Consider the following 144179-nt stretch of genomic DNA (forward strand, 5'->3'; position numbering starts at 1 on the left):
TGCAATAAAAATTGCAACAAGAAATAAATATAGGAGAATAAATATAATAAAAAACACCCACCAAAACGCCCACCCTTACCCAAAGAACAATATCGTCTAGAATCCTACCACAGCGTTAAAACAGTTATTAAAGCAAAGCACAATATTTTGATCAGGGTGTTGGTTAGTGTTTGGTTGATGGCGTATCAAGTATTCATGTTATTCATTAACAATATTGCTGATTAACCTACCAAAACCCAAACGCTAACCCGCACCACACCCTAACCCAAATAATGTTTGTTGTGGTAGTATTATATACCGCGGCTAAATGACTTAGCCTGAACTCAAATCATAGTTGAAAAGCCATGCCAATCTGTTCAACACTTTTTTTGGCGATCCTAGGCAAAAAGGTGCTTAACCCTGTACCAATCAGAGGCTGTTGATGGCACAAACAGAACTACGAGTAAACGAGTCTATTCTAAACTTTGTTGTTTCTTCATATGCATCAGAGCGTGACAGACGACCAAACAAATTCGCCATTTTCTCCAACATTCCACTCATTGGTTTAAATCTCTTTGAGTCATTTGACGTTTAAACCTTTTCCTTTTCCAGGCTTTCGACGTTCTTCGTGAGCTGCAGCCGAATTTTGCGTCAAAGCTCGAATTTGTTTCGTGCGATCTTGGCGCTGAAGACCATGGATTGGATCAAGCTTCGAGGGAGATTCTACAGAAGAAGTGCCAGGTTTTCATTCACTACTGACAAGACTTTAAAAACAGTTATTCAAAAAAAAATGTACCGCGAATAAATGATCAAAGATAGACGATTTATATATTTCATAGAACTTTTCCAGGACATTTAACTGTTAAAATTGTTGTTTTTAGTGCACTGCATGATGTGGCATGAAATGTTTTAGTTTTTTACTGTGCCACAAGCTAAAAAGTTTAGGAACTACTGATTTAACTACTCCGCCATTCATGGAAATTTGTACCGAGAAATTGTAATTTAAATCTTTATCTTTTGTATACATTTTTGTTTACAAATAAGGTTAAATATATTTAATTAAAAAGCCTGAAAATTGTTTTGACGTTGTAACTACCTTATAAACTGCCATTATCATACAATTTTTTTGTGTAAACTATATATATTTTAAACTATAACTTTTTTAACTATACAATTAATATAAACCATTGTATCGCTTAATATATAAAGAATATTGCAAAAAGCGGTAGAAGGTAGGCGAATTTACATCATTTTTGTCAAGCGTACGTCCATTGCAACCGACAAGAGACCGATGAAAAGCTTTACGATGTTGGAATCGATTACCTCAACCTCGAGGGTTCCCTCCGGTGGATGGACGATGACCTTATCACCAAGGTCACACCGCAACTTCTTGGCAAGAGGTAAGTTCAGCTTGAGATATGTAGTTATTTTGTTTAACCTGAAAGTGGCCTAGAAGTGCTCCGCAACTTTTTCACTTGCGGCACACCAAGAGAACTAAATGCTAAATATATTCAGCGGCACACAAAGTAAATGTCTATAGGGTTCGCTGGGATTTTTTTTTAAATTAGTTGTTTTTTTGCTGTTATGACGTTATATTATGACATAACTGGAAAAATGTTAAGCCCCCAGTTGACAAAAATGCTGAATCCGCCTCTAAACAATGGAAATGTACGAAGGCTTTAGGTGTATTATAATTATTGGTTTAAAGTTGTAGCTAAATGTTGCGTTTTCGTTTCAGACCAAACACTTACACGCTGACGAAGGCGCTTGCTGAGGACGTCGTTGCAAGAGAAGGATCTCATCTTCCAATCTGCATCGTCAGGCCAAGCATGATAATACCAGCTTACAAAGAACCTTTGCCAGTAAGTTTCTAGTCTAAGTATAAGTTAGATCTTTTCAGTGCAGAAATAACACAAATGGTTCTAGCCTGACCCTTTGTTTCCACAAAAATCCTTAGTGGATTGACTGAATCGGTTAGTCCAGTGGTTCCCAATGTTTTTTGGTTTACAAAACCCATAAGAAACAATAAAATACCGACTTGAATTTCTGTTAAGTGGATTTCTGTAGTGTCACTAAAAACGGAATTGGGACATCGCAATCAACTCTATGCATGCAGGAAATATCATTTGATTTATTGTACCCAAATCATACACATAGTTGTATTAGGAGGCTTTCAAATTGGCAAAAAACTATGTTCTTAAAAAATGTCAACTACAAGCTTTGAAATTGCACCTTGAAACCACTGGGTTACTTAAGGCTACCAGTGTACTGCTTAATAGTATTTCAAATTTCACTGCATTATAGCATTTTATATAAAAAATTGCTGCTTTTTCTCCAGGGTTGGTGTACAAACGTGTACGGACCCACTGCTTTCATAATAGCGTACGCCAAGGGTGTGCTTCGTTCTGTGATTGTCGACCACTCCATAACCTGTGACCTCATACCGGTCGACTTTGTAGTGAACGGCGTGATTTGCGCAGCGATGAAGACCGCTTGTGACTCAGCAGAAAGAAGGTGCTCACTCGGCTGCGAGAGTGACAGTGCAGTTTCATCGCTTGGGGAAATTGGCTTACAAGGTTGTAAATACAGATAGATTACCAAAAAGTTGGCGTTTTTGTTCATATCGGCTGGTGTTGTAGTTAGATGGAGAATGAATATCAAAGCCCATACAGAAGTAGGTTGCATTTTGTCATACTACCATGTGAAAATCAACAAAGATTTTTTTTAAATTTCCACAAATTCTACTTACATATACATGTTCCTTGATATTCATTCTACAATTTACTCGTTTTAAATTGTACAAAACTATTTTAAGCTTGAGAAAATAAACCTGTATCTAGCCAGTGTTTGAATTTATTACCACTAATTTTGTATTCATTTGATAAATAAACCCCTGTTCGAAAACATGTAAATTTTGTTTTAATTCATTGTTGTTGTGTTCTTTTTGTATTTTGAGTCCTGTATAAAAAATCTGTTCCAAAACTGCATTTTTACTCTAGTTTATTCATTCTAAATTACCAAGAGGTTTTTAGGTTGTCTACTATGAATAACTAATTCCACCTAAATTTATTGTTGATTAATTTAAAACTTAACCAGTTAAATATGAATTTCCAGGGGATTCATCTTCGGACAATGAAAGCATCAGTTCCTTCACGTGCGACCGAGTTCCGAGGCTCAATGGATCACTTCCCATCTACCACGTCAACTCTGGCATCAAAAATGGCCTTGCTATGGACCGCTTGAGTAAGAATGGACAACTTTAACTAAAAGTGTTACATCAGTAAATGTAGGTTTTAGTGTTTCTTAACCAATGGGAAAAATTGTGTTGCCATGTTGATTTTGTTGGGTTCCAGACTGCAGCAGTTTACATATCTAAAATTGTTTAGTTAAGTTCTGCCGAAGGGAAAATTTTAGTCTTAGTTTAGCGTAGTCTTACTCGAGTCAGGAGTCCGACTTTCACCAAATGTCCTGTTTCTGCGATTCCCCAATCCGGATTTAAAATTTTTGCTTTGTTGAATCGTGCAATGTTTTTTCTAGTTTTTTATGTTTTTTTAATATTTAAGGCCCTAGTCTAGGTGGAACTTTATTTTATCATTTAATATATAGTTTTTGTCAACCTGTCTTTACAAATCTCTACTGTTAAGATTTAAACTTCCTTTATTATGTTATAACAATTGTCTGTTTTTTTTCTGGATTACTTGTTTGAATAACTATAATCAATTAGACAAGAAGATAGGATTTTATTTAGCCTAAAATTATTGGTCCCAGTTCACAAAAATGCTTTATTCTGAACCCAATGCTAAGCTAATCCTACAAAATCTAATGTTTAGTTTCAGAATGGCAAAGACTTTAATATTTCTTATTTTTTTCAGAATGGCAAGACTCAATGAAAAGATCATGAGCGCCATGGAAGTGATGGAATTCTTTTTTACGACGAACTTCAAGTTCAGCAACACGAATGTCGATCATCTGCGTTCCTCACTGAATGCTGAAGACCAAAAGGTGAAATATTACAAGATCTTCTAGTTCAGAGCATCTAATCATAGGGTTAAATTTGTGTGTTGCACGTTTGTCACAAATTATTTGAATTTTTAAAAGCGTTTAAATGCCTTTGAATTAATTTGCGTATTGAAAAGTCTTTGTAGAACGCAAACTGAATATGTAAAAAAGAAGATATCTCCTCGCCCTGATACACGTTAATGACGACAAGGACTTCAAGTGGATGGTAGCAACTTACTATAGACTTTCTTGTCCGAGTCATAATCAGTCATTTATAAGTTCTAGACTAGTTATTAATAGAGAAATATATTTCGCCAATCTGGCATCATCAGTCTCTGAAAAAAGCCCTATATTTTGTGGAACCTTATTTTTTAACGTTTTTTGAACAGTCTTCAAATTAATTTTATGCTCAGTATAAGTTATGTGTTCAGAAAGTGCTGTTAAAAAAACAATGAGATTAACTGACGATGATACAAGTGTGAATCGAAACGTCTTAATCAACATGATGTGGATTTACTCGAACTTTTTGGCTTTAAAACTCATTATCAAGCTATTTGTTAATTGTTTCTCAGGCTTACAACCTTGATTGTGGGGTTTATCAGTGGGAAGATTACTTCACAACTTACATCGCCGGCTGCAACCAGTTCATTCTAAAGCAGAAGAACAACGATCTACAATCGAAACAAAAACTAACCAAGTAAGGAACTTTATGCTTGTGGAACTTTTGTTTAAAGCCATAAATTTTGATCTTATAAATACTTTCATATTTATTTGTGACATGACACTGTAAACGTAAAACAATGCATTTTTCTAAAGAAGATTCGTGGTGACTTCATTAGATCACATTTTCCACCAAAATATCGAAATCCCCAGAACAGTGGTCGGCAAACTCCCAGATGTCTGCCGCGAGTTACTTTTGAGCAGCTGAGTGATATCATGTAGTTGTGGGCCGCGTGATAGCCCTACATTCATTGCACTTTATTGTAAATATTGGTGTGGCATAGAATTTTTAATTTGGCTCAGTTTGAAAAGACCCACGTGCCCAATGTGGTCCTAAATGCCTGTCGAAATATATTTTTTGTCAACTTTAACTATGTGTAATTAAAAATTTTTTCTCGTTTCGCGCGTATATTCTTCGTTGTGTAGTATGTTTTATAATATGGTATGGCAGAGTTTTGGGCATAAAGGCGCCGTGTAATATTTCACCTAAAAATCAAATATTCTCAATCCGACACTGCTTCATAGTGGTTTTAGTGGGCCTACAATAGCTCTGAGAAAAATACTTTGGGCCGCGACAAAAAAAGTTTGCTGACCACTGCCCTAGAATTCGTAGTGGTTTCATTAGATCACACTTTTTTCGCCAAAATATTGAAATCCCTAGAATCTGCCTTCATATTTGTTCATATCCTAGTTTTGCCGATTCATCACCGAATTTTCTTTTTATCTAAAACTCTATTGGATGGTTGGGCCCGTTTTTATTATGTTTTTACTTTTGGCTGTCCGATAATATCAGATTTATCGTATCGCTACTGGTCCGATACTGACGTAGTATCGGCGCCAAAATATGTGCATTTAAGCTTTGTTTGTGGTCTTATTAGAAAGTATTACATAAAAAGTTGAAATAAACATAGTTTATTGATGCGTTTTATCTTAAAATGCGATTAGATGGCTGAGCCCGTTTTAACCTTGTGTTTAATTTGTTCAGATTGCGTTTGGTTGAGAAGTGCTTCTACTCGGGAGCTGCCTTAGGAGTTTGCGGACTCGCCGTTGCAAGTGGATTGACGAGTTCGCTCTGGCAACTCACAGAGTTCATCGGCGACTCACTCGCCCTTCTATAACTTCACAAGTATTCTCTTTGCGTTTGATTTTATCGCAACACGATTCATTGTGTTCTACATAAGCCACGACTTGCAAAACCTAAAGTGGGTTTTACCTTTATGGCATGCAAAAACCTAAATCCATGACAAACTGCATCTAAATTTCTCAATATTAATAATTTTTCATGGATAGTGCGTATTTAAGTCTAAAACGATTGTGTCTATGCATATATTGGTAATACAAATAATTTCTTTTCCAATATTACAAAAAGTTTCGAGGCTCACTCGACAATCTCTCGGGGCTTACAAAGAAGCATTGAGCGGTTTTATTTTTCCGCGTGTAAAGATAGCTTTCGTTTGGTTCGAATCTCATCGCAATAGAGCTCTTTGTATTCTGGGCTTACATAGCTATGCAGAAGGTATGTTGTATAGGAAGAGCAAATATTTCAGTGTTGTTATGCATTTGTGCAAATGCTAACTTTTCCATTTTTACTGTGTAATTATTTCTTCGTTATTGTTCTGTCTCAAAGCTTACACTTTACTTTATACTTGTTCTTTAATGTTAACATAGACTTTGTTTTTCTATTTCAATGCCTTCCAAATGTAGGTAACTGTAAAAATCACAAAGATTTTAATACTGTGTAGAAACGCATCGTATTTGTAAATACAGCCGTTTTTTTGTAGGCATGTTTTATGGTTTAGTTGCTTTTCATATTATACTGGAATTAAAAGCTGAAGTATTGTGGTACTTTTCTGGTTTCCACAAATACCACAAAATGGTTTCCAAAAAAAATGTATTCTTTGTTACTAGGGTAACATTATAAATGCAAAAGAATTCGCGAATCTCAAAATTAATATATATCTCTTGTATATCTTTATTAAATTTGCTTTATCTTTTAAAAAGCATTTATATGAGCTTTATATGAGCCGCTTTATTAAAGTTGCTTTAGACCAAAGGCGTCGTTACTCTCATTACCCCATATAAATGCTTTTGACAACTTAAAAGATATAAAGGCAATTTTTCGTTTCGTGCTACAGCTTTGTAATGTAACTTTCGTATTAAAAGCACCACTTCTCCAACCTGGAAATAAACCAACTGTTTGGTTTTCTTGAGGTTAGTTGTGCAGCTGTGTGACGTCATATTCGAAACAATTCATTGCCCCCCAAACAAACATCTTAGATCCGCGCCTGATAGCCTTGGCGTACATTTAAGTCATTGTCTCGTTTTTTTACCGGTGCGTTTTTCCGGCAGTGTACATCGCATAGTGGCTTTTAGTTTTGCTGCGTACCGCCGGGTTTCACAGCAAGCCATTCTGATCCAATTAACACAGGGGTTCCCAACCTGTGGTACGTGAACCACTAGTGGTACGCGTAGGTTTTTCAGGTGGTACTCGAGTAGCTTCCGTTTTTTTCACAAAACCCTGGATTCACAACTTTATATTTTGTTTTCTTGTTTTATTTAAATAAAAAAAATTACCCGAAGCCCATTCTTATTGTTACGTAACTATTCCTGTTGTTTCGAAACAACGCAATCTTCAAAATACACGCCGTGTCAATTGTTGACAAGAAGCACAGTTGCTTTGTAAAGTGTACATAATATACTTTGCTTTATACGGTGTAGAGAAACGACGCATGTCTGTTTGTTCTTGTAATTTAGCGTGTTCGCCTGGTAAAGTGTTAAATATTTCACCTAGATACTCATTTCCTTTCGTGGCCGTTCTGGCAAATCTAGACTTTCGACTCAGCAAATCTCCATCGCAGTCGCTCTTGTGCTATATAGTGTCACGCTGCTGTTGGATTAAACACTACAGTCAACGATGCACTCCTTACTGGCAACACGTGTTTTTACTGCGCTGTAAGCTCTTTTATTGAAAGCGAGCTATACTAAATTATGTGCATGTACAATAAATCTATAAGCGACCTGACAGTATGCACTTTGAAATGCTATGACAGTTTGTTTTAGTTTCGATTTAGTGGAGTTCAGATAGCACGGTGGTCATGTCTCACCGGTTGAAATATATATTGGAGACCCCGACTGAGATATGAACACGCAATTAAACCCTTCTGATTTAAATTTTATGCATACTGTCAGGTTGCATAGAAAGTATGTATTCATTTGGTTTGCTAGCGCAGTTTCTCGCTTGTAAGTATTTTTAAGCTACGCCGATCAGTTATGATTTGTTGAAACGTTTGTTGACAAGTTTATGCCAGCGTTATTGCTTGTCAATTTGATATTTGATTAGCCGTAATGCAGAGAAAAATCGTTTGACGCTTTAAATTAGTGGTTACGCAAGACTGTTATAGTTATTGTTGCGAAATTATGGCCCTTTTTTGGTAAAGTTTTTAAGGTGAAAATATTACGATCGAGGTTGACTGCGAATACCTCTCGTGATATCTAATCTCTAAACCAATAAACGGATAGATTCTATCTCAATCAGCACTTACAGAAGTCGTTACTTCCAAAGTGTCAAGGCCACTGCGGCTATTGTCTCTGGTCACGTGTTATGGTGATTGATGTTTTATATCTCACCCAAAATAACCTGATCACTTTGTCTGAAATTCCTGCGTCACTAAACCATTATGTTTCAACGGCAAACAATTCAAATTTTATTAGAATATTGTATTTTAAGAAAAAAAGCCTTATTTTGTCGTTTGTAAGCCTCATCTTGGTACCCCTGTACCTTGAAGGGGACATATATACCCCATCCAAAATTTTGGACTATTTAACAAAAATTAAATATTATTGTTTTCTTTTTATTACCGATTGTCATAAAGCAGGCAATAATCGTAAAGCTATAACAAAATACTTTTAGGGCATAATATTAGAACGAAAAAATGCAATCAAAGCAATATTTTTATTAAAACTAAAATTAATCAATACATTGATGGATAAGATTAAATTTATTATTTAAATTATGCTTAACTATGTTTAAATTTTAATCTCAAATATAGCTGTTCAGAAGAGTTTTTGTATTAGAAACTACAAATATATTGAAAAACATTGATTAGGGTAATAATAGACAAGTTTTACAAATTTATTCTGTCGTAAAATAGTTATTATTTTGTTTTACTTCTATTATGAATATTATGGTAAACGGTAGTAAAAAGGAAAAAATAAAATCCAAAATCACTTTGCGGAGATTGCAATCGTAAATTAACCAAATTACGCCCAACTGTGCTTTTCAATTTGGCTCGCCAGATGTTGGAATGTTTTTGTTTCTAAAGTTTGTCCACACAAAATCTCACCTTATTGCACTCTGGCTTGTTGTTTCGTAATCGAGGCTTGCAAAGCCATCAGACACTTTATATGGCCGTTTCTAAATCGGCCGGCTCCATTATTTCGGCCGCTTGTGGCTTATATCAAGCGACAAGACTTGATGAAAAGGGAGCCGGCTACTTTGGAGCGGCCATTTAAACTGGCCGATTTGTGTTGAGCAAAACGAATTAAAGGCGCCGAAGCAAACGCAATCAGTTTAGTGCAGAATGAACCGTAAGCAACCACACGACAAAAGTATTTGATCATCAGTTAGTTGTGTTGAAGTTGACCTCTGTGATAAACTTGCTGCGGATAAAAGCTGCAAGTCTACTTTGATAAGGTATTTAAGCTTTTTTTTTTTATTATATATATTTTAAGTGAATGCGTTCATACTTCTTTAATGCCTAGAAAACACACCACGGTCTAAAATACGCAAGTGTTGTCGTTCTATGGTTCTAGTGTTGTAGTAATATAGGTTTTTATGCGCAAGTGTTGTCGTTCTATGGTTCTAATGTTGTACTTCTGTATAAAAAAATGTCGTAGTAATATAGGTTTTTATTCGCAAGTGTTGTCGTTCTGTGGCTCTAATGTTGTACTTATAAGTTTTATATACAAATGTTGTCGTTCTGTGGCTCTAATGTTGTACTTATAAGTTTTATATACAAATGTTGTCGTTCTGAGGCCTGGCAACTTTTGAGCAGTTCTTCAACGTGCATACAGTAGGGCAAGTTTGTCTCGTGGAAAGGCAAACTGATGATTTTTGTGTGTGTTCGCAGTTATTTGTGACACGAATAACATTGCAGAGATTCGCCTTTTAATTGTGGTTCTTGAACATGCTTTGCATAAAATCTTGCATTTAATATGCGTAAGTCAGAACGTTAGTTCCCTATAAAACCACGTGTAAAGTATAGAGGCCCAAGTTTAATGTGGATTATTATAAATGGCTGACGACAGTAGCTTAACTTAGGTCTGCCACATCATTTCGTAATTTCAAAACGAGTAGATTTTCTAACAACCAGCATTTCAGGTTGGGTTTTCATGTAAAGCCTGTAACTACTCAAACAATCCACCACGATTTATTTGCTCGGAAAAAATATAACACATTTGATGTTTGTATTTCATAATTACAAAAGCAAGAACGACGAGATCGGTTCTAAAGCAAAATCATTAATAAGACGCAATGAGGGCATAACTGAAAATGCAAATATAGAACACCACTTCGTGAAAAGCAAATATTACCTTTCATCGGAAAATCAAGACTTAAAAATGCAGCAATGAATTAAATGAAAATAGTTTTAAGTGTGCACGCGCGAGAACTTATTTAAGACAAGCTAAACAGATCATTATTAATTAAAAAGTTAGTGGAAACAAAGTTAGCGGACTGATTGGTCAGGTCACCGATACATCGTGTTTCAAGCAAAAAAATTCATAACAAATTGAATGTGCAGCAGACGAAAATTTATGTGATTTTCCTATTCTCTAAACATATTGTCTTGTCGTGTATGTAAAGAGGTTGTCAAATAATAACAATGTTGTTTTGTAAAAAGTGTGCCGCGATGTTTGGTTTTAATTTTACGTGTTTCGCAAACTTTGAAAGTTTGAGAAGCATTGTTATAGAGTGGTGGCTCTCAACCTTAACTGATGGTGGCTTTTAACGTAACTGGAGGACTTAAAAATAGTAAAATCTTTTCAAGGACCGGTAATTAAAATTTCGAAGGCACAACTCAATACTGAGACAACTAGGCGAGTCAATAATGAACAATTTTCAAGCAGTAGGCTTTCATAGGGTTGATATACCTAGTGGAAAACCTAGTTAACCGACGGTTAAGAACCATTGCACTAGAGATGGTCGGTAACAACAGGTCTTTCATCTCTGTGCTCTGGCGCCCATTAGTAAAATAACTAGTGGTGTATATTAGTGTTGCAATATAGCCTTATAACGTGGCGATTGTCATATTATCATTCGGAATGCTTTATTCAGGTGTTGAAAATATTATGTAATTATTATACAGTGTTTATTGCGATCGTTTTACGCCTGAAAGTAAGTTTCTATTGAGCTTAAGCATTAGGTTTTTTGATTTAAACAGTCAATTAGGCGTTATGACTAAGTAGGTTTCAGTTAGATGTAAATGAGACGAAGTTGCCCTTTAAATGAAGGTTGACTACAGATATAGGGGAGCTAGAGAGTTGAGCACAACTAAATACTATTTTATATCTATGTGCGAGGTAACAGAATTTGCGGCCATGGCGCAAACAATTTTAATAAAAAAGTTAGTTTTGATACACAACAAGTAACAGTGGTCAAAATCAGAATCTATATCTCAAGAACAGAGAGGCTTTAGAACAACAGTTATACTATTTTTAAAAGAAAAGTTCCAAGCTTGACTTACAACGATAAATAAGTTGAACGCACTTTTCACAAAAATTCCAATGGTCATAGAATTAAAACCGGTGTAAGAAAATAGGGACGCATTGAAACGGTGATACCCTAGCTGCAATCCAAATAATTTTGTTGGATTAAAAATAACTCAGTTACAGTTCATGTGAAACGAAGTTAGAGTTCGAATAATTTTTGCAAATTAGTTACGAGCTTTCTTTTCTTCCCATTCTTCTTTTGTGTCCTCTGCTGACCTCTTTTTTGTCCTTTGCGCTGACCCCTGTGTTGATCCTTGTTTTGACCTCTGCGATGACCCCTGTGTTGATCCTTGTTTTGACCTCTGCGATGACCCCTGTGTTGATCCTTGTTTTGACCTCTGCGATGACCCCTGTGTTGATTCTTGTTTTGACCTCTGCGATGACCCCTGTGTTGATCCTTGTTTTGACCTCTGCGATGACCCCTGTGTTGATCCTTGTTTTGACCTCTGCGATGACCCCTGTGTTGATTCTTGTTTTGACCTCTGCGATGACCCCTGTGTTGATCCTTGTTTTGACCTCTGCGATGACCCCTGTGTTGATCCTTGTTTTTACCTCTGCGATGACCCCTGTGTTGATCCTTGTTTTGACCGCTGTGTTGACATCTGAGATGACCCCTGTGTTGATCCTTGTTTTGACCCCTGTGTTGATCCTTGTTTTGACCTCTGTGTTGATCCCTGTTGAAGTTTATAAATTTTCAGTCAGTTATCCATTTATATTTTATTGTAAGAACTGGAATGGAGTCATTACTTTGTCTTTATAAAACGATTTTGTCACAAAACACGCCAGTTATAAACAAATACAATATTTACCGCCAAATAGTTTAAAACTCTATTTTTGATAAATTAAAGAAATTGATTCACACCTTGTGTATAAAATGCTATTAAAAGAAATATTGTTTGTCGGCAAACTGGCTTACACAAGAGTTCAAATTTACATGATCACTAAAACGTAAAGATAGTTACACTGAGTATATTTAATTTTTGCTATTGTTTGCCACTATAACTGGGGTTTCTTGTGTTCACACAACATTTCTATGTCCAGTTAGAATCATGTATTGGTCATTTAACGTTAAAATGTTCTTACATGATCCGTCCCATCGTCCAAATCTTGTTCACTGTATGTTTCTTGGCTTTGACTTGCTTCTGGTTCCAGTTTTGATTTCGCTTTATCGGTGGCTTGCTTTTCTTGATATAGCTGTGAAGGCAAATTTGTTAAGACGTGAATCGATTGTAACGAATCTATGTTCTGTTTAAGCGCTTGATCAAACTACTTAAGAGTTACTCACGGCGACAAAAATACAGGATATGGCAATGCGCAAACATGGTGAGATTACCTTGGTACATTGAGTACTCGTATTGTTTGGTTCGTTATCTATAAAAGCAAAACTTGGTATAGCGGATATACGCGTATCAGTGTAACAACATTAGGCATCACTCAGACTAAAAAAATAAATTCACATTTGAAATTAAAACATGCGCTTATCTGAAACGCAATTGCCACTATTTAAAAATACATGAAATGTCATTATATAAAAAAGTCATATTAACCAATTACTCGTGGATTCGTTATTGCGCAACTCGCTCTACTCGTTACTCGCACGAGTCAAGACAGGTTGTTTCGTTCTGAACCCGAAGCTTTGTGTTTAGCTTTTCCTGCTTTTTGTTCTGCTTCTTAGTTCAGTCGGGCCTGGACAGATCCAAGCAAACTTGATCTCAGCGAGAAACAAGCGAATGCATTCGATCGCAAAAAGGTCAGACCTCCAAGCTCCTTACTTCACAACTTATTCGCGTGAACGCCACATAACTACCATCAAGCTGGAAATAGGTATTTGCAAATTTCCTTAAAATTTTTCATCTAAAGTTGTACATTCGATGCAACGGGAAGTATCATTACGTCACACGTCTAAACACTGACGTCACCAGTGTCGCAACGTTGCCCCGGCAACATATTCCCAAATTCTGAGTGCTTATACCTTGCGCAGAGAATCCTCGTCAGCTTCATCGATGCTGCATCGTTCTAACTCCAGCTCTTGTACATTGTGGGCACAAGTTCGGAGGAAAGCGAGTCCTTGCGATCTCAAGAAGTAGTTCAGGCTCAGGTCCAACTTCCTCATCTACATAAGCACAACATAATGTAAGATACAAACAGGTGTTAGGCTGCATACAGGTTCTAGCAAATTAAACAATGCATATTCGGAACTTACACCAAAAAAACTGCTATTCGTAACAGGTCAGGTAATAACTCTTGGATTGGGATATATAATATATATGGGGGCAATGGTGGACAAAATAATTTTATGGGATGTTTTGATGAACTATAGCAATGTACGCGTTTTAACGACCCACAAAAACGACCCACAACAGTTTAATTATTTCTACATAATTTCTCAAAATCACCGTAATAACATGCAGAATAGCCTACACCCGGCGTTCGTATTTTACGTAAACTCTGTGGAAATTTATTCGTATTTCTTATCTATTCATTCGGCGATAGACAAAAGCGAACTGAACTGGCATTAAATAAAAATTGCAAATCTAATAATGCTAATCTTGCGGTGTTGCTATAAAATGCTATTGTATAGATTTTAGGCAAATCAATTGAAATACACGAAAGTCAAAGCTGCAAAGTCCATTGCCTAGGCCTACCGGCTGAAAAAAACATATTCAGTTGGTCTTGTAAGGATTTTCGTGCAAGCAAGGTAAGTAAAAATTGCCTGCGGTGAGATTCGAACTAATGACCTCGGCCATACCGGGAAAGTCACTCAAGCAACTGAGCTGTGCAAGATCAGCGCTAAAGGAAATGCAAAAAAAACACTTGTTCATTTTAGGTTCATTTTAGAGGCCAGTAATCAGGGGTGGATCCATGGGAGAGTGCACGTGGCCATGGCCCCCCCAACTGTATTTTTCCTATTATAACGAAGTGAATACAAAAATATTTCGCAATACCCGCGAATTTAAGTTATGTTTCTAGTATGTCTTAGCCCACTTGAAAACCGGTTTATCCATGGGCGCCGTGCGTCTTATCCCACCCTCGAAAATTAAAGTTTGGGAAAGTTAAACTTTACAAAGACATTTTTTCACGCTGCACGCGAGTGCTTTTCCGTCTTTATAATATAAAAAATAGTCACGTTTTGACGTAGCGCTATGTCCGTTACTTGTGACGTCATGTTTAGACGTGACATTATACCTGCAATTTTTTATGCGCCCTCAAACAAAAATCCCGCATTCGCCCTGCCAGTAATTATTTCAAAAAAAATTATCAACTTCCATTTACGAAAAAAATGTTGTACACCAGACAGTGGTTGAGTTAGCAAATCTTATACGTAATGCTGTTGTGTTGTTTATCTACCTCAAAGTTATATCAATATTCAACACATCCTTCATTCCATAAACACACACTTACAGGTCGATCCATTCGTGAAATGGCCTCAGTTAGAGGTTGCAGATCGGAACCAGCGATTTCGCAAGCCCGTAATTCTAGCTGGTTGATGTTGTGTACACTTGTTGCCAGGCAACTCAAACCACGTGAATCCATCTTGTTGGCACTTAGATTCAGTTTCTCCAACTGTGACAATAATAAATTGGTAGATATGCCTGCTCTATAAACACACACAACATCTGCGAATATAGAACTGGTGACTTGAACCGCATTAATTTAATTATATTTGGGTGTGCTAGGATTGACCATCGCCTACAATGCACTTGATCAAGAGTAATTTTTTAAAATATTAACTGTGGATTGACCATCGCCTATAATGCACTTGATCAAGAGTAATTTTTTAAAATATTTACTGTGGAAGAGAAATTAAATTCAGAGAGCTTAACTTAAGGGAAATTAAGGTTGAAGCGGTAAACTTATTTTAAAATATTAGAGCTATGTTAATATTACACTTTAAACAACCTATAGTGTTAAATATTCTGCTTAACTTTCGCATAAATAACTATCTAGCCTTTGTGTTGTTTTTTACAGAGCAATTCGTTTAAAATGCCAAATCCAAAAAACTCGAAACTTGATGGGCACAGTGTAATTGTACAAGGAAGATGAGTTTAAACCAGGCCTGTACAAAATAAAATGGTGCAAGGGCCTCAACAAGCAAAAAACAAACAATTTGGCAGGCCGCATACTAAGGTTGCATAATAGGTCAGGTAACAAATACGTAAAATCGCAAAGACTCGCTTTCCTCCGATCAATAGGTCAGGTAACAACTCTGGGTTATATATTACCTATTGGGGTAATGATGGACAAAATAATTTTATGGGACGTTTTAGTGAACTCTAGCACCTTAAAATTATTAAATGAATTGTTATTTTTCGTTAAATCACTAAAATATGCCAGGCCCCAGGTCATTACATCCGTGTACGAGTTTTCATAAAATGCACAACAGGTTAATTTTATCTAAATCTTTTTTGCAAAATCACAGAAATAAAATGCAGAAAGAACCCGGCGTTTGTATTTTAACGTAAACCCTCTCGCCTAAATTTATTCGTATTTCTTATCCATTCGCTTGGCGATAGACTGAAGCTATACGAATTAAATTGGCATTAAATGAAAATTACTGCGGTCTAAATTTAAAATGTTGTTGTATCAATTTCGGGCAAACAATTTGAATTGCTGTCTAAGTAGGATGCACTGAATATCTCCACGACCTAGGCCTACAGTTTGAAATAACAACCACCGCTTAATGTTATTTATTGAGAATGTCTAAACGTATTCGGTTGGTCTTGCAAGGATGTTCGTGCAAGCAAGGTAAGTAAAAATTGCCTGCGGTGAGATTCGAACTAATGACCTCGGCCATACCGGGACAGTCACTCAAACAACCGAGCTATGCAAGACCATGTAGCAAATAAAAAAACACTAAATGTCGCTCCCAAATCCCAGAAATATTCTTTGCGCAAAAGTAGGATCTTCTGTGGGGGGTGCAATCATTTTATCAGGAACATGTTTATCGAGCTAATAATCGTAAAAAGCTTTGGTTGGTAAATTGAATGTATAAGTAAACCCAATCAAAAATCGATGTCTAGTTAAAAAAGGTCCATTGAGAAGAAGTACTATCATAATAAATATCCCAGGCAAGGTTCATTTTAGAGGCCAATAATCAGGGGTGGATCCATGGGAGAGTGCACGTGGCCATGGCTTCCCCCAACTGTATTTTGTCTATTGTAACGAAGTGAATGCAAACATTTCCAATACCCGCAAATATAAGTTATGTTTCTAGTATGTCTTAGCCCACTTGAAAACCGGTTTATCCATGGGCGCCGTGCGTCTTATCACACCCTCGAAAATTAAAGTTTGGGAACATTAACTATACAAAAGTATTTTTCACGTAAGTGCTTTTCCCTCTTAAAAAAATTAGTCACGTTTTGGCGTAACGTTACGTTTTGTGACGTCACGATTTGACGTAGCTTTGTGACATCATACCTGCATTTTTTAATGCCCCCTCAAACAAAAATCCCGCATTTGCCCCTGCCAGTAATTGCTTACTTTTGGTGACATAAAAATTGTGTTTACGGAAAAAATATTTGTACACCAGACAGTGGTTCAGTTACCAAATTTTATACGCAACGCTGTTGCCCCATAGCCCATAATGCACATTGTCAAGAGTATTTTGTTTTAATTAATAACTGTAGAGAAAAAAATAAATTTTAGAGAGCTCGACTTAACCAAAATCAAGGTTATTGAAGCAGTAAACTAATTTCAAATTTTTAGAGCTAAGTCAATATTTTGCCTTAACCAACTGGTAGTTTTAAATATTCTCTCAACTCTCGCATATACTTAGCTATTTTTTTTTTACAAAACAACACGTTTAAAATGCCAAATAAAAAAAACTCAAAACTTATTGTGCACTGCGTGATTGTACAAGAAATTTAAGTTTAAACCAGGCCTGTACAAATTAAAATGGTACAATGGCCACAACAAGCAAAAACAAACAATTTGGCAGGCCACATACTAAGGTTGCATAATAGGTCAGGCAACAATTCTGGGCTATTATTACCTATTGGGGATGGACAAAATAGTAATGTTATGGAACGTTTCGGTAGACTCTAGCAACTTAACATTATTAAATGAATTGTTATTTTTCGTTAAATCTACTAAAATAAACCAGGCCCCTGGTGATTACTTCCGTGTATGAGTTTTCAGGAAATACAAATCAGTTTAATTATTTCTAAATATGTTTTACAAAATCACACAATTAAAATGCAGAAAGAACACAGCGTTTGTATTTTAACGTAAACCCTCCTGCTTAACTTTATTCGTATTTCTTATCCATTCATTGACGATAGATTAAAGCTATACGAATTGAAGTAGCATTAAATAAAAATTGCAAATCTAATAACAATAATATTGCGGCCTAACTTTAAAATGTTATTGCTTCAATTTCGGGCAAACAATTTGAATTGTAGTCTAAAAAATGAATTGTAGTCTAAGTATAATGCTGCACTGAATGCACGAAAATTCATATCTCCACGACCTAGTACCGGTTAATAAAAACAACAACCGCTTAATGTTATTTATTGAGAATGTCTAAACATATTCGGTTGGTCTTGTAAGGATTTTCGTGCAAGCAAGGCAAGTAAAAATTGCCTGCGGTGAGATTCGAACAAATGACCTCGGCCATACCGGGAACGTCACTCAAGCAACTGAGCTATGCAAGATCAGCTATGCAGCAAACAACCACTAAATGTCGTCCGTCACTTGTGACGTCACGTTTAGACGTAACTTGTGACATCATACCTGCAATTTTTTATGCGCCCTCAAACAAAAATCCCGCATTCGCCCCTGCCAGTAATTACTTCCAAAAAAAATCATCAAATTCCATTTACGGAAAAATTTTTTTGTACACCAGACAGTGGTTGAGTTAGCAAATCTTATACGTAATGCTGTTGTTTATTCACCTCAATGTTATATCAATATTCAACACACACTTACAGGTCGATCCATTCGTGATATGGCGTCAGTTAGAGGTTGCAGATCGGAACCAGCGATTTTGCAAGCCAATAATTCCAGATGGTTGATGTTGTGTACACTTGTTGCCAGGCAACTCACACCACGTAAATCTATCTTGTTGGAACTTATATTCAGTTTCTCCAACTGTGACAATAATAAATTGGTAGATTTGCCTGCTCTATAAACACACACAACATCTGCGAATATAGAACTGGTGACTTGAACCGCATTAATTTAATTATATTTGGGTGTGCTAGGATTGACCATCGCTTATAATGCACTTGATCCAGAGTAATTTTTTTAAACATTAACTGTAGAAGAGAAATTAAATTCAGAGAGCTTAACTTAAGGGAAATTAAGGTTGAAGCAGTAAACTTATTTTAAAATATTAGAGCTATATTAATATTTCACTTTAAACAACCTATAGTGTTAAATATTCTGCTTAACTTTCGCATAAATAACTATCTAGCCTTTGTGTTGTTTTTTACAGAGCAATTCGTTTAAAATGCCAAATCCAAAAAACTCGAAACTTGATTGGCACAGTGTAATTGTACAAGGAAGATGAGTTTAAACCAGGCCTGTACAAATTAAAATGGTGCAAGGGCCACAACAAGCAAAAACAAACAATTTGGCAGGCCGCATACTAAGGTTGTGTAATAGGTCAGGCAACACATACGTAAAATCACAAAGACTTGCTTTCCTCCGAACAATAGGCCAGGTGACAACTGTGGTATATATAATATCTATTGGGGCAATGATGGACAAAATTATTTTATGGGACGTTTTAGTGAACTCTTGCAACTTAAAATTATTAAATGAATTGTTATTTTTCGTTAAACCACTCAAATAAGCCAGGTCCCAGGTCATTACATCCGTGTACGAGTTTTCGAAAAATGCACAACAGGTTAATTATTTCTACCTAGGTTTTGCAAAATCACACAATTAAAATGCAGAAAGAACACGGCGTTTGTATTTTAACGTAAACCCTCTCTCCCCTCTTTTAGCGTTCCGCGCGAATCTAATTATGTTTTTAGGTTTAGCCCACTTTGATCAAATTGTTTTAGCCCGAAGGCGTCGTGCGTCTCATCGCACACTCCAAAATAAAAGTTTGGGCAACTTAAAGAATATAAAGGCGTTTTTGGTCATTCCCTCTTCCTTCCCCCTACGAAAAACTATTCGGTATTTTTGAATTACATATCAATGAGACAATTTAAAAAGTATTTACTGTTGGTGGCGCGAATCGCGAAAAATTTAGTGTATCAAGTTGATTTTAACAATTGTATTGTGAGGGCATTGACTCCACAGCAGTAACAAGGCTCCGTAGAAACCACGTAACAATCGCCTGCAGCGCAAAAATTAACCATTGCGTTAATCGTGTTTCAAAAGGTGTGACGACAGACAATACAAAAAACATTATAGAGTAGTAACAGTCTCCCTGTTGCTGAGGTGTTATTATATTAAAATATGAACAAATATTGTTGGATAGGGGATAACGTTTATCGTTTATCTGCAACTCAGCCAAATGTATTTGAATAGGGCCGTTATCGTTCGATAATATGTGTATTTCAGAAAATAAATATGTCGATTAGACAGAAAACACTGTAGATAATTTGCAGAAAATATGCAGTTTTAATTAAAAGTGGCAATAAAGAGAGTTAGTAACTAAACATAATCCAAATCGGTCGTAAAAAGTAGCAATTAGTCTAAAATTCAAGAAAGTTTCCTAATCCATGAATTATATCTTCAGTTACTTAACTACACACGTGTAATTTTAATGTAAATATTAGGACATCTTAAAAACAGAATAAACACGAAACGAAACCATTAAAATCACTACAAAAAGTGAAATATTACAGTAGCGCTCGAGCCCAGGGGCGCCCGCAGAAAATTTTTCAGGGGGGGGCAATCAGGGGCGTAACCAGAAAATCAAAAAAGGGGTCCTAAATTTTCAACTTAGGGAATTCCCCTATTTTTCGCCTGATGTTAATGAATAATGACGTCATTAAAATTGTGACAGTATTACGTCATAGAATGGTGATTGCAAGACGTGATAGAAAATACCCAGAAACAGCCAAATACGTCCAGCAAAAGCGAGCATGTGCGTCATTAACAATCCTGTCAGGCGCCAGCTGCGAAACCACGGTGTGCAATCGTTAACATTAAGCAAAAAAACAAACCAAGACCGTGAAATATGTGTGTTTAATTGTGGTAGAATCATACATAATTCGACTATCAGCAGCGCAGTTTTCAAGTTCCATGAACGGAACTAGCGCTAAATTACAAGCAATCCTTTCACCACGTGCAATACTAAACGAAGATCGTTTTTACCGGGTGTTATTATGCCACGATTGGCGCAACATCTGCGCCGAGCTGTGTGCCAAGTCAGCTAAATTACAAGCTGAGGTTGAGGGGAAATAGGTCGTGTCCATTGCACACTTAGCACGTGGTCTTAGAGTATTCTTGAAGAGCATAATTTTGCGTTAACTATCATTACTTAAAAATTTATACTTTAAAACGCGCAGGACAGTCACCATTATACCTCCTTTTAAGAATCTGTTTCATTTAAAGTTTGACTAGCGTTGTCAATTGTCGAATACACACTTGCTAATCAGTCAACCTAAACCAGCGCTTCTCAACCAGTGGGGCCATAAGAACATTTGAGGTTGGCCACATACCAATTTAAAAAGCTAGATTTAGTTTCATTTGTGTCATTTTATTTCATTTTAAAGGAATAATGGTTTGGGAGGTATTAAAAAGGAATGTAAATTTATTGTTCAGCCGCAAGTATCTCACTAATGCACGGTTGATTAAACAATCTGTTTTGAAATATATTCTGCTGTGTTTTGTTCTAAACCTATTTTAAAGTTTTTTTCTGGGCCCCAGAATTTTTTTGCAAGGTAAATGGGACACGAAAGAAAAAAGGTTGAGAACCACTGACCTAAACAAATAACGAAAGAGAAAAACTATCCAGCGTTTACGGTCGACCAAACTAAAGACGAAAAACGGCGTTTTGCACTCGATTTTGGCTTCGCATTAGATTAAGACGCGTGACCCAATTACTTAAAAAGCACGCCGCTTCGAACAGTTTGTTAAACCATGACAAAAACAAACCAAAAACGATAATATCACTTACAAAAAGGGGTGGTAAGAACTCCCGCCACCTCTGGATACGCCACTGGGGGCAATGGATAGTGTATATTATTTTTAACTTTCATAAGTAATACACATTACACTTACAAATAATACTAATAATCACATTTTGAATTCCAGGGGGGGGGCAAGTGCCCCCCCCTTGCCCCCCTGCGGGCGCCCATGCTGAACATCTGGAGCATTATGGAATAAACAAGAAACTGCTGTGTCTATGACACAAAATTAAATTTCCTAGGTAGAATAATAATTTGCTAAAAATTTGTATTATTGTCGTAATACTGAAGTACCGAAATAAGTCAACATATTTGCCTGAAAAACATGCCACTACCGAATGTGTTTAATGAATATAGCATTGTCCGTGTGAAAGCAAAAGCCGCTGTCGAAACTGAATTTTTCTTATTTGTCGTGTTACAAACGTTTGCACAAAATATCCAGATATTGGTGCAAATAAGCCTAATTGTGAATACTGAACGCGCAAAATAGTGTGTATCAAACTAAACAATCAGTTTTTGGAACGTTTGTGGTTTACATATTGCTTCCAATTAATTGTCAAAAGTCCTTGCCCCGGGTGGCCAACCCCTCTTCGGCTGACATTTTTGAGTGTTTGTTTGTAGACCGTTTTAAACGTCTATCAATATGCACAAGGCTGTTAGAACAGTTTGAATTATTAACTAGACAAAATCAGAGAGGGTAATTTTTTGCAAACAAGTGCCGACTTTCATTTTTTTGCAAACAAGTGCCGACTTTAGTTGTATGGAAGCGTGTATTATACTCTCACTGATGTATTAAGGATAAACCTACATGTCTCGGTATGTTTAATATAAACAATTCGTAAAAAATATTTTTTGCCCCTCATCCCCCTAATTTATGTCGAGGCCCACGCATGTGCGGTTAATGCGAACGTATTTACTTATCACAACTAACATAAACATACGGGATGGTTTCTGCTTGAGATGGCGTCAGTTAGAGCTTGCAGATTTGACCCAGCAGTGTCGCAATCAAACAACCTCAGCTTGTTGATGTTGGTTGCACTTGTTGCCAGGCAACTCAACTCACGTGACCCCAACTTGAACACGATGAATTCTTCCATCTACACAAAATATAGTTTGCTTTGTTAACGAGGTTTTAATCTTACTGATAAAACCTATTTAAACAGCTAAATACAGACAGAGGTCAAATTGATTGTAAACCGGAAAACGTCGTAAATGTTAATTTTAGATTCTACTCGATAAATATTTGCGCGACCAATTGCTCTAAAGAAATAAACACATCAAACGTACACGGCACGTGATTCATCATTATAGTCCGAGTTACGCAATAATTTCTATATTTAAAACATATTTCTTCAAGGAAACATATTAAAATATAGACTTAGTTTACCATTGCTAAATCATTTCGTGCCGATTAACCCGGAAAACATTACGAGAAAGAACTTGACTTATTTAGCTTGATATCGGTTCGAAATCGCTGTTTTAGGTGAAAGACAGTCGAGTGTTGTACCAGGTGGTGGGATAATGAAATCGGTAATATTCGGAGTGACTAAATATACCGAAGAATTTCATAATTCAGTTCAGTCATTTTACAAAATTTGATTTTCCAGATTTTTGAACCGTGTTCGAATATCGAGTATTATGTAACGGAATGTGAAATCTGCATAAAACGTCACAAATTGTCTTTCCAAAAATGTCGTTTTTATTCAGTTGAATTGACAAGTAAATGTGTATGCATCTTTCATGGCTTCGTAAACTTACTGGACACAAATCATCATATTCGCTAAATGACGGAGAAACAAAATTATTTTTTTGATGAAATTAAGTTGAAAGTCAATAAACTTAACAATTAGGCGAACTATAATGGCGGCAATTACAAACCATGGAATTGTCACTTGTTGCACGTAAGACTTCCAGGGGTTTCTTTGCGTGCGATTGCTTCAATAAGAACCTCGAAACCGGACAGATCGCTCTTATAACGTTTTATTTTGAACTGGACGTAATTGAGTCGTTGTAAAAGTTAAAATTCCATATATTCATGCGTTTAAAACAATTTTGCTAAAATTCCTAATTACAGTTTTAAAACTCGAACTGTGGTTTAATGTACCTGAAATTCGCTTGCTTCTATTGTGTTTTTTTATTTATAAAAAAATTGCTTTTTTATTGGTACAAAAAATTATCCCTCATTAAACACGAAACTTGCGTTTAAACGTTTCCAATTAGTATCTTTAACAAAATAATAAAATCTGGATAGTGAATAAAAAACTTTCCATTTGTTAAAAAATCCAAAAGTGGGTGGAAACGTTTTACGCTTTAGGGGCGACAGTGACTACGAAGGGGTCGGGGGTTGCGGAGTATAACATCCCAAACAAATGTGCATTAACAAAATATGAAACGGTAATAAACATCTTAATTTGTCGTGCAATTTATTAAAGTTATTTAAGTTTGAATTACTAAACCAGCCTGGTTCCGAGGCACTTGACCCAGCTACCCATGTTTGGTGAGACTTTCCCCTGTGCAATGGTTGACCCACGGGGATGCCCCTTATCAGTTTCATGCGTCCCCATTTCACATAGGGTACTTTCCCAATCAGCTTGACTGTCGATAGTGTGGTTGGATAATCGCGCCCGCCCCATCGCAATAATGACCATTATGACATAACCATGTCAATTGTTGCACGTAAGTTAACTTACAGGTGTTTCTCTGCGTGCGATTGCTTCAGTAAGATCCTCGAAACCGGACAGATCGCTCGAATTGTTCAACTTAAGGCGGTTTATCTTATGGACGCAGGTGGACAAGGCAGTGAAGTCACGTGCTCCTGTTGTCTTCACACTTAGCCACTCCATCTACAAAATAACAACAAGATATGTTGGTGGGTGCGCTGTCCCAGATAGATAAGGTTCTCAAACTTATACGCCGATCAGTTTGCCTCGTCCGCCATTGTTGGCTACCTTTAGTCAATCACGTGGTTTAAAAAGTGTGAGCAAAGTCGCTGAAGAAAAAATGCGGGTCAATATGACGTTTTATTGTAAACTGTAATTAATTTAGTCGCTTGTAGAGCTAAAATGTTGCACTTAGAAACAGTTTTACTAAAATTCCTAGTTACTCGGCTGTAGAGTACGCACATTGTTAAGGCGTGAGATACGAAGAGTTTTAAACTCAAACTGTAGTTATTGCTCCTAAAATTCGCTTGCTTGAACTTTTTTTAATTCAAAACTTTGCTTTTTATTTGTTGTTAATAATCCTCCTATAAACACGAAACTCGCGTTAAAATGTTTTCAGTTAGTATCATCAACGAAATAATAAAATCTGGATACTAAATTAAAAAATTTAGATACTTGCTAAAAAGTTAAAAGTGGTTGAAAACGTTTAACATTTTAGGGGAGACAGTGACTACGAGGGGTCGGGGGTTGCAGAGTATAACATCCCAAACACTAATGTGCATTAATAAAGTATAATACATTAACATCGCAATTTGACGCGCAATTTATAAAATAAGTTATTTAAGTTTGAAGTACTAAACAAGCCTGGTGTCGACGCACTTGCCCCAGGTGCCCATGCTTGGTGGGACTTTCCCCTGTGCAATGGTTGACCCACGGGGATGCCCCTTGTCAGTTTCACATGTCCCCGTTTCACCCAGGGTACTTTCCCTATCAGCTTGTCTGTGGATAGTGTGATTGGATAATCGCGCCCGCCCCATCGCAATAATGACCATTATGACATAACCATGTCAATTGTTGCACGTAAGTTAACTTACAGGTGTTTCTCTGCGTGCGATTGCTTCAGTAAGAACCTCGAAACCGGACAGATCGCTCGTATTGTACAACTCCAGGTGGTTTATCTTATGGACGCAGGTGGACAAGGCAGTGAAGTCACGTGCTCCTGTTGTCTTCACACTTAGCCACTCCATCTACAAAATAACAACAAGATATGTTGGTGGGTGCGCTGTCCCAGATAGATAAGGTTCTCAAACTTATACGCCGATCAGTTTGCCTCGTCCGCCATTGTTGGCTACCTTTAGTCAATCACGTGGTTTAAAAAGTGTGAGCAAAGTCGCTGAAGAAAAAATGCGGGTCAATATGACGTTTTATTGTAAACTGTAATTAATTTAGTCGCTTGTAGAGCTAAAATGTTGCACTTAGAAACAGTTTTACTAAAATTCCTAGTTACTCGGCTGTAGAGTACGCACATTGTTAAGGCGTGAGATACGAAGAGTTTTAAACTCAAACTGTAGTTATTGCTCCTAAAATTCGCTTGCTTGAACTTTTTTTAATTCAAAACTTTGCTTTTTATTTGTTGTTAATAATCCTCCTATAAACACGAAACTCGCGTTAAAATGTTTTCAGTTAGTATCATCAACGAAATAATAAAATCTGGATACTAAATTAAAAAAATTAGATACTTGCTAAAAAGTTAAAAGTGGTTGAAAACGTTTAACATTTTAGGGGAGACAGTGACTACGAGGGGTCGGGGGTTGCAGAGTATAACATCCCAAACACTAATGTGCATTAATAAAGTATAATACATTAACATCGCAATTTGACGCGCAATTTATAAAATAAGTTATTTAAGTTTGAAGTACTAAACAAGCCTGGTGTCGACGCACTTGCCCCAGGTGCCCATGCTTGGTGGGACTTTCCCCTGTGCAATGGTTGACCCACGGGGATGCCCCTTGTCAGTTTCATATGTCCCCGTTTCACCCAGGGTACTTTCCCTATCAGCTTGTCTGTGGATAGTGTGATTGGATAATCGCGCCCGCCCCATCGCAATAATGACCATTATGACATAACCATGTCAATTGTTGCACGTAAGTTAACTTACAGGTGTTTCTCTGCGTGTGATTGCTTCAGTAAGAACCTCGAAACCGGACAGATCGCTCGTATTGTGCAACTCCAGGTGGTTTATCTTATGGACGCAGGTGGACAAGGCAGTGAAGTCACGTGATCCAGTTGTCTTCACACTTACCAACTCCATCTACAAAATAACAACAAGATATGTTGGAATGGGCGCTTTCCCAGGTGTCAATATAACGTTTTATTGTAAACTGTATTTAATTTAGTCATTTGTAGAGCTAAAATGTTATATATATATGCACTTAGAAACAATTTCACTAAATTTCCTAGTTACTCGGCTGTATAGAGTACGCACATTGTTAAGGCGTGATTTGCGAACAGTTTTAAACTCAAACTGTAGTTATTGATCCTAAAATTCGCTTGCTTGAACTTTGTTTTATTTAAAACTTTTCTTTTGTATTTGTAAATTAATTATCCCCTCATTAAACACGAAACTTGCGTTAAAACGTTTCCAGTTAGTATCATCAACGAAATAATAAAATCTGGATACTGAATTAAAAAACTTAAATACTTGCTGGGGGTGGAAGCGTTTAACGCTGTAGGGAAGACAGTGACTACGAAGAGTTTGGGGAGTGCGGAGTATAACATCCCAAACACTAATGTCCAATAACAAACTGAAAAACGTAATTTGTGGCGCCAATTAAGAGGGTTATATCAGAAAATAAAACAGAAAAATATTAGTGTATAAAAAAAAAAAAAGGCGTTTTGCGTTTTTAGCTAAATAGACTCAATTAAAGTCGCGCATGTTATTACGCAACAAAGTTGTACAAACCGCGTTGGTAATTTGTTCTAATTTTACCGGTTTAATCTCAGAGGCGAGCAAATGGCGGTGTTTTTCGGCATAACAACGCTATTTAAACGTCGTAACATCAGACCATGAACATTTTTGCCGACTATACAGCAATATGTGTGCCATCAATTCTCGGTGAACAACAGGAAATCAAACCGTTGTGAAAAAACAAGTTGTCCACTAATGTAAAAAACTCGTGGGCACTCTACTGTCACCATGCGGTGATAGAAGTTTAAAGTACCTTTAAGAGCAGGGGTCGGCAACCCCGCCAATATAGTTCATCCGGCCCTCCACCTCTTTTACAACTTGGCAAAAGGCCGTTGCCAGAATTTGTTCACTATTTTAACTACATAAATGTAAAAATTTTGCGCACTTTTTGCGCATTTTTTTCGGCCAAAATGCGAAGTACATAAACTACTAGTACTATCAACAATGGACGTTACGCTATCTTAGTATGTCTGATTGTATTTTATGGTGCTGCACACTATAGTTCTTGTGTGGTTTAAATATAAAAATAAACTATATCGACATTTTAACGGTTCTATTTAAATTACATCATATCCTATTCAAATTACATCATAGATTAACGATTAAATTTTCCGCATATCTTTTTTTTCACTTTTATTGTTGGTAATGATTAGACTATGTTTATCGGCGGCAGCACACTCGATGAACCTCACGTCCTTTCGCTACCCCCGGGGAACATCAAATATTTGCACAATAGCTTTTCTTCGCGCTTGGCGCAAACGCTTTACCGTCCTTTTTTCAAATCTAATATATAAAATGGAAAAGTTTGTGGGTCAGCATGTTCGCGTTTTAGGGAAACAGACAGAGCAACGTATCGCTCCTATTGCTCCTCTTAAGAGAGTCGCACTTTTTGTTGGGAAATGATAATTGAGCTTTAAAAACAGGCTCATACAGCTCTAAATGGCGGAAGGGACACAGCAAGAAAACTAATTTTCGCGTACCGTTTGCTAATGTCGAAGTAACCACCATAATGTTTATACCATGCAATATCTTATATATATAAAGTGGAAAGTTTGTGGTTCTGTCTTCAGCATGTTCGCCTTTTAAGGGGACAGACAGAGCAACGTATGGCTCATATTGCTCCTCTTAAGCGAGTCGCCTGGCAAGTCGGTAAAACAGAAAGAAACTCGTGTGCTCCCAGACAGAAAAAAATGGTTTCTAATTTTGAGAGAAAGTCTCGCATCTCAAGCGAACGCCGTCGCGAACCGGTCACGGGTGAGCAATTTTTATACCATTTCAAAAACATCACACAACATTCGTTGCATGTTAACTTGAAAGAGCGGGCATGCGACTTGCAGAACCTTATGACGAAACGGGTTAAACCTTTTCACACATTTATAAGGCAATAACCTGCGTGAAGTAAATTGCCTTGGTAAAAATAAAGTTTCATGTGGCAAAGTTTATATGGCGTTTATTGTAGCGGTTTGAACTTTAAGCAAATTTACTTTTAAAAGAGGATTTTCTTTCGTTTGACGCTGTTTGGGTTTTACGTATTTGCTTGAATTTCGCCAATTTGAATAATTGCTGCTACTACTTTTTGAGCGATTTTCCATCGATATATGTCACGGGTTTTCGCTAGGTAAAATATACGGCAAACAAAGCATTAGATCTTTAAAGCCACGCAGATATGTCACAAAGTTAAACACGCCATTCCGCTTTCACATTAATACCGCTTTTACACAGGATGTTGGGTGTTACTCTGATTGTGGGGAAGCATTAGGTTAAACGATTTTAGACACACGATATGACCTAATTTGAAATTTCTATTTAGTGACACGCAGTGCAAACGTTTATAGATTTTTGCAGTTTGTTTAACCACGTAAAAGTCTAATTTCATAGGTTTTCGTTAAGAAATATATGCGAGACTTGTTTAGCCAAGTTTGTGTGTTTACAGGCACGCCGGAGCGATTGCAGGGCAAGGGTGGCGACTTTTTTGGTAAGGGCAACATAGACCGCATCGAGCGTAGCGAGCCGAAATATTGGGGGATTCGGGGGTATTCCCCCGGCAAAATTTTTGCAGCCACGCCCTCTAGATTGGCTTAAAATGATACTAAAAATGTTTTAACAAATGTCAAGCATGTCATTTTACGAATTTTTTTGCATTATTCCGTAGCTCAATCCCTAGACCCTTTATGATTTCCGTCGCATAATATTTAACGTTGTGAAAGCAATATATCATTTTTTATGAAAAGGGCACTTACGAAAATTTTAAGTTTATATTTATTACGGCTCGCCGAGCCCTTTTTAAATTTGGGTCAGGTCCGCGACTAGAAAAGGTTACCGACTCCTGCTTCAGAAAGTTAAATGTTGTGTGGCTTCAAAACGGTGCAGGGTTCGTTTAGCGTTTACCGCTGCTTTGTTGCATTTATTTGAAAATAGTGTATAAAAATTAAAACCTAAAACAACAGTAAAACTTCACAAACCGTGTGTTTGGTTCTTGCCATAGTCTCCATCAACATTTCTAAACCGTTGCCGGTAAATGTGACTGAGATGCTGATGACCAACTCCCTTTGTGTTGCTCGAAGCACGTGGCAGAGACTTGACACTTCACTGGGAAGGATCGTTCCATCCGTTATATGAAGCTCTCCAGGGAGGGTATCGGCCACTTTCGCGGTGATTTCTTCATCGTTTGATTCCTGCGCCAAACTGCAAAGCTTAAACAAATCGGAGTTAAAGCTCGCGTCTTTGTTTGATAAAAGTTGAGATCCAAGCGAATCAATCAAGCCTTTCAGCAAACGTTTCTTGCTGGCAACATCGGTGGAAGAGATTTTAAAAATAGGCTTTAGCTTAAGGTGGAGTCCCGTATTTAGCAACCCGAAAAGAAACCGAAGCACCATTTCCCACGTATTACTTTCCATGCTTTGCAGCAGCCCAGAAAATGTAGCCAGGTCTGTATCGAACAACAGCTTGAGTGATGTAAAAAATTCTTGCCACAGCAAATGAATGAAGAAGAATACTTTATCCCCTTCCAGTACACGAAGGTTGAGGTCGCTAGAGAAAACTTGCATGTTGAGAAAGTCCTCCATTCCTTCAGAATTAAGTCCGACTTCATCAAAGACTTCTTCGTCGAACATGATCTTGTCGTTGAGCATTCCGTATAAAGCCAAGTCTGAAAGTTTGCGCAAAATTCTTGGGTGTTCCTTAAACTTAATGGAGTGAATGCAATCGGACACAAAAGCCGCAAACACATCTGTGAGCGTAAAAGTGCCATCTTTAGTGCCATGCTTTATGATGTAAGGTGCGACGGTTTTGGCAAATATAGGAAGAAAGCACAAAGCCTTTGCATGTGGGTTTTGATCAAGTGACTTGGTGACCTTCTCATAATCTTCTTGCTTCGGGCAAATTTGTCGGAAATACAAATCTTGAGAGCTTTCGTTGAAGCCGATTACCTTGACTACAAAGTGGGGCTTGCAACTTGGGTGTAGCTTGAGAAAAGCCCCCGGTCGTGAAGTAAGCAGCTTGTGAGCATTTGGAAGAATGTCGCCACGGAGTAGGTTTTGCAAAATGACCATCGGCGTTGCGCGATCGTACAATCCGATCACTGGAGCATCCAAGTCAAGATCTTTGAACCTAGGTTCGTCCAAACCATCCAGGAAGATAAACAGCTTGTTGGATTTGGAAAGTCTTTCCAGTATTTGATCATCTATTTCCTTTGTGTGTTTCCAGTTTGGGTTGGATGACAGCAATTCTAGAACACCCATTTCTTTGTTAAGGTTTAAAGTCTTTAGGTATTTAAAAAGCCAATATCCCTTTTGATCTGCAGGTAATTCATCTGCAAGCTCCGTTAGTGTCTGTTTAATAGCAGTAGTTTTTCCAATTCCAGCTATTCCAGTCATGACGATCACGTTGCCATGTCTCTCCACATAATCGACATATGCTGCTTTATTTCTAAATTGCTTACTTTTGGCCTTATCGATTGCTTCTTGTTTTGCAGCAGGAAAAAGTTGGTTGAGTTTAAGCATGGTTGCGTTGTCCTGGTTGTCTCTGGGTTGCTTCAATCCTTTTAAACCAAACTCCTCCAATGGTGCTTGCGAATCCCGAATGATGTCAAGAGGAACTGGGTTGCTTGGTAGAGTTCCGATGACCTTATCAGCTGCTTCCTGAGACTTTTCTTGCCATGATGCTTCTGAGTAATATTAATATTATTAAACTTGGTTACTTTTATATCCACATTTTTTACTTTAAGGATGGCTTTGACTTTTAATCTGTCTTTTATTTAGTTTGGGCTGTCTCGGTAATAAGCGGCTTACAAAGGCGTGCGTTAAAACCATATGTGACGTTAAGGAGGTCCTCTCCGACCTTAAGCGAAACGTTAACTTTATAGCGTTTCAAATTACCAAACTTTAAACCTTAGCAAACAGCAGAACCCTAACAAAAGACTGAAGGCGGGCTACTTGGTTTGCACTAACGTTTACCTTCATCTGTGTCCAGCTTCACAGTCCAACACTTAAATAGCTATGACGATATGATAAAATGACTTAGGATGTTATTACAAGCTGTGTATAAAAATACCGCAATCTCAACTTGTTTAACTATTTTGCAATAGCAAGTTAGGAACCGATGAGGCATTGCAAATTGTAAAGATGAAGTATTTACACCCACGAATGTAAAAAAATTTGCGGAGCACGGGTTCAGGAGTCACAATATGAGAAACAGAGAAAGTTTTATTTTTACCGATTTATTGACGTTTGGTCTACAGAATATTATTGATATTAAACCACGCGCGTCCCCTTGTTAAAGTATTAAAAGTTAGTAAGGAATAACCTGTCTTACTACCCAAATTTAACTTGTTATTTTGTAACTTTAGTTCAAAATTCAATTTGGGCACGCTTTGATTCCAGGTACTGATTTGTGCTATATAAACATATCGTACAAAAATGCTGCTTAATACAAATTAATAAGTAACAGTTTGTTCTCGTAGATAAAACATAAACAATTTTTTGCATTTCTGCATGTTTGTGTCTCACTGTTATGAGTAAACGTTATCACTAACCACTGTTAGATGAGGGCGCTGCTGAGTCATGAGCCACATCCGGTCTTGTTTGGTTTCGAGCGTCATAGAAGTTGCCTTGAACGATAACTTGATGTATTGGACCACGATTCTGTATGTCACCGATATTTACATGCTCGGCAATGATTGGCTGGCTGCTTCCAGGTGGATTCTGAGCTGCATTTTGAATCTGTTGCGGAAAGGTTGATGCTGTTAAACTTAAGTGTATTTGTGATTCAACATCCAAATATATATTTGTTAAACACGAAAAGAAACAACTCTAATAATAACATTACAAGATAACTGTTTTTTGTCCTCACAAATTTTACAAAATAACAAAAAGTTACAAAACCGAAAATACAAAATACAACAAAACATTTAAAAATACTAAAAAATATTGTGACTATGAAGCTAACTTTCTTTCCCGCGCAGACATAGTTCTCCGTATTTTACTGAAATATGTATTTCCTACCAAATGTAAATTTTACAATGTTTTATCTAAATATAAATAGGGCGGCAAAGCAAAGCATTCTATACTATAACCTGGTAAAAATCCGTCGGACTTTCGTTAACGTTGCTGCAAATTGAAAAACTTTCACGGACCCACAGAAAAAACTTTGGATTCCCGTTTGTTCTTGAATCTAGAGTTTGCGTAAATTGGCAACAAGACAATACTAGATAATGATGTCGAAAGTCGAACACATACTTTCACTTTAAACTAAATCCTCGATCACCAATTTCGTTGTATTTTTAAACCTCAAAAGTAAGGGTGCTATAAGGGTCACGTATAAAGGACAGATTGTTTAAAGGGAAAAAACACCGCACGATTTTGTTTTTTAGTGCGAAAAAACTTACTTGATTTGCCATTTTGGTGCTAGTGTTTTATTGGTTGATCGTTGAACAGGTTTTTATAGCTAACATAAACAGGCTTGTCTGAAAAAAAGGAAAACATATTAGTTTAGATGACAACAACCTTGTTTGGGGAAACAAAGTATAAAGCACAAGAAAGTCGAAAAAATAAAGTGCGCCAAAACAATATCGACATTATCATACAGAGCCAAGAATAGAGGTGTCGGACCTCACTAGAAACGCATTCTTCACAATGACTGGAACAAATATACGACGCGCTGTCTCGGCGTCCTTGGATCACCAAACTATTCAACGGTGGATGTTTTTATTTTGGTGGTTTTGCCGTTAGAAACGCAAACGTACAATATGAGTTTCTCTTTATCTTGGATACTCTCGTAATAAAGTAGTTTTTAACTTCGCTATGATATCAAGACGGCTTTTTTACAATCTTAGACTTTTGCAAAATCCAAAACGAGTCTTTTTGTAAAAAATGCACACAAGCGCCAGGGCTGCGGAGTCGGTTAAAAACAACCCGTGTCCAACCTCAGCCGAAAAAATAAAGTCGAGTTCGACTCGGCAAGTTTTCCCATTCCACCGAATACAACTCCGAATCCACTTAAAGCTTTTTCATGAAATATGATATATTGCTTTCACAACGTTAAATATTATGCGACGGAAATCGGTCTTGAGCTACGGAAAAATGCAAAAAATCGTAAAATGACATGGTTGACATTTGTTAAAACATTTTCGGTACCATTTTAAGCCAATCTAGAGGGCGTGGCCGCAAAGTTTTTCCGGGGGAGTGCCCCTGGACCCTCCAACATTTCGGCTTGCTACCCTCGCCTGCGGTCTATGTTGCCCTTACCAAGAAAGTCGCCCCCTTGCCCTGAAATCGCTCCGGCGTCCCTTCTGTATTTCACCCATTTAGGGAATTAAAATAGGGTAAATTTCCAGCAATCACTCATAGGGTTGCAATACAACTCATCCACTCACAATATGTGACTAGGAAAGTTCCACCATATGCTATTCCATCTTTGCAATTGACAGTTTGTGGCCTTATGAGTGTTTCGAATTTAGTACTGCGCACGTCGGACTCGGGACTAGGGCAGTCTTACTCGAGACACGAGTCCGCAGCCTTGAATAAAACCAGTGACACTTTTTGTATTCCGGTAAACAAACGGCAATAAAATTGTCAAACATAATGCACATATATTGCCCAGTTATACCTCCTTTAAAATACCATTGCGTGCCAACACTAAATAATTTGTTGAAGGTTTCAATCGCGGTATTCTCGGATCCCAACGGGTATTTTGGTGTCACGTGCCGCCTTAAAATTAGTCAAAATTCGCAGTTCTTCCATAATAATATGTTTTTGTTTAACTACACCAGCAAAAAGCGACATTTTAACATGTATATTTTATCACGCACATTTTTTTTTAAATTGTTCGACACGTTCGCTTCACCCGACAAATTCATTTTGGTCGCGTTCGTTCGTGCAAAGAGTCAAGGGCAGAGGCGTCACGCATCAGTGGTTTCTGCCGACGTGGCAAGTTCCTGTTTTGAGTTTCTTTAGCTCAAACTTTTCCGAAGCCTTTACAGGCCAGCAGGCCAGCTCCTTTTTTTAAAAGTGGATTTCAAGCGACTCATAACCATTGTTTAGGGAGGACGCCAGCCTTAAGACCAAAATAAGAACAACATCAACGTCGGAATAAAACACAGTTTAGAACAAGACCAAAATACAAATAATACTTAATAGTTATACTAACGAAATAAGTCCTAAATCCGCAAAAATAATACCTAAACGGTCAGAATCAGTCTATGCTACCTTTTATCCAACTCCAAACCAAACCTCTGTTCCACCACTAACTTCTCCAATAATTTCAACTATAATTCAATTTATAATCCCACCCATTACCCAACACAATCCCCCAACAAGCGCAAACAATCCGGGGCCAAAACAGCGGCGCCCTAACGTCGACTTTTAAACTAGGGCTCCCAAACGTCGACACCAAAACTGCCAATGCCAGACGGATGGACCCTCTCCCTACAGTTTCAGGCGTGTTTTGGCCATTTAGGCCTTATTCCAATGAATTTAGGACGTATTCAGACGATTTAGATCTTATTCTGTCGTGGATATTACTGCATTTTTGGCTTTTTATGTCGTTGGTCGTAATACGATTGGTTGTTGCTTGGAAGACATAAAAACAGTTGTTTGTTACCTAAATATTATGGCAGCTGTATAAAATGTTAAAATGGCTTATAGATTTTTTTTTTGGCTTATAATACTGTTTTTTTTATGTTGGTTTATAGTTCTCTAAATATGTGTTTGTAAAACCAAAGTGGTCGCGTCAGTTTCCTTTTCTACGCCCAAAAATACACTTTTTATCGTTCCACTGTTGAGAAGCATGTGTGCGGTCATGCACGACAAGGCCTTTAAGGCCACGAATAGGCTTCAGCGAACTTACTGAACTGCATTTACGCTGATTCCAACATCTGCAATTTGGAAAAGAATAAATCGACTTTCCTGTTGACCGGCGTTTATTGTATTGGTTTAAAAATAAAAGCTTAAGGGTTTCACGTGATTTTAATATTAATTTTAATATTAGTTGATTGATTTTCGACCAATATTTTACATGGCTTAGTCGATTCTAGCCGATTCCTGGAATCATTACACATGTTGGTCACAATTCAAACATCACAATATAAAATTCTATTCTCCAAAATCGCTGCCAATTCATTTTTCATCTGAGAAAAAAATGCTACTTCTTTTTAAAATTTGCTTTACTCGAGAAATTCCTGTTGGTCGCGTTCGTTCGTGAGAAGGGTCAAGGGCAGAGCCGTTACGCATCAGTGGGTTTCTACCGACGTGGCAAGTTCCTGTTTTGAGTTTCTGTAGCTCTAAGTTCCCCGAAGCCTTTACAGGCCAGCTCCTTTTTTAAAAATGGATTTCAAGCGACCTCAAACCATTATTTAGAGATGACGCCAGCCTTAAGACCAAAATAATAGCAACTTCAACGTCGGAATGAAACACAGTTTGGAATAGGACAAAAATATGAATAATACCTAATAGTTATAACAACGTCGAAAGCGGAATAAGTCTTAAATCCGCCGAAATAATACCTAAACGGTCAGAATCATCCTATTCTACCTTTTTTCCAACCCCAATCAAACGTCTATTCCACCATTAACTTCTCCAATAATTTCAACTACAATTCAATTTCTAATCCCACCCATTACCCAACACAACCCCAAAACAGGGGCAAACAGTCTGGTGCCAAAACAGCGGCGCCCTAACGTCGACTTTTAAATAGGGCTCTCAAACGTCAACACCAAAACTGCTGATCAAGTCATGTTCAACCGTACGTAAGATTTCGTTAATTTAGCTCCGAAGATATATGGGATGAGCCAGACCCATGGCCCCAATCGTCTTATACCCTCTTCTTACAGTTTCGGGCGTTATTTGGGCCTTTTAGGCCTTATTCCGATGAAGATAGGCTTCACCAAGTCACTCGACCAAAAAAGCGTAAAGTTTTCAATAAACTACGCTGGGATATCGTGGAATATTAGGGAGGGGCTGTTGGTTGGAATTAAGGAGTGGAGTCTGAATTTAGCTTTTCCAAACAAGTAGCGTGGAAATAAATTTGACGAACGATAATTTTTAAACCAGAGGCGTACAACATAAGACCCACAGTTGGGCCCGCGGCACTTTTATTTTTGTTGCCCCACAACCTATTTAAACAGACCATTACATCGTATGTTGTTTTTTCTAACAGGATGAGTGTTATTTTGACTTTGATTACGCCACAACAACGATTCTACTATAATATCATCTGTCACACTTGAATTTGGTTTAGTTTATTGCGACTGCCCCCACTATTGCGCCGTAGCCTGCTTTTAGCCTTTTGTCATGAAATAAAGTATGTTTGGTTACTTTAAAATTATGGCAGCTATGGAATATGTAGAAAGGCTAATAGAATTTGCCTTTGGCTTGTAGTACTGGCTTCCTTCGATTTTTATTTGTACCTCACTAAATATGTTGCTCATAAAACCAATGTGTCCGCGTCAGTATTTAAAGTTCTAGTTTTGCTCGCCACTTATAATGTCGGTCATTTTTACATTACTTAGTCGATTCACAACTGATTCGTTGAATCTCTAAATACGCTGGACAAAATATAAACAACACAATTAATAATTGCAATAACGACAATCGTTGCTCAATACATTTCTGTTGTGTTTAACAAACTGTATTATGTTTTTAAAAATCTCGACAAACTTAGAGTTTTACTTAATTTTATTTTAAATTGCGTCTTGTTTTTTTGTTTTTTAATTTCGTTTACATTTTCGCTTCCCCGAGAAGTTCTTGTTGGTCGCTTTAATTGAATTTGGCTCGCCATTGGAAACTATTGCACCCTTCTATTTTAAATAGAACATAAATTAGTTAATTGAGGTATACACTTTCCTCCGCAAAAAATCCACTAACCCCTCTTTCTTGTTCCCCCATACAAAAGCATATATGCATTCATGCACGACGCTGAAGTTTAAGTCACTAAGGCCAAGGATAAGCTTGAGCAAAAACTCTGAATTGCGCAGAGTTTACGCTGAATCGAAAAGCTGGAATTTGGAAGCGAATTAAATCGACTTTATTGTTGACTGGCTTTTACTTGAGCAATTCATAGTCCGTTGTTTTTCTACGAAATTAAATATTCTCATTTTCATGTGATTTAAAACATTGACTTCAATATTCGTTGCCAATAATTGGATTAACGAAAATCGCTTCTAAAGGGTTTTTCAGATGTGAAAGACCTTTTGATTTATATTATATTTTTTTAAATCATTCACTTTTACAAAACTGCGTTTTAAATTGTTTCATTGGTAATTTGTTCTTAACTTCGGGGCATAATGGTTTGAGGTTGTAATAAGACGTAATAAGAATTTTAACGCCCATGCAGAAGTAGGTATCATTTTAAACGTTTCGAATAATCTCGTTTGCTTCACGCGAGAAATTCCTGTTGGTCGCGTTCGCTCGTAAAAGTCAAGGGCAGAGCGGTTACGCAACGGTGGGTTTCTGCCGACGTGGCAAGTTCCTGTTTTGAGTTTCTGTAGCTCAAACTTTTACGAAGCGTTTATAGGATAAATTTCGAACAGATGACGTCATACCATAACGGTCTTACTAACAAGAGTGTGATATCAAACGCTTTGTGTGACAAGTGGAGCCCCAGTGAAAACTATAATGTTTCTTGATATACTGATGTGGTCAACATAAATAAAGTTTTTTATTTATTTTAATCATTCTGATCTATCACATAACCTTGCGCAAAGTTACATTTCACTTAGCGTGTGTTTTATGCGATAACGAAACGCAAAGATCGCCGATAAAACCGAACAGGATAATGGATGCTGATTTCAGCCGCTAGAAAGACTGTAGCTTTAAGTAAAAAGTCTACTTAGTTTTACGTAACTAAACTCTAAACCAGGGTTGGGCAATTGTTTTTACCGCGGGCGCATGAGAAAATTAAAATGTTGTGGTGGGCCGCGTCAAAAATAGGATCTCGAATAAACCAAAATGACGTCATACTTCGACGCTTTGAAACAAATAATCTCACAAACTTTACGTTGGGAGTGGTGCGCCAACGTGCATTTTAAGTCTAATTTGAAAGAAAGATAAATTGCGACCATAGGCTATTTGTTTTAAAATGTAAACTTTAATTTAGACATAGAAGGGGATTGAGCACAGATAAAAAATGAACTTTACTTGATATATTGGCGTTATTTGTGGGGCGCGTTGACCCAAAAATCGAGGGGACAATACGTAATTCCGCACAAAAACAATGTTTTTTTCGGCTTTTGAGGCTTTAAGTTCCCGACGTGTTACTTAAGGTTCAATGAGCATATTGCAAAGACGATAAACGGGATACATACGACCGAAGTGCAAAAACTATATAAATGTTAGGATACGTTTGTTAAACTTTCGTTGGATAGAGCACCATTATGCGAAGGACGCTTTCTGTTTGTAAAGATGCTAAAATTGCGTAGAACTTACGAGAAAGACAGAAGACATTCGCGCGAAACGCCAAAACATTTTCCTTTTTAGTATTTAAAACAGTCTAAAATAGAGTTTTGCGGGGTCATGACTAGATCCATCTCTGAAAAGAATGTTTACGGTATACCGTACAACCAAACATATAGAATAAATATGCTGTTGCTACCAGACATAGTATATTTAAAATAGGTTCGTCTGGCAACTAACGTTACGGCTTACTATACAAGGACGTCCCTGACGAAGGCTTGCCGGATAGTAAGCCGAAACGTTGGTTGAAGAAATATATGCCAGACGAACCTATTTTAAAAAAACATGTAGAAACTCGCCCTTGTTTTGCTTATATGCATTTTTGTAAAAATAAGCCGCGGGCCGGATTAACTCGCTTGGCGGGCCTGATCCGTCTGCTGGCCGTATGTTGCCCAAGTCTGCTCTAAGCGAAACGATGATAAAGAGTAAAGACTTCGCCCAAATTCGCCGATTACGGCGAGTCCGGCTCCGACTTTACAGCCCATGTTCCACCCATCCAACTAACTAAATAAGGTGGATATACGGCAATCCACTCACAGGATCGTAATATAACTCAGTCACCCACAAAACGTGGTTGGAAAATATTCAACCCTATGCGATTAATGAGCCAAAAATAAAATGAAGTTATTTAGACAATAATAAGACAACAGGCCAACTCGGTGTGTTGATGTCCACATCGTTAAATCCTCACACTACAACAGAAAATAGTTTTTAGAATATAAACAAGACTTTCAATGAAACACTTGAGTAATAATGCGGTGATTTTTTATAAACGAATCGCACTAGCAAACAATATATAAATGTCTTTACTGAAACCAAAATACTTGCCACACACCGTGGAGAAGGCCTCTTATGGGAATTTGCATTGTGCTCCTAGTATTGTTGCCAATTTTGTTCCGCAGAAACATGGTTAGATTCCATCAAACTGTGGCCTCTTAATAACTATATTACATATTATGTCCTCCCCTGCGTCATTTGCTTGAGCCGCGTGTTATTGTCGATGATTTAAAAAAGGCAATTTACCATGTAACTAAAAAGTAATGTTACGGATAATGTAATATGATGACTAGAGCGCTAAATAGTGAGTGAAGTAGTAAAACATTCTAATTTCCCTAATTGTTGCACTATGTGGAGGCTACACGTTCTGTAAAATATATTTCATATTATGTCTTATTTGTTATTTCGCAATGAAGGGTATTGTGCTGGCCGTTTGTAATTAACAACTTCACGCGATTTCGATTCCATAGCGAATATTAGAGAGCGACTAAAAAACAGCAAATACTCAGAAATGAAGTTCGAAATATTCTGATCAACTGGGAATAAACGTTCAGTTTTCACCATCTTCTAATTCAATTGCTAATATATACCATTCCATGATGAGTGTTTACAAAAATAAAACAACACAACAACTAGCGATGTCGTACAAATGTAATATGAAAGCTGATCACAATCATTATTCAGTAGAAAAATAAACATAATCGCCTTTAAACAAAATGTACGGTCAACCAAAACATATAAAAAGCACCTTTGATTACAACGTTCAAACTCATTTTTTGGCGCCTTAAATTCAAAAAGCAATATTTACAAATATCGTTGCATATTCGGTGACCGAAAACATTAAAATGTATGCAGGCTTCCATTTAACTTTATCACTTCGTATTTATGAATGTTGCTAAAACGTCAATATTCATATCCACAAAGTAAACTGCTGCTTTTTAACTGGTGCGCCGCTGGCAAATGAAAAAAAACATCTGAATTTTATGTAATAAGCTATCGCAAGAAATTCCGGAGAAATGCGAATATAACCAACAAATTTTGCGCTCACCTTGCTTGCCACGTATTTTTGTTTCGTAGTTCTGTTGTTGCGACCCGCTGACGCACTCAAATTATGTCGTGCGACCCTCAGTAAGACTTGACTACAGCACAGACTATTTTCACGCACTAAACACCCCCGTTAAAATATGTGAAAGCGAATATTGCACAACACCTTGAACAGGGTAAAGTGCACTCTAAACTCACTTAACATTATGAAATGGCAAACTTCCAAATACAATTATTACCAAACAAATGTCTACCAAACAACAATCGACGTGATAATACATGATGAAGTTAAGAGCGTATTTCTGTAAAGTACTGCATTTTTGACTGACAAAACTTTACTCTCATTTTCTTACTTGAGCCTAAACTACATGCTTATATTAGTATGGACAAATCATCATCAAAGAATGCAAGTATTTAGTTTTTGTTTTTTTACTGCAGAACGTGTCTACAGATGCAAGAAATGGTTAAAGACTGCAATGTCCGACTTCATTTTCGCAATACATCTCTTTTATCAATTTTACACTAAACCTCGTTTTAATCGATTCAAGCATTTATATATAAAGTAGTAATGGGTTTTTGTTGGTAGAAACGATTAAATTATTATCAACTGCATATTTTAAATATTTCTACTTTCATTAAACGAAAATAATATCTGGAAAACGTACAACAAGTTTGTTTCCCTACAAATCCTGGTTTTACTTAGAATGACGAAAAAACGTTATGAATATTACTCCAGCTGACAATTGTTATGCTGAATACTTGAAGATCGACCGAATATATTCTCGCAAGTTCTTTTTTCTCTCCATACTCCAGCAACACAAAACCACCCTCCCTTCACCATTTTGCCACTTTTTTTACACATTTACACTAGGTCGGCACATTCTCGCTAAGATGTCTGTCGCGTTACGTCATACAAGTGTCGCGTGGCGTTGAATTCATGTCGCGTGTCGCTGAAAAATGACAAATGTTACCTGTTCAAAAAGAAAAGGTTGTAAACTAAAATATTAGGTTTTATAGCTAAAATCTGATATAAAATAATTGTAGTAATTTTTTTGTTTATTTAAGCATAGTAATGACGTCATTTGGTATCGTATCGCGATACTTTGTGTCCACGATATCGGGTATCGGAATAAAATGTCAAGTGGCAGACATCCTAGTATTCAGGAATGTATTTAAACCTTGATATTTGCCTCAATATTTTTCGTTCAAGGATCAATAGGAAACGCACCAGTGGTAACCGTACACTGTGTTGTTGACTGCTGTACGATTGACCCTTTTGGAAATCAGTATATTTATAAATAATCCATTATACGTTAAATCAGACCGGACCGTTGCTATCACCTTAGCCATCAAGATACAATTTGTTTTCATTCTTTGTTTTTTTCTTAGGTTTTGACATTTCTAAGGTATATTTCCAGCTAACGTCACCGTGCAGTATTTTCACCCTTTCTATGTGTCCACAGAATAGCACTATGTGGACTCCGACTATCCATATTGCAATTGTTTGCCAAAAAAGAAAATATACACATATAGAACGTCTGTGTCATATTGTTGCTGTATATCCCCAGTAGCACCGACCAAACTGTTAAAAGAAAATAAACACATTTACTTTTTTTGCGCTTTTGGCAAACGTTTTAGGTGATTTCGCTGCAAAAGCGCCAAGTCCGCTCTAACTAAGATAAATATTTTGCCGGAACATTATGAGGTGGCACCAGGCAAATTCTAGTGGCTTGTTGAAATTTTGGAGCAAAATGCGGCTAATTTTATTGCTAATCAAATTTAAATTAACTCACAAATAAATCTAGTTGTCCAAGTTTTGCGCCAGAGCGCCAACTAGTGGAGTAACAGCTCTGAATGAGCCATTATACACATATTAATAATAGCTTACTCTAAACATTTTAATAATACCTCTAAACATCAACTGATAAAAGAACTTATGTAAGACTGCGTTCATAATGAAGTTGCTTATAAACTTACAGATTTAGAAAGCTTGTGACTTATTCATTGCTTTCGTTTAAAACACTTAAAAATACAAATGAGATTTGTCTGGGCAAACACTCACAATCACCTAACTTTAATAAGAACAGGTTATGCGATTGTTAAGCATTATTTGACGAGTGTTAAAGACACTAAACCAATGTTGCAATGACTCAAGTCAATGCATAGACCACGCGGTCCGTTTAAGAACTTGAAAAACTTTGGCGGCCGCCGATTGATCGGGTCACGCGATACGAGCACCTCGTGCGCTCGCACACGCTTCAAGTGACCGCCTTTTTTCAGGTGATTTCTTATGGCGGTGCCGCCGGGTGGCGACAAAGCGCGCAACGAGTTCGGCCGATGCTGGTGCCCTTAAGTCAAGACTTAAGTGTTTTCGAGCAAAATTACTTGCAGAGAGAACATTTTGGAAAGCCCTGATTAAAATTATGCCGAGGATCTTCTTACGAAATTCGTTCGATCCAATAAAACGTTAAAGAAACTATGTTATACCTGATTGCCACCACTGAATCCGCTAAACGCACTTTTTTTTACAAATGTAAAAGAGTTTTTAAAGACTTTCAACACCAATCGTTTTCTGGAGCCCACGCGATCAATAGTTTGCAAGGATATTTAAATATAATACCTTAAGTACCCAATGCTTACTTCACCCAAGTTTCAAAAAGTGTCCAAATGAATTTATTGAATTCTTGCAAATTTAGCAATGAGCAATAGCATATGGACCAGCATTACGTTAATGAAATGCGGGAAGTAGGCTAACTAACCTCATCTTACGCATTTCGTTTACCCAAAAACCTCGTCTTAAGAAAGTAAATCTATGCATTCTTGTTTTTTATCCCTGGTTTTCTATTCTCCAACTCCATAAGCAGATTGGTAGCTAGGGTATTTTGCGCCCGGGGGCAAACTTTGTAATTGGCGCCCCCTCCTTCATGTTTAATCACATTTTCCATTACGTTAACATAATACACCTTACCTTATACGGCAAAACAATTCAAATTTTAATAGATCATTGTATTTAAAGAAGAAGCAGCCTCATTTTGGCATTTGTAAGCCTCATTTCGGCGCCCATGTACCTCGGCGCCCGGGGACATATGTACCCCACCGCCACCCCTGAGTTATGCCTGTGTCCATCAGACTTTGGTTTCCACTTTCCAAGTCGGTCGAATTATTAGAAAGAGACTTTTTACGATTCGGTCATATTAATTGCGTTGCTGTTCGGTAAAGAACCGGAGTAACTTTTTTACAGCAGTCCACTGAAAATAATTGGTTGCGTATTCGGCTCAGCAAATGTGAAACTAAGGAATAATTTTTCTTAACTAAATGATATTGATATTAGTTGAAATGCCTACCCTTTTAGAATTTTGACGTTTAAACTATTACCCTTTCTTGATTTTGACGTCAAAGCCTCTATCCTTTGAAGGATTTTGGCGTTTAAAGTTAAAACTTTAACCCTTCCAGGATTTTACGTTAACAACTTTCACCTTTTTAGACATTGAAAGAGACATCTGGGTTAGGATTCTAGACCACCTTCGCTTTTGTTTATAAAATATTTATATATTTTTCTTAAACTAAAAATATATAATTTAATATGGGAACTGTAATCATTTAAAAGACGAGAACTTGGCAAACAAAGTAAGCCAGATTGCCTCAGCTCCTCACAAGCGGACTTGCTTTTAATTGCAAGGCTTAAGGAATCCATAAATATACTACAGATTACTACAGAATTCTTCTTTGAATATTTTAATTTTGCCTCGCTTCGTTATGGTAGGATTGTAGACCAGCGCATACATCTGATTCTTAAGTGTGCATGGGTGCTCCCAAGGGGTTACCCCGGTCTGGAATAAAAAAATGTGATTATTATTATTGTTTTAAATTTTGTTGCTTCAGATGTAGTAACTCAGTTTTACTAAGTTACTAATGCAATGATATTGATTTGTATATAAATGTCTACTTATATAAAATCGTATTTACATTTTAATATCACAGTTACTGAAGTTAAATTATGTGTAATTCATATTGCACTGCATGCTTGTTAAGTGTTAATTACATGATGTTTCAACGCAGGAGAACAATAGTGAAAACAACAGACTATATACGCCGCGTCCCACCAACCGTCGGAAGGTTTGGTCAAAGAAGAGCTGAAACTACTGTTTAAAAATAATTTAACTGAGAAGGTGAGATACGAGCAAGTTAGCGCTGCGAATTTTTCGCTCAACGCTTGGTAACGCTTGGTTTGTAGCAACGCGTCCCACCAACCGTCGGAAGGTTTGGACAAAGAAGAGCTGAAACGTGATTCTTCACAATGACTGGGGACAAATATACGACGCGCTGTATCGGCGTCTTTGGAACCTGAAACTATTCAACGGTGGCTGTTTTTATTTTGGCGGTTTTGCCGTTAGAAACGCAAACGTACAATATGAGTGCCTCTTTATCTTGGATACTCTCGTAATAAAGTAGTAGGCTATTTAACTTCGCTATGATATCAAGAGGGATTTTTACGATCTTGGCTTTTGCAAAATCCAAAACGATTTTTTTTAAACGATTAGAGATAAATTATTTCTTTGCACTCATGGGCGTGTAAAAAAATGCACACAAGCGTCAGGGCTGCGGAGTCGGTTAAAAACAACCCGTGTCCAACCTCATCCGAAAAAATAAAGTCGAGTTCGACTCGGCAAATTTTCCCATTCCACCGAGTTCGACTCCGAATCCACTTAAAGCTTTTTCATGAAAAATGATATATTGCTTTCACAACGTTAAATATTATGCGACGGAAATCGGTCTTGAGCTACGGAAAAAGGCAAAAAAAATCACAAAATGACATGGTTGACATTTGTTAAAACATTTTTGGTACCATTTTACGCCAATCTAGAGGGCGTGGCCGCAAAAAATTTTCAGGGGGAGTTCCCCCGGACCCTCCAACATTTCGGCTTGCTACTCTCGCCTGCGGTCTATGTTGCCCTTACCAAGAAAGTCGCCCCTCCCCCCCCCCCCCCTTGCCCTGAAATCGCTCCGGCGTCCCTTCTGTATTTCACCCATTTAGGTAATTAAAATCGGGTGAATTTCCAGCAAGCACTCATAGGGTTGCAATACAACTCATCCACTCACAATATGTGACTAGGAAATTTCCCACCATATGCTATTCCATCTTTGCAATTGACTGTTTGTGGCCTTATGAGTGTTTCGAATTAAGCAGTGCGCACGTCGGACTCGGGACTAGGGCAGTCTTACTCGAGACACGAGTCCGCAGTCTTGAACAAAACCAGTGACACTTTTTGTATTCCATTAAACCAACGGCAATAAAATTGTCAAACCATAATGCACATGCCCAGTTTTACCTCCTTTAAAATACCATTGTGTGCAAACACTAAATAATTTGTTGAAGTTTTCAATCGCGGTATTATTGGATCCCAACGGGTATTTTGGTGTCACGTGCCGCTTTAAAACTATAGTCAGAATTAGCAGTTCTTCTATAATAATATGTTTTTGTTAAACTTCAGCATCAATTTAATTATTTTCCTTGAAACGACAGTTTGATGCATATTTTTATCGCACAAAATTTCGACAAAACTTGCGATTTAAAAAAGGTATTATTCGAATTCTTTTAATTTGTTCTATGGGTTTGCTTTACGCGAGAAATTCCTGTCAGTCGCGTTCGTTTGTAAAAAGAGTCAAGGGCAGAGTCGTCACGCAATTACCGAATTTTAAGTAAAAAGTCTACTTCCTCTTACGTAACTAAACTCTACGCCAGGGTTGAGCATTTATTTTTTTTACCGCGGGCCGCATCAGAAAATAAAAATGTTGTGGAGGGCCGGGTCAAAAATAAGATCTCGAATAAACCCAATATGACGTCATACTTTGACGCTATAACACAAATAAGCTAACAAACTTTACGTTGGGAGTGGTGCGCAAATGCGCATTTTAAGTCTAATTTAAAAGAAAGATAAACTGCGACTATAGGCTATTTGTGTAAACTTTAATTTAGACATAAGTGGTTCGAGCAGATGAAAATGTTCATTGCTTAATTTATTGGCGTCAATTGACCCTAAAGCCAAGGGTACAATACGTAATTCCGCAGAAAAAAACTTTTTTTTTTGCTTTTGAGGCTATAAGTTTCCGACGTGTTACTTTAGGTACAATTGGCGTATAACCAGGGTTACCATTCCGTGCTTATTTCTAAGAAACGTGCTTATTTTTGGTGCAGTGTCTTAGAAAACACTAATGTGCTTATTTCTAAGAAACGTGCTTATTTTCAAGTTGTGTGCTTAGTTTGTCTTATTTTAGTTTCTTAAAGTGTTTTTAATCAATTCCATTTTGACCAAGAGTTTTTTTTTTTTCAAAACTCTTTGCTGCGACGGGGAGTGATAGACTTATATTTACCAAGTTCTTTGGCCCATATTACAGCAACAATGCATTATATTACATATAATAACAATGTGCTACGATTGTTTTTTCTAAAAGTACATTGTAATGTAAGCTATAAATAAGTGTAGTAGTTTGCCTTTAGTAAACAAGTTAACTTTCGGCTTTACGTAAGGACTGACACTATAGGTTTAGGCATACAACTCATTTTTTTTCGCGCTTCGCGCAATTAAGTTACGTTTTGCGCATACAAAATAGGACTTTTTAAGTTTTTATTTTATGACATTATTCCTGATAGCTTGGATTTCACCATCGGAATCCTGGATCTGCTCCTGGTCTTTAGTTTTTAAATAGCCTGTTTTTTTTTGGTCTGAGCAGATGGTAACCCTGCATATAGCAAAGTCGATAAACGGCATACATTCGACCGAAGTGCAAAAAGTATATAAATGTTAGGATAAGTTTCTCAAACTTTCGTTGGCCAATCATGTAAAAACTCGCCCTTGTTTTGCTTATATGTATTTTATTACAAAAAGGCCGCGGGCCGGATTAAATTGCTTGTCAGGGTCTGCTCTAAGCGAAACAATGATAAATACTTCGCCCAAATTTGCCGACTCCGGCGAGTCTGGCTCCGACTCTACATCCTATATTTGACCCATCAACTAACTAAATAAGATAGACATACAGCAAGTCAACCACAAAACGTGGTTGGAAAATATTCTGCCCTATGCGATCAATAAGGCAAAACTATAAGAAGTTATTTAGACAATAATAAGACAACAGGCCAAATTGGTTCGTTGATGTCCCAACACTACAGCAGAAAATAATTTGTAGTATATAAACAAGACTTCCAATAAAACAATTTAAAAGTAATGAAGTGATTTTTTTATAAACGAATCGCACTAGCAAACAATATTTAAATGTCTTTACTGAAGCCAAAAAGCTTGCCACACACCGTGGGTATTGTGCTGGCCGTTTGTAATTAATAACTCTCACGCGTTTTCGATTCCATACTGAATAATAAAGAGCGACTAAAAAACAGCAAATACTTTGAAATAAGGTTCCAAATAGTCTGATCAACTGGGAATAAACGTTCAGTTTTCACGATCTTCCAATTCAATTGCTAGTATCTGCCATTCCATGATGAGTGTTTACAAAAATAAAACAACACAACAAAATAGCGAGGTCGTACAAATGTAATATAAAAGTTTATCACAATCGTTATCCAGTAGAAAAATCAACATAATCGCCTTTAAACAAAATGTACAGTCAACCGAAACATAAAAAAACACCTCTTATTGCAACGTTCAAACTCATTTTTTGGCGCCTTAAACTCAAAATGCAATATTTTCCAAATATCGTTGCATATTCTGCGCCCGACAACATTAAAATGTATGCAGGCTTCCATTTAACTTTATCACTTTGTATTTATGAATGTTTCTAAAACGTCAACATTCATATCCACAAAGTAAACTACTTCTGTTTAACCGGTGCGCCGCTGGCAAATAGAAAAAATGAAAAACATATGAATTTTATGTAATAAGCTATCGCAAGAAATTCCGGAGAAATGCGAATATAACCAACAAATTTCGCGCTCACCACTTTGCTTGCCACGTATTTCTTAGTTCTGTTATTGCTGCCCGCTGACGCACTCAATGTGAAAGCGTATAGTGAATAATACCTGGAGCATAAAGTGAATACTCTAAAGTCTAAACTTACCATATCGGTGGCAAACTTCCAAATACAATTATCACCAAACAAATGCCTACATAAACCAGCAGATCACTAGTTCTGTTGTTGCGACCCGCTGACGCACTCAATTATCTCGTGCGACCCTCAGGAAGACTTGACTCCAGCACAAAATATTTTCACGCACTAAATACTCACGTTAGAATATGTGAAAGCTCATATTGAGTAATACCTTGAACAGAGTGAAGTGCACTTTAAACTCACTTAACATTATGAAATGGCAAACTTCCAAATACAATTATTACCAAACAAATGACTACCAAACAACAATCGACGTGGTACTGCATTTGTGACTGTCAAACCTTTACTCTCATTTTCTTACTTGAGCTTAAACTATATGCTTATATATGGACAAACCATCATCAAATAATGCAAGTATTTAATTTTTTTCATTTTTTTACTGCAGAACGTGCCTACAGATGCAAGAAATGGTTAAAGACTTATTGCAATGTCCGACTTCATTTTCGCAATACATCTGTTTTATCGATTTTACACTAAACCTCGTTTTAACCGATTCAAGCATTTATATATAAAGTAGTAATGGGTTTTTGTTGGTAGTAACGATTAAGTTATTATTAACTGCATATTTTAAATATTTCTACTTTCATTAAACGATAATAATATCTGAAAAACCTACAACAAGTTTGTTTCCCTACAAATCCTGGTTTTACTTAGAAATATGAAAAAACGTTACGAACATTACTCCAGCTGTCAATTGTTATGCTGAATACTTGAATATCCACCGAATATATTCTGGCAAGTTCTTTTTTCTCTCCAGACTCCAGCAACACAAAACCACCCTCCCTTCACCATTTTGCCACTTTTTTTACACATTTACACTAGGTCGGCACATTCTCGCTAATATTGTCTGTCGCGTTACGTCATACAAGTGTCGCGTGGCGTTCGATTCATGTCGCGTGTCGCTAAAAAATGTCAAATGTTGCCTGTCCGGCAACAAAAGGTTGTAAAGTAAAATATTAGGTTTTATAGCTAAAATCTGATGTAAAGTAATTGTAGTCATATGTTTGCTTATTTAAGCATAGTAATGACGTCATTTGGTATCGGGTCGCGATACTTTGTGTCCACGATATCGGGTATCGGAATAAAATGTCAAGTATCAGACGTCCTAGTATTCAGGCATGTATTTAAACCTTGATATTTGCCTCAATCTTTTTCGTTCAAGGATCAATAGGAAACGCACCAGCGGTAACCGTACACTATGTTGTTGACTGCTGTACGATTGACCCTTTTTGAAATCAGTATATTTATAAATAAGCCATTATACGTTAAATCAGACCGGACCGTTGCTATCACCTTAGCCATCAAGATACAATTTGTTTTCATTCTTTGTTTTTTTCTTAGGTTTTGACATTTCTAAGGTATATTTCCAGCTAACGTCACCATGCAGTATTTTCACCCTTTCTATGTGTCCACAGAATAGCACTATGTGGACTCCGACTATCCATATTGCAATTGTTTGCCAAAAAAGAAAATATACACATATAGAACGTCTGTGTCATAGTGTTGCTGTATATCCCCAGTAGCACCGACCAAACTGTTAAAAGAAAATAAACACATTTACTTTTTTTGCGCTTTTGGCAAACGTTTTAGGTGATTTCGCTGCAAAAGCGCCAAGTCCGCTCTAACTAAGATAAATATTTTGCCGGAACATTATGAGGTGGCACCAGGCAAATTCTAGTGGCTTGTTGAAATTTTGGAGCAAAATGCGGCTAATTTTATTGCTAATCAAATTTAAATTAACTCACAAATAAATCTAGTTGTCCAAGTTTTGCGCCAGAGCGCCAACTAGTGGAGTAACAGCTCTGAATGAGCCATTATACACATATTAATAATAGCTTACTCTAAACATTTTAATAATACCTCTAAACATCAACTGATAAAAGAACTTATGTAAGACTGCGTTCATAATGAAGTTGCTTATAAACTTACAGATTTAGAAAGCTTGTGACTTATTCATTGCTTTCGTTTAAAACACTTAAAAATACAAATGAGATTTGTCTGGGCAAACACTCACAATCACCTAACTTTAATAAGAACAGGTTATGCGATTGTTAAGCATTATTTGACGAGTGTTAAAGACACTAAACCAATGTTGCAATGACTCAAGTCAATGCATAGACCACGCGGTCCGTTTAAGAACTTGAAAAACTTTGGCGGCCGCCGATTGATCGGGTCACGCGATACGAGCACCTCGTGCGCTCGCACACGCTTCAAGTGACCGCCTTTTTTCAGGTGATTTCTTATGGCGGTGCCGCCGGGTGGCGACAAAGCGCGCAACGAGTTCGGCCGATGCTGGTGCCCTTAAGTCAAGACTTAAGTGTTTTCGAGCAAAATTACTTGCAGAGAGAACATTTTGGAAAGCCCTGATTAAAATTATGCCGAGGATCTTCTTACGAAATTCGTTCGATCCAATAAAACGTTAAAGAAACTATGTTATACCTGATTGCCACCACTGAATCCGCTAAACGCACTTTTTTTTACAAATGTAAAAGAGTTTTTAAAGACTTTCAACACCAATCGTTTTCTGGAGCCCACGCGATCAATAGTTTGCAAGGATATTTAAATATAATACCTTAAGTACCCAATGCTTACTTCACCCAAGTTTCAAAAAGTGTCCAAATGAATTTATTGAATTCTTGCAAATTTAGCAATGAGCAATAGCATATGGACCAGCATTACGTTAATGAAATGCGGGAAGTAGGCTAACTAACCTCATCTTACGCATTTCGTTTACCCAAAAACCTCGTCTTAAGACAGTAAATCTATGCATTCTTGTTTTTTATCCCTGGTTTTCTATTCTCCAACTCCATAAGCAGATTGGTAGCTAGGGTATTTTGCGCCCGGGGGCAAACTTTGTAATTGGCGCCCCCTCCTTCATGTTTAATCACATTTTCCATTACGTTAACATAATACACCTTACCTTATACGGCAAAACAATTCAAATTTTAATAGATCATTGTATTTAAAGAAGAAGCAGCCTCATTTTGGCATTTGTAAGCCTCATTTCGGCGCCCATGTACCTCGGCGCCCGGGGACATATGTACCCCACCGCCACCCCTGAGTTATGCCTGTGTCCATCAGACTTTGGTTTCCACTTTCCAAGTCGGTCGAATTATTAGAAAGAGACTTTTTACGATTCGGTCATATTAATTGCGTTGCTGTTCGGTAAAGAACCGGAGTAACTTTTTTACAGCAGTCCACTGAAAATAATTGGTTGCGTATTCGGCTCAGCAAATGTGAAACTAAGGAATAATTTTTCTTAACTAAATGATATTGATATTAGTTGAAATGCCTACCCTTTTAGAATTTTGACGTTTAAACTATTACCCTTTCTTGATTTTGACGTCAAAGCCTCTATCCTTTGAAGGATTTTGGCGTTTAAAGTTAAAACTTTAACCCTTCCAGGATTTTACGTTAACAACTTTCACCTTTTTAGACATTGAAAGAGACATCTGGGTTAGGATTCTAGACCACCTTCGCTTTTGTTTATAAAATATTTATATATTTTTCTTAAACTAAAAATATATAATTTAATATGGGAACTGTAATCATTTAAAAGACGAGAACTTGGCAAACAAAGTAAGCCAGATTGCCTCAGCTCCTCACAAGCGGACTTGCTTTTAATTGCAAGGCTTAAGGAATCCATAAATATACTACAGATTACTACAGAATTCTTCTTTGAATATTTTAATTTTGCCTCGCTTCGTTATGGTAGGATTGTAGACCAGCGCATACATCTGATTCTTAAGTGTGCATGGGTGCTCCCAAGGGGTTACCCCGGTCTGGAATAAAAAAATGTGATTATTATTATTGTTTTAAATTTTGTTGCTTCAGATGTAGTAACTCAGTTTTACTAAGTTACTAATGCAATGATATTGATTTGTATATAAATGTCTACTTATATAAAATCGTATTTACATTTTAATATCACAGTTACTGAAGTTAAATTATGTGTAATTCATATTGCACTGCATGCTTGTTAAGTGTTAATTACATGATGGTGTTAAATTATACCCCTAATTTGTTTTTGTCTGTTTAGTCTGCTGCCGTCTAAAAAAGCTTGTTAACCACTGGTTTCTTTATTAATTTCTACAGGTTGGCCTTCGAGATAAACGTCCAGTGTGTGAGGAGGCTTCTCAAAATATTTTGACCTGAACGAAACAACCTCCAAGCATTCGTTCACATCTCCACAGGTGTTTATTAGCAATATGCAGTGTTACACAAAAAAATTTAATTTTGCTGTTTTATTAAATGATAAAGCTTTCAAAATCACACTTTTTTTCAAATGCTTTATGTGATTAACTTTGTAAATTTGTGCTAAGGTTACTCTATTATATATAGGGTAAATATACCCATATTTCGCACAATAGGCCGAGGGTTACCATTTTTTTTCCCGAAGGGTGGGTAACTGTTGGGCTTGACCATCGCAGGTCGGTTAACTGTTAGGATGTACGAGCGCAGACCAGGTGTAACTCGTTTGTCAATATTTATTAACTTTATTAAATTATCTTTAAATGAGGAAAATTAAATAATCATGTAGCAAGCTAAAAATTGTTGTAGAGTTATAAATTTCATTCACTACTGACAATACTTTAAAAAACAGTTACAAAGATTCCAAAATTCAATGTATCAAAAATAAATGAGCAAAGATAGACGATTTATTTCATAGACCTTTTCAAGGCATTTATCTGTTAAACTTGTTGTTTTTGTACATGGTGTGGCATGAAATATTTTAGTTTTTTACTGTGCCGCAAGCTGAAAAGTTTAGAAACTACCGATTTAACTTCTCCCCCATCCATGGAATTTTGTCGCAAGAAATTGTAATTTAAACCTTCATCTTTCTTATATATTTTTGTTTAAGGATAAGGTTAAATATATTTAATTAAAAAGCCAGAAAATTGTTTTGACGTTGTAACTACCTTATAAAGTGCTATTGTCATACACTTTTTTTGTGTAAACTATAATCTATATTTTATAAAAAAAGTTATTTTTTTTTAACTATAACATTTTTTTATCTATACTTAAACCATTGTATTGTTTGATATATAGAGAATAATGCATAAAACAGTAGAAGGTAGACGAATTTACATCATTTTTGTCCAGTGTACGTCTATTGCAACCAACAAGAAACCGATGAACAGCTTTACGATGTTGGAATCGATTACCTCGATCTTGAGGGCTCCCTCCGGTGAATGGGCGATGCCCTTATCACCAAGGTCACACCACAGCTTCTTGGCAAGAGGTAGGTGACCATATTCGCTAATTCAAAGCGAAATTAAAGTCCTTAGGTTAGTTATTAGGACATTTTGACAAAGGTCACTTTGAAATAAGTGTTTGTTTTACCCTGGAAGTGGCCCAAGAAGTTTAATATTTGAATTGAACTCTTGCATTATTTCGTTTTTACACTGCTTAAGTTTTTATTTTAATCCTTTAAACTAGGGGTGACGAAAACGTGGCCCGCAGGTTTTTGGAAGCACATATCTATGAGAACATTTTTTTTGTAAAATGAACATCACAAAAAGTCGTTACAGGTCAAGGCTAACAGACGAAAATCTTAGTATGCAGTTGAGAGTTGCCACATCGACAGTTCGTCCTAATATCAAGCGCTTAGCAAAGCAAAAATGTTTCCAAATTTCTCATTGAGCAACAAAATTCATTAAATGTTTATTTGTTATTTTTTATTATTTCATATTTCAATATTACATTAAATAATTTAAGCTGTATGGTTTGCATGGGTTTCAATTAGTTTGGTTTGATGAACAATTGTTTGTGGTTTTAACAGGTTTTACAGTATAAGTAAAAAAAAAAAAAAAATTTTGTACTCAGCGCCGTCAGCGGTAACTGACAAAGTGGCCCGCGACAGCAAATAGGTTCGTCACCCCTGCTTTAAACCGTGTTCTTGCCAATATATTAAGGACAAATACCAAGTTTTAAAAGTGTTGCTAGAAGAAAACAGTGCCTAAAATACTTTATACTTAATGTGCCACAAGCTAGAATGTTTTAACGCCACATATTTAATATGCACTGCCTGAGATACCTTGGCCATTATGTTCGTTTTTGTTATCATCTAGCGGTAGCAATAATTAACTATATATATATATCTCAAAAACTGGACTCATGGCATGTTGCACGATTGTCCTTCTTCTTGTGTTGACCTTCATAACACTTTTCTCTAGTTTCTAGCAGAGACTACAAAAAACTATATTTTCAAGTTTTTTTACTATGTAAATACAAATTTTTTAGTCCTTCACGCAATTAAGCTATTGTTCAGCTGCATATTTGCACACAAGTTTGCTGGAAAAACTTTTTTTTATAAATTTATTGCTTTATTAAGTCGTATTTTGACGTAACTTAAACTGTCAAGCAAACAAAAATCTATAAAAAAAATTTGCCTCAGAATAGGGACCATACAAACTTTCCAATAAACAATTTATACATATCACATCACACAAATACAACATGTTTTTGTGTGCTAACTAAGCCAAATGCTTCAAAAAAGAACAGTTTTCTATCAAAATATCTCTCTTGACTGAAATGTAACCTGTTGTGTTTTCGTTCAGACCGAACACTTACACGCTGACAAAGGCTTTAGGTGTATTATAATTATTGGTTTGAATTCGTAGACAAACGTTGATTTTGTTTCAGACCGAACACTTACACGCTGACGAAGGCGCTTGCTGAGGACGTCGTTGCAAGAGAAGGATCTCATCTTCCAATCTGCATCGTCAGGCCCAGCATGATAATACCAGCTTACAAAGAACCTTAGCCAGTATGTTTCTAGTCTTCGTATAAGTTAGATATTTTTTCAGTGCAGAAAGAACACGGAAAAGAGTTAAATGTGTTTAAAATGCTAAAATATTTTGAGTGGTTTCATTGATGTTAAACATTTAGAAGGATTAAATAACTTTAAGTAAGCAGTCCTATTCAATCTTTGAAACTTAGGTTTAAAGCACTGTTTTATTCAAGGGTTTGCCAATTTAAACAAAGCCCATTTTCATTTTCGAACTAAGAAATAGGTTTAGAACAAAAAACAGCATAACATATTTTGAAACAGATATTTATTCAGCTGTGCATTAGTGAGATTCTTGCGAACAATCAATTTACATTTCTTTTACTTTCCTTATCAATTTCTCCCCAAGGCATTATTCCTGTAAAATTAAGTAAGTGACACAAATAATTATAAATTTAGCTTTTTTAAATTGCCCCGTGTAATGAAACTTAAATCACTGATAAAGACTAATGAAATCATTCAACCAATTAGGGATTTCATGCAAGCAAGGCCAGTTTGGAGTGCAAACCACACCGCAATTGCATTTGCTACCTTGCTTGCACAAAAATTCTGATTCTGATACTCCAGTGGTTCCCACCTTTTATGGTTTGCGGCACCCATAAGGAACAATAAATAGATTGCGGCACAACTACTTGAATCTTGAAAGTTGATTTCTGTAGTGTCACTAAAAACGGAACTGGAACATCGCAATCAAATTTATTTGCATGTAGAAACATATCATTTGATTTCTGTACCCAAATCATACACAAAAAGTTGTATTAATAGGATTTTAAAAAGAGCGATAATTATGTTTTTAAGGAACTTCAATTACCCTTTAAGCTTCCAAATGGCACCCCGGTTGGGAACCACTGGGTTAGTCTATTAAAGGCTTCCGGTGTACTGCTTAATAGTGTTCCAAATTTCACTGCATAATTAACTTTCATAGCAAAAATTACTGCTTTTTCTCCAGGGTTGGTGTACAAACGTGTACGGACCCACCGCTTTCATAATAGCGTACACCAAGGGTGTGCTACGTTCTGTGATTGTCGACAACTCCATAACCTGTGACCACATACCGGTCGACTTTGTTGTGAACGGCGTGATTTGCGCAGCGATGAAGACCGCTTGTGACTCAGCAGAAAGAAGGTGCTCGCTCGGCTACGAGAGTGACAGTGCAGTTTCATCGCTTGGGGAAATTGGCTTACAAGGTTGTAAATACAGACAGATTACCAAAAAGTTGGCGTTTTTGTTCATATCCGCTTTTGTTGTAGTTAGATGTAGAATGAATATCAAAGCCCATACAGAAGTAGGTTGCATTTTGTCATCTGACCATGTGAAAATCAACAAAGAATTTTTTTAAATTTCCACAAAATGCTACTTACTTATCCACGTGCCTTGATATTCATTCTACAATTTACTTCGTTTTAATTTGTACAAAACTATTTTAAGCTTGAGAAAAAAACGCTTGTATCTAGCCAGTGTTTGCATTTATTACTAATTTTGTATTCATTTGATAAATAAACCCCTGTTCGAAAACATGTAAATTTTTTTTACTTCATTGTTGTTGTGTTCTTTTTGTATTTTGAGTCCTGTATAAAAAATCTGTTCCAAAACTGCAGTTTTACTCTAGTTTAGTCATTCTATATTACCAAGAGGTTTTCAGGCTGTTTACTATGAAGAACTAATTCCACCTATATTTATTGAATAGTTTGATCAATTTAAAACTTAACTGGTTGAACATGAATTTCCAGGGGATTCATCTTCGGACAATGAAAGCATCAGTTCCTTTACTTGCGACCGAGTTCCGAGGGTCAATGGATCACTTTCCATCTACCACGTCAACTCTGGCATCAAAAATGGCCTTGCTATGGACCGCTGGAGTAAGAATGGACAACTTTAACTAAAAGTGTTACATCAGTAAATGTAGGTTTTAGTGTTTCTTAACCAATGGGAAAAATTGTGTTGCCATGTTGATTTTGTTGGGTTCCAGACTGCAGCAGTTTACATATCTAAAATTTTTCAGTTAAGTTGGGCAAAGTTTTGCCGAAGGGAAAATTTAAGTCAAGTCAAAGATATGGATCTTATAAACAAAATTGACTTTATCTACCTTATGGTATTTCACCTTTACACTTTACAGTTTGTGACCTTATCAGTTTTGAAATTTGGTGCTGTGCACGTCTGACTCGGGACTCTTATGTTTGCGTAGTCTTAGTTTTGCGTAGTCTTACTCAAGTCCAGAGTCCGACTCTGACCAAATGTCCTGTTTCTGCGATTCCCCAGTCCGGATCCGACTCTACAGCCTGTATTTCACACATTTATTAAACGAAAATCAGGTAGATATGTTCAACATACCGCTTGTAGTGTGTCATATAATTTATTAACCTATAAGGGTAGTCTAACTTCTAACTTAAGTCCCGTGTTCTCTACTCCAACAAAATAAACCGACTCTGTTGAGTCCCGACTCCACAGCCCTGGCTTAAATTCATCGTTTACAATTTTTATTTTTGTTTCCAGTTTCACTTGCAAAGAACAATGTGGCAGAGAATCCAAGCGACCCATTCCGTGCCCCTTGGGTGTTATGCACGAATAGCAGGTAAAATAGATTCTTTAGTTTTGCTTTAGTGATTGTCACAATTTATCAAATATATATTGTTAAATATAGTTTTCCAAAAAAAAGTTTCTAGAAGAATTTAGCATAATATTAGTGTTATCCAGAAACATAGTCCTAATTGGTAACCATATTTGTCTAGTTCTAAATCCGGTAATTAGGTGGTATTGCTTAACATTAGGAGTCTTCGCAAAGACCTTATTTGTCTAGTTTAAATAAGGTAATCAGATGGCACTATATAAAAACAAATTTTAGTGAATTTATGATAAGCTTTCGCATGCTTCATCAGGTCAAAGTAGAAAAACGTTGCAAATCTTTTTTCAGCTTTGACCTGATGAAGCACGGTTGTGCGAAAGCTATTTGATACAATTTGTTTTAATATAGTGCCACCTAATTACTTTATTTAACATTAAGAGATATAGTTTTCATTATTCCAACACTTTCGACAAAGGCGTGTTCTATTAAATTTTTTTTTATTTATATGCAGAAAGCTGTACGAGCTCACCACCTTTTATTCGCAAACTATTCCTGCCCATGCGATGGATGCAGGTCTGGCCCTTATGAGGAAAAAACAAAAGTGAGTTATAAATTTTTTTTGCTTTTTATGAAATTTTTGCTTTTTATGAAATTTAATTTTTTTGCTTTTTATGAAATTTTTGCTTTGTTGAATGGTGCAATGCTTTGTCTAGTTTGTTTTATTTTATTTTTTTTGATATTCAAGGCCCGAGTCTAGCTGGAAGTTTATTTTATCATTTAATATCTAGCTTTTTGTCAACCTGTCTTTACACCTCTCAAACTGTTAGGATTTAAACTTCCTTTATTATGTTATAACAATTGTCTGTTTTTTTTTCAATATGACATAAAATTGGATTACTTGTTTGAATGACTATCACCAATTAGGCAAGAATATAGGATTTTATTTAGCTTAGAATTATTGATCCCAGTTCACAAAAATACTTTATTCTGAACCCAATGCTACGCTAATCCTAAAAAATCTAATGTTTAATTTCAGAATGGCAAATACTTACAACATTTCTTAATTTTTTCAGAATGGCAAGACTCAATGAAAAGATCATGAGCGCCATGGAAGTGATGGAATTCTTTTTTACGACAAACTTCAAGTTCAGCAACACGAATGTCGATCAGCTGCATTCCGCACTGAATGCTGAAGATCAAAAGGTGAAATATTACAAGGTCTTCTAATTCAGAGCATCTAATCATAGGTTTAATTTGGGTGTTGCACGTTTGTTACAAATTATTTGAATCTTTAAAAGCGTTTAACTGCCTTGAATTGATTTGCGTATTGAAAAGTCTTCGCAGAACCTTATATTTGTCCAAAAGTGAATTTATTTTTTGTTTAGCTTAAGTTAAGTGTTCATAAAGTGCTGTTGAAAAAACAATGAGATTAACTGACGATGATACAAGTTCGTATCGAAACGTCTTAATCAAGATGATGTCGATCTACTCGAACTTTTTGGCTTTAAAACTCATTATCAAGCTATTTGTTAATTGTTTCTCAGGCTTACAACCTTGATTGCGGGGTTTATCAGTGGGAAGATTACTTCACAACTTACATCGCCGGCTGCAACCAGTTCATTCTAAAGCAGAAGAACAACGATCTACAGTCGAAACAAAAACTAACCAAGTAAGGGACTTTATGCTTGTGGAAGATTTGTTTAAAGCAATAAATTTTGATCTTATAAATACTTTCATGTTTATTTGTGACATGACACTGTAACCGTAAAACAATGCATTTTTCTAAAGAAGATTCGTGGTGACTTCATTATACACTTTTTTCGCCAAAACATCGAAATCCCCAGAACAGTGGTCGGCAAACTATGGGCCGCGGCCCAGATGTCTGCCGCGAGTTACTTTAGAGCAGCTTAGTGATATCATGTAGTTGTGGGCCGCGTGATAGCCGTACATTCATTGCACTTTATTGTAAATATTGGTGTGGCATAGAATTTTTCATTTGGCTCAGTTTGAAAAGACCCACGTGCCCAATGTGGTCCTAAATGCCTGTCGAAATATATTTTTGTCAACTTTAACTATGTGTAATTAAAAAAATTTTCTCGCTATGCGCGTATATTCTTCGTTGTGTAGTATGTTTAATAATATGGTATGGCAGAGTTTTGGGCATAAAGGCGCCGTGTAACATTTCACCTAAAAATCAAATATTCAGAATCCGTCACTGCTTCGTAGTGGTTTCAGTGGGCCTACACAATAGCTTTGAAAAAAATACTTTTGGCCGCGACAAAAAAAGTTTGCTGACCAGTGCCCTAGAATCTGCCATCATATTTGTTCATATCCTAATTTCGCCGATTCATCACCGAATTTCCTTTTTATCTAAAACTCTATTGGATGGTTGGGCCCGTTTTTTATGTTTTTACTTTTGGCTGTCCGATAATCAGATTTATCGTATCGCCACTGGTCCGATACTGACGTAGTATCGGCGCCAAAATATGTCCATTTAAGCTTTGTTTTGAGGTCTTATTAGAAAGTATTACACAAAAAGTTATAATAAACAAAGTTTATATATTCGTTTTATCTTAAAATGCGATTAGATGGGTGAGCCCGTTTTAATCGTGTGTTTAATTTGTTCAGATTGCGTTTTAATGTTAGTTGAAACCTAAGAAGATTAGTTAACCAGAAAACATTGCAACTAAAACAAGATGGCTGAGCCCGTTTTAACCTTGTGTTTAATTTGTCAGATTGCGTTTGGTTGAAAAGTGCTTCTACTCGGGAGCTGCCTTAGGAGTTTGCGGACTCGCCGTTGCAAGTGGATTGACGAGTTCGCTCTGGCAACTCACAGAGTTCATCGGCGACTCACTCGCCCTTCTATAACCTTATAAGTATTCTCTTTGCGTTCGATTTTATCGCAACACGATTCATTGTGTTCTACATAAGCCACGACTTGCAAAACCTAAAGTGGGTTACCTTTATGGCATAAAAAAACCTAAATCCACTACAAACTGTATCTAAATGTCTAAATATTAATAATATTTCATGGATAGTGCGTATTTAAGTCTAAAACGATTGTGTCTGTGCATATATTGGTAATACAAATAATTTCTTTTCCAATATTACAAAAAGTTTCGAGGCTCACTTGACATTCTCTCGGGGCTTACAAAGAAGCATTGAGCGGTTTTATTTTCCCGCGTGTAAAGATTTCGTTTGGTTCGAATCTCATCGCAATAGATCTCTTTGTATTCTGGGCTTACATAGCTATGCAGAAGGTATGTTGTACAGGAAGAACAAATATTTTAGTGTTGTTATCCATTTGCGCAAATGCTAACTTTTCCTGTGTAATTATTTCTTCGTTATTGTTCTATTTCAAAGCTTACACTTTACTTTATACTTGTTCTTTAATGTTAACATAGACTTTGTTTTTCTATTTCAATGCCTTTCAAATGTAGGTAACTGTAAAATCACAACGATTTCAATACTGTGTAGAAACGCTTCGTATTTGTAAATACAGCCGTTTTTTTGTGTTTTATGTTTTAGTTGCTTTTCATATTATACTGGAATTAAAAGCTGAAGTATTGTGGTACTTTTCTGGTTTCCTCAAATACCACAAAATGGCTTCCAAAAAAACTGTATTTTTGTCACTAGGGTAACTATAAAATGCAAAAGAATTCGCGAATCTCAAAATTAAGCTTCTTGTATATCTATTGGCCCGCTTTATTAAAGTTGCTTTAGCTTAAAGGCATCGTTACTCTCATTACCCCATATAAACGCTTTTGGCAACTTAAAAGATATAAAGGCAATTTTTCGCTTCGCGCTACAGCTTTGTAATATAACTTTTGTATTAAAAGCACCACTTCTCCAACCTGGAAATAAACCAACTGTTTGGTTTTCTTGAGGTTAGTTGTGCAGCTGTGTGACGTTATATTCGAAACAATTCATTGCCCCCCAAACAAACATCCTAGATCTGCGCCTGCCAGCCTTGGCATACATTTAAGTCACTGTCTCGTTTTTTTACCGGTGCGTTTTTCCGGCAGTGTACATCGCATAGTGGCTTTTAGTTTTGCTGCGTACCGCCGGGTTTCACAGCAAGCCATTCTGATCCAATTACCACAGGGGTTCTCAACCTGTGGTGCGTGAACCACTAGTGGTACGCGTAGGTTTTCAGGTGGAAAAATGATTGCTCTTGATAGATAGCATCTACTGTTTTATAGCTTAAGTCTTAAGCTACAAATAGCGTTGAATAATGCTAGTTGTAAGCTAAAAATAGATAAAAATATGATTCAATTAAATTGTTTTACTGCTAAAGTGGTACGCGTGACAGTACAGAGCGTCCAAGTGGTTCGAGATCGTAACAAGGTTGGGAACCCCTGAATTAAAACAAGACTAAAGTAACAAATTAAAAAACCTAGCTTCCAGTGTCATCCGATTTTATGTTAAAGGAAAAGTTCTTGTGGCAGATAGAGGATACAACCCACGGCAATTGCAATATTTTTACATTTGTGTTAATTTCGCTAAACTCACGCATAAAACTTAAAATTACTCGCGTTCCATTTACGATATTACGTAGCACCTGAGCCAAGGTTTGTTGAGAAACACATAAATAACACAATCAGGATAAAAAGCTTGATTTTTAGGGACACACCTTATAAGGGCTTGCTTGTACCCAGTGGCGTATGGCCAGAGTATTTTGCGCCCGGGGGCAAACTATAAAATTGGCGCACCCCTATCCATATTTAGTCACATTTCTATTACATTAACATAATATACCTTACTTTATACGGCAAACAATTCAAATTTTATTAGAACATTGTATTTTAAGAATAAAAAGCCTTATTCTGGCATTTGTAAGCCTCATCTTGGCACCCCTGTACCTTGAAGCCTGGGGACATATATACCCCACCTAAAATTTACTTGACGAAAAAGGAGCCGGCTACTTTGGAGCGGCCATTTAAACTGGCCGATTTATGTTGAGCAAAACGAATTAAAGGCGCCGAAGCAAACGCAATCAGTTTGGTGCAGAACGAGCCGTAAGCAACCACACGAGAAAAGCATTTGATCATCAGTTGAGCTAGTTGTGTTGTGTTATGGTTGACCTCTGTGATAAGTTTGCTGCTGATGAAAGCTGCAAGTCTACTTGTATAAGGTATTTAAGCTTTTTGTTCTCTATTTTTAGTAATACGGGTGACTGTGCCACCGGCCCACAGACATCTGACAGCGAGAATAGTTTATGCCCGCCAAACCAATACTCTGACATGTATGATTTTGCGCCCACTTCAATGACACATTTCTAACAATAGTCTATTTGTCAAGGTTTTTATCTGCAAATGTTGTCGTTCTATCACCTGATAATCTCATGGCAGTTATTTAACGAGCATAAGGCAAGTTTGTTTTATGCTAAGACAAATTGAGGATTTCTGTGTTAGTTTTTTGCAATTATTTGTGGCAAGAATGACATTGTAGAGAGTGTGCTTTTCAAGTTTTTTTGTTATTTTACATTTAACCCGCATAATTAGTTTACAATGTGACCAGTAGCAAAGGTAAAGTGGCGTAAATTTAAAGTGGAAAGGGTGGATGACAAAGACGGTTATGTAGCTTCACTTCGGCCTAACATTTTTCGCAATTTCAAAACGAGAAGCTTTTTTAAAATGACCGGCATATTCAGGTTAGGCTATCAATCAATCGACCACGATTTATTTATAAAAATATAACACATTTAATGTTTGTGAATCGCAATAATAATAAAAAAGAAGGACAATAAAACAAAAATCAATAATATTTAGGCAAAACGAAAATGAAAAAGTGTGACGACACAACATTTTCTTTTACTTTAATAGACAGTCGAAAAAACTAGTTAAAATTCGTGATTTTTATGCAAATACAACGTTTGTCCAAAAGTTGGCAACATGTTAAATAATTGCCAAGGCACTTTAATTTAGACAGGAATACTATAGATAAGCTCCAGAAGAGCTAAAGAGGTTGGCACAGCGTGTAATAAAATTGTATTAACAACGAAAACATTAAACGAATATAAAGTTAATTAAATGGGTGCAGTATTGTAGCTGTATTTGGTTCCATCGTTTTACCACAGGTACGTTTTAGTCAACTATTTCTGTTACAATATGAAAGTATTGGTTGCAAATCGGTTTATTCAGTTGTTGTTTAGAGACTTACGACATCATTTGGATCATTTAAAAAAAAATAACTGGTTCTACAGAAAAGACAATGTTGTTATTCGCTCTCTTATGTAAAACAAAATATTGCAAAAACTATTTTATGAGAAAGAACTCAATTGCAATGAATCTGAAATAAAGTTATAGTTGTTTAAAGAATTTTGCCAAATCCGCAACGGACCTCCGACCTCCCTTTGTTGATCCCTGAGCTGACCCCTGGGGTGACCTTTGCGTTGACCCCTGAGATGACCTTTGCGTTGACCCCTGAGTTGATCTTTGTGTTGACCCCTGAGGTGATCTTTGCGTTGACCCCTGAGGTGACCTTTGCGTTGACCCCTGAGTTGACCTTTGCGTTGACCCCTGAGCAGACCTTTGCGTTGACCCCTGAGTTGACCTTTGTGTTGAACTCTCTGTTGATACCTGTTAAAGTAAAGAAACGCACTAATTTAGCAAAACAAACCCAAGTTATTTTGATATTATTTACATACGCGACTAAGGTTTCTTGTATTCATACAACATTTGGTATGACCAGTAAGAAGCATGTATTGGTACTTTAACGTCAAAATGTTCTTACATGATCTGCCCGATCGTCCAAATCTTGTCCAGTGTATTTTCCTTGGCTTTGACTTGCTTCTGGTTCCGCTTGCTTTTCTTGATATAACTGTGGAGACAGATTTTTAAGACGTTAATCGATTATGTAACGATTCTATGTTCTGTTTAAGTGCTTGATCAAACTACTTAAGAGTTACTCTTGGCGACAAAAATGCAGTACATGGGAATGCGCAAAACTGTTGTGATTACCTCGGTACATTGAGTACTCGTATTGTTGGTTTGGTCGGTTATTTATAAAAGTAAAACTTACTATAGCGGATATACGCGTAGCTGTGTAACAACATAAGGCGTCACTCAGACTAAAAAAAAGTTATCACATTTGAAATTAAAACATGCGCTTATCTGAAACGCAATTGCCACTATTTAAAAATACATGAAATGTCATTATACAAGTAAAGTCATATTAACCAATTACTCGTGGATGCGTTATTGCGCAACTCGCTCTACTCGTTACTCGCCCGAGCCTTGCTATCAAACTAAAACTTGCTATAGCGGATATACGCTTAGCTGTGTAACAACATTAGGCATCACTCAGACTAAAAAAATAAATTCACATTTGAAATTAAAACATGCGCTTATCTGAAACGCAATTGCCACTATTTAAAAATACATGAAATGTCATTACAAAAGTAAAGTCATATTAACCGAGTGCGCGCGGATTCGTTATTGCGCAACTCGCTCTACTCGTTACTCGTCCGAGTCAAGCCAAGCTGTTTCGTTCTGAACCCGAAGCTTTGTGTTTAGCTTTTCCTGCTTTTAGTTCTGCTTCTTAGTTCAGTCGAGCCTGGACAGATCCAAGCAAACTTGATCTCAGCGAGAAACAAGCGAATGCATTCGATCGCAAAAAGGTCAGACCTCCAAGCGCCTTACTTCACAACTTATTCGCCTGAACGCCACTAACTACCATCAAGCTGGAGATGGGTATTTGCAAATATCCCTATATTTTTTCATCTAAAGTTGTACATTCGATGCAACGGGAAGTATCGTTACGTCACACGTCTAAACACTGACGTCACTAGTGTCGCAACGTTGCCCCGGCAACATATTCCCAAATTATGAGTGCCTACCTTGCGCAGAGAATCCACATCAGCTTCACCGATGCCGCATCCTTCTAACTCCAGCTCTTGTACATTGTAGGCACAAGTTCGGAGGAAAGCGAGTCCTTGCGATCCCAAGTAGTTGTCGCTCAGCTCCAACTTCCTCATCTACATCAGCACAACATAATGTAAGATACAAGCACGTGTTAGGCTGCATACAGGTTCTAGCAAATTAAACAATACATATTTGCAACTTACACCAAAAAAAATGCTATTCGAAATATGTCAGGTAACAACTCTGGTATATATAAAATCTAATATCTCTGCAATAATTTTATGGGACATTGGTGAACTATAGCAGCTGAAAATGATTGCATGCCTTGTGATTAAATATTTTGTCATTTTTCATTAAATCCACAATTTGCGTAAAATCAACCAGATCCCGGGTCATTTTTTCCAGCTACGCGTTTTCTACACCCGCTCAATTATTTCTACATAAGTTTTATAAAACACGCGAACATGGCTCTTCCAAACTTCATTTTTTCTATTGTTTCTATGTGAAAGCAAAAATATTTCGCAATACCCGCGAACACGCCAATTTAAGTTATGTTTCTAGTATTTCCTAGCCCACTTGAAAACCGGTTATCTATGGGCGCCGTGCGTCTTATCGCAACATAGAAAATTAAACTTTCAGCAACCTAAACTATTCAAAGGCAGTTTTTCACGCTATTGCTTTTACGTCTTGAAAAAGTCAAGTTTTGACGAAACGCTATGTCCGTTACTTGTGACGTCACGATTTGGCGTAACATTGTGACATCATACCTGCAATTTTTTCATTCGCCCTCAAACAAAAATCCCGCAGTAATTACTTACTTTTGGTGACATAAAATTCCGTTTACCAAAAATCTTTTGTTTTTTTGTTTTTGTTTATCCACCTCAATGTCATTCCAATATTCAACACACCCTTCATTTCAACAACACACACTTACAGGTCGATCCATTCGTGATATGGCGTCAGTTAAAGGTTGCAGATCGGAACCAGCGATTTCGCAAGCCCATAATTCCAGCTGGTTGATGTTGTGTACAGTTGTTGCCAGGCAACTCAAACCATGTGAATCCAGCTTGCTTTCATACAGTCCCAACAATTCCATCTATGAAAAGAAGTTTTAATTGTTACGTATATCCCCGCTATAAGCGTCAATAACATCCAAGGTGCTGTCTGTTAATCCTGGACCATGAATGCTTGCAATAGGGAGCATTTGCCCCCTCAACATCGGGAATAATATGGGATAAACAAGAAACTGTTGTGTCTTTAACGCAAAATTATTTTTTTGCCGGGTAGAATACGTTGCTATGCCCCCCTCCCCCCCAACAAACTGTATTTTTTGCTCAAGTAAATGCATTTTTTTAGCGTTCCGCGCGAATCTAATTAGGTTTCTAGGTTTAGCCCACTTTGATCAAATTGTTTTAGCCCAAAGGCGTCGTGCGTCTCATCGCACACTCCAAAATAAAAGTTTGGGCAACTTAAACAATATAAAGGCGTTTTTGGTCATTCCCTCTTGCTTCCCCCTACGAAAAACTATTCGGTATTTTTGAATTACATATCAGTGAGACAATTTAAAAAAAACTAAAGTATCTACTGTTGGCGGCGCGAAGCGCGAAAAATTGACTTTATCAAGTTGATTTTGACAATTGTGTTGTGAGGGCATTGACTCCACAGCAGTAACAAGACTCCGTAGAAACTACGTAATAAAGTCGCCTGCAGCGCAAAAATTAACCATTTCGTAAATCATGTTTCAAAAGTTGTGACGACACGCAACACAAAAATATTATAGATTCGCGCAAAGCAGTTGCATCCCCCAGTTGCTGAGGTGTTATTATATTAAAATATGAACAAATATTGTTGGATAGGAGGATAACATTTATCGTTTATCTGCAACTCAGCCAAACTATATTTGAATAGGGCCGTTATCGTTCGGGAATATGTCTATTTCAGAAAATAAATATGTCGATTAGACAGAAAACATGCAGTGGTAATCACAGGAAATTTTGTCAAAACTATAACTGTAGATAATTTGCAGAAAATATGCAGTTTTAATTAAAGTTGGCAAAAAAGTGAGTTAGTAACTAAACATAATCAAAATCGGTCGTAAAAAGTAGCAATTAGTCTAAAATTCGAGAAAGTTTCCTAATCCATGAATTATATCTTCAGTTACTTAACTACACACGTGTAATTTTAATGTAAATGAAAGGACACCGTAAAAACGGAATAAACACAAAACGAAACCATTAAAATCACTTTTATGTCGAGGCCCACGCATGTGCGGTTAATGCTAACGTATTTACTTGTCACAACTAACATAAACATACGGGATGGTTTCTGCTTGAGATGGCGTCAGTTAGAGCTTGCAGATTTGACTTAGCAGTGTCGCAGATCCACAACGTCAGCTTGTTGATGTTGCTTGCACTTGTTGCCAGGCAACTCAACTCACGTGACCCCAACTTGAACACGATTAATTCTTCCATCTACACAAAATATAGTTTGCTGTGTTAACGAGGTTTTAATCTTACTGATAAAACCTATTCAAACTGCTAAATACAGACAGAGGTCGAATTGATTGTAAACCGGAAAACGTTGTAAATGCTAATTTTAGATTCTACTCGATAAATATTTGCGCGACCAATTGTTCTAAAGAAATAAACACATCAAACGTACACGACACGTGATTCATCATTATAGTCCGAGTTACGCAATAATTTCTATATTTAAAATATATTTCTTTAACGAAACATATTAAAATATAGACTTAGTTTACCATTGCTAAATCATTTCGTGCCGATTAACCCGGAAAACATTACGAGAAAGAACTTGACTTATTTAGCTTGATATCGGTTCGAATTCGCTGTTTCGGGCATCTTTAGGTGAAAGACAGTCGAGTATTGTACCAGGTGGTGGGATAATGAAATCGGTAATATTCGGATTGACTAAATATACCGAAGAATTTCATAATTCAGTTCAGTCATTTTACAAAATTTGATTTTCCAGATTTTTGAACCGTGTTCGAATATCGAGTATTATGTAACGGAATGTGAAATCTGCATAAAACGTCACAAATTGTCTTTCCAAAAATGTCGTTTTTATTCAGTTGAATTGACAAGTAAATGTGTATGCATCTTTCATGGCTTCGTAAACTTACTGGACACAAATCATCATATTCGCTGAATGACGGAGAAACAAAATTAATTTTTTAATGAAATTAAGTTGAAAGTCAATAAACTTAACAATTAGGCGAATTATAATGGCGGCAATTACTCGAAACCGGATAGATCGCTCTTATAACGTTTTATTTTAAACTGTACTTAATTGAGTCGTTGTAAAAGTTAAAATTCCATATATTTATGCGCTCAAAATTATTTTGCTAAAATTCCTAATTACAGTTTTAAAACTCGAACTGTGGTTTAATGTACCTGAAATTCGCTTGCTTCAATTGTTGTTTTTTTATTTATAAAAAATTGCTTTTTTATTGGTGCAAAAAATTATCCCTCATTAAACACGAAACTTGCGTTTAAACGTTTCCAGTTAGTATCATCAACGAAATAATAAAATCTTGATGGTGACTACGAACATCCCAAACACTACCCATGCTTGGTGGGACTTTCCCCTGTGCAGTTTCACGCGTCCGCGTTTCACCCAGGGACTTCCCCTAACCGCTTGATTGTCGATAGTGTGATTGGATAATCGCGCCCGCCTCATCGCAATAATGACCATTGTGACATAAACATGTCAGTTGTTGCACGTAAGTAAACTTACAGGGGTTTCTCTGCGTGCGATTGCTTCGGTAAGAACCTCGAAACCGGACAGATCGCTCCTATTGCTCAACACAAGGCGGTTTATCTTATGGACGCAGGTGGACAAGGCAGTGAAGTCACGTGATCCAGTTGTCGTCACACTTACTTCATCCATCTACAAAATAACAACAAGATATGTTGGTAAGAACGCTGTCCCAGATAGATGAGGTTCTTAAACTTATACGCCGATCAGTTTGCCTCGCCCGCCATTGTTGGCTACCTTTAGTCAATGACGTGGTTAAAAAGTGTAAGCAAAGTCGCTGAAGCAAAAATGCGGGTCAATATGACGTTTTATTGTAAATTGTAATTAATTTAGTCATTTGTAGAGCTAAAATGTTATATATATATGCACTTAGAAACAATTTCACTAAATTTCCTAGTTACTCGGCTGTATAGAGTACGCACATTGTTAAGGCATGAGATCCGAACAGTTTTAAACTCAAACTGTAGTTATTGATCCTAAAAATGCGCTTGTTTGAACTTTGTTTTATTTAAAACATTTCTTTTGTATTTGTAAATTAATTATCTCCTCATTAAACACGAAACTTGCGTTTAAACGTTTCCAGTTAGTATAATCAACGAAATAATAAAATCTGGATACTGAATTAAAAAACTTAAATACTTGCTGGGGGTGAAAGCGTTTAACGCTGTAGGGAAGACAGTGACTACGAAGAGTTTGGGGAGTGCGGAGTATAACATCCCAAATCTAATGTCCAATAACAAACTGAAAAACGTAATTTGTCGCGCCAATTAAGAGGGTTATATCAGAAAATAAAACAGAAAAGTATTAGTGTATAAAAAAAAAAAAATAAAAAAAATGCGTTTTGCGTTTTTAGCTAAATAGACTCAATTAAAGTCGCGCATGTTATTACGCAACAAAGTTGTACAAACCGCGTTGGTAATTTGTTCTAATTTCACCGGTTTCATCTCAGAGGCGAGCAATGGCGGTCTGTTTTTCGGCATAACAACGCCATTTAAACATCGTAACATCAGACCATGAATATTTTTTGCCGACTATACAGCAATATGTGTGCCATCAATTCTTGGTGAACAACAGGAAAGCAAACCGTTGCGAAAAAACAAGTTGTCCACTAATGTCAAAAAACTCGTGGACACTCTACTGTCATCATGCGGTGATAGAAGTTTAAAGTACCTTTAAGAGCAGGGGTCGGCAACCCCGCCAATAAAATTCATCCGGCCCTCCACCTCTTTTACAACTTGGCAAAAGGCCGTTGCCAGAATTTGTTGTCTATTTTAACTACATAAATGTAAAATTTTGCGCACTTTTTGCGCATTTTTTTCGGCCAAAATGCGAAGTTCATAAATTAGTAGTACTATCAACAATGGACGTTACGCTATCTTAGTATGTCTGATTGTATTTTATGGTGCTGCACACTAGTTCTTGTGTGGTTTGAATATGAAAATAAACTATATCGACATTTTAACGGTTCTATTTAAATTACATCATATCCTATTCAAATTACATCATAGATTAACGATTAAATTTTCCGCATATCTTTTTTTTCACTTTTATTGTTGGTTATGATTAGACTATGTTTATCGGCGGCAGCACACTCGATGAACCTCACGTCCTTTCGCTACCCCCGGGGAACATCAAATATTTGCACAATAGCTTTTCTTCGCGCTTGGCGCAAACGCTTTACCGTCCTTTTTTCAAATCTAATATATAAAATGGAAAAGTTTGTTGGTCAGCATGTTCGCGTTTTAGGGAAACAGACAGAGAAACGTATGGCTCTTATTGCTCCTTTTAAGCGAGTCGCCTGGCAAGTCGGTAAAATAGAAAGAAACTCGTGTGCTCCCAGAAAGAAAAAACAATTTTTTCTTTCTATGAGAGAAAGTCTCGCATCTCAAGCGAACGCCGTCGCAAACCGGTCACGGGTGAGTAATTTTTATACCATTTCAAAAACATCACACAACGTTCATTGCATGTTAACTTGAAAGAGCGGGCGTGCGACTTGCAGAACCTTATGACGAAACGGGTTAAACCTTTTCACACATTTATAAGGCAATAACCTGCGTGAAGTAAATTGCCTTGGTAAAAATAAAGTTTCATGTGGAAAAGTTTATATCGCGTTTATTGTAGCGGTTTGACCTTTAAGCAAATTTACTTTTAAAAGAAAATTTTCTTTCGTTGGACGCAGTATGGGTTTTACGTATTTGCTTGAATTTCGCCAATTTGAATTATTGCTGCTACTACTTTTTAAGCGATTTTCCATCGATATATGTCACGGGTTTTCGTTAGGTAAAATATGCGAGTCGTGTTTAGTAGCTCCATTTAAAAAAACACACAACGTTGCAATTTTTTTGTTGTAAATACCGCAATTTTTTTGTAATTATCGGCTATAATGTACGGCTTCAGCCAGCTTATACAATGTTGGTAACACGTGAATTAGTGATTTTTTGTGACCTATTTCAGACACAAAAGTGCTTTTTAGGTTATAAGTTAATTTTTCATCTTTACACTGTTTAAACCAAATGAACAATTTACTGGAAATTTACGGCAACAAAGCATTAGATCTTTAAAGCCACGCAGATATGTCACAAAGTTAAACACGCCATTCCGCTTTCACATTAATACCGCTTTTACACAGGCTGTGGGGTGTTACTCTGATTGTGGGGAAGCATTAGGTTAATCGATTTTAGACACACGATATGACCTAATAATTAAATTTCTATTTAGTGACACGCAGTGCAAGCGCTTATACCTTTTTGCAGTTTGTTTAACCACGTAAAAGTCTAATTTCACAGGTTTTCGTTACGAAATATATGCGAGACGTGTTTAGCCAAGTTTGTGTGTTTACAGGGACGCCGGAGCGATTGCAGGGCAAGGGTGGCGACTTTTTTGGTAAGGGCAACATAGACCGCAAGCGAGCGTAACGAGCCGAAATATTGGGGGGTGCGGGGGTATTCCCCCGGCAAAATTTTTGCGGCCACGCCCTCTAGATTGGCTTAAAATGGTACCAAAAATGTTTTAACAAATGTCAAGGATGTCATTTTACGAAATTGTTTGCATTATTCCGTAGCTCAATCCCTACCCCTTTTGTGATTTCCGTCGCATAATATTTAACGTTGTGAAAGAAATATATAAGGGCACTTTTCCCCCCACTCTTGCCCCCGGCAAAGGGCAGGAGGGGCGCTTCCCCGCTCCCCCCCCCCCCCCCGCGCGCTTACCCTCTCCGGCGTCCCTGTGTGTTTAGTACCTCAATTAAAACAAACACACACCGTTGCAGTTTGGTTTGATGTTAAATACCCCAATATTTTTTTAAATCATCGGCTATATTTTGCGGCTTCAGAAAGCTTATACTATGCTGGTAACACGTGAATTAGTAATTATACGGCCACAGCGCGTTCGCGACTTTTCTTTAGTGACATATTTCAGACACAAAATTTTAGATACTGCTTTTTAGGTTACAGGCCTACGTTAATTTTTAGTCTTTAGTTTGTGTTAAACAAATTAAAAAAGTATTGGGAAATTACGGATACAAAGAATTAGATCTTTATAACCACGCAGATAAGTCATATAATTAAACACGACATTCTATTAATGCCGCTTTCACACAGGCTGTGGGGTGTTACTCTGACTGTGGAAAAGCATTAGGTTAACTGATTTTAGACATACGATATGACATGATTTGAATTTTCTATTTAGTGACACGCAGTACAAACGTTTAGGCATAAGCAAATTTGTTATGACATTACAACAATATGTTTGCATTATTTATGCCTCTTCAGAACTTTACACGCTATCCGTAACATAACTTTCGGGTTATTTACTGATTCCATAATTATAGGATATAACATGAGGCTGTCAGTTTAACATGGTACAACGTAATGTGCAATAGCAATAAAGAGAACTAGGTCGCCACTGATTAACAGTTATTATAATAAAACGCTCAAAACTCAACATTTTAGGAAACTTTTAAGTTTATATTTATTACGGCTCGCCGAGCCCGTTTTAAATTTTGGTCAGGTCCGCGACTAGAAAAGGTTACCGACTCCTGCTTCAGAAAGTTAAATGTTGTGTGGCTTCAAAACGGTGCAGGGTTCGTTTAGCGTTTACCGCTGCTTTGTTGCATTTATTTGAAAATAGTGTATAAAAATTAAAACTTAAAACAACAGTAAAACTTCACAAACCTTGTGTTTGGTTCTCGCCATTGTCTCCATCAACATTTCTAAACCGTTGCCGGTAAAGGTGACTGCTCTGTAAGTTTCCCCGATGCTGATGACCAACTCCCTTTGTGTTGCTCGAAGCACGTGACAGAGACTTGACACTTCACTGGGAAGGATCGTTCCACCCTTTATACGAAGCTCTCCAGGGAGGGAATCGGCCACTTTCGCGGTGATTTCTTCATCGTTTGATTCCTGCGCCAAACTGCAAAGCTTAAACAAATCGGAGTTAAAGCTCGCGTCTTTGTTTGATAAAAGTTGAGATCCAAGCGAATCAATCAAGCCTTTCAGCAAACGTTTCTTGCTGGCAACATCGGTGGAAGAGATTTTAAAAATAGGCTTTAGCTTAAGGTGGAGTCCCGTATTTAGCAACCCGAAAAGAAACCGAAGCACCATTTCCCACGTATTACTTTCCATGCTTTGTAGCAGCCCAGAAAATGTAGCCAGGTCTGTATCGAACAACAGCTTGAGTGATGTAAAAAATTCTTGCCACAGCAAATGAATAAAGAAGAATACTTTATCCCCTTCCAGTATACGAAGGTTGAGGTCGCTAGAGAAAACTTGCATGTTAAGAAAGTCCTCCATTCCTTCAGAATTAATTCCGACTTCATCAAAGACTTCTTCGTCGAACATGATCTTGTCGTTGAGCATTCCGTGTAAAGCCAAGTCTGAAAGTTTGCGCAAAATTCTTGGATGTTCCTTAAACTTAGGCGAGCGAATGCAATCAGCCACAAAAGCCGCAAACACATCTGTGAGCGTAAAAGTGCCATCTTTAGTGCCATGCTTTATGATGTAAGGAGCGACTGTTTTGGCAAATATAGGAAGAAAGCACAAAGCCTTTGCATGTGGGTTTTGATCAAGTGACTTGGTGACTTTTTCATAATCTTCTTTCTCTGGGCAAATTTGTCGGAAATACAAATCTTGAGAGGTTTCGTTAAAGCCGATTACCTTGACTACAAAGTGGGGCTTGCAACTTGGATGTAGCTTGAGAAAAGCTCCCGGTCGTGAAGTAAGCAGCTTGTGAGCATTTGGAAGAATGTCGCCACGAAGTAGGTTTTGCAGAATGACAACCGGCGTTGCGCGATCGTACAATCCGATCACTGGAGCATCCAAGTCAAGATCCTTGAACCTAGGTTCGTCCAAACCATCCAGGAAGATAAACAGCTTGTTGGATTTGGAAAGTCTTTCCAGTATTTGATCATCCATTTCCTTTGTGTGTTTCAAGTTTGGGTTGGATGACAGCAATTCTAGAACACCCATTTCTTTGTTAAGATTTAAAGTCTTTAGGTATTTAAAAAGCCAATATCCCTTTTGATCTGCTGGTAATTCATCTGCAAGCTCCGATAGTGTCTGTATAGTAGCAGTAGTTTTTCCAATTCCAGCTATTCCAGTCATACCGACCACATTGCCATGCCTCTCCACGTAATCGTCATTTGCTGCTTTATTTCTAAATTTCTTACTTTTGGCTTCATCGATTGCTTCTTGTTTTGCAGCAGCAAATAGTTGGTTGAGTTTAAGCATGGTTGAGTTGTCCTGGTTGTCTCTGGGTTGCTTCAATCCTTTTAAACCAAACTCCTCTAATGGTGCTTGCGAATCCCGAATGATGTCAAGAGGAACTGGGTTGCTTGGTAGAGTTCCGATGACCTTGTCAGCTGCTTCCTGAGACTTTTCTTGCCATGATGCTTCTGAGTAATATTAATATTATTAAACTTGGTTAATTTTATATCCACATTTTTTACATTAAGGATGGCTTTGACTTTTAATCTCTCTGTCATTTAGCGTGGGCTGTCTCGGTAATAAGCAGCTTACAAAGGCGTGCGTTAAAGCCATATGTGACGTTAAGGACGTCCTCTCCAACCTTAAGCGAAACGTTAACTTTATAGCGCATCAAATTACCAAACTTTAAACCTTAGCAAACAGCAGAACCCTAACAAAAGACTAAAGGCGGGCTACTTGGTTTGCACTAACGTTTACCTTCATCTGTGTCCAGCTTAACAGTCCAACACTTAAATAGCTATGGCGATATGATAAAATGACTTAGGATGTTATTACAAGCTGTGTATAAAAATACCAAAATCTCTACTTGTTTAACTATTTTGCAGTAGCGAGTTAGGAACCGATGAGGCATTGCAAATTGTAAAGATGAAGTATTTACACCCACGAATGTAAAAAAATTTGCGGAGCACGGGTTCAGGAGTCACAATATGAGAAACAGAGAAAGATTTATTTTTTACCGATTTATTGACGTTTGGTCTACAGAATATTATTGATATTAAACCAGGGAGTCGAACCGGAACCGAACCGGAACTTTATGAACCGGTTTTGGGTCAATTTTTTTCGAACCGTAACCGAACCTGAACCGTATTTTGAACGTATTTAAGGAGCCGAACCGGAACTGAACCGAATAATTTGAAACAACATGAACCTTAACCGAACCCGAACCTTTCAACAAAAGCGGTTCACTCTAGCATGACTTCACAACTTATATTTTAAAGAGTCAAGTTATGCCATGTTCGAAATTTTATGAACAAATTTGAATTTTGATTAAATAAAACTCTTATTTTTTATTTTTTAGATATTTCAATAATGAGTTGCTGTTTTTTTAATACGTCACGTTACTTCGATTAAATGACTTACTATTCAAAAACTATTCTCTGCATTTGTTGACCCACATTTTTAGATTTAACGCAACTTGTATTATATCCGAACCAGAACTTTATGAACCGGTTATCAAATAACATTGGTTGAACCGGAGCTGAAGCGGAACTTTTAAATTGCTCAAAAGCGAAACCAGAACTGAACCGGATTCCGAAAAAATCCTTGAACCCGAACCGAACCTGCACCGGAAAAGTCAAACGGTTCGACTCCCTGTATTAAACCACGCGCGTCCCCTTGTTAAAGTATTAAAAGTTAGTAAGGAATAACCTGTCTTACTACCCAAATTTAACTTGTTATTTTGTAACTTTAGTTCAAAATGCAATTTGGGCACGCTTTGATTCTAGGTACTGATTTGTGCTATATAAACATATCCTACAAAAATGCTGCTTAATACAAATTAATAAGTAACAGTTTGTTCTCGTAGATAAAACATAAACAATTTGCTTAATCGTGAAATACAATCAGCCATTGGAAATTCATGTAGCATTCTATATATATATTTAGAAACCAGTGGTCCCATATGCTTACCTTAATTCGAATGAATATAGCATTCTATAGCATTCTATATATTATCGTTCATTTTGATTGACTTAATGTTAGTGCTACAATTGTGTGATTATGGTTAATAGTTTAATAAAGTGACGTTTAAGAATTTTGCATTTCTACATGTTTGTGTCTCACTGTTATGAGTAAACGTTATCACTAACCACTGTTAGATGAGGGCGCTGCTGAGTCATGAGCCACATCCGGTCTTGGTTGGTTTCGAGCGTTAATGAAGTTGCCTTGAACGATAACTTGATGTATTGGACCACGATTCTGTATGTCACCGATATTTACATGCTCGGCATTGATTGGCTGGCTGTTTCCAGGTGGATTCTGTGGCGAAAACGTTGATGCTGTTAAACTTAAGTGTATTTGTGATTCAACATCCAAATATATATTTGTTAAACACGAAAAGAAACAACTCTAATAACAACATTACAAGATAACTGGTTTTTGTCCTCACAAATTTTACAAAATAACAAAAAGTTACAAAACCGAAAATATAAAATACAACAAAACATTTAAAAATACTAAAAAATATTGTGACTATGAAGCTAACTTTCCTTCCCGCGCAAACATAGTTCTCCGTATTTTACTGAAATATGTATCTCTTACCAATTGTAAATTTTACAATGTTTTATCTAAATATAAATAGGGCGGCAAAGCAAAGCACTCTATAGCAGGGCTGGGCAAACTGGGCTCTCCGGCATGTTTTTGGTGGCTCTTCTAGTTGAATCGTAAAAAAAAATTTGTAAAGGTTACCAAGATACCGTTTATAAACCTTTCTCTCTTTTTCTTTTCTGTATTTAAGCCAGCATTCCGTTTATGACGTAACACTAGACATAAAGTCAAATAATATAGTTCGATAGGCTCTCTGGTCCACATTTGACGCGTGGGTCTTTCCAAGTTAAGCCAATTTAAAAATTCTATGCCACACCAACTTTTATAATAAAGTGCAATGAATGTACGGCTATGACGCGGCCCATAACTACATGCTAACACTAAGCTATTAAAAGTAACTCGCGGCCCACTAAAAATGTTTGCCGACCACTGATTTACCGTTTTTGTATTGAAATAATTTCGTAGCTCTGTTGTGCTATTATTTTCTGCAAATGGCTCTTCCATTGAATACATTTGCCCACCCCTGCTCTATACTATAACCTAGTAAAAATCAGTCGGACTTTTGTTAACGTTGCTGCAACTTGAAAAACTTTCACGGACCCACAGAAAAAACTTTGGATTCCCGTTTGTTCTTGAATCTAGAGTTTGCGTAAATTGGCAACAAGACAATACTAGATAATGATGTCGGAAGTCGAACACATACTTTCACTTTAAACTAAATCCTCGATCACCAATTTCGTAAAAATTTTAAACCTTAAAAGTAAGGGTGCTATGTGGGTCAAGTATAAAGGACAGATTATTTAAACGAAAAAACACCGCATGATTTTGTTATTTAGTACGAAAAAACTTACTTGATTTTCCATTTTGGTGCTAGTGTTTTATTGGTTGATCGTTGAACAGGTTTTTATCTAACATGAACAGGCTTGTCTGAAAAAAAGGAAAAAATATTAGTTTGGATAACAACTGTGCCTTACTTAAATATGTTGCTAAAAAACTCGTTTGAGGAACCAAAGTATAAAGCAAAAAAAGTCGAGGGGTGGTTGTACAACATTGTTATTTTGGTCGTTTTAACATTTCTTTATTCCATGGGCGAAATGTAACACCAATAAGTAAAAGGTCTGATTTAGCGAATGTAAATAATGGTCGACTGTAAGATTGTATTCTGTAAAATGGTAGGCAAGAGCGGAAGTTAACATCCAAGCTTTGATGTATATGGCTTGTAAGTCGTCACTGAGATACGAGCAAGATTGGCGCTGCGAGTTTTTCGCTCAACGCTTGGTAACGCTTGGTTTGTATAGTAACTCGTCCCACCAACCGTCGGAAGGTTTGGACAAAGAAGAGCTGAAACGTGATTCTTCACAATGACTTGGGACAAATATACGACGCACTGTCTCGCCGTCCTTGGAACCCCAAACTATTTAACGGTGGCTGTTTTTAGCTTCAACGGTTTTTTCCGTTAGAAACGCTACTGTTTAAAATTCGCTACTACAATATATTTAGTGCTGTTAAAAAGTAAATAGATTTTGTTGGGATAATGCATGGGTTATTTTGCATCTTAAGTGAAGCCTCTCGTAATTGTAATTAACCATTCCCGCCATGTGCCCAAGCGCGCGCGGCGTCGAGGCCCACATTATGACGTAACAAACGCGACGTCTCAAAACCGATTTTCGCCAAATCCACTTGAACCAAAAAGTCGTATTTATTCTTACGAATTAAAAATTGAATATATGAAGATTTGTAGTTTTCGAGAAACGTTGGTCAATATTTCGTTTTAGTGATTTAGTGATATCTTAGAACTCTTGGCGACACTCCACGTACTTAAAATACATACGTCAAAATTATTGCATTTTAGCAATTGATATATTGACGTTATTTGTGGGGCGCATTGGCCCGAAAATCAAGGGGAAAATACGTAATAATTCCGCACAAAAAACCTTTTTGCTTTTGAGGCTTTAAGTTCCCGACGTGTTACTTAAGGTACAATGAGCAAGCACAAAAAATATATAAATGTTAGGATAAGTTTGTTAAACTTTCGTTGGATAGAGCACCATTATGCGAAGGACGCTTTATCCAAAAATTGCGTAGAACTAACGAGAAAGACAGAAGAGATTCGCGCGAACCGCGAAAACATTTTCCATTTTAGTATTTAAAACAGTATAAAATAGAGTTTTGCGGGGTCATGACTAGATCGATCTCTGAAAAGAGTGTTTACAATACCCTACAACCAAACATGTAGAAACTAGCTCTTGTTTTTGCTTATATGTATTTTTGTAAAAATAAGCCGCCGACCGAATCCGGCCCGCTGGCCGTATGTTGCCCAAGTCTGCTCTAAGCGAAACGGTGATAAAGAGTAAAGACTTCGCCCGAATCCGGCGAGTCCGGCTTCAACTTTACAGCCTATGTTCGACCCATCCAACTAACTAAATAAGGTGGATATACAGCAATCCACTCATAGAATTGTAATATAACTCGGTCACCCACAAAACGTGGTTGGAAAATATTCTACTCTAAATGAGGCAACATATCGTTTATGAAGTTATTTAGACCAGGGGTGTGCAACCTTTTATACTGCCGGGCCAAATATGTGTATTAGGATTAGACCACGGGCCACTTGCATATCTCGTCGACTACATGTTAGCGACTACCACGAAAAGAAAACAGTTTCGTTTTTAGTTTTTTGCGAATCAACAGAAACGTTTTTAAGTTCACTTGAATTGACGTTTTGGCAACCCGAAGTCTATTCTCCAGGTGAACATAAGTCAGTCCTGAGCGATGAGGGAATTTCATGAACCCAAGTTTGAAAAAAAATTGTTCACACACGTATTTTGAACCAAGCAATGCCCTCTTAGCAACAAATTTTCTCAGCTGTGAAACTTATTTAGATCGCGATGTTTGCGGTAAAACAAACTACTTTTTAGCTGCGCAAAGATAAATTAGTTTCTTTTTTTACAACTCACACGAACATTGAAATCGATTGAAAACAATTACATTTCAAATGAGCGAAAAAGATTAAACGGCCATTTTTATTATGCTTTTGATAAATTAACCACAAGTAGATCAAATCATTTCAAGAACAAAAAAATTGCAGAACCTAGTGCAATCCACACAGTCAACTTCCAAATAACTTGTACACTTTCCGCAACAGCATCCAAAACTCATTTTTGTAGTTTTATTTTGTTAACAGGTCACATTACTTTGGAATTATTTTCGTTTTTTGCTTCCATCAACCATCGAATTTTCTTAGAAATTTTTACTTAAAATTATAAACATACAAACTGTTACCAGCTACTGAAGCGATTGATTTTTTATAAACGAAAATCACAACTGCAAACAGTATATATATATATATATGTCTTTAATGAAGCAAAAAAACTTGCCACACACCGTGGGTATCGTGCTGGCCGTTTGTAATTAATAACTTTCACGCGATCTCGATTCCATACCGAATAACAGCGAGCGACTAAAAAACAGCAAATACTCAGAAATAAGATTTGAAATAATATAATCAACTGGAAATAAACGTTCAGTTTTCACGATCTTTCATCAGCCATTCCTTGATGAGTGTTTACAGGTACAGTAAAACGACGTTAAAAAGTTGTACATTCGCCTTTAAACACCAACAGTCAACCAAAACATACAAAACAAAACAGCTCTTATTGCAACTTTCAAACTCATTTTTTGGCGCCTTAAATTCAAAATGCAATATTTTCGAAATATCGTTGCATATTCGGCGCCCGAAAACATTAACATGTATGCGAGCTTCCATTTAACTTTATCACTTCGTATTTATGAATGTTGCTAAAACGTTAATATTCATATCCACAAAGTAAACTGCTGCCTTTTAACCGGTGCGCCGCCAAAAAATAAAAAAAACATATGGATTTTCTGCAATAAAATAAGAAATACCGGAGAAATGCGGATATAACCTCAGTTATTTTTGCACTTAAAACCGTGTTTAATTACCTTTACAGAGGCAGTAAAGTGTTGACGCAAAGCGAATAAAAAGTGCAATAAAATTACTTTGAGGGAACGCAACAACATTTAAAGGTAATCTAGCTCACTGTTTGTTAACTCTTTCAAGTCGGCGCACCTGGCGAGCCAAACGAGCGCGATTTTTTTCTTGGTTTACCGGTATTTCTTTTAATTTTTTTGCAAGTTTTTTTACATTCCCGAAAATGGAAAATAAAAAATGTTAATATATATATACAATATTTTTTAATACTTTTTCCCATTTTGCTCTACGCCCTTGGCAGCCTTCCACGACGCAACGGTAAAAAATCGCTGATCTAGTTGAAAAGACAGCATCGTAACGTAAAACAAACCGAATGTATAATGAACATAGCGCGAAAAAAGCGCGAAAATTTTTCCAAGCGCGAAAATTTTTTCCACTACGTAGTTAAAATAGTCAAAAAGTATGTGAAATAGACCTGTGTCTAATTTGTCAAAAAGGCGGCGGGCCGGATGAATTACATCGGCGGGCCGGATCCTGCCCGCTGGCCTAGATCAGTGCTCCGCAACCGCGGCACACTAGTGTGCCGCGAGACCATGCCAGGTGTGCCGCGACGTTCCCGGAGGTTTTAATTGTGTTTTTAAGGGCACTTTTTTCAGTAGAATTGACATAAAAATTGTACATCAGGGCAGGCATTTTGACCTTATGCAATAATCCAGATGTAACTTTCGTTCATAGTTAAAACTTTTTTAAAACCTATGTTACGTTCAATCGCCGGAAAGTGATATTTAAAACATTTTTTAACACAACTATCAAAAGTATAAATATATAGCAAGGGTGTAAATATATATTTTTTTCGAACTCTACACAAAGTGTAAAAGGTAGACTACAAAGTGGAAAGGGAGATTATCAACGCGCGAAACCATAATGAAATATCACTAACATTTTGTGAAAAATAAAATCGGCACAAATGTAGGACTATACAACGCACAAATGTCACGTCATTTTTCAAATAGTCTATAAAAAGTCCTTAATGTTTTCTGACTCGCAATGGGGTGGCAATTTACAGGACTTTGGCCAGGACCATACAATAAGGCCTACAAAGTAACATTATCTAAAGCAAGATAATTTACAATGGTATTTTGGCCAACGTCATAATAAAGCCAAAATTTATAAAAAATACCTAACATGTCGGTCCTAAATTCATGGGAATAAGGCCTAAGAGGGCATGGGACGTTTGGGGAGCAATTGGTCTGGCTTCGGATGGTTTGGCATCAAGTTATTTGCTCCTGTTTGTTGTTATTGGTGGGTAATAGGTGGGTTACGAAATTAAGTTAAGTAGGGTTGAAATTACTAGGGGAGTTAGTGATAAATTTAGGGGTGTTGTCCTTATTCTAGCTATTTGGGCATTTTCCCGACGGGTTTAAGACTTATTACGATTTAGACTTTATTAAGATATAGGTATTATAGTTCTATTTTGGTCTTATTCCGAAATTTGTTTTATTCCGACGTTGATGTTGTTCTTATTTTAGTTCTATGGCTGGTGTTGCTTCGGTCGTATTCGGATATTTTAGAAAGAGCGTAAAAACACAAACTTGCAGACAAGAGAACGTAAAAGGTCAAATTGTCGGCGCCTTCGGCGCGATCGCTGATTTTTCTGAGTAGCCCAGGATAATTGGTTTTGTTGTTTATGGTCGATCGCCATATTTTTCGTAGGTGTGCCGCCGAATATATTTAGCTCTGTTGGTGTGCCGCAAGTGAAGCAAGGTTGCGGAGCACTGGCCTAGATGGACAAGTTTGATTTAAATTTAAGGTAAGTAAAATCCATCATGCTTTTCTCGGGGGAAACGATAATAAAAATGTTTAAAATCATATGCCTAGTCAGACTTTTTAGTCAGACACCAACTTTAAATTATGTATATTTATATATATGTATGGCGGGTTTGCATTCGTTATACTCACACTGTGTTTGGCCAAACCTCGTGGTAGAATGATTTTGCAGAAACTGTCAGGCACGGTAACCACATTTAAGTCTTAAGGGATTATCTTTACCCTAAGCTTATCACACGAACTTTTTGTCATAATGTTATAGAAAATGTTACCTTACATTTTCGAGACGAATTACACCAATCGTTTATGGTATTTGACTCAAACCTAAACGTAATGCATAAAATGAGACCGATATGTAGTAAGATTTGGGTTATCCGATAATAGGATGGGATTTTATATCCGTTACTGGACAATAGTGCGGTACTAGTTTCCCGTAAGTTGTGTTATTGAAAACTCCTAAAAACCTAATGCTTGATGTAAAGGTTCCACAAGTATTAGGATCAGATCGTTGTGGTTGTATTTTAAACAAAGGCCATGTCTTTATCTCACAACCAGGTATTGGAGTATTTACAGTAACTTTCCACTGTTGGTGATGGCGAAAACATCACCTTATTTGGAAACAGTTTTGAATACTTCCGTGTGCTATGGAAATAAACGAACGGGCTTTGTCGCACGTACACAGTGTTGGCCTCTCGTGACACCGTTAGCACGCAAGCAAACTTTGCATAAATTTAGTACTTTGCATAAATGCTCCGTCAATTTAGTAAGGCGGCCAGACCGGTTGAGCAATTAGAAGAAGAAACCAAACATTGCGTACTTATTGTCGGTTTCTTGCCAAGCCTTAGGAAGTCAGAACAAGTACTTCACGTTGTTGTTTATGGTTGCAGCTCCAGCTAACTGCTCGATGAACTTTGCTTGGTCGCATTAAGGCCAGCAAACCTGTGCATTATTGCGAAATCACTCTGCCTGCAAAGGCTTTGTACGCGCTAAATCAAAAGCACCACACAAAGTTCAATAAATATAATACCGTGAAATGTTGCTTCTGATAATTTGTGAGTTTTAAAAAAGCACGAAAAATTTAAACTCACAGATTTCTTTCAGTTTTACCTGAATATTAGGAAACAAGCAACAAAAATGTTTCAAGTACAATTTAATCATAGCTGGACATTCGGTTTACAAACTTGTTACATTTAAAGTAAGTTGCGATTTTAACACAGTACAATAGAATTTATGTATCGTAGCATTATAACTTTGCTGATTGGCGCTCGCGAAATATTTGCACTCACAAATACTACTGACGTCACATAATTCGACTCTCTGCTGCCACATGCATCCACGTTTCTCGAAAATCATGCCGATGCTAAATGGAAACGCATAAAAGATTACCGTTTATATTTAAGAATCAACTAGTTGTTGTACGATTGATTCGCCTACATTTCAAATTTATTTAAAATACAAATATAAGCGACTAGATTTTTTTCACTACTACTTGGATCTTATAGGTGGTTGTTTCTGACGGTTGTTTTCTTTTTTTTCTGTTCTGATAACGATACGTTCTTTATTTCTGATAAAGTAACGATGTTTTGAGAGAAAACTGCTGCATCAGGGCCCAAAAACAAATGACGTCATTACTATGGTCTTCCAAGCAAAACCGTTGACATTAACACGCGCAAACGTATCTTTGTCGAGATTTTAAGTTTTCGAAACATAGTAGACAATGATTTGGCCGCCAATAATGGCTTAAATGCCGACAGTGTGCTAATTTAGTATATCATCAACCCTGATAGCACCCAATATAGTAGCGGGCGGGTACCAATACTACCACTTGACTTTGGGTATCGGTTCCGATCCGATATTACGGAGCATTACTAGTGGCACACATCTATAACCTAGTTGAATTATTGCACAACCCCATTCATGTTGAAAAACAGGAAAAGAATAATTCTGTGTTCGTTGTGGTTGTATTTTAAACAGGGGCCATATCTCCATCTCACAACCAGGTATTGGAGTCTTTACAGTAACTTTCCACTCTTGGTGATGGAGAAAACATGCCCTTATTTGGAAACAGTTGCTGAACAATTCTGTGTGCTAAGGAAATAGACGATCAAACCTTATCGCGCATTATTATCGGCCTCTCGTTACACCGTTAGCACGCAAGCAAACATTAATTGCTGCAATAATTTAGTAAGGCGGCCAGGCGGTTGAGCAATTAGAAGAAGCAAACATAGCGTACTTAGCGTCGGTTTCTCGCCAAGCCTTGGGGAATCAGAAAAAGTACTTCACGTTGTTGTTTGTGAATTGATTGCAACTGCAACTAACTGCTCGATGGACTTTGCTTTGTCGCATTAGGTTTAGGAAACCTGTACATTATTGCAAAATCCTCTCCTTGCCAAATTACCCTTTGCAAGCGATAAATTGAAAGCACAAAACAAAGTTAACTATAAACAATACCGTGAAATGCTGCTTCTGATAATTTGTGAGTTTGAAAAAAGCACGAATATTCAAACTCACAGATTTCTTTCAGTTTTACCTGAATATAGGAAACAAGCAACAAAAATGTTTCAAGTAGAATTTAGTCATAGCTAGACATTCGGTTTGCAAATTTGTTACATTTGAAGCAAGTTGTGATTTTACACAAAACAATAGAATTTATGTATCGTAGCAGAATTAAAACGTTGCTGATTGGCGCTCGCGAAATATTTGCGCTCACAAATACTACTGACGTCAACATAAATCGGCTCTTTACTGCCACATGAAGCCACGTTGCAGCAAAATCATGCCGATGCTAAATAGAAACGCATAAATGATTAGCGTTTATATGTAAGAATCAACTAGTTGTTGTACGATTGATTCGCCTACGTTTTAAATTAATTTTAAATACGAATATAAACGACTAGATTGTTGTTTTCACTACTTCTTAAAGCTTAGGTTGTCGTTTTATCTTTAAATATCCAAAAAATTGTGTTTCATTCTGATAACGATACGTTCTTTATTTCTGATAAAGTGACACTGTTTTGAGAGAAAACTACAGCGTTCAGATTCAAAAAACAAATGAAGTAAGTAATGATTTTAACACAGTACAATATAATCTATTTATCGTAACAATAAAACGTTGCTAATTAGCGATTGCGAAATATTTGCACTCACAAATGCTACTGACGTCACATCAATCGGCTCTCTACTGCCACACGCAGCCACGTTCGAGGAAAATCTTGCCAACGCTAAATGAAAATGCATATACGCTTACCGTTTATATGTACGACGCAACTAGTCTTTATAAGCTTTATTCGCCTATGCCTACGTTTCAAATTAACTTAAAGTACAACTATAAACGACTAGATTTTTTTTCACTACTACTTAAATCTTAGACGGTTTTTTTATCTTTAAATATCCAAAAAATTGTGTTCCATTCTGATAACGATACGTTCTTTATTTCTGATAAAGTGACACTGTTTTGAGAAAAAAATACGGCGTTAAGATAAAAAAAAATGATGTCATTTCTATGGTCTTCCAAGCAAATTTGTTGACATTAATACACGCGAATGTAGTTTTCTCAAGATTTTAGGTTTTCGAAACATGGTAGACAATGATTCGGCCGCAAATCATGGCTTAAATGCCTACAGTGAGCTAATTTTATGTCTGATCAACTCTGATAGCACCCTATAAAGTATCTGGTGAGTACCAATACTACTACTTGGCTGTATCGGTTCCGATCCGTTATTACGGAGCATTACTAGTGGCACACATCTATGACCTAGTTGAAATATTGCACTACACCATTCATGTTGAAAAACAGGAAAAGAATAATTGCATTTTAATTAGGGGCCATGTCTTTATCTCACAAGCTGGTATTGGAAACTTTACAGTAACTTTCCACGGTGGGTGATGGCGAAAACATGCCCTTATTTGGAAACAGTTGCTAAACAATTCCGTGTGCTGAGGAAATAGAAGAACAAACCTTATCGCGCATTATTATCGGCCTCTCGTTACACCGTAAGCACGCAAGCAAACATTGCTGCATTAATTTAGTAAGGGGATCAGGCGGTGGAGCAATTAAAAGAAGCAAACATTGCGTACTTATCGTCGGTTTCTCACCAAACCTTGGGGAATCAGAAAAAGTACTTCACGTTGTTGTTTGTGAATTGATTGCAGCTCCAGCTAACTGCTCGATGGACTTTGCTTTGTTGCATTAAGGCCAGCAAACCTGTGCATTATTGCGAAATCACTCGGCATGCTAAATAAGGCTTTGCACGCGATAAATTGAAAGCACAACAAAATTTATTAAAGATAATAACATGAAATTTTGCTACTGAACATTTTTGAGTTTAAATAAAGAACCAAAAAATTAAACTCGCAGATTCTCTTTAGTTTTACGTGAATATCAGAAAACACGCAACAATTTTTTTTGTTGAGTATAATTAAGTGATAGTGATATGACCTAAAAAGCAACAATACCTAAAGCAGAATAATCTATAAAACCATAGTGTTAAGACCAACGACATAATATAGCCAAATACGCAGTAATATCCAGTACATCATAAGATCAAAATCGTCTGAATAAGACCTAAATCGGTCGGACAAGGCTTAATTATTCGGAATTAGTTCTAAATTCATCGGAATAAGTCCTAAATTCTTAGGAATAAGGCCTAAATGCATCGGAAGAAGGCCCAATTGGCCAAAATAACCCCCGAATGGGACGATCGGGGGCCATCGGTCTGCCATCGGCCGTTTTGGTGACTACGTTTGGACGCCCGAGTCTGACCGGCGCCGTTAGGGCCCTGCTGTTTTGACACCGTATTTTTGGTCCTGTTTGGGGTTATTGGTGTGTAATGGGTGGAGCTAGAAAATGGGTTAGTGCTGAAATTATAAGAGGAGTTAGTGATGTACTTAGGGGTGGAATTAGGGGTAAGTTAAAGTGTTGTTTAGGCCTGATTTTGACCTTTTAGTTCTTATTTCTTATATTTTCTGACCTAGTTCTTATACGTTGGTGTTGTTTTAATCTCGGTCTTATGGCCAGAGTCCCGCTAAATGATAAAGCACATGCGTTTACCGTTTATAATATATTTACGAATCAACTAGTTGAAATACGCTTTATTCGCCTAAGCCTCCGTTTCAAACGACTAGAGGTTTTTCACCACTTCTTAAATCTTAGGTTGTCGTTTTATCTTTAAATATCCAAAAATTTGTATTTTTTTCTGAAAACAATACGTTTTTGATTTCTGATAAAGTAACGATGTTTCGAGAGAAAACTGCTGTGTTCAGGGCCCAAAAACAAATGACGTAATTACTATGGTCTTCCAAGCAAAACCGTTGACATTAACACGCGCAAACGTATCTTTGTCGAGATTTTAAGTTTTCGAAACATGGTAGACAATGATTTGGCCGCAAATCATGGCTTAAATGCCTGTCAGGCAGTGGAGCAATTAAAAGAAGCAAACATTGTGTACTTATCGTCGGTTTCTCGCCAAGCCTTGGGGAGTCAGAAAAGTACTTCAGGTTGTTGTTTGTGAATTGATTACAACTCCAGCTAACTGCTCGATGGACTTTGCTTTGTCGCATTAAGGCCAGCAAACCTGTGCATTATTGCAAACTCACTCGGCATGCTAAATAAGCATTTGCACGAGATAAATTGAAAGCACAAAAAGCTCATTAAAAATAATGACTTGGAATTTTGCTTCTGAACATTTGTGAGTTTTAATAAAAAACGAATATTCAAACTCGCAGATTCGTTTCAGGTTTACCTGAATATTGGGAAACAAGCAACAAAAATGTTTTTCTAAGTATAAGTTATTGATAGTTGGACATTTGGTTTACACAAGTTGTTATTTGAACACAGAACAATAGAATTAATGTATTGTTGCAGCATTATAACGATTAGCCCTCGCGAAATATTTGCACTTAAAAATGCTACTGACGTCACATAAACGGGCTCTCTACTGCCACATGCAGCTTCGTTGCAGCAAAATTATGCCAACGCTAAATATTCGCTGATAATAAATGGGAAAGATTGTCCGCCGGACGATTGTCGCCTGTCGCGATATGTTGGCCCGGTCAGTCGCTTGCATGTGGTAAAGAAGCAGACAGAGGAACGTCATCGTCGCCTAGCAAAATGACCGGTCATGTAACACCGTGCGCTCGAGTTAGGGAGTGAATCGTCGCCTGGGCGCGCGCGCATATTGTAAAACTCTCAACGTAACCGCGCAAAACTTTTTTCAAGCGCAATTACCTGCATGGACATAAAAATCAAATATATTGCTTTATTAAAAGTAACTTTTAATGTTTCCAACTTAAGACTTTTATGTTGAAGATCTTATTAAAGTCTGTTATCGCGCCAAAATTAGCGTAAGTAAAGTTCACAAAATATCGCATTTGATGCGGCGGTTTTAATAGTATCCATTTTTAAGTTTTAAACGAGATTTTACTTCTTTTTTTACACGTTGGACTCAGTATGCTATCGGGATTACGTATTTGCTTGAATAACACGCAATGCGAAATGGCTGCTACAATTTAAGGTTTTACTTTTGTGAGTTGTTAACAGTTCGATTTTTCACAGTTACGCAGATAAATGCAATAATTTATAACACGCCATCCGATTAAATGCTGCTTCCACAGGCTAAAAGGTGCAGCAGGGGACGTGGCCTTATTTTGCACAATGTGCGCAAAAATGTGCGCACATTTTAAACTGCCTTCAAAAATGTGCGCACTTTTTTTAACAATGTGTGCACATGTTGCGCCACGATAAGGCAACGTTTAAGGATAAGTAAAAAATAAGGTTTAGTTTTGTTAGTGATTCCCGATGAAGATCCATATCACGAAATTTTGTTTCGTTGGAGCCGGTTGAGTTAGCGCCTATAGTTACTAAACCATGCTGAGAATGATGTGGCGTCGATATACGTATTTGTTAGGGCCGACCATCGCCTTCGCTAAATTTGGTACCGGGATTCCGAGCTTGCTTGAATATCACACAAGTCAAACAAATGCTGCTACCACACGGATCATATACTAAACACTTTAATTAAACATCAAGAAACGTACACGGATGTCGTACAACAAACCTTTCCAAAATTAATTTGATACTGATTTAGGCCAAAGCCTATAATGGCTTCTTACAGTGTCTACCACACAACATCTTTAGGCAGAGGGCGCAAAATATCGCATTTATTGCAGCGCAATTTTGCAATTTGGTTTGATGCTAAATGCCACAATATTTTTTTAAATCATTGGCTATAACAGTGGTTCTTAAACTGGGGGGCGCGCCCCCTTTAGGGGTCGTGTGAGGTTCACAAGGGGGGCGCGAGAAAAAATATTGGCTAAAATGCCTACAGTATGTTAATTTGGTATCTTACAGTGTTCTAATGGCTTAAATCAATGACATGACTTAAGTGCACTTGCGCGGTTATAAGTGCACTTACGCGGTTAAGGAAAAATTACTTGATTTGACATAAGTCTTTCCGCTGCAATTTTTATAAAATTCGATTATATAGAGTATCTTTTTTAAAATAAAACAATTTTTCTGTATATTGGACTTAAATTATTTTAGAAATGACTTCACTGGTACCTTAACCATTTTGAAATGATTTGTTTACAACACTCCACTCTACTGGTATACGGTAACGCGAAATTTGGTCAATTTTCATGGAGTACATAAAACTTTTTTAACGACCCAAGTTAAAGAACTACAGCCCAATCAAAAAAATGTAAAAACATTAAAGACTTTTAAAGGTCGAACGACCATGCTTAACAAATTTAAAACAAATATAGTATGAGTGTTAAACACGTACATACTGCGTTTTAGTCAAAACGTAGGTCTACAACAGTGTTTAAACACTTTTACGTTTACTGAAGAACTTGTACACCCCAGTCCACGCAATGCACTGACCTTATAAACACATACACCCTGTTGTACTGCAAAAATAACTATTAACCGTTATGCAGAACTAGTTAGTATCCCACAATGACGATTATCAAGAGAAATATTAGGTTATGATGTCACAAATAGAATATACTATCTTACAAGCTACGTACGCTTAAATACACGTCTGGTAATAAACTTGTTTATTTATTATAATATACCTTATCATAGGCTTATTGTAATGTGGTATTTTGTACACCAGACAATGTGTTTCAACCTTTACCAATTCTAGTACACCTCAGGATGTATACTACACCAAATTGCAAAGCACTAGCCTACAACACTAAACAACATTTAGCCGAGTGGTTCCCAACCATTCTACACCAGGAACACTAAAACTAAAAAATAATTCAACCGATTGTTGTAAAATTTTAGGAATCTAAGTTATCGTTGATTGATATAAATCACAGAATAATTAAAAAAAACGACAAATCGACTCTCGCAACAAAATGCCAAATAATTCTAAACCTATAGACCGAATTTCTAACGTCATAACCACAAACGGCATTAATCTAAGTCTTTAGCTTTGTTAACATGATTTGCCCGATTTAGAGCTGTCAATCTGACAGCCATCAGCCATACGTTAGGTTGCACAAGGATTTACTGTAGTGTTTACAAAAAAAAATAATTACTTTGTAATGTTTAACTATAATTTTGTCAGAAAGCAACCATCAAGTGTCACACACAGCCTAATTTTAAAATATACAACACCCGTTTAATACAAATGTATTACGTTCCACGTTTGTTTACAACCAACATCTCCTTACCTTATATTACATGAAATTAGTAGTACTACTTCTTTTACTTTTAGACTGCTGAAAACATCAAGATCCAACGAATATATTCTGGTTAAATTAATGTTGAACCAAGGAAATTATATAGTTTGCTTCTTTCCAGAGTCAAGGTAGATTTGCTATTAGAATGCTAAAAACAAGAAGTTACTTCGAATTTATTTGGCAAATGCTTTTTTCTCTCCAGACTCCAGCCACACAAAACTTCCCTCGCTTCACCACTTGGCCACTTTTCGTGGCCGTTATACCTCTAAATGGGACCGGCCGACTTTCTCATACCAAATAAATTGTTGCTCAGACTTTCTATTGTGTGACGTCATACAAATGTCGCGCTACCTTCATTTTGTGTCGCGTGGCGCCGCATAGTGGCAAACACTACCCATTTGTGCATACCGTGTTTTAAAGCTAAAACAGTATGTATTTAATATAAATCAATTTGCTAAACTGATTGTAGATCATTCAACCTGACATTTGCCTGACATTATTTTTTAATATAACTTGTTAATCTTGTTGCTCTGCCGCGCATTACTAGGCAACATACAACGCTAACTGGTGAATACATTATTTCTGCTGTACGATTACTACACTTAAGTCATTATATACCTCGGTCAACTTGAAGCGCTGTGATTTTTATACCTATTTTTTGTTAAGAGTTCAACTGTTCGATTACTTAGTCTAATACAAGGCTTGTATAAAAATTTGGATTATTACCGGCACAACTTTCGGAGATGAACTACAATACTAATTGATTCCAATATTTTAGACAGCGTTCCAATATACGGTATTATTGCAAACAAAACAAATAAAACGAGGTTAAACATCCAATTAAAGTTTATTTTTGGTGAGGTTACTTGTGCTCACAGTCAATGGAACCTTCCGATACAGCACCTGGCGCGAAATGTGGGTTAAAGATAGCTGTAAGTCTGATTTTAAGCCAGTCTGGTAGTCAACGTAGTCAACATACGGCACGTCCCTTAACATTTGTAGCCAAAATTTGTTGCGTGATTCTTTCACGACGATAAGATTTCAAGTCAATGCTTACGTATATTTTAACAAGAGAGACACCACTTTTTTTCTGCCAATCATTAATTTGAAACTTCAAAACGTTCAACAACCTGTCTTCCACAGAAAAACGTCCCCTTGTATTGAAACACAAAGTTGGTGATTGGTTTGGTTTTGCAGCTAAGCTTATCAACAAATGTAGAACAAGCAAACATTTCGTGCCCACAGCGCCACAAAAACAAACATTGAAGTACGTACTTTAGGAAGACTGGATTGGGTTGAGCAATTACAAAAAGTCAGCAGACTGACTTACTATATAATTATGTTTATTTTGCAACAGTTTCAAGATGCTCTCTAATCAATTGTTCAATAAAAACCAAGTAAGTAAGTAAGTAAGTAATGTTTATTTTTCCGTTAGCGCTTAAATTAAAATACTCAAGTAAGCTATAACAAAAAACAAATTCACGCGCGATACGGCCGGAGCAGCGAAGGGTCCAATGGACCTTTCCAGTCAGCTGCAGCTCCAAGCAAGTCATTTTTTCGCGACTATATTAAAGCAGAAAGCCCTATAAAATGTAGAACATGTTAACATCAATCTATAGTTGAAATTATAAGTAACTGGCGCATTTTATTGCAAACATTTAAGTTATGAAGCGTTTGTAGTAATTGTTTAGTTTTATTTTTAATTGGTTTCGCTCGAAATGCAGCTTGGCAAACACAAATCACATTTTGCAAAACAACCATTGAAAGTCTATGTTCTTCCATCATGAATATACTTTTTTTATTTTTGCAATATGACCATTGAGTTTATGCGGTCGCTTCCAAGTTAAAAAGTTTTAAATTATTAAAAAGATTAACACTTCATAATTAAACACAGTTACCGCTATATGTCAGCAAACGGGTAGACCATAACGTAATAATAGAAATAAGATTTGGATAAAAAAAAGCGTTGCCCAGGTTAATTGGAATATTAACTATTTTAATTCTAACTGTCAAGGACTACTGGCGTTAAATCAATTACACTGCAATAACAACGATTTCAAACCGCTTTTTGTGTGTCGGGTGGATCACAAGGCGGTCAAACAAGGGATGCAACTATCGATAAATTAATACAAAGTCATATTCCAAAAGAAGTTGTCGAGTAAGACCTTAAACTAGGTGGCAGAAGATTTCCTGAGAACTAGATGCAGACCATACTGTGTTGTTTCTATGACCAACTTTATAGACATGTTAGGCTCATATTTTAAGTTCTTTGAAGGGAGATTCATTCGCATAAACCCTCTTATATTGAGGAATGGAGAAAACAAATTGTGTAAAAAACAAACTGTGAAGTTTATTTACAATTTATTTTTAAAATGCGTTTTAAAACATATAAAACAATATATAAAAAAAACAATTTGATATAAAAATGCGTGTTTAAAAAAGTATATTAAGCATTGCAAATAAAATGCTATAAAAGAAATATAGTTAACTTAACGTCATTAACAGTAATAACTGAGTTATGTGCAGTAAAACGAATTATTTTGTTGTGAAGCACTTGTTAATAAAAATACTTTTAGGCTTTAAATGTCCCACACATCAATTTATGTAAGAAAGTGTTTCTTGATTACTTAGCCACACTCTTATCATGCACCAACAATTTCATGGAGAGGCTTCCAAATATTGCAAAATTACAATGTTGGACAATATAATATTTGTTTCTACACCCTTGAACAGTAAAAGCAGCACGTTGGTTTGGAACGATTGTATAAAGCAACTCCAGGTTAAAAGCATAAAACTAGACCAATCGCGCAATAAGAATATACGCACGTCACACACCTCAGCATGCAACACTAAACCGTTTTAACGCCATTTTCATTTTACTAACGCTGGCAGAACGTCAGTTCGTATCCGCTGATTCACAAATGCAAAACATGACAAACGTCAAATAGAGGATAAAAATCCAGGAAAAACTCGCCCATTGCGCCAGACGCAGGAATTTACAAGGCTGTCACTCTAAATCTTGGTAAAATCTAATCAATGCACGTCAGGTGAAAACGCGTTGCGTGTTGTTGTGGCATTATTGGCAACCACCAACTAAAGAATCAATGTCACACAAAGAACGCTGGAAGTCTTTGCTGTATTGGCTAAATTTGGTTATTCCACAATAATTTCGGAGTTGGAAACACCTTAAACACATCGCACAGTATGCGAACAGTTTGATTTAGGCTAATTACTTTACTTTCAACTAAAGTCAAACCCAAGCTTTAAGTTATTTCAAGTCAGGTAATAGAAAGATGGATTTCAGGTAAATACCAAGTAAAATATTTTCTGATAAAAAAGGAATATTGTCAGCAAAAAATAAAGATAGTATTTGAAAACCATGTTTAATGATCAACATATTTGATTTCGAGTAATCTTCGAATCTTTAGAATAACAAACGTTGTGCAATAAAGTTCACCAAAAGGAAAAAGGAAATCTTTAGCAAAGTTTTATTCAAAAGAGCACTTCACTTATTTAATTAAAATTAGCTTAAGTTTAAGTCAATTCCCTTCGACAAATCAGAAAAGTTTAACCTACGGTTTAAGATTGATTCAATTTATTTCAATTTATATCAATTTATTTCAATTTACGTCACCCTTTTGCAAACAAAGCATTTTGAATGGTGCTGTTCAAATTGAAAAATATACAATTCAAACAAATGAAACTCTAAGACCACCCGAGTCCGACATGCGCATGCGCAGAACCAAATTTCGAAACGGATAAGGCCGCCAACTGTGGATCACACAGATTGAATAACATACAGATTAAATAACTTTCCATCCATGTATGGTGGGTGGATGAGTTATATGACACCCCTTTGAGTGGATTGTTGAATATATTTCCACCTTATTTTAGGAATACGTAGTTGGGCGGAATACAGACTGTGGAGTCTAAGTCGGACTTACGACATAGTTAGGGTCGGACTCGGGTTGTTTTTAACCGACTCCTTAATCAAAGTCAGTTATTTATAAGTTCCTAAAAAGATACATTTCGCCACAAAATAAGGCATCATCAGTCTCTCAATTAGAACTCATCAGTGGCCAGCTATAGCTATTGCCAACGTGGCATCAAACGTCACTTCCGTAATAAAACACTGTCTACATGTCGGTGTCCTGCGTTCTGCGGTTGATGGGCACCATCGGTATAGGAGCGTCTACCACTCGTTGCTCGCGCTTTCGCATAAAGAGCCTCATCTTTTCGCGGATGGTCGAGTTAAGCAAGCAGTAGAAGTAGAAGACGAACGCTCCCTGCAGTCCGTTGGTGATCGTGTGAACGTACTGGAAGACCAAAGAACTGGTCTCGTCGTTCAAGCCTAAACGTAAAAGGTTAAGGGCGATTAAACTTTAAGGCAGTCTTTATCAGCATTTTATGGCTTGCGACACACCCCCCAGAAATAATAAATAGATTGCGGCACCCCCAGAATATTTTTGTAGGTAATTTACTAGAATGTCGCAATAAACGAAAGCGGAACGCACACATAAACTCTATACACAACGTAGAAAGTTATAATTGGATTTATTCCAGTCTAATCTTACACGAAAAGTTCTTAAGCAAAAATCAGATTCTTAAAGGTTCCCAAATATGAGAATTAAAAAGTGCACCCTTGAGGATTAGAAAAAGCACCCCAGGGTGCCGCGGCACCCCGGTTGAGAAACTCTGCCTTAGGGTTTAAACCAGCGCGAATTTATAGGGCAGAGAACGTCATGTCCTGATTAAACTCCCACTCGAATCATTGCCAAACAAAGTCGAATCTAAGTATTGCGTTAAAAATAAATAACTAACTTATAAAACTAGAAACGCTATCCATTATAAAAAATATGTCACATACACAAAACCTCACTTTAGACACACTAATTTAAGTCACTTGCTAGAAGGGCTAAACTCCAAGTCAAGTCTCTTGTGCAAATGACTTAAATAATATTAAGTCATTTGAAAACAGTGACTTTAGTCCACTAATATTAAGTCATCGACTTTAAGTGGTAAAACTAAGATGAGGTAGAACGCAAAACAGGTTGCTTGGATTAACGCAACACTTTATACCCACAAGTATTTCGGCCAAGGAAGCTCACCTGCCAAGAATCCAATAGCCCATGTACCACCAAGCAGAAGCACGAGAAAAAAGAACTTTGCAATGGCTTCCTTTGTTTCTTGTGGGCCGACTTCCTGGGCGCCAGGCTTTTTACGAAGTACAACCTGTATTTACAACTTCTTTTAACGCTACATAGTAAAACGAAAATAAGCTAATATACAGTCCATTTCTCGTTCCATTTAAACGTCATAATAAAGCGAAGTGCGCCGGTCAAATATAGTTAACACCTTCTAATCTCCGCCAGCCACGTCCCTATATGTTTTGCAAGTCCGCGGTGGCTTTGTCCAAAGGTAAATCGCGCTTTACAAAAGCCTGGAAGTTCTGCTGTACTACACATTACATTACTTCGAAACTACTATGCTGTACCGCACTGGTTTAGTTTATTCGCTAACTCGTTTGGCCTGCGGTAAAATATACAAATTAGTAATTCAGTTTATATTATTTTATCAGATTGGACAGAATTTAGCTGAGCAGAACAATAACGACAGAACACAGGTTTATCTATATAACTCTTAATAACGTTAAAAGTAATTATATATAAAACGTTGTAATACCGAAGATGAAACCAGAGCAAAGATAAAGCTCGCTCCAACGAAGATGCCGACTGGAATCATCACCGAAAGAAGGAAGAGGTTTGTACCAGGATCGAGCCAGCACCTGTCGTACTTTTGTATCTGCTCATCAAGGATATGACAATGTGTGTAGTGGGCACTCGGCTTCATGTAGGAATCCAAATCCCAGCCGATGCACAAAGCCAGGGAAGTGATGAGGGTCGGCGCGGACCAGCCGATCAACATGAACACCTTGGTTCTTTTCGACGGACTCTGAGCTCTAAATTTCATTGGGAACTGTGTGGCCATTAGGATGCGTGACCCGTCAACTAGGAACCAAGAGCCTTGGTAAAAAATAAACAAAGTCGTCAGGGCAATAAATGACAAAACCAATGTGCCGAAACATGATTTATTTTAGGTGTTATGCCTGACTTGACTTTACGAAGGTTTAACACAGTGGTTCACGAATTTTTTTTGCTTGCTGCACATTACAAATATCTAAACTATTTCGCGGTACAATTTTAACAGAGAGTTATTTTACAATTGCCCTAAACACACGACAAACTACATGTAAATGTCTCAAAATTATTAATTTGTAATGAATGCTGCATATTTTAGTCTAAGAAGTGTATGCCTATTAGTAATACAAACAGCCTAATCTTTTTCCGAAATTACAAAAAGTTTCGTGGCACACTTGACGATCTCTCGAGGCACACAAGTGTGCTGCGGCAAACAGTTTGGGAATAACTGAACTTTAATATCTACTTTTTATGACTGTACTTGACTTGGAATTAATAGGCTCTAAATATCACCTGGTTGGGACTTGACTTCTTGTCATTTATTTAAAAATGTTTGACCTGGATTTTCGTAATGATTTATTTACTACACTGGGCCTATGTGAACAACTATAGCATATGGTTCACCTGTGGCCAGCAGAAAGAATTGAGTGCATCCCGCCAGAGCCATGCACCCAATCGGGTTCTTAACCGCCAGCTCGTGGCCGAGAGTTGTGATGTGGAGCATTAAGAGAGAGAAGGAGAGGTTGATCTGCAAGACGGTCCGGTCGCTTCCGATGTCCCTCCTGTAGATCAGCAGGAGAGCCAGGGTTGCGATCAGAAAGATCACCGAACTGGATTCGCAAATGTATGAGACAATCTGCAGGAAAAGTTGACGAAAATTTTTGGACATCAGAATTTTAAAATGTCGATGTTAATATGAAAGTAAAATGGAGATGTTAATATAAAAGTAAAAAGTAGATCCTAATAAAAAGTAAAATGTACATGTTTATATAGAAATAAAAAGTAGATGGATACTTATTTTGGATGCTTTCAACAGGTTATTTTCGCAAAAAAATTGCTTTTCAAATAGTTTTTTTGTGTAACCCTCATTTTTTAATGTTTCTTTCGATGGACACCAGCGAAAATAAATAGGCCAAGTTAAACTTATATTAACTAACCAACAAACTATGGGCTTAAAGATATAAAATGATGCTGATAATATATATAAGCCTGGATTTAAGTAATATTTAAAAAGCCAGCAAATGTTGTCAGCAAAGCAAAAACTATAGCCTACCTTCACGCCTTGTGAAATTGCCACCATCTTGACAGCAAGAAGTACCGAAAATATGGTGAAGTGGTTACAAGTGCAGGTTAACTGGTCGTCGACCATTTCGGTCCGACATCCGACAGTTGAAAAGTTTCCAGAGGAGGGAAGTATAAAGGCGCACGTTTCTTTGACATTTACGAACTTGTGCTGTTTTAAAAGGTTAGAGTGGGAGCTGAAAAGTTCGCAAACTGGGTTTTGTGATGACCCGCCCGCTGTCACATTCCTACTAATCGTAATCGACCCGTTGAGAGTGCGGTTGCTGGATGTTTCGTAGCCGGTGACGCTGGTGAAGACAGTTTTGCTTGGCCGTATGTAGATGTAGGTGGAAGGTTGACTTTCTCTTGGCTCTTCGCTGTTTGTAGGTAGCTCGGCGACTTCGGTAGGAGGTGGGCTGTTCTCGAAAATCGACGCGATAATCTCGCTGCTGTTCGACTCAGCCCGAAATTGGAAATCCAGCTCGGTGTTTTGCAGCTCTCGCTTCGACTTCACCTCACCCCCGACAGCCTTCAGCTTCTCAATAAAGACTTCGGTTTGTTCGTACGTGAAATGAAGCGGAGTGCCTTGCTTCACATCGGAGAATAAAGCCTGCAGGTCGTCTTGGAAATCAAGCATCGCACCGATTTCTTTCGCGCTTGCTTCGCTCGTCAGGTTGCCGGGTGCAACTGATTTTAGGAACTCACTCACTTTTCCGATTGGCGCCCAGCGTACTGAAAGCAAAGCAAGTGTAAAGTTTTCAACCGAGGTTTCCTTACCGGTGCGTAACGGCAAAGAAGTGTTTTTTTTCATTTGTTATCTGTTCGAATCGTGATAATTTACTTGGAAATGTAATCGCGTAATTCTTAAAAGTGTCTTACCTATTGTGATAAAAAAAGAAGGTGAGTGGGGTGCAAAAAATTGCGAGATAAAAGTGATGTGAATTTTAACTTACTAGATAGGACTGTAAAACATATAAAGGGAAAAACTAAGTGCGATTAAATTACTGTTATTCCGCCAATTCAATTATGTAAAAGGGAACGCCTACTGCTGGAATTGTGTATCCCTTTTAAAGCGACAATTATTTCTTTTTAATAGAAAAGTTTTTTTTAGTTTTGATTTAAAAAAAACGTAAAAAAGCATGCAACACAGTCTGCTTTGTACCTTTAGCGCTGCAGGAAGGTCGAAACAGATATCTGCAAGGTACGTTGTTCCACCTGTTTTCGGGTTGCTGAACAACGCCACAAGTTTCTTCGTAATAATTGCTTGGTTCATGTGGCGCCCAGTTGTCTAATTCGACTTTGGAGCCGTCTTGCCACGTCCAATCAAGTTTATTTGTCAAGCGACCGTTGCCAGAATATCGTAAACCTGATCACAAATAACAAATAAAACAAACGAAGTACGTTTATATTATCGAATTCATCGAATAACGAGTTAAAGTTAGTATTTTTATAATATTATATTACTTATATTACGCATTTAGTTATTTACCCATTCCGGTAGAACATCGTCTCAAAAAGCATGTTTTACGGTTTTCCTAATTGTGCAATGAACAAATAGTGACTAAATTCACTTAATATAATGGACAAGCATATTTGTATGCAAATAAATATATGAACTGTTTTCACCAGCCTACCAGATATAATGTTAATCAAAAAAAATTATCTCCTTTGGTAGGTTTAATTGTTTTCTAAAGTTTTGCCACTTGTGTGGGTCGACGAACCGTTGAAAATAAATAATTACCAGACGAGTCATTTTCGAAAACAAAATAAGGAAATTTTAAGGAAAACTACAGCAACAATTTAGGCTTAAAGAGTAGAATTACTTGCAATTTTTTTTTTGAACCTAAAAAATTTAATTTACCTATGCCATAAAATGTAAATGTTCCGAAAGTGTGTATTGCAACACACGCCAGAATATCAACTTCAACCATGGTGTCGAGCTTCGCTAAACTTCCGCTAGGTGTCAGCGCGCACTGCGACCTCTGCCAAGTGAAATTTCCGGTTGGTTCTTTGCCCAGAAAAATTTCCGAGTTGGGTATTGGAAGCCTAAAAAGGCCGAACAAGGATATATGTCATTTCAATGCAACTTAGATACAGATATTTTTGTACTCCTATCAACTCTACTGCGTATAAGTCAAACCAAAAATCCCGTTAAAAATGCGAGTTCGGAATATTCTCACGAACATTTTTGTTTATTTGCAATTACATTAAGGAAGACTGGTTAGCTTGGCTGTAAATATATTCATAAACACAAACCTATCAGAGAAAGTTTAAGTGGAAATTTGCCGTTTTTATCGTTGGCCGCGTCCAAATTTGGACCTTTGAGCAATTGTTTAGTAGGCCGCAGGATATTTTTGACTATTTAAGCTTTGTCATGTAGTTGTGGGCCGCGTGATAGCAGTACATTCACTGTAGCGTTTTTTAAATTGGTGTGTTTTCGGGACATATCTTGTTTTTGCTCGAATTATTTTATGGTTTATTTTTTTTTGGTTTGTTTCGGACCTTTCTTTTTTTGTAAAAAAAATAAAAAAAAATGTGTTTTTTTTTGCGCTTGTTCCCCCCCCCCCCCCTTCTCCGGCGTCCCTGGCTGTTATTGTGATTGTGATATTAGCCCATAGGCTATGGATAACAAAATGTTACTACAAAAAAAATTGCTAGAAGCATTACAGCAAATCATTCAATAAATAATTTTATTACAAGCCAAACTCCGCCAAATGAACTAAACTTAACTACCAGACAGGGTCAACTTCAGGCGTTTAATGCTGCCATGCACCACGGTTTAAAAACAGGGGTCGGCAAACTATGGCCCGCGGGCCAGATCCGGTCCTCCAGAGAAAATCATCCGGCCCGCGACCTGTTTCACAAGCTGGACAGTGGACACGACCAATCGGCCATGCCTAATATTTTTAACTATGTTAAATAGAAAAATGTAGAAAATGTTCGCGCTTTGCGCGAGTATTTGCCTTGCCCCTGGTTTAAAAGGTGTACACCGTTCAGGTGCGCTCTGACGCAAAAAAATTGACAACGGTTTCATTAAATAAGGGTGATTACCTTGCCAATTTCAAGCAAATAAACGCATTTTTTCGCGCTTCGCGCCATTAGGCTACGTTTTGGGCATACAGAAATAGCTGTTTTTCAAGTTTTTATTTTATGCAGCATGCTTATTTTTTGGTCTCAGCAGATGGTAACCTTGATTATAAGTGTCGAGTATACAATTTTAACATTGTGTACAGTTTTTTGGACTATAACTTCAATAGCCATAATAGGTTGAAAGGAAAATTTGTGGAAGCTGTCTCACGCTAATAAGACAAAGGAGCACTTTTATTGCAGCGAAACAGGGTACCTTAAAGCGTTGTATTTTTCTTTAAAACGCCAAAAGTCAGTATGTCAAACAAATACAGACAAAACCTAAACGTCTCCTTGGCCATCGGATGTTTTATATGCAGTTATGAAAACTGTTTATTATGTTTCAATAAGCCTTTAGATTTCGCAGTATAAGCAGACCATCGGAATGTATAACGTCACCTTGAAGTTGTGAGCGCAATTTATTTTTATCTGAATAAACAAATACGAAATACGGTAAAATCTAGTCTAATGAATTCTAGACTAAAGTCTCACAGTTTAAGGAAATGTTATTATCGAAAATGATAAATGATTTTGTATTCACAAGTAAACAAAACAAAATCTGTCGTGGAATACTATTTACTAGGGTTGCCATAATTTTTACATAATCTCTCTGATAAACAATAAGATGGTTTAAAGGGCATAAAATAACATTTTAAATTTTTTGAAAGAAACTTGCTGTTGTCACGCGAAACAGTGCGCAAACAAGCAGCTTAAGTTAAGTGTTTTTGCGCAAAGTGCGAAAATGTTTTTTAATTGTTTAAACCATGTTCATTGTTCGTATTTAAAAAACGTTTTTTGTTAATTGCGCCTTAAAGAGTTTTGAGGGTCTATAACCTGGTACTCATAAAGTTAAACTTTAAAACTTAACATATTTGCCTTCGTCTTTAAAATTTATGTTTAATATGTTAGTTGGGTTTATAGGTTCAAAATTATGAGCGGGTTCTATTTTTCGCTATAAAAAAGTGTGACGTTATGTTATTTCAGCTTTCTACTCCCACTTAGCGACAGTAATATCTAGCAATATATCTCCCTTTTGTAGTGTTCGCCAATATGCTATTTATGTAAATCAAATCGCTGGTAAACCATAAAAATGATACTACGAACCCCTTCTTTGTTTTTAATTGGTTCAACTCAACAAATCGGGTGTTTTTTTAGCAAATTAATACAAAAAGTTGATTTACAATAAAACTGTTGGTTGTTCTTAATTCGAATTTAGACTAAAAAATGATCAAGAAGCTTGTAGATTTTGTGGTTTGGGCCCAATGGTTGGGGCTGCATTTCTTTTAAGGGAGTAAAAAAAAACTCCCTAAAAAAAAAAATTAAAAATACTGTTTTGTTAATGAAATAATTACTCCTGGGTGGAGATTGTTTTTTGTTTATTGTTTCAGGGGCCTCAAACATATAGTTTTTTAATTGAGTTTTTTTATTAATAGGGGAAAATATTTCTTTTATTTGGTTTGAGGGCAAGGAGGAGAGAGGGTTACAACAATAAGCATTTTTTTGTGGAAAAAATATTTGCATTTAGGTCGGAAGGGATGGCAGAGAATTTTCGGCCCATATCTGTTTTTGCTAGCAGAAACAAGTCAAGGAAAAATGTTGGGATGTGTATATGTCCATCAAAAATTATTTTGCATCCATAAAGTGATAGATAAAGGCAAGAAATTATTCGTCCCATATCTGTTTTTGCTTGCAGAAACAAGTCATGAGATACGTAGATTTGATTGTGTTTCGGTTCCGTTTGTAATGACATCGCAGTAAATATTTTACCGAAAATTCGAGTAGGGGTACCGCGATCTATTTAATATTTCTAAGGGTGTCGTAAGCCATAACCATGTAAGGTTGAAAACCAATTGTGTAACCTAAACTAAATTGTCCAAAAGGATTTTTTTCAGTTTTGACAAGTGTTATAGGGAATACACAATAAGACCTAAAAAGCAAAAATACCTAAAGCAGAAAAATCTATAAACCATAGTATTAAGACCAACGGCGTAATACAGCAAATTACGCAGTAATATCCCGTAAAGCATAAGATCAAAATCGTCTGAATTAGACCTTAATCTGTCGGAATAAGGTCTAAATTCATCGGAATAAAGCCTAAATTCATCGGAATTAGTCCTAAATCCTATGGAATAAGGCCTAAATTCATCGAAATAAGTTCTAAATTCATCGGAAGAAGACCTAAATGGCCATAATAACGCCAGAACCTGTGGTTGGAGGGTATGGGACGATCGGGGGCCATCGGTCTGGCATCGGCCGTTTTGGTTCCAAAGTTTGGACGCCATAGTCTGACCGGCGCGGGCGCCGCTGTTTTGGCAACGGATTTTCGGTCCTGTTTGGGGTTATTGGTGGGTAATGCATTGTGCTGGCCGTTTGTAATTAACAACTTCACGCGATTTCGATTCCATACCGAATAATAGCGAGCGACTAAAAAACAGCAAATACTCAGAAATGAAGTTCGAAATATTCTGATCAACTGGGAATAAACGTTCAGTTTTCACCATCTTCTAATTCAATTGCTAGTATCTGCCATTCCATGATGAGTGTTTGCAAAAATAAAACAACACAACAAATAGCGATGTCGTACAAATGTAATATAAAAGTTGGTCACAATTGTTATCCAGTAGAAAAATTAACGTTAAAAAAAAACCTCTTATTGCGACGTTTAAACTCATTTTTTGGCGCCTTAAATTCAAAATGCAATATTTTCCAAATATCGTTGCATATTCGGCGCCCGACAACATTAACATGTATGCAGGCTTCCATTCAACTTTATCACTTCGTATTTATGAATGTTGCTAAAACGTCAATATTCATATCAACAACGTAATTCACTGCTTTTTAACCGGTGCGCCGCCGGCAAATGAAAAAAAAACATATGAATTTTATGTAATAAACTGTTGCAAGAAATTCCGGAGAAATGCGGATATAACCAACAAATTTTGCGCTCACCTTGCTTGCCACGTATTTTTGTTTCTTAGTTCTGTTGTTGCGACCCGCTGACGCACTCAAATTATCTCGTGCGACCCTCAGTAAGACTTGACTACAGCACAGACTGTTTTCACGCACTAAACACCCCCGTTAAAATATGTGAAAGCGAATATTGAGTAATACCTTGAACAGAGTAAAGTGCCCATTAAACTCATTTAACATTATGAAATAGCAAACTTCCAAATACAATTATCACTACACAAATGTCTACCAAACAACAATCGACGTGATAATACATAACGTTTTTTTTTTTTTTTTAAAGTACTGCATTTTTGACTGACAAAACTTTACTCTCATTTTATTACTTGAACCTAGTGTACATGCTTATATTAGTATGGACAAATCACCATCAAAGAATGCAAGTGTTTAGTTTTTGTTTTTTTACTGCAGAACGTGTCCACAGATGCAAGAAATGGTTAAAGACTCATTGCAATGTCCGACTTCATTTTCGCTATACATCTATTTTATCGATTTTACACTAAACCTCGTTTTAATCGATTCAAGCATTTATATATAAAGTAGTAATGGGTTTTTGTTGGTAGTAACGATTAAATTATTATCAACCGCATATTTTAAATATTTCTACTTTCATTAAACGAAAATAATATCTGGAAAACCTACAACAAGTTTGTTTCCCTACAAATCCTGGTTTTACTTAGAATCATAAAAAACGTTACAAACATTACTCCAGCTGACAATTGTTATGCTGAATACTTGAAGATCGACCGAATATATTCTCGCAAGTTCCTTTTTCTCTCTAGACTCCAGCAACACAAAACCACCCTCCCTTCACCATTTAGCCACTTTTTTTACACATTTACACTAGGTCGGTACATTCTCGCTAAGATGTCTGTCGCGTTACGTCAAACAAGTGTCGATTCATGTCGCGTGTCGCTAAAAAATGTCAAATGTTGCCTGTCCGACAACAAAAGGTTGTAAACTAAAATATTAGGTTTTATAGCTAAAATCTGATAAAAAGTAATTGTGGTCATATGTTTTGCTTATTTAAGCACACTAATGACGTCATTTGGTATCGTATCGCGATACTTTGTGTCCACAATATCGGGTATCGTAATAAAATGTCAAGTGGCAGACATCCTGGTGTTTAGGAATGTATTTAAACCTTGATATTTGCCTCAATTTTTTTCGTTCAAGGATCAATAGGAAACGCACCTGTGGTAACCGTACACTATGTTGTTGACTGCTGTACGATTGACCCTTTTTGAAATCAGTATATTTATAAATAAACCATTATACTTTAAATCAGACCGGACCGTTGCTACCACCTTAACCATCAAGATACAATTTGTTTTCATTCTTTGTTTTTTTCTTAGGTTTTGACATTTCTAAGGTATATTTCCAGCTAACGTCACCATGCAGTATTTTCACCCTTTCTATGTGTCCAAAGAATAGCACTATGTGGACTCCGACTATCCATATTGCAATTGTTTGCCATAAAAGAAAATATACACATATAGAACGTCTGTGTCATAGTGTTGCTGTATATCCCCAGTAGCACCGACCCAACTGTTAAAAGAAAATAAACACATTTACTTTTTTTGCGCTTTTGGCAAACGTTTTAGGTGATTTCGCTGCAAAAGCGCCAAGTCCGCTCTAACTAAGATAAATATTTTGCCGGAACATTATGAGGTGGCACCAGGCAAATTCTAGTGGCTTGTTGAAATTTTGGAACAAAATGCGGCTAATTTTATTGCTAATGAAATTTAAATAAACTCTCAAATAAATCTAGTTGTCCAAGTTATGCGCCAGAGCGCCAACTAGTGGAGTAGCAGCTCTGAATGAGCCATTATACACATATTAATAATAGCTTACTCTAAACATTTTAATAAAACCTCTAATGTGAAATATCAACTGATAAAAGAACTTATGTAAGACTGCGTTCATAATGAAGTTGCTTTTAAACTTACAGATTTAGAAAGCTTGTGACTTATTCATTGCTTTCGTTAAAACACCTAAAAATACAAATGAGATTTGTCTGAGCAAACACTCACAATCACCTAACTTTAATAAGAACAGGTTATGCGATTGTTAAGCATTATTTGACGAGTGTTAAAGACACTAAACCAATGTTGCAATGACTCAAGTCAATGCATAGACCACGCGGTCCGTTTAAGAACTTGAATAACTTTGGCGGCCGCCGATTGATCGGGTCGCGCGATACGAGCACCTCGTGCGCTCAATCACGCTTCAAGTGACCGCTTTTTTTCAGGTAATTTCTTATGGCGGTGCCGCCGGGTTGCGACAAAGCGCGCAACGAGTTCGGCCGATGCTGGTGCCCTTAAGTCAAGACTGAAGTGTTTTCGAGCAAAATTACTTGCAGAGAGAACATTTTGGAAAGCCCTGATTAAAATCATGCCGAGGATCTTCTTACGAAATTCGTTCGATCCAATAAAAACGTTAAAGAAACTAAGTTATACCTGATTGCCACCACTGTATCCGCTAAACGCACTTTTTTTTACAAATGTAAAAGAGTTTTTAAAGACTTTCAACACCAATCGTTTTCTGGAGCCCACGCGATCAATAGTTTGCAAGGATATTTAAATATAATACCTTAAGTACCCAATGCTTACTTCACCCAAGTTTCAAAAAGTGTCCAAATGAATTTATTGAATTCTTGCAAATTTAGCATTGAGCAATAGCATATGGACCAGCATTACGTTAATGAAATGCGGAAAGTAGCCTAACTAGCCTCATCTTACGGATTTCGTTTACCCAAAAACCTCGTCTTAAGAAAGTAACTCTATGCATTCTTGTTTTTTATCCCTGGTTTTCTATTCTCCAACTCCATAAGCAGATTGGTAGCTAGGGTATTTTGCGCCCGGGTGCACACTTTATAATTGGCGCCCCCTCCTTCATGTTTAATCACATTTTCCATTACGTTAACATAATACACCTTACTTCATACGGCAAAACAATTCAAATTTTAATAGAACATTGTATTTAAAGAAGAAGCAGCCTCATTTTGGCATTTGTTGGCCTCATTTTGGTGCCCGGGGACATATATACCCCTCCGCCCCCCTACGCCTTTGGTTGCACCCCCTAACCCGAGCAGTGATGAAAGTGGCATTTGTAAGCTTCTTTTCGGCGCCCCTGAACCTTGGCGCCCGGGGACATATGTACCCCACCGCCACCCCTGAGTTATTGTTGTGTCCATCAGACTTTGGTTTAGATTTTCAAGTCGGTCGTATTATTAGAAAGCGACTTTTTACGATTCGGTCATATTAATTGCGTTGCTGTTCGGTAAAGAACCGGAGTTCTTAAACTTTTTTAAAGCAGTCCACTAAAAATAATTGGTTGCGTATTCGGCTCAGCAAATGTGAAACTAAGGAATAATTTTTCTTAACTAAATTTTTCTTTAAAAAAAATGTTATTCTATTATTTTTAATATACACTACGATTTTACCTCGGCATACTTAGACCTCGAAAATTGGTCCACGCACCCCCATGAGTCCGCGTTTCAAAGTTTCAGAGCCCCTGGGTTAAATGTACAGTTGTTCTTGTGATCCACAGTGTTTCTAAACCTTTTTTGTGGTTGCTACCCGAATACTATAGGCATAAGTAAAACAGCGAAGCTTTGGCGACCTAATTTCTATTCACTCAACTGTTTTAAGCTCAAAGCGAACAAATCGTAAGACCCTTACGCTTCCAGGTTTTTGATGTTAAAACCTTTACGCTTCCAAGTGTTTGACGTTAGCTCTTTCCCTTTTCATGTTTTCGACGTTTATATATCTTAGTCAAAGTGTTTTTTCGGGGTCGCATTTTAGCCGTTAAAAACTTAAACCCTGGGGATGAACCCTTAACCTTCCAGAATTTTGACGTTTTTTCATCTATCTCTCCAAGAGTTGATATTAGTTGAAATGCCTACCCTTTTAGAATTTTGACGTTTAAACTATTACCCTTTCTTGATTTTGACGTTAAAGCCTCTATCCTTTAAAGGATTTTGGCGTTTAAAGTTAAAACTTTCACCCTTCCAGGATTTTACGTTAACAACTTTCACCTTATTAGTCATTCAAAGAGACATCTGGGTTAGGATTCTAGACTACCTTCGCTTTTGTTTATAAAATATTTATATATTTTTCTTAAACTAAAAATATATAATTTAATATGGTACCTGTAATCATTTAAAAGACGAGAACTTGGCAAACAAAGTAAGCCAGATTGCCTCAGCTTCTCACAAGCGGACTTGCTTTTAATTGCAAGGCTTAAGGAATCCATAAATATACTACAGATTACTACAGAATTCTTCTTTGAATATTTTAATTTTGGCTCGCTTCTTTGTGGTACGATTTTGTTCTAGAATCCTACCACAGCGTTAAAACAGTTATTAAAGCAAAGCACAATATTTTGATCAGGGTGTTGGTTAGTGTTTGGTTGATGGCGTATCAAGTATTATTGTTATTCATTAACAATATTGCTGATTAACCTACCAAAGCCCAAACGCTAACCCGCACCACACCCTAACCCAAATAATGTTCGTTGTGGTAGTATTATATACCGCGGCTAAATGACTTAGCCTGAACTCAAATCATAGTTGAAAAGCCATGCCAATCTGTTCAACACTTTTTTTGGCAATCCGAGGCAAAAAGGTGCTTAACCCTGTACCAATCAGAGGCTGTTGATGGCACAAACAGAACTACGAGTAAACGAGTCTATTCTAAACTTTGTTGTTTCTTCATATGCATCAGAGCGTGACAGACGACCAAACAAATTCGCCATTTTCCCTAACTTTCCTCTCATTGGTTTAAATCTTTTTGAGTCATTTGACGTTGAAACCTTTTACCCTTCCAGGCTTTCGACGTTCTTCGTGAGCTGCAGCCGAATTTTGCGTCGAAGCTCGAATTTGTGTCGTGCGACCTTGGCCCTGTAGATCTTGGTTTGGATCAAGCTTCGAGGGAGATTCTCCAAAAGAAGTGCCAGGTTTTCATCCACTGCGCTGCAACACTCAAGTTCAACGAACACCTCAGGTTACGGCACTTACTGGGCGCTGGTCTAGGATCCAACAACGAACATTATTTGAGTTAGGGTCGGTGCAGCTTAGCGTTTGGATTTGGGTAGGTTAAGCAATACTAATACAAATAATACTTGACCCACCCTCACCCACACACTAACCTGCACCCTAACACAAATATTTTGCGTTGCTTTAATTGTTTGAACGCTGTGGTAGGATTGTAGACTAGAGCATACATCTGATTCTTAAGTGTGCATGTGCGCTCCCAAGGGGTTGCCCCGGTCTGGAATAAAAAAATGCGATTATTATTATTGTTTTAAATTTTGTTGCTTCAGATGTATGATATTGATTTGTATATAAATGTCTGCTTATATAAAATCGTAGTTACTGAATTGAATTATGTGTATTGTTCATAAGGCCCCGCATGCTTGTTAAGTGTTAATTACATGATGGTGTTAAAGTATACCCCTACTTTGTTTTTGTCTGTTTAGTTTGCTGCCGTCTAAAAATGCTTAATAAACACTGGTTTCTTTATCAATTTCCACAGGTTGGCCTTCGAGATAAACGTCCAGTGTGTGAGGAGGCTTCTCAAAATATTTTGACCTGAACGAAACAACCTCCAAGCATTCGTTCACATCTCCACAGGTGTTTGTTAGCAATATGCAGTGTTACACAAAAAATTTTAATTTTGCTGTTTTATTAAATGATAAAGCTTTCAAAATCACACTTTTTTTCAAATGCTTTATGTGATTAACTTTGTAAATTTGTGCTAAGGTTACTCTATTATAGGGTAAATATACCCATATTCCACTCACTAGGCCGTGGGTTACCATTTTTTTTCCTGAAGGGTGGGTAACTGTTGGGCCTGACCATCGCAGGTCGGTTAACTGTTACGATGTACGAGCGTAGACCAGGTGTAACTCTTTTGTCAATGTTTATTAACTTTATTAAATTATCTTTAAATGAGGAAAATTAAATTATCATGTAGCAAGCTAAAAATTGTTGTAGAGTTATAAATTTCATTCACTACTGACAATAATTTAAAAAACAGTTACAAAGATTCCAAAATTCAATGTATCAAAAATAAATGAGCAAAGATAGACGATTTATTTCATAGACCTTTTCAAAGCATTTATCTGTTAAACTTGTTGTTTTTGTACATGGTGTGGCATGAAATATTTGAGTTTTTTTTAAAGCTTTATCTTTCTTATATATTTTTGTTTAAGGATAAGGTTAAATATATTTAATTAAAAAGCCAGAAAATTGTTTTGACGTTGTAACTACCTTATAAAGTGCTATTGTCATACACTTTTTTTGTGTAAACTATAATCTATATTTTATAAAAAAAGTTATTTTTTTAACTATAACATTTTTTTATCTATACTTAAACCATTGTATCGTTTAATATATAGAGAAGAATGCTAAAGCAGTAGAAGGTAGGACCAATTTACATCATTTTTGTCCAGCGTACGCCCATTGCAACCGACAAGAAACCGATGAAAAGCTTTACGATGTTGGAATCGATTACCTCGACCTTGAGGGCTCCCTCCGGTGGATGGGCGATGACCTTATCACCAAGGTCACACTGCAACTTTTTGGCAAGAGGTAGGTGACCATATTCGCTAATTCAAAGCGAAATTAAAGTCATTACTCATTAGGTTAGTTATTAGGACATTTTGACAAAAGGTCACTTTGAAATAAATGTTTGTTTTACCCTGGAAGTGGCCTAAGAAGTTAAGAACTGCTATATTATTTCGTTTTTACGCTGCTTAAGTTTTTATTTTAATCCTTCTAAACCAGGGGTAACGAACACATGACCCAAGGACCAAAACAGAAATTTTGTGTGGTCCGCTAAGCAGTCAGGTGGGACCACGGTCTTGAAGTTTTTTTGACCCACTTCTACTCTTTGCGATGCGATATAAAAGCTAATAGCCGGATTGAATAACGCGTATACCATGCAGGAATCATAGAAACTGTTGTGTAAATCCATACAGTAACCATCAATTCAGGATTCAACTGTTTATTCATTGTTGTGTCATAAAATGTATATACTCATAATAATTTAACACCATGAGCCTGTTGCTGTACAATGCAGTGGTAACTAGTTGAGTGTAAGCTTTGCTTGAAGTGTAAGCTTTGCTTGAATTTTATCGTGTTTATGTATCAAAGGAAGAGTTTCCAAACTTAAGAGCTAGCGCACTCAAATGGTCATCTACTTTTGGAAGCACATATCTATCCAAACATTTTTTTTTCTAAAATGAACATCACAAAAATTCTTAGTTGATGGACTGATTCTGATACTCCAGTGGTTCCCACCTTTTATGATTTGCGGCACCCATAAGGAACAATAAATAGATTGCGGCACAACTACTTGAATCTTGAAAGTTGATTTCTGTAGTGTCACTAAAAACGGAACTGGGACATCGCAATCAAATTTATTTGCATGTAGAAACATATCATTTGATTTCTGTACCCAAATCATACACAAAAAGTTGTATTAATAGGATTTTAAAAAGAGTGATAATTATGTTTTAAGGAACTTACCTTTAAGCTTCCAAATGGCACCCCGGTTGGGAACCACTGGGTTAGTCTATTAAAGGCTTCCGGTGTACTGCTTAATCGTGTTCCAAATTTCACTGCATTATAGCCTTTGATATCAAAAATACTGTTTTTTCTCCAGGGTTGGTGTACAAACGTGTACGGACCCACCGCTTTCATAATAGCGTACGCCAAGGGTGTGCTTCGTTCTGTGATTGTCGACAACTCCATAACCTGTGACCTGTGACCTCATACCGGTCGACTTTGTAGTGAACGGCGTGATTTGCGCAGCGATGAAGACCGCTTGTGACTCAGCAGAAAGAAGGTGCTCGTTCGGCTATGAGAGTGACAGTGCAGTTTAGGCGCTTGGGGAAATTGGCTTACAAGGTTGTAAATACAGATAGATTACCAAAAAGTTGGCGTTTTTGTTCATATCCGCTGGTGTTGTAGTTAGATGTAGAATGAATATCAAAGCCCATACAGAAGTAGGTTGCATTTTGTCATCTGACCATGTGAAAATCAACAAAGAATTTTTTTAAATTTCCACAAAATGCAACTTACTTATGTTCCTAGATATTCATTCTACAATTTACTTTGTTTTAAATTGTACGAAACTATTTTTTAGGAAAAAAACGCTTGTATCTAGCCAGTGTTTGCATTTATTACCACTAATGTTGTATTCATTTGATAAATAAACCCCTGTTCGAAAACATGTAAATTTTTTTTACTTCATTGTTGTTGTGTTCTTTTTGTATTTTGAGTCCTGTATAAAAAATCTGTTCCAAAACTGCATTTTTACTCTAATGTAGTCATTCTATATTACCAAGAGGTTTTCAGGCTGTTTACTATGAAGAACTAATTCCACCTATATTTATTGAATAGTTTGATCAATTTAAAACAACCTGTTAAACACGAATTTCCAGGGGATTCATCTTCAGACAATGAAAGCACCAGTTCCTTTACTTGCGACCGAGTTCCGAAGGTTAATGGATCACTTCCCATCTACCACGTCAACTCTGGCATCAAAAATGGCCTTGCTATGGACCGCTTGAGTAAGAATGGACAACTTTAACTAAAAGTGTTACATCAGTAAATGTAGGTTTTAGTGTTTCTTAACCAATGGGAAAAATTAAGTTGCCATGTTGATTTTGTTGGGTTCCAGGCTGCAGTAGTTTACATATCTAAAATTGTTTAGTTAAGTTGGGCAAAGTTTTGCCGAAGGGAAAATTTTAGTCTTAGTTTAGCGTAGTCTTACTCGAGTCAGGAGTCCGACTTTCACCAAATGTCCTGTTTCTGCGATTCCCCAGTCCGGATCCGACTCTACAGCCTGTATTTCACACATTTATTAAACAAAAATTAGGTAGATATGTTCAACATACCACTCGTAGTGTGTCATATAATTTTAAATACAATTTTTTTATATAGTGCCACCTGATTACTCTATTTAACATGAAGAGATATAGTTTTCATTATTGGAACACTTTCGGCAAAGGCGTGTTCATGGATTTAAACATTTTTATTTATTTATATGCAGAAAGCTGTACGATCTCACCACCTTTTATTCGCAAACTATTCCTGCCCATGCGATGGATGCAGGTCTGGCTCTTATGAGGAAAAAACAAAAGTGAGTTATACTTTCAAATAAAGTCTAAGCAGATGCTAAAAACTCTAGTTTGCCACCTATGCTTTATTGTGGATTGAACAGTTTTTAAATTTTTGCTTCTCTTGAAATTTTCGTTTGTTGAATCGTGCAATGTTCTGTCTAGTTTTTTTATTATTTTTTTTTAATATTAAAGGTAATAGTCTAGATGAAACTTTAATTTATCATTTAATATCTAGCTTTTTGTCAACCTGTCTTTACACCTCTCAAACTGTTAGGATTTAAACTTCCTTTATTATGTTATAACAATTGTCGGTTTTTTTTTCAATATGACATAAAATTGGATTACTTGTTTGAATGACTATCACCATTTAGGCAAGAAGCTTTAGCTTGAAATTATTGTCCCAGTTCACAAAAATACTTTATTCTGAACCAAATGCTACGCTAATCCCACAAAATATAATGTTTAGTTTCAGAATGGCAAAGACTTACAATATTTCTTAATTTTTTTAGAATGGCAAGACTCAATGAAAAGATCATGAGCGCCATGGAAGTGATGGAATTCTTTTTTACGACGAACTTCAAGTTCAGCAACACGAATGTTGATCAGCTGCATTCCTCACTGAATGCTGAAGATCAAAAGGTGAAATATTACAAGGTCTTCTAATTCAGAGCATCTAATCATAGGGTTAAATTTGTGTGTTGCACGTTTGTTACAAATTATTTGAATCTTTAAAAGCGTTTAAATGCCTTTGAATTGATTTGCGTGTTGAAAAGTCTTGTAGAACGCAAACTGAATATGTAAATAAGAAGATATCTCCTCGCCCTTATACACGTTAATGACGACAATAACTTCAAGTGGATGGTAGCAACTTACTATAGACTTTCTTGTCCGAGTCATAATTAGTCATTTATAAGTTCTAGACTAGTTATTAATAGAGAAATATATTTCGCCAATCTGGTATCATCAGTCTCTGAAAAAAGCCTTATATTTTGTGGAACCTTATTTTTCCAACGTTTTTTGAACAGTCTTTGAATTAATTTTATGCTCAGTATAAATTATGTGTTCAGAAAGTGCTGTTAAAAAAACAATGAGATTAACTGACGATGATACAAGTGTGAATCGAAACGTCTTAATCAAGATGATGTCGATCTACTCGAACTTTTGGGCTTTAAAACTCATTATCAAGCTATTTGTTAATTGTTTCTCAGGCTTACAACCTTGATTGTGGGGTTTATCAGTGGGAAGATTACTTCACAACTTACATCGCCGGCTGCAACCAGTTCATTCTAAAGCAGAAGAACAACGATCTACAGTCGAAACAAAAACTAACCAAGTAAGGGACTTTCTAAAGAAGATTCGTGGTGACTTCATTAGATCACATTTTCCACCAAAATATCGAAATCCCTAGAACAGTGGTCGGCAAACTCCCAGATGTCTGCCGCGAGTTACTTTTGAGCAGCTGAGTAATATCATGTAGTTGTGGGCCGCGTGACAGCCGTACATTCATTGCACTTTATTGGAAATGTTGGTGTGGCATAGAAGTTTTAATTTGGCTCAGTTTGAAAAGACCCACGTGCCCAATGTGGTCCTAAATGCCTGTCGAAATATATTTTTTGTCAACTTTAACTATGTGTAATTAAAAAAATGTTTCTCGCTTCGCGCGTATATTCTTCGTTGTATAGTATGTTTTATAATATGGTATGGCAGAGTTTTGGGCATAAAGGCGCCGTGTAATATTTCACCTAAAAATCAAATATTCAGAATCCGTCACTGCTTCGTAGTGGTTTTAGTGGGCCTACAATAGCTCTGACAAATTTACTTTGGGCCGCGACGAAAAAAGTTTGCTGACCACTGCCCTAGAATTCGTAGTGGTTTTATAAGATCCCACTTTTTTCGCCAAAATATCGAAATCCCTAGAATCTGCCTTCATATTTGTTCATATCCTAGTTTCGCCGATTCATCACCGAATTTCCTTTTTATCTAAAACTCTATTGAAATGGTTGGATTCGTTTTTTATGTTTTTACTTTTGGCTGCCCGATAATCAGATTTATCGTATCGCTACTGTACCGATACTGACGTAGTATCGGCGCCAAAATGTATGCATTTAAGCTTTGTTTTGTGGTCTTATTAGAAAGTTTACACAAAAAGTTGAAATAAACAAATTCTTTTTATGCATTTTATCTTAAAATGGGATTAGATGGCTGAACTCGTTTTAACCGTGTGTTTAATTTGTTCAGATTGCGTTTGGTTGAGAAGTGCTTCTACTCGGGAGCTGCCTTAGGAGTTTGCGGACTCGCCGTTCCACTGGATTGACGAGTTCGCTCTGGCAACTCACAGAGTTCATCGGCGACTCACTCGCCCTTCTATAACTTCACAAGTATTCTCTTTGCGTTCGATTTTATCGCAACACGGTTCGTTGTGTTTTACATAAGCCACGACTTGCATAAACAAACTATCTAAATGTCTCAATATTAATAAAGGATAATGCGTATTTAAGTCTAAAACGATTGTGTTTATGCATATTGGTAATACAAATAATTTATTTTCCAATATGACAAAAAGTTTCGCGGCACACTTGACATTCTCTCGGGGCTTACAAAGAAGCATTAAGCGGTTTTATTTTTCCGCGTGTAAAGATAGCTATCGTTTGGTTCGAATCTCATCGCAATAGAGCTCTTTGTATTCTGGGCTTACATAGCTATGCAGAAGGTATGTTGTACAGGACGAACAAATATTTCAGTGTTGTCATCCATTTGCGCAAATGCTAACTTTTCCATTTTTACTGTGTAATTATTTCTTCGTTATTGTTCTGTTTCAAAGCTTACACTTTACTTTATACTTGTTCTTTAATGTTAACATAGACTTTGTTTTTCTATTGCAATACCTTTCAAATGTAGGTAACTGTAAAAATCACAACGATTTCAATACTGTGTAGAAACGCATCGTATTTGTAAATACAGCCGTTTTTTTTGTAGGCACGTTTTATGGTTTAGTTGCTTTTCATATTATACTGGAATTAAAAGCTGGGGTATTGTGGTACTTTTCTGGTTTGCACAAATACCACAAAATGGCTTCCAAAAAAACTGTATTTTTTGTTACTATGGTAACATTATAAATGCAAAAGAATTCGCGAATCTTTAAGCTTCTTGTATATCTCTTGGCCCGCTTTATTAAAGTTGCTTTCGACCAAAGGCGTCGTTTCGTATTAGAAGCACCACTTCTCCAACCTGGAAATAAACCAACTGTTTGGTTTTCTTGAGGTTAGTTGTGCAGCTTTGTGACGTCATATTCGAAACAATTCATTGCCCCCCAAACAATCATCCTAGATCCGCGCCTGGTAGCCTTGGCGTACATTTAAGTCACTGTCTCGTTTTTTTACCGGTGCGTTTTTCCGGCAGTGTACATCGCATAGTGGCTTTTAGTTTTGCTGCGTACCGCCGGGTTTCACAGCAAGCCATTCTGATCCAATTAACACAGGGGTTCCCAACCTGTGGTACGTGAACCACTAGTGGTACGCGTAGGTTTTTCAGGTGGTACTCGAGTAGCTTCCGTTTTTTTCACAAAACCCTGGATTCACAACTTTATATTTTGTTTTCTGGTTTTATTTCAATAAAAAAAATTACCCGAAGCCCATTCTTATTGTTACGTAACTGTTCCTGTTGTTTCGAAACAACGCAATCTTCAAAATACACGCCGTGTCAATTGTTGACAAGGAGCACAGTTGCTTTGTAAAGTGTACAACGCTGTGAGACTGTGGGCGTTAATTATGCCAAATGATTGCTGTTGATAGATATAATCGACTGTTTTATAGCTTAAGTCTTAAGCTACAAATAGCGTTGAATAATGCTAGTTGTAAGCTAAAAATATATAAAAATATGATTCAATTAAATTATTTTTCTGCTAAGGTGGTACGCGTGGCAGTACAGAGCGCCCAAGTGGTACGAGATCGTAACAAGGTTGGGAATCCCTGAATTAACACAAGACTAAAGTAACAAATTAAAAAACCTAGCTTCCAGTGACATCCGATTTTATATTAAAGGCCAAGTTATTGTGGCAGATAGAGAATACAACTCACGGCAATTGCAATATTTTTACATTTGCGGTGATTTTTGCTAAACTCACGCATAAAACTCAAAATTTCTCGCGTTCCAATTGCATTTGCAATATTACGTAGCACTTGAGCCAAGGTTTGTTGAGAAACACAGAAACAACACAATCAGGATAAAAATGCTGGATTTTTAGTGACAACTTATAAGGGCTCGCTTATACCCAGTGGCGTAGCCATGGGATTTTGCGCCCGGGGACAAATTATAAAATTGGCGCTCCCTCCTCCATGTTTAATCACATTTTCTACTACAATAACATAATATACTTTGCTTTATACGGTGTAGAGAAACGACGCATGTCTGTTTGTGCTTGTAATTATAGCGTGTTCGCCTGGTAAAGTGTTAAATATTTCACCTCGACACTCATTTTCCTTTCCGTTCTGGCAAATCTAGCCGACTTTCGACTCAGCAAATCTCCATCGCAGTCGCTCTTGTGCTATATAGCGTCACGCTACTGCTGGATAAAACACTACAGTCAACGATGTACTCCTTACTGGCAACACGTGTTTTTACTGCGCTGTAAGCCATTTTATTGAAAGCGAGCTATACTAAGTTATGTGCATGTACAATAAATCTATAAGCGACCTGACAGTATGCACTTTGAAATGCTATGACAGTTTGTTTTAGTTTCGATTTAGTGGAGTTCAGATAGCACGGTGGTCATGTCTCACCTGTTGAAATATACATTGGAGACCCCGACTGAGATATGAACGCGCAATTAAAACCTTCTGATTTAAATTTTATGCATACTGTCAGGTTGCATAGAAAGTATGTATTCATTTGGTTTGCTAGCGCAGTTTCTCGCTTGTAAGTATTTTTAAGCTACGCCGATCAGTTATGATTTGTTGAAACGTTTGTTGACAAGTTTATGCCAGCGTTATTGCTTGTTAAATTGATATTTGATTAGCCGTAATGCAGAGAAAAATCGTTTGACGCTTTAAATTAGTGGTTACGCAAGACTGTTATAGTTATTGTTGCGAAATTATGGCCCTTTTTTTGGTAAAGTTTTTAAGGTGAAAATATTACGATCGAGGTTGACTGCGAATACCTCTCGTGATATCTAATCTCAAAACCAATAAACGGATAGATTCTATCTTAACCAGCACTTACAGAAGTCGTTACTTCCAAAGTGTCAAGGCCACTGCGGCTATTGTCTCTGGTCACGTGTTATGGTGATTGATGTCTTGAGTCACACCCAAAATAACCTGATCACTTTGTCTGAAATTCCTGCGTCACTAAACCGTTATGTTTCAACGGCAAACAATTCAAATTTTATTAGAATATTGTATTTTAAGAAAAAAAGCCTTATTTTGGCGTTTGTAAGCCTCATCTTGGTACCCCTGTACCTTGAAGCCCGGGGACATATATACCCACCACCCAAAATTTTGGACTATTTAACAAAAATTAAATATTATTGTTTTCTTTTTATTACCGATTGTCATAAAGCAGGCAATAATCGTAAAGCTATAACAAAATACTTTTAGGGCATAATATTAGAACGAAAAAATGCAATCAAAGCAATATTTTTATTAAAACTAAAATTAATCAATACATTGATGGATAAGATTAAATTTATTATTTAAATTATGCTGAACTATGTTTAAATTTTAATCTCAAATATAGCTGTTCAGAAGAGTTTTTGTATTAGAAACTATAAATATATTGAAAAACATTGATTAGGGTAATAATAGACAAGTTTTACAAATTTATTTTGTCGTAAAATAGTTATTATTTTGTTTTACTTCTATTATGAATATTATGGTAAACGGTAGCAAAAAGGAAAAAATAAAATCCAAAATCACTTTGCGGAGATTGCAATCGTAAATCAACCAAATTACGCCCAACTGTGCTTTTCAATTTGGCTTGCCAGATGTTGGAATGATTTTGTTTTTAAGTTTGTCCCCACAAAATCTCACATTATTGCACTCTGGCTTGTTGTTTCGTAATCGAGGCTTGCAAAGCAATCAGACACTTTATATGGCCGTTTCTAATTCGGCCGGCTCCATTATTTCGGCCGCTTGTGGCTTATATGAAGCGACAAGACTTGATGAAAAGGGAGCCGGCTACTTTTGAAGCGGCCATTCAAACTGGCCGATTTATGTTGAGCAAAACGAATTAAAGGCGCCGAAGGAAACGCAATCAGTTTGGTGCAGAATGAGCCGTAAGCAATCAAACAAGAAAAGCATTTGATCATCAGTTGAGCTAGTTGTGTTGAAGTTTACCTCTGTGATAAACTTGCTGCGGATAAAAGCTGCAAGTCTACTTTGATAAGGTATTAAAGCTTTTTTTTATTATATATATTTTAAGTGAATGCGTTCATATTTCTTGAATGCCTAGAAAACACACCACTGTCTAAAATACCCAAGGGTTGTCGTTCTATGGTTCAAATGTTGTAGTAATAAAGGTTTTTATGTGCAAGTGTTGTCGTTCTATGGTTCAAATGTTGTAGTAATAAAGGTTTTTATGCGCAAGTGTTGTCGTTCTATGGTTCTAATGTTGTAGTAATAAAGGTTTTTATGCGCAAGTGTTGTCGTTCTATGGTTCAAATGTTGTAGTAATAAAGGTTTTTATGCGCAAGTGTTGTCGTTCTATGGTTCTAATGTTGTAGTAATAAAGGTTTTTATGCGCAAGTGTTGTCGTTCTATGGTTCTAATGTTGTACTTCTGTATAAAAAAATGTCGTTGTAATATAGGTTTTTATGCGCAAGTGTTGTCGTTCTATGGCTCTAATGTTGTACTTTTAAGTTTTATATACAAATGTTGTCGTTCTGAGGCCTGGCAACTTTTGGGCAGTTGTTCAACGTGCATACAGTAGGGTAAGTTTGTCTCGTGGCAAGGCAAACTGGTGATTTTTGTGTGTTCGCAGTTATTTGTGACACGAAAACATTGCAGAGATTCGCTTTTTAATTGTGGAACATGCTTTGCATAAAATTTTGCATTTAATATGCGTAAGTCAGAACGTTAGTTCTCTATAAAACCACGTGCAAAGTATAGAGGCCCAAGTTTAATGTGGATTATTATAAATGGCTGACGACAGTAGCTTAACTTAGGTCTACCACATCATTTCGTAATTTCAAAACGAGAAGATTTTCTAAGCAACCAGCATTTCAGGTTGGGTTTTCATGTAAAGCCTGTAACTATTCAAACAATCCACCACGATTTATTTGCTCGGAAAAAATATAACACATTTGATGTTTGTATTTCATAATTGAAAAAGCAAGAACGCAGAGATCGGTTCAAAAGCAAAATCATTAATAAGACGCAATGAGGGCATAACTGAAAATGCAAATATAAAACATCACTTTGTGAAAAGCAAATATTACCTTTCATCGAAAAATCAAGACTTAAAAATGCAGCAATGAATTAAATGAAAACAGTTTTATGTGTGCACGCGCGAGAACTTATTTAAGACAAGCTAAACAGATCATTATTAATTAAAAAGTTAGTGGAAATAACGGACTGATTGGTCAGGTCATCGATGCATCGTGTTTAAAGCAAAACAATTTTACAAATTGAATGTGCAGCAGACGAAAATTTATGTGTTTTTACCTATTGTCTTAATTAATTACCTATTGTCTTGTCGTGCATGAAAAGAGGTTGTCAAATAATAACAATGTTGTTTCGTAAAAAGTTTGCCGCGATGTTTGGTTTTGATTTGAAATGTTTCGCAAACTTTTTAAAAGTTTGAGAAGCATTGCACTATCGAGTGGTGGCTCTTAACCTTAACTGATGGTGGCTTTTAACGTAACTGGAGGACTTAAAAATAGTAAAATCTTTTCAAGGACCGTTAATTAAAATTTCGAAGGCACAATTCTTTACTGAGACAACTAGGCGAGTCAATAATGAACAATCTTCAAGCAGTAGGGTTTCACAGGGTTGATAGACCTGGTGGAAAACATAAGAACCACTGCACTACAGCTGGTCGGTAACATCAGATCTTTCATCTCTGTGCTCTGGTGCCCATTAGTGAAATAACTAGTGGTGTATATTTGTGTTGCAATGTAGCCTTATAACGTGGCGATTGTCAGATTATCATTCGGAATGCTTTATTCTGATGTTGAAAATATTATGCAATTATTATACCAGTGTTTATTGCGATCGTTTTACGCCCGAAAGTAAGTTTCTATTGAGCTTAAGCATTAGGTTTTTTCATTTAAACAGTCAATTAGGCGTTATGACTGAGTAGGTTTCAGTTAGATGTAAATGAGACGAAGTTGCCCTTTAAATGAAGGTTGACTACAGATATAGGGGAGCTAGAGAGGTGAGCACAACTAAATATTATTTTATATCTATGTGCGTGGTAACAGAATTTGCGGCCATGGCGCAAACAATTTTAATAAAAAAGTTAGTTTTGATACACAACAAGCAACAGTGGTAAAATTCAGAAGCTATATCTAAAGAAGAGGGAGGCTTTAGAACAACAGATATACTATTTTTAAAAGAAAAGTTCCAAGTTTGACTTAGAACGATAAATAAGTTCAACGCGCTGTTTCACAAAAATTCCAATAGTCATTGAATTAAAACCGGTGTAAGAAAATAGGGACGCATTGAAACGGTGATTCCTTAGCTGCAATCCAAATAATTTTGTTGGATTAAAAAGAACTCAGTTACAGTTAATGTGAAGCGAAGTTAGAGTTCGAATAATTTTTGCAAATCAGTGACGAGCTTTCTTTTCTTCCCATTCTTCTTTTGAGTCCTCTGCTGACCTCTTTTTTGTCCTTTGCGCTGACTCCTGTGTTGCCATCTGCGATGACCCCTGTGTTGATCCTTGTTTTGACCTCTGTGTTGACCTCTGTGTTGATCCCTGTTGAAGTTTATAAATTTTCAGTCAGTTATCCATTTATATTTTATTGTAAGAATTGGAATGGAGTCATTACTTTGTCTTTATGAAACGATTTTGTCACAACACACGCCAGTTATAAACAAATACAATATTTACCGCCAAATAGTTTAAAACTCAAATTTTGGTAAATTAAAGAAATTGATTCACACCTTGTGTATAAAAATGCTATTAAAAGAGAATATTGTTTGTCGGCAAACTGGCTTACACAAGAGTTCAAATTTACATGATCACTAAAACGTAAAGATAGTTACACTAAGTATATTTATTTTTTGCTATTGTTTGCCACTATAACTGGGGTTTATTGTGTTCACACAACATTTGTATGTCCAGTTAGAATCATGTATTGGTACTTAATGTTAAAATGTTCTTACATGATCTGTCCCATCGTCCAAATCTTGTTCACTGTAGGTTTCTTGGCTTTGACTTGCTTCTGGTTCCAGTTTTGATTTCGCTTTATCGGTGGCTTGCTTTTCTTGGTATAACTGTGGAGACAGATTTTTAAGACGTGAATCGATTATGTAACGATTCTATGTTCTGTTTAAGTGCTTGGTTAAACTACTTAAGAGTTACTCACGGCGACAAAAATGCAGGACATGGGAATGCGCGAGATTTTGTGATCACCTCGGTACATTGAGGACTCGTATTGTTTGGTTCGTTATCTACAAAAGCCAAAACTTGCTATAGCGGATATACGCGTATCAGTGTAACAACATTAGGCATCACTCAGACTAAAAAAATAAATTCACATTTGAAATTAAAACATGCGCTTATCTGACACGCAATTGACACTATTTAAAAATACATTAAATGTCATTATACAAGTAAAGTCATATATAATTAACCGATTACTCGCGGATTCGTTATTGCGCAACTCCCTCTACTCGTTACTCGCCCGAGTCAAGCCAGGTTGTTTCGTTCTGAACCCGAAGCTTTGTGTTTAGCTTTCCTGTTTTAAGTTCTGCTTCTTAGTTCAGTCGGGCCTGGACAGATCCAAGCAAACTTGATCTCAGCGAGAAACAAGCGAATGCATTCGATCGCAAAAAGGTCAGACCTCCAAGCGCCTTACTTCACAAATTATTCGCCTGAACGCCACTAACTACCATCAAGCTGGAGATGGGTATTTGGTAAATATCGACCTGTTTCTTCCACTAAATTTGTACATTCGATGCAACAGGAGGCATACTGACGTCACACATCTTAAACACTGACGTCACTAGTGTCGCAACGTTGCCCCGGCAACATATTCCCAAATTTTGAGTGCCTACCTTGCGCAGAAAATCCACATCAGCTTTATCGATGCCGCACAAATTCAACTGCAGCTCTTGTACATTGTGGGCACAAGTTAGGAGGAAAGCGATTCCTTGCAATCCCAACTTGTTGAAGCTCAGGTTCAACTTCCTCATCTACATAAGCACAACATAATGTAAGATACAAGCACGTGTTAGGCTGCATACAGGTTTTACCAAATTAAACAATGCATATTCGCAACTTACACCAAAAAAACTGCTATTCGTAATGAGTCCGGTAAAAACTCTGGGATGTATAAAATGTATTGGGACCATTGTGGAAAAAAATAATTTTATGGGACATTGGTTAACTATAGCAGCTGAAAATTTATGGAATGCCTATAGTGGTTGTAAATATTGTCATTATTCATTAAATCCACAATTTGTGTAAAGTGAACATGCGTCTAAAATAAACCAGACCCCGGGTCATTACTTCCGGCTACGCGTTTTCTACACCCGCTCAATTAAATCTACATAAGCTTTATAAAACACTTGGCCATGGCTCACCTTAACCTTATTTTTTCCTATTGTATCTACGTGAAAGCAAAAATATTTCGCAATACCCGCGAATCTAAAGTATGTTTCTTGTATGTCTTAGCCCACTTGAAAACCGGTTTATCCATCGGCGAAAATTGACTAAATTGACTTCCAATTTTAACCACCAAACATTTTAAGCACAATGATGTGACCTGTCTTTCAGTTCACAGAGCCATAAACAATAGAAGCCTGCACATTTGTTTGCATACAAGGCTTAACAAATAAGATTACTCATAGTTGTGCTAATAAATTAGATGCGCTTAATGTGATCTGAATGATCAATTGAGTAAAGGGCAAAAAATACTGTAAAAACCGACCAACTGCATTATTAAAGTTAAATGCCTTTTAAGTTAAAAATGTTGCCTTTATTGCAAATCCCTACCAAATTATGTACCAAATTATACGCGTCTTATCGCAACATAGAAAATTAAAATTTAAACGCTATGTCCGTTACTTGTGAGGTCACCATTTAATTCAATTGCTTCAATAATGGTGACATAAAAAAGCCGTTCACCAAAAATCTTTTGTCCAACAGACAGTGGCTGAGTTACCAAATGTTACACGCAATGCTGTTGCCTGGTTTATCCACCTCAATGTCATTCTAATATTCAACACACCCTTTATTTCAACAACACACACTTACAGGTCGATCCATTCGTGAAACGGCGCCAGTTAGAGGGTGCAGATCAGAACCAGTGATTTCGCAAAACTTCAATTCCAGCTGGTTGATGTTGTGTACAGTTGTTGCCAGGCAACTCAAACCACGTAAATCCATCTTGTTGTTACTTAGATTCAGTTTCTCCAACTGTGACAATAAAAAAGGTTAATCGGTAGATTTGCCTACTCTATAAACTCACACAACATCTACGAATATAGAACTGGTGACTTGAACCGCATTAATTTAATTAGGCTACTGTATTTTACGGACCATAAGGCGCACCCGATTATAAGGCGCACTGTCAATAAATTGCTGTGATTAGTTTTTTGTTCATACATAAGGTGCACCGGCCTATAGAACGCACCCTTTTTTTACTTGTTACGTAATAAATGTAAGCTAGTCACAATAGTACAATGAGCAATAGAAAAAATGAGGCTAGTGAATATCACGGTTGCAGTTGCTTTTACCAGTTTATTGTGTAAGACGGTGGTTTATTTATATAATATCAGTATCAGTACTGGTTTTGAGTCTAGGCAATAAAGCACTATACCGTACTTGATCCATACATTAGGCGCACCGGCTTATAAGGCGCACGATCAATTTATGAGAAAAAAAAAAGATTTCAAGTGCGCCTTATGTTCCGTAAAATACGGTATATTTGGGTGTGCAAGGATTGACCATCGCCTATAATGCACATTATCAGGAGTATTTTTTTAAAATAATAACTGTAGAAGAAAAAATAAATTTCAGAGAGCTTAACTTAAGGGAAATTAAGGCTGAAGCAGTAAACTTATTTTAAAATATTAGAGGAATATTAATATTTCGCTTTAAACAACCTATAGTGTTAAATATCCTGCTTAACTTTCGCATAATTAACTATTTAGCTTTTGTGTTGTTTTTACAGAGCAATTCGTTTAAAATGCCAAATCTAAAAAAACTCGAAGCTTCATGAGCACAATGTATCGGTACAAGGAAGATGAGTTTAAACCAGGCCTGTACAAATTAAAATGGTGCAAGGGCCACCACAAGCAAAAAACAAACAATTTCGCAGGCCGCATACTAAGGTTGCATAATAGGTCAAGCAACACATACGTAAAATCGCAAAGACTCGCTTTCCTCCGATCAATAGGCCAGGTGACAACTCTGGAATATATATTACCTATTGGGGCAATGGTGGACAAAATAATTTTATGGGACGTTTTAGTGAACTCTAGCAACTTAAAATTATTAAATGAATTGTTATTTTTCGTTAAATCACTAAAATAAGCCAGGCCCCAGGTCATTACTTCCGTGTACGAGTTTTAAAAAAATGCACAACAGGTTAATTATTTTTACCTAGGTTTTGCAAAATCACAGAATTAAAATGCAGAAAGAACACAGCGTTTGTATTTTAACGTAAACCCTCCTGCTTAACTTTATTCGTACTTCTTATCCATTCATTGATGATAGATTAAAGCTATACGAATTGAAGTGGCATTAAATAGAAATTGCAAATCAATAACAAAAATATTGCGGCCTAACTTTAAAATGCTATTGCATCAATTTTGGGCAAACAATTTGAATTGTAGTCTAAAAAATTAATTGTAGTCTAAGTATCATGCTGCACTGAATGCACGAAAATTAATATCTCCACGACCTAGTACCGGTTAATAAAAACAACAACCGCTTAATGGTATTTATTGAGAATGTCTAAACATATTCGGTTGGTCTTGCAGGGATATTCGTGCAAGCAAGGCAAGTAAAAATTGCCTGTGGTGAGATTCAAACTAATGACCTCGACCATACCGGGAACGTCACTCAAGCAACTGAGCTATGCAAGATCAGCCATGCACCAAACAACCACTAAATGTTGCTCCAAAATTGCGGAGATATAGAAATATGAGGGAACGTAGGCGCTTTTCGGGTTGCAATTACTTCAACAGAAAAATGTTGTTACAAAGTAATAATCGTAATTCAAGTGTTGGTTGGTAAAATATTCTCATATAGGTAAGCACAAATAAAAAGGGTGTTCAGTTTATAATTGCCAATTGAGAAGAAGTGCTATCAGAATAAATGTACCCAGGCCAGGGCCATTTAAAGGCCATTCACCAGGGGTGGATTCATTGGAGAGGGAACGTAGCTGTATTATCCCTTTTGTAACTAAGTGAATACAAAAATATTTCGCAATACCCGCGAATTTAAGTTATGTTTCTAGTATGTCTAAGCCCACTTGAAAACCGGTTATCTATGGGCGCTGTGCGTCTTATCGCACACTCGAAAATTAAAGTTTTGGAAAGTTAAACTATTCAAAGACATTTTTTCGCGCTGCACGCGAGTGCTTTTCCGTCTTTATAATACAAAAAATAGTCACGTTTTGACGTAACGCTATGTCCGTTACTTGTGACGTCACGTTTAGACGTAACTTGTGACATCATACCTGCAATTTTTTATGCGCCCTCAAACAAAAATCCCGCATTCGCCCTGCCAGTAATTACTTCCAAAAAAATCATCAAATTCCATTTACGGAAAAAATTTTTGTACACCAGACAGTGGTTGAATTAGCAAATCTGACAAGAAATGCTGTTGTGTTGTTTGTCCACCTCAATGTTATATCAATATTAAACACAACCTTCATTCCATAAACACACACTTACAGGTCGATCCATTCGTGATATGGCGTCAGTTAGAGGTTGCAGATCGGAACCAGCGATTTCGCAATCCTCCAATTGCAGCTGGGTGATGTTGTGTACGCTTGTTGCCAGGCAACTCAAACCACGTGAATCCAGCTTGCTTCCATACAGTCCCAACAATTCCATCTACAATGACAAGAAGTTTTGATTGTTACGAATCTCCTCGCTATGAGCGTCAATAACATCCAAGGTGCTGTCTGTTAATCCTGGACCATAAGTGCCTGCAATAGGGAGCATTTGCCCCCTCAACATCGAGCATAGTATGGTATAAACAAGAAACTGTGGTGTCTTTGACGCAAAATTATTTTTTTGTCGGGTAGAATACGTTGCTATGCCCAACTCCTTCCACAAACTGTATATTTTGCTCAAGTAAATGGAATTTTTTTTAGCGTTCCGCGCGAATCTAATTATGTTTCTAGGTTTAGCCCACTTTGATCAAATTGTTTTAGCCCAAAGGCGTCGTGCGTCTCATCGCACACTCCAAAATAAAAGTTTGGGCAACTTAAACAATATAAAGGCGTTTTTGGTCATTCCCTCTTGCTTCCCCTACGAAAAACTATTTGGTCTTTTTGAGTTACATATTAGTGAGACAATTTAAAAAAAACTAAAGCATCTACTGTTGGTGGCGCGAAGCGCGAAAAATTGACTTTGTCAAGTTGATTTTAACAATTATGTTGAGAGGGCATTGACTCCACAGCAGTAACAAGGCTCCGTAGAAACCACGTAACAATGTCGCCTGCAGCGCAAAAATTAACCATTGCGTAAATCATTTTTCAAAAGGTGTGACGACACACAACACAAAAAACATTATAGATTCGCGCAAAAGTAGTTTTAGTCTCCCTGTTGCTGAGATGTTATTATATTAAAATATGAACAAATATTTTTGGATAGGAGGATAACATTTATCGTTTATCTGCAACTCAGCCAAACTGTATTTGAATAGGGCCGTTATCGTTCGATAATATGTGTATTTCAGAATACAAATATGTCTATTAGACACAAAACATGCAGTGGTAGCTAATCACAGGGAATTTTTGTCAAAACTAAAATACTGACGTACTGAAATAAGTCAACATATTTGCTTGAAAAACATGCCATTACCGAATGTGTTTAATGAATATAGCATTTGTCTGTGTGAAAGCAAAAGCCGCTGTCGAAACTGAATTTTTCTTATTTGTCGTGTTACAAACATTTGCACAAAATATCCAGATATTGGTGCAAATAAGCCTAATTGTGAATACTGAACGCGCAAAATAGTGTGTATCCAACCAAACAATTAGTTTTTGGAACGTTTGTGGTTTACAGATTGCTTCCAATTAATTTTCTGCTTGCCCCGGGTCTCAAACCCTCTTTGGCTGACATTTTTGAGTGTTTGTTTGCAGACCGTTTTAAACATCTATCAATATGCACAAGGCTGTTAGAACAGTTTGAATTATTAACGAAACAAAACCAGAGAGGCTAATTTTTTGCAAACAAGTGCCGACTTTATGCTTTAAAGACGTTTTTTAAGTGAAACACAAACGTCCAGTCAAGCAACATTTTATGAAAGTATGTAATTGGCGAGTTGTATGGAAGCGTGTATTATATTCTCACTGAAGTATTTAGGATAAACCTACATGTCTCGGTATGTTAAATATTAACGGTCTGTAAAACTATTTTTTGCCCCCATCCCCCTAATTTATGTCGACGCCCTTGCATGTGCGGTTAATGCTAACTTATTTACTTATAACAACTAACATAAACATACGGGATGGTTTCTGCGTGAGATGGCGTCAGTTAGAGGTTGCAGATTTGACCCAGCAGTGTCGCAGAACAACAACTTCAACTTGTTGATGTTGCTTGCACTTGTTGCCAGGCAACTCAACTCACGTGACCCCAAATTGTCCACGATGAATTCTTCCATCTACACAAAATATAGTTTGGTTTGTTATCGAAAGTTTCAAACTTTCTGATAAAACCTATTTAAACTGCTAAATACAGACAGAGGTAAAATGGATTGTAAACCGGAAAATTTCGTAAAAGTTAAACTTAGATTCTATTCTAAAAATATTTGCGCGACCAATTGCTCTTAAGAAATAAACACATCAAACGTACACGACACGCGATTCATCGGTAATAATAATAATCGGAGTTAGTAAATTTACCGAATAAGTAATATTCAGAGTAAATTTACCGAAAAAAATATAATTCAGTTGATTAATTCTACAAAAATTGATTTTCTAGATTTTTAAAACGTGTTTGAATATCGAGTATTATGTAACGCGGAAGTTCCCAACGTGGGCAGTATCGCCCCATTGTGGCATTTTGTGTCTTTTCATGATTTGGGGGGCGCTGAACGCATTTAAATGACAAAACCATGTAAGTGTCAGCTGTTCTACGTTTAAGTTAACTTATAGGTGTTTCTCTGCGTGCGATTGCTTCAGTAAGAACTTTAAAATCAGACGAATCACTCGTCTTGTAACGTTTTATTCAAACTGATATTAATTTATTCGTTTGAAAAATGATGCCATATTTATGCGCTTAAAACAACATAAAAAAATATTCCTAGTCAGTTATACATATAGATTTGTTAAAGCGTGATTTGCAAACGGTTTACTCAAACTGTGGTTTATTAAACCTGACATTCGCTCGCTTTTCGCTTGTTTTGTGCAATCTTTGCTTTTGTATTTGAACGTTCACGTTAAAACGTTTCCAGTTAGTATCATCAACGAAATATTAAAATCTGGATAGTGAATTAAAAAACTTCTCTATAGTTGCGAAAAATTCCAAAAGTGGTTGGAAGCGTTTAACACTTTAGGGGAGACAGTGACTATGAAGGGGTCGGGGATTGCGGAGTAGAACATCTCAAACACTAATGTGCATTAACAGGCACTTGACCCAGCTACCCATGATTAGTGGGACTTTCCCCTGTGCAATGTTTGACCCACGGGGATGCCCCTTATCAGTTTCACGCGTCCCCGTTGCATCCAGGGACTTCCCCTATCCGGTTGATTGTCGATAGTGTGGTTGGATAATCGCGCCCGCCTCATTGCAATAATGACCATTATGACATAACCATGTCATTCGTTGCACGTAAGTTTACTTACAGGTGTTTCTCTGCGTGCGATTGCTTCAGTAAGAACCTCGAAACCGGACAGAACGCTCGTATTGTACAACTGCAGTCGGTTTATCTTATGGACGCAGGTGGACAAGGCAGTGAAGTCACGTGAACCAGTTGTTGTCACATGTACAAGCTCCATCTACAAAATAACAAAAAGATATGTTGGTGGGTGCGCTTTCCCAGATAGATGAGGTTCTCAAACTTGCGCCGATAAGTTTGCCTCGCCCGCCATTGTTGGCTACCTTTAGTCAATGACGTGGTTTAAAATGTGTAAGCAAAGTCGCTGAAGCAAAAATGCGGGTCAATATGACGTTTTATTGTAAACTGTATTTAATTTAGTCATTTGTAGAGCTAAAATGTTATATATACATGCACTTAGAAACAATTTCACTAAAATTCCGGGTTACTCGGCTGTATAGAGTACGCACATTGTTAAGGCATGAGATGCGAACAGTTTTAAACTCAAACTGTAGTTATTGATCCTAAAATTCGCTTACTTGAACTTTGTTTTATTTAAAACTTGTGTTTGTAAATTAATTATCCCCTCATTAAACACGAAACTCGCGTTAAAACGTTTCCAGTTAGTATCATCAACGAAATAATAAAATCTGGATACGGAATTAAAAAACTTAAATACTTGCGGGGGGTGGAAGCGTTTAATGCTGTAGGGAAGACAGTGACTACGAAGAGTTTGGGGATAGCGGAGTATAACACCCCAAACACTAATGTCCAATAAAAAACTGAAAAACGTAATTTGTGTCGCCAATTAAGAGGGTTATATCAGAAAATAAAACAGAAAAATATTAGTGTATAAAATAAAAATAAAAAAATGCGTTTTGCGTTTTTAGCCAAATAGACTCAATTAAAGTCGCGCATGTTATTACGCAATAAAGTTGTACAAACCGCGTTGGTAATTTGTTCTAATTTCACCGGTTTAATCTCAGAGGCGAGCAATGGCGGTCTGTTTTTCGGCATAACAACGCCTTTTAAACGTCGTAACATCAGACCATGAATATTTTTTGCCGACTATACAGCAATATGTGTGCCATCAATTCTTGGTGAACAACAGGAAATCAAACCGTTGTGAAAAAACAAGTTGTCCACTAATGTCAAAAAACTCGGGGACACTCTACTGTCATCATGCGGTGATAGAAGTTTAAAGTACCTTTTAAGAGCAGGGGTCGGCAACCCGCCAATATAGTTCATCCGGCCCTCCACCTCTTTTACAACTTGGCAAAAGGCCGTTGCCAGAATTTGTTGTCTATTTTAACTACATAAAAGTAAAAATTTTGCGCACTTTTTGCGCATTTTTTTCGGCCAAAATGCGAAGTACATAAACTACTAGTACTATCAACAATGAACGTTACGCTATCTTAGTATGTCTGATTGTATTTCATGGTGCTGCACACTATAGTTCTTGTGTGGTTTAAATATAAAAATAAACTATATCGACATTTTAACGGTTCTATTTAAATTATTTTCCGCATATCTTTTTTTTCAATTTTATTGTTGGTTATGATTAGACTATGTTTATCGGCGGCAGCACACTCGATGAACCTCACGTCCTTTCGCTACCCCCGGGGAACATCAAATATTTGCACAATAGCGTTTCTTCTCGCTTGGCGCAAACGCTTTACCGTCCTTTTTTCAAATCTAATATGTAAAATGGAAAAGTTTGTTGGTCAGCATTTTCGCGTTTTAGGGAAACAGACAGAGAAACGTATGGCTCCTATTGCTCCTCTTAACCGAGTCGCCTCGCAAGTCGGTAAAATAGAAAGAAACTCGTGCGCTCCCAGACAGAAAAAAATTGGTTTCTTTCTATGAGAGAAAGTCTCGCATCTCGAGCGAACGCCGTCGCGAATCAATATAAAGGAAAATATAAAGGCGTTTTTGGTCATTCCCTCTTGCTTCCCCTACGAAAAACTATTTGGTCTTTTTGAGTACATATTAGTGAGACAATTTAAAAAAAACTAAAGCATCTACTGTTGGTGGCGCGAAGCGCGAAAAATTGACTTTGTCAAGTTGATTTTAACAATTATGTTGAGAGGGCATTGACTCCACAGCAGTAACAAGGCTCCGTAGAAACCACGTAACAATGTCGCCTGCAGCGCAAAAATTAACCATTGCGTAAATCATTTTTCAAAAGGTGTGACGACACACAACACAAAAAACATTATAGATTCGCGCAAAAGTAGTTTTAGTCTCCCTGTTGCTGAGATGTTATTATATTAAAATATGAACAAATATTTTTGGATAGGAGGATAACATTTATCGTTTATCTGCAACTCAGCCAAACTGTATTTGAATAGGGCCGTTATCGTTCGATAATATGTGTATTTCAGAATACAAATATGTCTATTAGACACAAAACATGCAGTGGTAGGCTAATCACAGGGAATTTTTGTCAAAACTAAAATACTGACGTACTGAAATAAGTCAACATATTTGCTTGAAAAACATGCCATTACCGAATGTGTTTAATGAATATAGCATTTGTCTGTGTGAAAGCAAAAGCCGCTGTCGAAACTGAATTTTTCTTATTTGTCGTGTTACAAACATTTGCACAAAATATCCAGATATTGGTGCAAATAAGCCTAATTGTGAATACTGAACGCGCAAAATAGTGTGTATCCAACCAAACAATTAGTTTTTGGAACGTTTGTGGTTTACAGATTGCTTCCAATTAATTTTCTGCTTGCCCCGGGTCTCAAACCCTCTTTGGCTGACATTTTTGAGTGTTTGTTTGCAGACCGTTTTAAACATCTATCAATATGCACAAGGCTGTTAGAACAGTTTGAATTATTAACGAAACAAAACCAGAGAGGCTAATTTTTTGCAAACAAGTGCCGAATTTATGCTTTAAAGACGTTTTTTAAGTGAAACACAAACGTCCAGTCAAGCAACATTTTATGAAAGTATGTAATTGGCGAGTTGTATGGAAGCGTGTATTATATTCTCACTGAAGTATTTAGGATAAACCTACATGTCTCGGTATGTTAAATATTAACGGTCTGTAAAACTATTTTTTGCCCCCATCCCCCTAATTTATGTCGACGCCCTTGCATGTGCGGTTAATGCTAACTTATTTACTTATAACAACTAACATAAACATACGGGATGGTTTCTGCGTGAGATGGCGTCAGTTAGAGGTTGCAGATTTGACCCAGCAGTGTCGCAGAACAACAACTTCAACTTGTTGATGTTGCTTGCACTTGTTGCCAGGCAACTCAACTCACGTGACCCCAAATTGTCCACGATGAATTCTTCCATCTACACAAAATATAGTTTGGTTTGTTATCGAAAGTTTCAAACTTTCTGATAAAACCTATTTAAACTGCTAAATACAGACAGAGGTAAAATGGATTGTAAACCGGAAAATTTCGTAAAAGTTAAATTTAGATTCTATTCTAAAAATATTTGCGCGACCAATTGCTCTTAAGAAATAAACACATCAAACGTACACGACACGCGATTCATCGGTAATAATAATAATCGGAGTTAGTAAATTTACCGAATAAGTAATATTCAGAGTAAATTTACCGAAAAAAATATAATTCAGTTGATTAATTCTACAAAAATTGATTTTCTAGATTTTTAAAACGTGTTTGAATATCGAGTATTATGTAACGCAGAAGTTCCCAACGTGGGCAGTATCGCCCCATTGTGGCATTTTGTGTCTTTTCATGATTTGGGGGGCGCTGAACGCATTTAAATGACAAAACCATGTAAGTGTCAGCTGTTTTACGTTTAAGTTAACTTATAGGTGTTTCTCTGCGTGCGATTGCTTCAGTAAGAACTTTAAAATCAGACGAATCACTCGTCTTGTAACGTTTTATTCAAACTGATATTAATTTATTCGTTTGAAAAATGATGCCATATTTATGCGCTTAAAACAACATAAAAAAATATTCCTAGTCAGTTATACATATAGATTTGTTAAAGCGTGATTTGCAAACGGTTTACTCAAACTGTGGTTTATTAAACCTGACATTCGCTCGCTTTTCGCTTGTTTTGTGCAATCTTTGCTTTTGTATTTGAACGTTCACGTTAAAACGTTTCCAGTTAGTATCATCAACGAAATATTAAAATCTGGATAGTGAATTAAAAAACTTCTCTATAGTTGCGAAAAATTCCAAAAGTGGTTGGAAGCGTTTAACACATTAGGGGAGACAGTGACTATGAAGGGGTCGGGGATTGCGGAGTAGAACATCTCAAACACTAATGTGCATTAACAGGCACTTGACCCAGCTACCCATGATTAGTGGGACTTTCCCCTGTGCAATGTTTGACCCACGGGGATGCCCCTTATCAGTTTCACGCGTCCCCGTTGCATCCAGGGACTTCCCCTATCCGGTTGATTGTCGATAGTGTGGTTGGAGAATCGCGCCCACCCAATCACAATAATGACCATTATGACATAACCATGTCATTCGTTTCACGTAAGTTTACTTACAGGTGTTTCTCTGCGTGCGATTGCTTCAGTCAGAACCTCGAAACCGGACAGATCGCTTGTATTGACCAACCGCAGGTGGTTTATCTTATGGACGCAGGTGGACAAGGCAGTGAAGTCACGTGAACCAGTTGTCGTCACATGTACAAACTCCATCTACAAAATAACAACAAGATATGTTGGTGGGTGCGCTGTTCTAGATAGATAAGGTTCTCAAATTTATGCGCCGATCAGTTTGCCTCGTCCGCCATTGTTGGCTACCTTTAGTCAATGACGTGGTTTAAAAAGTGTAAGCAAAGTCGCTGAAGCAAAAATGCGGTGTCAATATGACGTTTTATTGTAAACTGTATTTAATTTAGTCATTTGTAGAGCTAAAATGTTATATATACATGCACTTAGAAACAATTTCACTAAAATTCCGGGTTACTCGGCTGTATAGAGTACGCACATTGTTAAGGCATGAGATCCGAACAGTTAAACTCAAACTGTAGTTATTGATCCTAAAATTCGCTTACTTGAACTTTGTTTTATTTAAAACTTGTGTTGGTAAATTAATTATCTCCTCATTAAACACGAAATTCGCTCTAAAACGTTTCCAGTTAGTATCATTAACGAAATAATAAAATCTGGATACGGAATTAAAAAACTTAAATACTTGCTGGGGGTGGAAGCGTTTAATGCTGTAGGGAAGACAGTGACTACGAAGAGTTTGGGGATAGCGGAGTATAACATCCCAAACACTAATGTCCAATAAAAAACTGAAAAACGTAATTTGTGTCGCCAATTAAGAGGGTTATATCAGAAAATAAAACAGAAAAATATTAGTGTATAAAATAAAAATAAAAAAATGCGTTTTGCGTTTTTAGCCAAATAGACTCAATTAAAGTCGCGCATGTTATTACGCAATAAAGTTGTACAAACCGCGTTGGTAATTTGTTCTAATTTCACCGGTTTAATCTCAGAGGCGAGCAATGGCGGTCTGTTTTTCGGCATAACAACGCCTTTTAAACGTCGTAACATCAGACCATGAATATTTTTTGCCGACTATACCGCAATATGTGTGCCATCAATTCTTGGTGAACAACAGGAAATCAAACCGTTGTGAAAAAACAAGTTGTCCACTAATGTCAAAAAACTCGGGGACACTCTACTGTCATCATATGGTAATAGAAGTTTAAAGTACCTTTTAAGAGCAGGGGTCGGCAACCCGCCAATATAGTTCATCCGGCCCTCCACCTCTTTTACAACTTGGCAAAAGGCCGTTGCCAGAATTTGTTGTCTATTTTAACTACATAAAAGTAAAAATTTTGCGCACTTTTTGCGCATTTTTTTCGGCCAAAATGCGAAGTACATAAACTACTAGTACTATCAACAATGAACGTTACGCTATCTTAGTATGTCTGATTGTATTTCATGGTGCTGCACACTATAGTTCTTGTGTGGTTTAAATATAAAAATAAACTATATCGACATTTTAACGGTTCTATTTAAATTATTTTCCGCATATCTTTTTTTTTAATTTTATTGTTGGTTATGATTAGACTATGTTTATCGGCGGCAGCACACTCGATGAACCTCACGTCCTTTCGCTACCCCCGGGGAACATCAAATATTTGCACAATAGCGTTTCTTCTCGCTTGGCGCAAACGCTTTACCGTCCTTTTTTCAAATCTAATATGTAAAATGGAAAAGTTTGTTGGTCAGCATTTTCGCGTTTTAGGGAAACAGACAGAGAAACGTATGGCTCCTATTGCTCCTCTTAACCGAGTCGCCTCGCAAGTCGGTAAAATAGAAAGAAACTCGTGCGCTCCCAGACAGAAAAAAATTGGTTTCTTTCTATGAGAGAAAGTCTCGCATCTCGAGCGAACGCCGTCGCGAATCGGTCACGGGTGAGCAATTTTTATACCATTTCAAAAACATCACACAACATTCGTTGCATGTTAACTTGAAAGAGCGGGCGTGCGACTTGCAAAACCTTATGACGAAACGGGTTAAACCTTTTCACACATTTATAAGGCAATAACCTGCGTGAAGTAAATTGCCTTGGTAAAAATAAAGTTTCATGTGGAAAAGTTTATTTCGCGTTTATTGTAGCGGTTTGAACTTTAAGCAAATTTACTTTTAAAAGAGGATTTTCTTTCGTTTGACGCAGTATGGGTTTTACGTATTTGCTTGAATTTCGCCAATTTGAATAATTGCTGCTACTACTTTTTAAGCGATTTTCCATCGATATATGTCACGGGTTTTCGTTAGGTAAAATATGCGAGTCGTGTTTAGTAGCTCCATTTAAAAAAACACACAACGTTGCAATTTGTTTGTTGTAAATACCGCAATTTTTGTAATTATCGGCTATAATATACGGCTTCAGCCAGCTTATACAATGTTGGTAACACGTGAATTAGTGATTTTTTGTGACCTATTTCAGACACAAAACTGCTTTTTAGGTTATAAGTTAATTTTTCATCTTTGCACTGTTCAAACCAAATGAACAATTTACTGGAAATTTACGGCAACAAAGCATGAGATCTTTAAAGCCACGCAGATATGTCACAAAGTTAAACACGCCATTCCGCTTTCACATTAATACCGCTTTTACACAGTCTGTGGGGTGTTACTCTGATTGTGGGGAAGCATTAGGTTAACAAATTTTAGACACACGATATGACCTAATAATTAAAGTTCTATTTAGTGACACGCAGTGCAAACGTTTATAGCTTTTTGCAGTTTGTTTAACCACGTAAAAGTCTTATTTCACAGGTTTTCGTTAAGAAATATATGCGAGACGTGTTTAGCCAAGTTTGTGTGTTTACAGGGACGCCGGAGCGATTGCAGGGCAAGGGTGGCGACTTTTTTGGTAAGGGCAACATAGACCGCAAGCAAGCGTAGCGAGCCGAAATATTGGGGGGTGCGGGGGTATTCCCCCGGCAAAATTTTTGCGGCCACGCCCTCTAGATTGGCTTAAAATGGTACCAAAAATGTTTTAACAAATGTCAAGCATGTCATTTTACGAATTTTTTTGCATTATTCCGTAGCTCAATCCCTAGACCCTTTATGATTTCCGTCGCATAATATTTAACGTTGTGAAAGCAATATATCACTTTTTATGAAAAGGGCACTTTTTGCCCGCACTCTCCACCCCCGTGCCCACCCTCTCCGGCGTCCCTGTGTGTTTAGTACCTCAATTAAAACAAACACACACCGTTGCATTTTGGTTTGATGTCAAATACCCCAATATTTTTTTAAATCATCGGCTATATTATGCGGCTTCAGAAAGCTTATACTATGCTGGTAACACGTGAATTAGTAATTATACGGCCACAGCGCGTTCGCGACTTTTCTTTAGTGACCTATTTCAGACACAAAATTTTAGATACTGCTTTTTAGGTTACAGGCCTACGTTAATTTTTAGTCTTTAGATTGTGTTACACAAATTGAAAAAGTATTGGGAAATAACGGAGACAAAGAATTAGATCTTTAGAGCCACGCAGATAAGTCATATAATTAAACACGACATTCTATTAATGCCGTTTTCACACAGGGTGTGGGGTGTTACTCTGACTATGGAAAAACATTAGGTTAACTGATTTTAGACCTACGTTATGACATGACATGATTTGAATTTTCTATTTAGTGACACGCAGTACAAACGTTTAGGCATAAGCAAATTTGTTATGACATTACAACAATATGTTTGCATTATTTATGCCTCTTAAGAACTTTATACGCTATCCGTAACATAACTTTCGGGTTATTTGCTGATTCCATAATTATAGGCTATAACATGAGGCTGTCAGTTTAACATGGTACAACGTAATGTGCAATAGTAATAAAGAGCCAAAGTATGATGGATTGTTTCATTTTGTTTAACCAGATTAAATTCAGGTAGACTTCGTACATTATGATGGTTATTGTAGGTGTAATTATTTTTTAACCAGTAAGATTAACTGGTAAATATTCTATTTAACCTGGGCAACGCCGGGCATTTCGTCTAGTGTTAGATAAAAGCTGATTTTCAACCAAAAAAAAACTAGGTCGCCACTGAATAACAGTTATTGGAATGAAACGCTCAAAACTCAACATTTTAGGAAACTTTTAAGTTTATATTTATTACGGCTCGCCGAGCCCTTTTTAAATTTGGGTCAGGTCCGCGACTAGAAAAGGTTACCGACTCCTGCTTCAGAAAGTTAAATGTTGTGTGGCTTCAAAACGGTCTAGGGTTCATTTAGCGTTTTCCGCTGCTTTGTTGCATTTATTTGAAAATAGTGTATAAAAATTAAAACTTAAAACAACAGTAAAACTTCACAAACCGTGTGTTTGGTTCTCGCTATTGTCTCCATCAACATTTCTAAACCGTTGCCGGTAAATGTGACTGAGATGCTGATGACCAGCTCCCTTTGTGTTGCTCGAAGCACGTGGCAGAGACTTGACACTTCACTGGGAAGGATCGTTCCATCCGTTATATGAAGCTCTCCAGGGAGGGTATCGGCCACTTTCGCGGTGATTTCTTCATCGTTTGATTCCTGCGCCAAACTGCAAAGCTTAAACAATTTGGAGTTAAAGCTCTCGCCATCGTGTGATAAAAGTTGGGATCCAAGCGAATCAATCAGACCTTTTAGCAAACCTCTCTTGCTAGCAACATCGGTGGAAGAGATTTTAAAAATAGGCTTTAGCTTACGGTGGAGTCCCGTGTTTAGCAACCCGAAAAGAAACCGAAGAACCATTTCCCACGTATTACTTTCCATGCTTTGCAGCTGCCCAGAAAATGTAGCCAGGTCTGTATCGAACAACAGCTTGAGTGATGTATAAAATTCTTGCCACAGAAGATGAATGAAGAAGAATACTTTATCCCCATCCAGTATACGAAGGTTGAGGTCGCTAGAGAAAACTTGCATGTTGAGAAAGTCCTCCATTCCTTCAGCATCAAGTCCGACTTCATCAAAGTCTTCTTCGTCGAATGTGATCTTGTCATTGAGCATTCCGTATAAAGCCAAGTCTGAAAGTTTGCGCAAAATTCTTGGATGTTCCTTAAACTTAGGCGAGCGAATGCAATCAGCCACAAAAGCCGCAAACACATCTGTGAGCGTAAAAGTGCCATCTTTAGTGCCATGCTTTATGATGTAAGGTGCGACGGTTTTTGCAAATATAGGAAGAAAGCACAAAGCCTTTGCATGTGGGTTTTTATCAAGTGACTTGGTGACCTTCTCATAATCTTCTTGCTTCGGGCAAATTTGTCGGAAATACAAATCTTGAGAGCTTTCGTTGAAGCCGATTACCTTGACTACAAAGTGGGGCTTGCAACTTGGGTGTAGCTTGAGAAAAGCTCCCGGTCGTGAAGTAAGCAGCTTGTGAGCATTTGGAAGAATGTCGCCACGGAGTAGGTTTTGCAAAATGACAACCGGCGTTGCGCGATCGTACAATCCGATCACTGGAGCATCCAAGTCAAGATCCTTGAACCTAGGTTCGTCCAAACCATCCAGGAAGATAAACAGCTTGTTGGATTTGGAAAGTCTTTCCAATATTTGATCATCCATTTCCTTTGTGTGTTTCAAGTTTGGGTTGGATGACAGCAATTCTAGAACACCCATTTCTTTGTTAAGATTTAAAGTCTTTAGGTATTTAAAAAGCCAATATCCCTTTTGATCTGCTGGTAATTCATCTGCAAGCTCCGATAGTGTCTGTATAGTAGCAGTAGTTTTTCCAATTCCAGCTATTCCAGTCATACCGACCACATTGCCATGCCTCTCCACGTAATCGTCATTTGCTGCTTTATTTCTAAATTTCTTACTTTTGGCTTCATCGATTGCTTCTTGTTTTGCAGCAGCAAATAGTTGGTTGAGTTTAAGCATGGTTGAGTTGTCCTGGTTGTCTCTGGGTTGCTTCAATCCTTTTAAACCAAACTCCTCTAATGGTGCTTGCGAATCCCGAATGATGTCAAGAGGAACTGGGTTGCTTGGTAGAGTTCCGATGACCTTGTCAGCTGCTTCCTGAGACTTTTCTTGCCATGATGCTTCTGAGTAATATTAATATTATTAAACTTGGTTAATTTTATATCCACATTTTTTACATTAAGGATGGCTTTGACTTTTAATCTCTCTGTCATTTAGCGTGGGCTGTCTCGGTAATAAGCAGCTTACAAAGGCGTGCGTTAAAGCCATATGTGACGTTAAGGAGGTCCTCTCCAACCTTAAGCGAAACGTTAACTTTATAGCGCATCAAATTACCAAACTTTAAACCCTAGCAAACAGCAAAACCCTAACAAAAGACTAGAGGCGGGCTACTTGGTTTGCACTAACGGTTACCTTTATCTGTGTCCAGCTTAACAGTCCAACTCTTAAATAGCTATGACGATATGATAAAATGACTTAGGATGTTATTACAAGCTGTGTATAAAATTATCAAAGTCTCAACTTGTTTAACTATTTTGCAGTAGCAAGTTAGGAACCGATGAGGCATTGCAAATTGTAAAGATGAAGTATTTACACCCACGAATGTAAAAAAAATTGCGGAGCACGGGTTCAGGAGTCACAATATGAGAAACAGAGAAAGTTTTATTTTTTACCGATTTATTGACGTTTGGTCTACAGAATATTATTGATATTAAACCACGCGCGTCCCCTTGTTAAAGTATTAAAAGTTAGTAAGGAATAACCTGTCTTACTACCCAAATTTAACTTGTTATTTTGTAACTTTAGTTCAAAATGCAATTTGGGCACGCTTTGATTCTAGGTACTGATTTGTGCTATATAAACATATCCTACAAAAATGCTGCTTAATACAAATTAATAAGTAACAGTTTGTTCTCGTAGATAAAACATAAACAATTTGCTTAATCGTGAAATACAATCAGCCATTGGAAATTCATGTAGCATTCTATATATATATTTAGAAACCAGTGGTCCCATATGCTTATACCTTAATTGGAATGAATATAGCATTCTATATATTATCGTTCATTTTGATTGACTTAATGTTAGTGCTACAATTGTGTGATTATGGTTAATAGTTTAATAAAGTGACGTTTAAGAATTTTGCATTTCTGCATGTTTGTGTCTCACTGTTATGAGTAAACGTTATCACTAACCACTGTTAGATGAGGGCGCTGCTGAGTCATGAGCCACATCCGGTCTTGGTTGGTTTCGAGCGTCACAAAAGTTGCCTTGAACGATAACTTGATGTATTGGACCACGATGCTGTATGTCGCCGATGTTTACATGCTCGGCAATGATTGGCTGGCTGTTTCCAGGTGGATTCTGAGCTGCATTTGGATTCTGTGGCGAAAACGTTGATGCTGTTAAACTTAAGTGTATTTGTGATTCAACATCCAAATATATATTTGTTAAACACGAAAAGAAACAACTCTAATAACAACATTACAAGATGTTTTTTGTCCTCACAAATTTTACAAAATAACAAAAAGTTACAAAACCGAAAATATAAAATACAACAAAACATTTAAAAATACTAAAAAAATATTGTGACTATGAAGCT

At 36.9% G+C, this 144179-nt stretch overlaps 6 protein-coding genes across 8 annotated transcripts in view; 3 read left to right on the forward strand and 3 right to left on the reverse strand.

The window, feature by feature from the left end:
* The first annotated feature begins 612 nt into the window (after positions 1 to 612).
* Positions 613 to 3242, forward strand: LOC146137313 (fatty acyl-CoA reductase 1-like). The gene is made up of 5 exons (XM_083393851.1): positions 613 to 720; positions 1241 to 1379; positions 1718 to 1841; positions 2318 to 2555; positions 3094 to 3242. Exons 2-5 carry the CDS (start codon positions 1330 to 1332, stop codon positions 3240 to 3242), a joined length of 561 nt encoding a protein of 186 aa, XP_083249977.1. The 5' UTR covers positions 613 to 720; positions 1241 to 1329.
* An 8764-nt stretch (positions 3243 to 12006) lies between these two features.
* Positions 12007 to 34898, reverse strand: LOC146137314 (NACHT, LRR and PYD domains-containing protein 14-like). Of its 2 annotated transcripts, none has more exons than XM_083393561.1 (12): positions 33067 to 34898; positions 32215 to 32383; positions 29645 to 31347; positions 26373 to 26525; positions 25309 to 25461; positions 24245 to 24397; positions 22496 to 22651; positions 18394 to 18555; positions 14869 to 15030; positions 13439 to 13579; positions 12550 to 12660; positions 12007 to 12140 (listed from the first exon to the last, which is right to left on the reverse strand). In XM_083393561.1, exons 1-12 carry the CDS (start codon positions 33076 to 33078, stop codon positions 12015 to 12017), a joined length of 3201 nt encoding a protein of 1066 aa, XP_083249687.1. In that variant the 5' UTR covers positions 33079 to 34898; the 3' UTR covers positions 12007 to 12014. The 2 variants fall into 2 exon arrangements, with proteins under 2 accessions (XP_083249687.1, XP_083249686.1); XM_083393560.1 differs by having other exon boundaries at positions 32215 to 32401.
* Positions 34899 to 54574: 19676 nt separating this feature from the next.
* On the forward strand, positions 54575 to 62151 carry LOC146137315 (fatty acyl-CoA reductase 2-like). Its single transcript, XM_083393853.1, has 8 exons — positions 54575 to 54655; positions 56809 to 57046; positions 57590 to 57718; positions 58353 to 58431; positions 58934 to 59023; positions 59496 to 59625; positions 59967 to 60091; positions 61158 to 62151. The coding sequence occupies exons 1-8, from the start codon at positions 54575 to 54577 to the stop codon at positions 61288 to 61290; spliced, it is 1005 nt and encodes a 334-aa protein (XP_083249979.1). The 3' UTR covers positions 61291 to 62151.
* A 2583-nt stretch (positions 62152 to 64734) lies between these two features.
* LOC146137316 (NACHT, LRR and PYD domains-containing protein 13-like) lies at positions 64735 to 77941 on the reverse strand. Its single transcript, XM_083393856.1, has 8 exons — positions 77635 to 77941; positions 74237 to 75954; positions 70044 to 70196; positions 68603 to 68758; positions 67222 to 67383; positions 66263 to 66400; positions 65158 to 65244; positions 64735 to 64977 (listed from the first exon to the last, which is right to left on the reverse strand). Exons 2-8 carry the CDS (start codon positions 75788 to 75790, stop codon positions 64735 to 64737), a joined length of 2493 nt encoding a protein of 830 aa, XP_083249982.1. The 5' UTR covers positions 75791 to 75954; positions 77635 to 77941.
* A 23805-nt stretch (positions 77942 to 101746) lies between these two features.
* On the forward strand, positions 101747 to 117356 carry LOC146137317 (fatty acyl-CoA reductase 1-like). The gene is made up of 7 exons (XM_083393859.1): positions 101747 to 101818; positions 110741 to 110939; positions 112367 to 112505; positions 114973 to 115062; positions 115552 to 115681; positions 116251 to 116375; positions 117281 to 117356. The coding sequence occupies exons 1-7, from the start codon at positions 101747 to 101749 to the stop codon at positions 117354 to 117356; spliced, it is 831 nt and encodes a 276-aa protein (XP_083249985.1).
* A 4970-nt stretch (positions 117357 to 122326) lies between these two features.
* LOC146137318 (NACHT, LRR and PYD domains-containing protein 12-like) overlaps positions 122327 to 144179 on the reverse strand; it is a 35226-nt gene continuing 13373 nt past the window's right edge. For both annotated transcript variants that reach the window (XM_083393477.1, XM_083393476.1), the window contains exons 3-13: positions 143773 to 143959; positions 140999 to 142701; positions 136695 to 136847; positions 135356 to 135511; positions 132228 to 132380; positions 130889 to 131044; positions 129106 to 129267; positions 126458 to 126619; positions 125257 to 125394; positions 124363 to 124473; positions 122327 to 123952 (exon numbers count right to left, since the gene is read on the reverse strand). In XM_083393477.1, the coding sequence (XP_083249603.1) occupies positions 123803 to 123952; positions 124363 to 124473; positions 125257 to 125394; positions 126458 to 126619; positions 129106 to 129267; positions 130889 to 131044; positions 132228 to 132380; positions 135356 to 135511; positions 136695 to 136847; positions 140999 to 142701; positions 143773 to 143959 (3231 nt within the window). In that variant the 3' untranslated portion in view covers positions 122327 to 123802. The remainder of the gene's footprint in view (positions 123953 to 124362; positions 124474 to 125256; positions 125395 to 126457; positions 126620 to 129105; positions 129268 to 130888; positions 131045 to 132227; positions 132381 to 135355; positions 135512 to 136694; positions 136848 to 140998; positions 142702 to 143772; positions 143960 to 144179) is intronic.

This window comes from Ascidiella aspersa, chromosome 7 (genome assembly GCF_963924565.1).
Source record: "Ascidiella aspersa chromosome 7, kaAscAspe10.2, whole genome shotgun sequence".
NCBI lineage: Eukaryota > Metazoa > Chordata > Ascidiacea > Phlebobranchia > Ascidiidae > Ascidiella > Ascidiella aspersa.

Coding starts and splice junctions, on each gene's coding strand:
- LOC146137313 (XM_083393851.1), top strand. CDS start 1,330: ATGGACGATGACCTTATCACCAAGGTCACACCGCAACTTCTTGGCAAG. Junction 1,380..1,717: donor CCGCAACTTCTTGGCAAGAG/GTAAGTTCAGCT, acceptor TTTTCGTTTCAG/ACCAAACACTTACACGCTGA. Junction 2,556..3,093: donor TGGGGAAATTGGCTTACAAG/GTTGTAAATACA, acceptor ATGAATTTCCAG/GGGATTCATCTTCGGACAAT.
- LOC146137315 (XM_083393853.1), top strand. CDS start 54,575: ATGAACATCACAAAAAGTCGTTACAGGTCAAGGCTAACAGACGAAAAT. Junction 59,024..59,495: donor CTTATGAGGAAAAAACAAAA/GTGAGTTATAAA, acceptor TAATTTTTTCAG/AATGGCAAGACTCAATGAAA. Junction 59,626..59,966: donor TGAATGCTGAAGATCAAAAG/GTGAAATATTAC, acceptor ATTGTTTCTCAG/GCTTACAACCTTGATTGCGG.
- LOC146137316 (XM_083393856.1), bottom strand. CDS start 75,790: ATGCTTAAACTCAACCAACTATTTGCTGCTGCAAAACAAGAAGCAATC. Junction 70,197..74,236: donor TGGCGAGAACCAAACACAAG/GTTTGTGAAGTT, acceptor GTTATTTTGTAG/ATGGATGAAGTAAGTGTGAC. Junction 68,759..70,043: donor TCGCACGCAGAGAAACCCCT/GTAAGTTTACTT, acceptor TATTTTGTGTAG/ATGGAAGAATTAATCGTGTT.
- LOC146137317 (XM_083393859.1), top strand. CDS start 101,747: ATGGTGTCGAGCTTCGCTAAACTTCCGCTAGGTGTCAGCGCGCACTGC. Junction 115,063..115,551: donor CTTATGAGGAAAAAACAAAA/GTGAGTTATACT, acceptor TAATTTTTTTAG/AATGGCAAGACTCAATGAAA. Junction 116,376..117,280: donor TCGAAACAAAAACTAACCAA/GTAAGGGACTTT, acceptor TAATTTGTTCAG/ATTGCGTTTGGTTGAGAAGT.
- LOC146137314 (XM_083393560.1), bottom strand. Junction 18,556..22,495: donor TCTCAAGCAGAAACCATCCC/GTATGTTTATGT, acceptor TTATTGTCACAG/TTGGAGAAACTGAATATAAG. Junction 12,141..12,549: donor TGGACGATGGGACGGATCAT/GTAAGAACATTT, acceptor AAACTTCAACAG/GGATCAACACAGAGGTCAAA.